The following is a 101403-nucleotide window of genomic DNA, read 5'->3' as shown; positions in this document are numbered from 1 at the left end:
ATGGCATAGCAAGCCCCTACAATCTGACCCAATTTTTTTAACATTATAAACATCTCTAAAAATATCCTACCAGATCCAAAAAGTAAGGCCTTGCACATCTCAGCTTTTCCTGACTCTATCGCTTACTTTTTATTACCAGGAAAACTTTTATTCTATCTGACTTTTATTCATAGACCCAAAACCAACATGTTGCAGAATAATTAGATTCCACATTAGTCCTGGAGGCTCTAAATCCAAATAGAAATTTATTTCTATCTGAAAGACTGAAAATGTTGTTTAAATCTTTTTTAAACAGGTCAGTTTTCAAATAAGGCAAAATTTTAAATAATTTAAAAAAAAAGAAAAAAAGAGAAAAATCTGCTGTTATTTATGTCAGCATAAGTTACAGTAAGGCTGAAGAGTTTTATGGGTATTCATAGTTAAAACTGAAAGCAAAATTTGGCCATCATGCTTGATATCATCATAATATCATCAAGCAGAGGAGTCCTGCTTAAGAACTGAAATGCCTAACAGTACCCTGTTCCCACAATGCTATTAGCTCTGAGTACAATGCTTTCTGTTACCTTTCCTATATTTAGGCTGTCGGTCTTTACAATTTTAGATTCTCCTCTTATGGTCACCATAAATCAGGAGTCTTTTTCAAGCGGCCTAAATAAGGTGAAGCGCTAATGCCAAATTACTTGCTGGCTAAAGACAAAAATACACTGATTACACCATCAGGATATAAAAAGGATGTTAAGAAGCTTGTGAGTTCAATTGTGGTATTTCCAGGAGGCTTAGTCCTCTATAAATGTGGCCTTTTTTTATTATTATTGAAATCTGCACTCTGAAAAGGCAGCTGGAAAAGCGCCGTTACTAAAATGAAGAATCAATTCAGAACCTAGTTGATCACATCAAGCGCAAAACCTAATCCCCTTCGCTCCTTTGAATATAATGTCAGTTTGCCAATATAACTTCCAGAGCTAGGATTATAGAACTTTTCTAAACTCTTCATCAAAGACCATTTTAATTGCATTTATTTTAAATTTTCTGTACTGATTTTCAGCAAATAAGCTTATTAATAACATCTCCATAAATGACTTCTATGACAAGTTAATTTACACTCCAAATATAAAAAAGAGAAGGTGTAGAAGCAAAAACCCAAACACTGATAGCAGCTGCATGTTGAAATCAGCAGGGGTATACCCTGGTATTTTCTCACTCTGCATATACTACTTCTGTATTAATCCTTTTTACCTGAATAGCATGAAGAGCACAATAGGTCAGGTTTTCTACCCTCCAGGTAAGTGATATAAGAAGCTTTTCCCATTTGGGTTAATCCAAAACCACACAACAAAAGCACCATATTGCCATATTTAGGAGGAGGCATGGTGTTGCATGTCAGCAGTAGGAAATCCTCTTTCCCAAACTGTAGGTTGAACCCGCCCCTGGGAGGGTGTATACCCTGTAACCAGAGTGTGTCTGCATGAATGCACAGGCAGCCTTGAACTAAATTTAAGGTACCTATAAGCTGCTCTGCCAAAGGAGATGACATGAACATCCCCAACCCTTGGCAGGGTGCTGCTAGCAGGGAGCTTGACAGGTCAAGTCCTTACTGTGCTTCTTAGCTGGTTCTGACAGCCTGCACTCAATTCTGCTGCAGGGACATTGTTCGCTTGATGGATGTTTACTCTGGTCAACTCTGACAGCAGCAGTGAGCAAGGTGAGATGACCAGGCTTTCAGTCTCGGCTCTGCGGGCCCACAGGGGACATACAGTGCTCACTTCAGCAGTGAGCCTGTGCAGAAACCACAGAAAAGGTTCTTCACTACTGCTTGTGTTCTGGCTCACCAGATTAAGTTTCAACAAAGTGCGTTTTCTTGTCCTGTCATCACACCTTCTCGTGGAAATAGATTTCCCACATTTCCTGATATGAGAAAAAAATGTCCAGTCGAACACCACAGGTCATGTCTTGCCTGTCAGTTTCTACTGTGGGAGAACAGCCGTGGTGCTTGACTGTGGCTGTGAACTATCTCTTCTCCCAGATCTCTCTTCTACCTCTCTTTTCCCTGATGACCTAGAATTACAGTGTTAAGAGGACAGTGAATGATCAATCCCTCCCTGTTCACCCTGTCCACCCATGCCACTTGTGATTCATAAATGAGCTCAAGGAGAGCAAAAGTAAGGGAGGTGAACATCCATGATTTAGTGAAAGGCTTATTTTATTCCATCCAGGAGCCTTACTTAAGCTATGGACATTGGTTCTTTGACCCTGAACAAGAAAGGGCAAAACTGGTTAGCAATGACCAAGAGGAGAACTAGAGAAGCACCGTGTTCTTCCTAAAGCACACATAATTCCTTGCAGTGACCATGTTACTGAGAGGCTGCCATGAAATAAAGACAACTGATGTTTGTCTAAGTGTGGAATAAAACTGGTGACATAAAAAGCGGCTTATCTGTTCCTTCCAAAATCGTAGTCCACAGTGGAGCACTGGAAGGGATCTGCTTCAGTTCCAGCTCCAGCCATCCCAAACATGAGTGCCCAAGCCAAGCAGGTGAGGTTTTTGCTGTCTCTCATACCTCTACACCAGTCTTTGCTGTCAGAAAGACTAGCAGGTTGCAGCCAGCTTCTCTATCTTTCTGCTATGTTCCTCCCACACCTGGGTAACATTTTGGCAAGCATGCAAAAAGCCCAGAAAAAGTACAGCCAACACATTTAGTGCTCTATCATGAATTGCTCCCTGCCTGACACCTGCTGCTCTCTCACAGGCAGAAGCTGAACTGCCCTGTTGTTCATGGGGATTGTGGGGGCTCTGAGTTTCATGGAGGAGAATGATTCCTTGTTTTCTGACCTCCCTTGGTGGAGACAAAGGAGGTCACACACAGGGTGATGTCCATGGAGGTATGAGGTTAGGAATGTGGGTAGACCCAAAAGTGGGCAAGAGAACAAGGAGATTACTGGGGTATGGCTTTGAAAAATGTTGGAGGCAGAACATAGATGGGAAGATTTCTGCAAAGGTACATACGAACTCATTAAATGGTTTATGTGTAAGCCATTGCCCATGGAGCTGCACAATGTTTGGCAGCTGTATTCGCGGTTGATATCTGTTGATTCATGAGCAAGGCACGACTTTCTGGGAAGAGACTTTCTGTTTCCCGTTGCTTGGCCCCTGACCTGGTCTGTCAGCAAAGGTGAAGTTCCTTTTGGTGTGCTATGGGCTGTGCACCATGAACTGGGCTATTGTGCACCCTTATCTCCTGGAGCAGCAGGATGTGTGATGGCCCTACTCCCCTTTGGAAAAGCACACTGAGGCCTGTGATTGCACTATCCATGGAAAAATACAACCTGGACCAATATAGATAGGTTGTGGCTCTGCTGTAGGACCTGATCCTTTTCAAAGGATGAGGTGTCAAGGCAAGGCCATGCTAAGGCCTTAGGATAACAGGTTAAGTGGGGCTTCAACTTGACACTGCTGCAATGACATGGAAAGAGAAAACTGCACAGTGCAGCTCAGGGGGAAGAAAAGTGGATGCAACATTTCTGCAGGGAAGTAAGAGAGGAGCTATGGGAAGCCTCAGATTGCTGCAGCTGAAGTTTTGGTGCTCCCTTTGATGCTCCTATTTTCAGATGTGTAAACGACAGAGAACCAATTGAATAACTGCCACCCTTGGCTCTGATGAGGGTGTTTTATAACTTATCACAACAAATTTGATATTAGCCAGCTGTGATTCCACTCACAATGGAGATGTGACAACCACTTGCTGAGCTCAGCTCCAAGCCCCCAGGAAGAGGCAAGGTAGCTGGGAGCACAGCAGTGCAGCAAAAGCAGTGCCTGACCTGAGTGTGTTCCTCATGAGGTAAATTGTTGCTGTGACCCCAGACCAGGTCCCCAAATGGCTGCAGTGAGGAGGCAGCAGAAGTGTCACAGGTAGGGGTATCAGCCAGCCTACTGCATAGTGTTACAGACTTTGGAGTAACCATACTACTAGTCTCAAGTCTGGGTTAATGTATCTTGACAGAAAACATCCTCTCTGGTCCTCATTTACTGAGCTGGCTACAGGAAAGGAGGAGCACAGAATCCTCATTTTAATTTACTCTGCTGTTAGTGAATATTCCTCTTTTGTTTGTGGCCTCAAGCACTTTAAAATAACTGCTCAGTATACTTATTTTGGCATGACCTAACTTTTCTAAGCTATCCTTTATGGTGTGAGCAAACTAGTACAAAATTAAAAAACTGGGGTTTTGTTGGCTGGTTGGGGAGTGGTGGGGGATTTTTTTGTGTTGAGGTTTGGTTTTTATTCCCAGAAAAATCATCAGCTATCAAAGCAGAAATCTGTGTGAGGTGGTGGTTCTCAAAAGTAGTTTGATACAGTTATTCTGGAATGATTAGCTGGTCAAATACATCACATTATTAAGTCCCAAATGAAGTTCTTGAAGTGAAATTAGCTTGTTCTTTTCTGTAGTATTCTTTGGAAAAATATAGTGCTGGTGACCTCTAGTGGAGTAAAAATAGACCTTTTTTTTTTTTTTTTCCCTTTAATAGTTAAAAAAATTCCCCATTAAAAGCAGCGTATTTTCTCCCCTCTGAACTGTATTAAACTGAAACACATAAAACAGAAGCTTATTTTGCTTGTCTGTGTTCAAGAAGCTGAAAGCAACCTTACAAAATCAGCTCCTGTGAGCTCACGGTTCTGATGGATTTATGCAATGCAAAGATTATGATATGATTCTGATAAAGAAGGCAGATTACCTTGGTTTAATGCATTTAGCTGTGGATTCTGAGAAAAGGCAAAGGAGCTGTAATGGATAATTCCCTCCAAAACTTTTATGAAATCTATGACAGCTCTCCTGTTGTTCTTCTTGTCACCAGAGGGTGAAGAATATAAAAGTCAATTGGTTTCTTAAAAGACCCTCAGTGACACTCAATGAGCTTGGCAGCTAGTGTTTGTGCCAAGAATGCTTTCCTCTCCTTGAAAAAAAAACAAAACCCTGATTTGGTTAAATCAGGAGTTAGGGAATGTACAGGCTTGCTAGAGCTTAAAAGCTGAAGTCTCTGAAGGTGCCATCTTCAGGGAGTGTGTCATGTCCTTGCTTCCCAGCTCCTGATGCCCAAGAAGCTGCACCTTGCCCTTCACTCTCCTCAGGAAGAGAGTTGTCCCCATCCAGCCACCCCAGGGAGTTTTGAACTGAACAAGGAAATTGCCCCATGGTGGAGGTAGATGAAAGTAGAGCTCCAGCCTCTGCCTGTTTGGTGCCTGATTCTAGAGAAGTCACTTACATCAGACTTTCCAAGTCAGTTTGTTCATTGGTACATGCCTTGTTTCTTAATTGTGTGGAAAATAGCTACAGTGGGTACACTGCAATTATTTGTAATTAATTCTTAATAAATATTAAGAATTATTAACAAATAACTGTCAAGGTGAGAAAAAATCTGTTGTCTCTTCCACAGTGGTCTCTCCTGGGTTTACTTCTTTTCTCTTGGTTCCTCTTCCACCACTCATGTCATTAGCAGATGTGTGCATTCATTTCATGTAGGAGACTACAAGCAACACCCTGCTGGGAGGGGAGCTGCAGGCACACAGGCGGGCAGAAGATTGACAAATTGGTATAGAGAGCTGAAAGACTGTGAGTAATAAGTCAGTTAGACCACAAAATAATACATTTAAGTAAGGGTAATTTACTACAGAATTATGAAATGGGATGTGGCAGGCTGGCTAATAGTTCTTCAGAAAGGGAATTGAGGTTGTAGTATACTCCATGTATATTATATATTAATGAGCAATAATGTTGACACTGTTGGGCAGAAATGTGAGGATCACATCTGTGATATATAAGCAGAAAAAGTAACACGTAAGAATCATGAAGAAATTTTTCTGTCTTACTCAGCAGCCCTGAGGCATCCACTGATTTTCATGTCCCATTCTGGGCAGCATTCCCCAAAGAGGGTGTGATTCATTGAAGAGTCGTGTCAGAGTCAGCAGCAGATGTCCAACATCTTCAAAGAGCAGAGAAACGTACTGTTCTTCATGTCCCCTGGGGACAAGGCAAGTAAAGATGGACTAGCACTTGTACAGAGTTTAAGATAAACATGAGTCTAACAATGAGCACTGGAAAAGACCTACCTCAGAAGCCAGTGAAATATGTGAGTTTAGGCATTTTTAAAGAACAGGTTAGACAGGAAAAAATTAGCAATAAAGGTAACCAGCAAAGACTGAGATAGCGGACCTTCTGTTAGAGCAGGAAGATGGACTACATGGCCTACAGGGGACGCTGTCAGACTTATTTTTCCCCTTGGCCGATCTGAAATGCTTAAGCTTTATTTTCATCTATATTCCAGACTCCCAAGAGTGAACAAAGTCAATGGTAGTTGCCTTTATATGTTTTAAGACTTGGTTAGTACTAAATCACAAGTACAGAGTGTAGGTTTCCCAAACTGGCTGTCCAAATATAAAGGATGTTTTGGGCTTTAAAATGATACATCTTTGTTCCTCCTCTCCAATGCAGAGTCAATGCTATCCATTCATCTTTTTGTCATGTCGTAAAGGTGGACTAATTCAGTCTTATTATTTTTTTATATATTACTGTAGCATATAGCATTTTGTGGGGAAACAGTTAACTATATTGCTATGACAGGTTATCTCCATTTCCAAGGTTAATACCACAGGCTGGAAAAAACAAACACTATAATGTTCACATTCACTGTAGGTCATAAAGGAAACAGCAATGTCTGTGGTTTTGAAGATTGAGTTCTGATGTACCACAGACCTCCACAATATTATTAGCTAATGATTATCTTCTTTGTGTACTCAACAAGGTGAGGGTGTGTGAAAAAAACTGTATGCAGTACAGATTTTAAACACTCTGTTGTGCATGTGCACAAAAGTGCAGAGTAACAGAGTCATGAATATCCTCTGCTTCTGAGATTTACCACCTTGCACATAGCTGCCTTTTGTAATAGCTTTTCCAGGTGCCCCTGTGCATGAAATCAACCTATGGAGTACTCAAACATGAAGAACAAATTTATAAGTTCCTGAGATTGGCTCAGTTGGTCAGAGTATGGTGTTAATAACACCAGAGTGGTGGTTTGATCCCCATACCAGCCATTTACTTTAGAGTTGGACGTGATGATCCTTGTGGGCTACTTTCAACTCAGAATATCTGTGATTTTCTGTGATATGACTTGTTCAGACAAACCTGTATTGTCTTCAAGAGGAAGCTGTTTGGTTCCTTTCCCTACTCAGTTAAGCAGGGAGGCATAACACAAGCTGTTGCTGAGACAGTTGTGAGTTTCTCCCTAGCTTCCTCTATCCCAGAGTGGCACAGTCCGAGCAGGAGCCCCATCTACAGGGAACCAAGTGGCCCCTGGCCTGTTGGGCTGCCTGGAAATCTCTCCTGTCTAAACTCACAGGAACCTACGGAGATCAAAACTCGATTTGATCTGGCAGTCACTTGGAAATGAAGCTGGAGGGATTGAATGATGTGGGAAGTCTCTGAAAGCTGTCTGAAAGCAGGTATGCCAAATCTGAGAGCAGCCCCAGCAGACTGCAGGGTCCATGCATTAGGTGCAAACCCATCTATTGGCTGTAAGCACCTGGCCAGCTGCAGTTACCATGCAGAGCAGTAGCACTTCTGCTTTTTTTCTCCAAAATGTTCCCTCCAAATCCCACTTGCTCCATAACTCATTATCTCTGAGGAACTAAGATCTAATAAAGAGGTGAAGACTTTGACAAGTTGCTCTGCTTCTGCTCCAAACTCCCAACACCTGCAAAAAGACATAGGCAAATAGTTAAGGGGAATTCCACTGCAGCTGTGTTGCCTAGCCCTCACTGCTCTAGCTTGCCACTGGCACAGGCGTTTCCCTTTGCAGGGAGGATTTAGGTGAAAGAGGCAGTTGTAGTCTCTGCTCAGGCCCTCCTTTTTAAGTGGCAAATTGAAAACCTGCCTTTTAGGGGTGTTGTGGTTTAACCTCAGACAGCAATTAAGTACCATGCAGCCTCCCATTCACTCCCCTAGCTTGTCCCAGTGTGATGAGGACAAGAATAAGGGAAAAGAAGTAAAATTGGTGGGTTGAGATATGAGCACTTTAATAACTGAAACAAAGTAAATCATCATCATCATCATCAAATGAGAGAGGAGCAGATAAAACCTAAAAAGCCCGAAATGATGCATAAAACCACTGCTTACCTCCCACTGACTGATGTCCAGCCCATTCCTGAGCAGTGATCACTGCCCCCCAGCCAACTCTATATCAGCCAAAACTGGGACCAGAGGTGTGCTGCTACACATCTGGGTATTGTCCCTAGGGTACCTGCCCATTACTACCCCATCCGTATCAATAGTACAAGAACTGAACTGTTCCAATCATCCACAGTCATAAGCCTGAAGGATTAAATGTTTTCTATCCATAAAACTGATTTTTCTCCTCAATTTTAATGTCATGTATGTTCAAGCTGAAGATAAAATGTTAAACACGTAAATGTTAAACGTTTCATAACATAATCAACATACTGGCCTAAAAAACATGGCTTTTAGAAATAAAAAAATGCTGAGTTATTTAATTCATGTTTTCACTCTTGAGTTTCTATGAATGAAGCTTAATTAACTCAGGCTTTTAAGGTTTTACAGCTAAGAGGGTGGTTTATGTAGATGTGATAATCAGAGGACTCCAGGAATTAGGCACTTTAATATGTTGTCTCTGATTTCCATGGCATGTGTCCAAGAGATTGAGAGCTGGCACAAATATATTAGGTTCTAGAATTGGCAAGGGGTCCAAACCCCACACTGGTAAACATGGATATATATGTCTAAACATGTTAGTCAGAAATAAATCTCTAAATCTCACAGAAAGGCATTTCAAAGTCAGATGTCTTGCAGTGAACTGGGACTTTTTTCAAAAGGGTACTGAAGGCCTGATTTTCTTTTCTCACTTCTGGAGCTGCTTTGCCGCTTTGGGTGGGCTCATGTAGAGGAGAGGACATGGTCAAAGAGCTTGGAGTAAGAAACAACGAGTATGTACGTGGTAGATAGCGTGAGGTCATATTCACTGAGTACAACTGAAATTGCAGAGCTGCTATCAGGCAGGAGCAGATACCCACTGCAAAAAGCCAAGGTGCATTTCAGTGGTGTGCATGTAACTACTTACGAAAGGGTAAGATTTGGAGAAGAAGTGAAGTGTGAGAGATATGTTCAAAGCTCACAGTCTGAAGGAGTAGAAGTTAAAGGCACTGCCAAAACTCATCACTGGCTTTCCCAAAAATCAGTAAGATGAGGTTGGAGAAGGAAAAAGGGTATTTTCACTTCCCCAGAGGAGCCAGGAAGAGACTTGCAAGTTTTCTTGCTTTCATAAGAGTAGCTGCAATTAACCAGCCACTCTAGTGCTACTCTGGATTTCTGGTTACTTTTTGTAGGGTGAAATTAACCTTCAGCCAAGTCACCAGCTTTCTGCCTATTGGATCCACGTACCCAAAAATCTTCCTTATGCACTATGTCCATGGTAGCAAAGTCCTTTCCAAGAGCTAAACTTTATCAGAGCTAACTACAAAACTATGCTTTGTTCTCTCTTGTTTGACAAGGCCTGCTGCTGAAGTCAGAAGCTGCAGTGGAAGGCCAAAGCAATGTGTGCACTCTGTTTGCTGTGAACCCAGTCTCAGACATTCTTTACTTGGGGCATTCCTGCTCAGAGGCAGTGCAGTGCTCTTCAGGACACTGAGTGCCCAGCACAGCACATGCTGTACCACTGTCAGTCTCTTGGGCTTTGCCAGCACCTATTTCATCAGTGTGAATTTAAACAACTAATGCTTCAGTGGTTAGTCTGCAACACAGAGGTTTAAGCCAAACTGAGCAGCACAGAGTCTGAATTTGAATGAGACGGGAGGAGGAGGGTGTCTGCTGAGTGGAGTCGCTCATAGGCTGGCAGCACCTGCCATGTGGGAGGCAAATGAGTGCACCAGGACTTCTGTAGCCTTCAGAAAGGCCCAAGTCCTTATGCTGAAGTCTCTTGCTGCACAGAAGTAAGTCAGCCAAGCAGCCGTGTTGGGGTGACAAGGACTTTGGTGACAGGTGGCAGCTGCCTTCTCGTGAGGCTGCCTTTACCAGGGGTGTGGAGGGAGGCAGCAGCAGGCTGCAGTTCTCAGCTGCTCAGGGAGCTCCTTCATACAAATCATGCTGGTAAACTAAACAGAAAATTACAAGAGAGCGTTTGCTTCACAAAATCAGCTTTGCCAGAAGTGAAATGTATCTTGGGCTTTAAAAAAAACCCAAAACAAATAAAAAACTCAAATGCCAGAAGAACAAATGCCAGCCCCTGAATTGCAGCAGGCTGCAATCCCCACCAAGTGGTTTTGGAGGATGTGTATCAAGGATTCTCTCTGAGGCCACTGCCCAACTGAAGGTTTCTTCCCTGATGAGGTTTCCCAGGGCTCCCGTGGGTGCCCACCCAACCGGTTTATGTTGGGTAACCAACAGGCACAGGCACAGGTGTGAGGGGCACAACCATACAGGCACAGCCTGCCTCCAGGAGCTACATCATGTGGTGTGAGGGGCCAGAGACCTGGTTCCTGAAGAGCATCCACTCCCTACTCATGGGAATCAGGAGAAAATGTCATTTAAGTGGGAGGAAAATAAGCTGTTTTTTCCCTGGCCTCTCTCTCTGCCAGCAAAGTGCCTACCTGTGCCTCCAGGACACAGAACAGAGAAAGGAAACTGTCCCCTCCCTGTCAAAGTGCTGCCAGCATAGCATTTCCCCTACCTGTATTTTAAAAGACAGTATTTTGGTGTGTGCAAAGGAAAGAATTCTGGGGCAGCAAACCTCCATTTTTTTCCATAGAGCTTCTCCTGTATTGTCCGGGGTTCTAATAGTTCTGTCACTCCACCTACTGAGCTTTCAGTATCTCCAGCTCTGAAGGGGAATGGTAGTCTCAAAATAAATTTGAGACACCTCCAGATGCAGAGTGTCCACTGAAGACTGCCTTTGCTACGTTTTCATGGACTCAGGTGACAGAGGTTCTGTCAGGGGAACAGGTGACCTGAAGCATTTTTTGCATTGTGGGAGTGCCCACTGCTCATTTCTTCAGGACTGCTGGGTGAACACAAATTGACCTGTGCTTTGGAGGCTGGTTTCTTTTCCTGCTTGCCTGCAATGACTTGAAAATTTTGATGGACTTTGGAAAGCTTTACCCAGACATTTGGTTTTAATGAATGCATGTAAAACTGCTTTCAGATTGCCAGCTGCGGTCAAAAACCAGCAAGAAGGCGAGGCACAGCATTAATGACATTTAGTTGTTTATTTTTGCAACAATGAGATTTTCAGGAGAAAACAAAACACTTTGTCAGTGGAAATAATTAAAACCATGAAAATGACTGCATTTCCTGTGTGACTGACATATTCCATGTGGGAGAAAATGTTTCCCAGCAACAAAAAATACATTTCAGCAACTCAAACTTTTCTTAGCAATGGACATCTCTTTCCTTAACTGGAACAGACAAAGGGAATTTCAGCTTACACATGTTTGACAATTCATCACAAGAGTAAAGAACAAACTCTCCTTTCCACCATACAATGATCTTAAAGGATTCAATTTTTGGCATCTTATTTGGAAATTCCTAGAAACCACCTGACTTCAAGCGGTGGGTGACATTACTAACTGGCTTCTCCAGGTTCAATTCTTGCTCTGGAAATGTGTACTGCCTCCCAATTTTATTTCAGATGGACAATTTTCTTTCAAATGTAAGGGCTGCTGTTTCTCTGATTTGTTAAACAAGAAAAGGTAAATATAAAATATTTGAAGCAAACAGGAAAGAACAGTGTGTGATGACAAACAACAGACATGTTATTCAGCAACAAAGTACAAGTGGCCCCTTCAGATTACCCAGAAGCTGAAAGACTTTTCTTTTTATTCATTAGAAAGGCTACACTGCCATAAAAGTGGAAACCTAAACTAAAATTTGTATTTTATTTTCTCATCTCAATTCTATTTGCATTGTATTTTCCAGTCTTCAGTTCTTACCTTCAGTTTGATTTCAAGTTTCTGCCAAAATATAACTCTTAGAATTGTTGACCAAGGCCACACTGTACTTCTAAAGAGTACTTTTAAAGAAGACACTAACAGAAGACCAAAAGATTAAATATTTGTGCTGTGAGTCAGCGGGACTCTGGAGGGAGTTGCGAAGCGTGATGAGCTCTGGACTATGTCTATGATTTGAGTTTTTTAAAGCCAGATAAAAATATATTGGTATAAATCATTGCCTCTCAATGAGTAAGAACATAACAGAAAAGTATGACTTAGTAAGAAACCACAGGATTAAAAATGAAAAAACTTGTGTTTTCAGTTGTCATGAATTTTCTATATGGCACCAGACTATATTATTTATTTACTTACTAAATATTATCTGTTTATTGATGTATCTGTAGTTTATTCAGTTGCAAAATGATACAAATGGCATAGACTAAACATTGTATTTATGAAATATAGCTTACATTTATTAAAAGCATCTTTGCAAAATTGACTGCTGAATTGTAATTCTTTTGCTGCACAACAGTAATAACAATTATCTTTATATTCAAAGTTCCTGAATGATGCATTATTTTACTTTCTTGAAGCAGCTCTTGGGCTTTTTCATCCAGCTCTCATTGCTCAGTAACTAGAATTTTGGCAAATTTTCCTCCTTGTGTATGGGTATCAATGTGTCAACACTAATGGTAAAACTTACTCCTGCTTTTCTAGATTGGTACCTTTTTTTTTTTTTTTAAATAAATAGTATGATTTTCTTTCAGGGTTTCTCCATTTCTTTCTTGTCTCTCCTCTCCATGTCACTTTCCTTCTTTTGTCCTCCTAGGTTTCCTCCTGTTGTTCCAAGCCAGCTATCTCACGAGCATGTTCTGCAAATGGCAAACTATTACTTCAGAGATGAAGGTAAAGTAGCTTAAGCTGACATGTCAAGAAAATGCTCTCCATACTTTGCTGAAAAGCTTTGTTTCTACATTTTAAAATAAATAAATTAACTGGGAGATTTCCACTATCTTCTTTTTAAGAATCATAAAATCTACAGAGAAATAAGATGACCTTCTTTACTCCAACTCTAATAAAAGTGGTCTATGAAAGAAAACTCTCCAACCCTTAATTAATTTCTACTGGCTTGCCACCAACTTCCCCATCTCTCCACAGTCCTAAATTTGAATTATTAGATCACCAGAAATACAAATCACAACCAGAGATTTTAGAAGAAATCCCCACATCAGCCTCACAGATTTTCCATACAGATTATTCAGCAATTTAATGTGACTATCTTATCTTCTTTTTCTGGCCTAATCACGTTTCCAGTACTAAAGTGTTTGCCTGCATTTGAAAGCAAGGAACTGAGAGGACAGCAGAAAAGGTGAATTTTTGCCAACTGCACGTGAATAAAACCAACAGGGGAATCTCATGAGAGTGTTGTGTTCATACCCCTTGCCTGTCTCTTGACCCTCTCCTGCTTAGGCCTTTTAAATCTTTCCCACTTTTGTTTCCCACTTCTGAAGGGTGTGACCTTCTGCCCAGCCTCCCACAGCACAGCTATGAAGCCAGGGCTCTTACTCTTCAGAGCATCATTAATCTGTTGCCCGTCGCAGCATTTTGGATTTGTTGCCTTCTGGCAACATTTCTCCCTGCTCCTTGGTTCCAGCAGGACTCCCTGCCTGGGTGGCCATGAGAGGGGCAGAGCAGGTGCAGTCCTGTCCTAGCCTGTCACCACCCTGGCAGGCTCCTGCTCCTGATCCAAGGAACACCTTGCTCCTGGCACAGAGCCCCAGCCAAGCGATTGTTTTGAGCATTGTGCACAGGCAAGGCAGTAACAGGAAAACAATGGAGAACTGAAAAGCATCAAAGCACACTTCTTTCTCTTTCTCCTTATCCCCAGTCATGTCTGTTGTACTGGAGCTTCTCTTGTTTGCTTGACTGTTTTTTTCTAGTGGGAAGCAGAAGGGGTTGTGGGACCAGGACCCTGTGGCCACCAGCAAGGGTTTCAGTCGCTGCATTTCACACTATCCCTCTGCAGCTGGGTTGACTGCAGAACCATCACGGGCTGTTTGTTTTCTCTCTCTGTTTGCTTTCATTGGCTACAATCAGCTTTCTTACAGTTCCTTCCTTTTCTGGGTTTCCAGTTAGCACCAGTAAACACCAATAACATCAATGCCTCAGATTTTTGCCACAGTTGTGATAAGACATTCTCACGCCGGATGAGCTGTGGCTTTTCACTATCAGCCAAAACTGATGACACTGCAGCCCATCCCTAATAACAATACCATCTCAGGCTAAAATATTTCACTTACTGGGAATGTTTCCACTTACTGGGAATGTTTTTCTCCAAAGACCATATTACAGGCCTTGAACCAACAGGGCTTACTCTATTAGCATCTCCCTAATGTCCTACCTCCCAAGGTCTCAGGTTTATTCCCTCTGTGTAGGGAACTTGGGCTAAGCTTTGATCTGCCCCAGGTAATTCCCAGGCTTCCACACAAGCATAAGGTATAACTGAGGGGGCATGGCTGAAGTCTGGGAACCTTCCTGGAACCTCAGCAGCACCCATAGCTCAGCATGGCAAGGTGCACTGCCCTTTGGGCAGCCCAAACACAAGAATAAGAATGTCTTCCTTCCATGTTTTCTCTGGCCATTATGGTTTGTACTGTGTCTTACTGGCTGCTTTACCCTCCATGCAAACTAGGTACATACCTTCTGAGATTACCCCAGGGGGTGAAGTCAAACAATTTCTGAGTTGGAGTTGGCATAGATACCATGAAATAAAGGCAGAATTAGAAAGGAAGAATGGATAATTTGACTGGATTTCTTAGTAAACATGAAGGTAAACATTTCAAATAATCCTAGGCTCTGGCCTTTGAAGGGATTGAACTCTAGGTGTAAACACAGTTAAAAGAAATCATACTGTTTGTCTAAAATACCTCTTTTTTCCTATTAAAAATATTAATTCACCAATTCACCATTGTATTCACTTAACATTCATTTCATAAAATCTGTTCATCCTAAGATTTGAGAACTCAGTATAATACTTACTCCTGGGGGTAGTATGCTTTTTGTTCAGGGTAAGGTGCAGTTCCTGCAGTTTCACAAATTTTTAAATCCTCCTAAAGTCTGTATGTGCCAGCAGCTGTGTATAATCAGCATATTTAGTTGGAGGATGGCATTTAGTTTAGGGGGGTTTTTGAGCAGTTGTATTACATCTCTTAACTCCCATCAAAATCAGTAACACACTGTGGCTGATGAGTGATTCAGCAGGAGGAGGGAACCCCAAAGCATCCTCTAGGGCCCCACATTTGGGAGCAAAACTTTCCTCCCTGTCAAGTTGCCACAGGCACCTCTGCAGTTCTCTGGCATTTCCAGGACCAGGGAACAGCTGTGTACCTATGGAGTCAGCTGAGTTTCCAGAGAGCTTGTACTGAGCCGAGCTGTGGGTTATATGAGGTGTGGGTTGTTAGAGGGGGTCGATTACACACCATATTATCACAGGGGGAATCTTATCACAGCTGAGTTTGATCGATGAAAACATTTCCTTTCCTTCCCCAGCCTAAACAGTATCTTTTTTTTTTTTTTTTTTTTTTTTTTTTAAACCTCAAAACATACAAATAATTTCTTTACAAGTCAACATTACTTTTTGTACGTATCCCATGAAGAAACAACACCTCTCTGGATGTGCCAAGAAATTGTTAATAGCACTGACAGGGTCCTGTACTGACTGGCAGGTGGACATGTTACAAGGAAAGTATGTAGCATGTGAGAGCAGAGTTCGGCTGGCTCGTTTAACTACATGTAAAAGGCTCTGCCAAAACCCAGACTCCCCAGTGGAAGCAATGCCCCGTGGCATCCCTGGCGGTTCAGTTTCTGAAGCTGGCAGTGAGGCAGCTGTCAGATGGAGCAGTTACAATGTCTTTCGTCACGTTTTTCTTGCTAAGCAAACATCGATAAAGGGCTCATTATGCTTGCTCTACACAAGGAAAAAATGTTTAGGAATTCTCCTGTCTGGAAATACTGCAAAAGCTACCAAGTTTCTATGTCTACCTTTCCCTCCCATGCTATCTGCAGGCACTAGTGTATTACAAGAAAAACAAATGAGCAAGCAAGCCGTCAGAGAGCACAAACAAGAAGCCTGTAGCACTGCCAGATTATACAACAGTGATTCCCACTGGGGGTAGCTTGGACCACTTGCCTGATGGAGGCAGTGGGTCTGCTGAGAGCGCTTGGAGGCTCTCCCACCAGGACTGGGACAGAGCAGGGCAGGCAGCCTCTATTGGCAGCTCACCTGCACCCTCTGCAAACTTCCCCTCCGGCTGCCATCCAGTCTCTGGCCACTGCTGCCACAAGAGCAAGTAAGGATGGAGTGACTCCCAGCAGTGATCAAAATCAAGTCTTTGACTCAATATAGCTGATACAGTCTCAGTTTTTTCTACAAAATAATTGTCATGGAAAAGAGGGTGGCTTGCCCTACATTTGCTTGTAAAATATCATGTGCATCTTTGCCATGTAAAGTCCTGGTTGCTGCTATCACAGGCTGCAAAGGGCGGCCATGGTTGTTTTCCTCTCCACTACTTCTCACCATAACTTGCTTATAAGTTACAAGAACGAAGTGATGCTGCGTGTGTGTTCTCAGTGCCCTAACTTGAGCTGACAGAGAAAACCCTCCCCTTCAGTGTGCCTTCTCTGCTAAAAACCTGTGTGTATGAACAACAGGGAGAGAAGGATAAGAGAGACCGGGAAAAAGAGAGAGAGAGAGAGAGAGAGAGAGAGAGACCCTGTAAGTGAATGGGTAAGGATTGTGCATGGAGCTGTGCATAGATGTCTGATGTCTCAACTATTTGTTAAAAGGCAAAAGCAATACTTCCGACAGACGGCCCTCCCCTCGCCTGCAATAGGCTCCCCAGAATAGCAACAGCCCGTGTCACAGCAAAGGGCAAAGCCTTCTGAAATAGCAACAAAGTTGTTCACAAACCACTTTGTGGTTTGCATTTGGTTTCAGCCAGCTTCAAGGACTTGTTGCCATGAGGAAAACAACCTGTCCTTTCCTGGCCGGCCGGGGAAGGAGCGCCGCCGTGTGAAGTGCTCCCGGCCAAGGTGCGAAGGGGGCAGTGATGGTACCTGGGCAGAGCACGGAGGAGCTCAGCCAGCGGAGCCCCGCGATGAGAGCAGGGGAGGCTGAGGAGCGCAGCCGGGGCAGCTCCCGGCTCCCGGCTGCCGCAGGTAAGGCGGCAGGAGCTGCTGCCAGCTGTTGGCCAGCGGCGGCTGCCCGCATGGCTCATGCTCGGGCTGGGGGAGAACAAAGCCAAGGCACTCTCGGGACATGCCTTCTCCATTTCGAAAACTGGAAGAGGGGAGCATATGAGTAAGGAAGGGAACTGCCAGCTTAAATTTTGAATGAAGGTTTGTGGGATACTTTCCCAAAAAGGCCTCTGTCCTTCTGCTCGTGTAGGTGCTGTCTGTTGTGTGAATCCTTTTCCTTTATGAAGATCAGCTGTCTGAAAGATAGGAGAACCTGCTGTACTCTAACAACAGTGGTCTGGACCTTGCACACTCGGGGGCAGTTCAGCCCTTTTCACCGGAGTGAGTGGAGGGAGTCCAGGCAAGCACTGCACCTGCCCATGCAGGGGAACAGTACAGGGGGAGGGGACAGGGTCTCCCTCCTGTTTTTACTTCCCCAGCATTTCAGGAAGAAACAGGGTTTCTGTGCTGACACCCTCAAAAATCAGCTGTAACATTTATTCTGCAGTAAGTCTTTAAGTGCAGAAACTGAATTTCATAGTTCTTCATCTTTGCTGTGCTACCCAGCCAGTTTTTCTCAGTTGCAGTGTGGTTTTGCCTTTTCCAACTCTTTCCCAGATGATAAGCTGAAGGGGATAATGCTCCACAATCATATTTCTCAGCCCTAGGCAGCTGTGCCCAAACAGGACATCATGGTCATAAGCCAGAAATGACAATGTCCCAAGCCGATTTTTTTCACTTGGAGCTGGATGAACTCATTAGCACAGGAACACTCAGAAACCACAGGCACAAATGCTTTGTTGGAGTGTAACAGTGATCTGTCAAGCAATGTCTCCTGATACTGGAATCAGAGGTTAGCCAAGAACAGAAAGTCAGTAGGTGTGCAGACCCATTTAGCATTGCCTTAGGGACTGAGGAGAGCAGTGCAGATGGTTATGGGAAAGCAACAGATAGCAAAGTTTCTGCAACACACGGATTAAGGTTAGAAGAGTATGTGCAAATTACACATCTGTCCCTACCTTCAAAAATTAAAGCAGTAACCGGAGGAATATGTAATTACATAGTTAGAAATTAAAATAACTTGTTGATTCTTACTAGAAACAAACAAAACAAAACCCAAATGCCATTTCATGTAATGAGGGGATAGACTGCCTGTTGACATGGTGAAATTACATAGCGGAGCAATTAGAGGTTACATGGCCAGGGTGGGCCTGTCCAGGATCTGCATTCCCTGTCTTTCCATTGTCAGGGAGCTTTTGTTCATGAAATTTGAATATTGTTTACAAAGTACATTGATTTGGCTTATGCTGTACAAAGTCTTCGGTGCTTCCCACCACTGGAGGAGTTTAGATGAGTGGTACATTAGTTTCCTTCCACCTTCTGTTTTTGTTCAATTTACAAAGTATTTGGTTTGGATTTACCTTTCACACTTGGGTGGGATGAGTCCCATTTGTCAAATGCTTGTGATCCCACATGGCCCTGACATTAATTTTGGCCAAGTCAGTGTTTCCTGAGATTTTCCAGCTCTGTTTCCAATATAGCTTTGTCCCAAAGCTGCCATTTTTTTCATCCAGTAGGATCTTGTTGGGTAGCTGTTTTAGAACCCATGCCAGACTCCTAGACGGACAGGTAGATCAGATGTATCATAGCTAGTAGGAGAAATGCACCTCCTGAACAGCTACTGGATCTAAAAAACCTCAGGTGTTGGAATAGAGAAACAGGGTAGCATATATCTCTTTATACCAGACAACTGGATGAGATAGAGAAAGTGACTGGGGCGGCACAGCAAAGATCACGGTAACATGAAAACAGGAGAATTACCTTTTATGAGAAGCAAACCCATGATTTAATTATACAGCAATTCCCAATACATGCCATCAATCATTTGTCCTAAAAAAAAAAGAAAAAAGTGATCTTCATGCTATACACTTCAGCAAAATCTTCTTTCATGACAATTTGGGAAATTTAAATACTATACCCCTTGAAAGACAAACTTTTGTATGTCAGCACTCAGATGGAGAAGAAATATGTTATTAGAGATAGCTTAAAATTTTTAAAAGCAATTGCTGTAATTTTAAAGTTTCTTGTAGGTATCTTATTCTACTGTAAAAAAAAAATATATTCCATGCTGTGGATTTATACCTAGGCAATGCATTCAACTCATTATGGTTTTCTAACCTGTGCCTATTAACCAATGGTTGACAGAATTTGAATTCCCTTTCCGAATGGCTAAATAAATCAAAGAAATTGCAAGGATTTAAAGAACTTTCCTGACAGGAAAATACTTTCCTTCCCTTCCAAGCTGAGACATTTCTCATGTCAGATTAAATCAAAGTAAACAGAAGAAAGTACCATGTTAGAAGAGATTGTTGAGTCACCTCCTATCAAAATAGATATATTTGCACAGGTTAGATAAAGTAATCTCCCTGCCCCCCCCTCTCCCCCTCCAGTAGTTTTCTGTATGCACACTAAATGATTTCTTGGGAGAAAGCAAAGAAACACTACATCACAGAAATCTCAGTGTCGGGACTAACATGGAGTGTGGTACTACCAAACTGAAATGGAAAGAGCTCCTTTCCCATATCTCTCCCTCTCATTAGGTGGGTGAAGAGTGGTGTTTCCCAGATCAGCCTCCTTGCAGATCTTCCCTGGCACTGATCATTTATCCATAAAATGCCCATAAAATACATGCACAGAACAAATACAGGCCTTTGGAAGGACTGTATTTTTCCCAAATATGTGCTAGAAAATAAGTAAAGGGGCACACCCTTAGTACTTGGCCCCATCCAGCCTCATCGTCAGTACACTGTGCTGCTGTACTACAACTGCAGTTGGTCTCCTTTTCAGGAACCAAGCATAAACACTTCCAACAAATGTTCTTAAAGATAGGTTTGTTTGCCAAGTAGGGCTGCTTTTGACTTGAACAACAGTTGTGAGAAACCACTTTGTTTACATCGGAAACTGGAGAATAGACTTTCCAATCGCTTGTCACATACCAGCCACACACTCATTAGCCATGGTGTTAGTGGCAGACAGAAGGAGAAAATTCTCTGGAAGCTATCATTAAAATATTTTATTCCCCTGGGGCTGTACACTGCCATATGTTTTGCTGGCATCTCATAAAAATAAAAGAAATATATATATATATAAATGTATATATAAAAGCTTTTTGTTAAAAAAAAGGAATGCCTAAGAACTGGCAGCAGCATCATTAAAAGTGACACTTAAAAGGATTGTGAGAGTAACTACTGTAACATTCTTTATCTGGAAATGTTAAAGCAAAACATATGCTGGAGTCAGAGGGAATTTTGCCTAGGGGAAGGCCATGAAGGGAAACTGAGCAGAGATTTCAAGGTTTAACTCAGCAGGCAGTTGTGAGCAGGCAAATTTTGAGTACACCAGTTCAAACAAAACCTCATGGTGATATAACAATGTTTTTCAGTGGAATAGTGCCTGTGAGGGACAAGAGACACCAAGTTAACTACTGACTTTGCTGCTGCTAATGCAGAAGGACAATGTGTCTCTCTCTGCATCACATCAGGATCTGGTTTTCGTTTTGGAGTGCTCTAGTTACAGTCCTCCATTATTTCTATACAACTGTGAGTATGTGTCACTGGACACATGAAGAAGGATACCAGCTGACCCAGCAAAACCAAACAAAATAAACATGAAGACATTGATCAAGTTGCTCTACTTGGAGAAACAAGAAATATATGGGCTTGAATGCTTCCCTATCAATTCCCAGGTGTCCAAGCTCTACATCCAGCTTATACAGACTCTCAGACTAAAAATAAATAACCATCTCAGTTTCTCTGATCTAAGGACCACAGGCTGATGTGAGCACAGTCTGGATTGTAAAGAACAGTGCTGGTGGTGGACTCTATCAAGATATTTGACTTGACACTCTCATTCAGAAACTGAAACCATACAAAAATAACACTCCAGCATTTTAAGAATTAAGAACTGGGCAGGACACAGACTTCAAAGTATCAGTAGGGTACACTCTCCATGCTGCTGTGTTTCTGCTGGAGAGACTTAAATTCAGTTTTTGCCCCTCTGTTACTTAATGTTTTTTCCCAGTTTCTTGGAAGAAAAATAATAAAGATTATTTAACAGAGTGATAAAGGTGATGGGTGATCAGTAAATGGGATATGTCACTGGCTGAAAGCAATTTGGATGCCTTGGCCTGCTGACTGCAAGTGAATGTGCTGTCTGGGGTTCCTCTCTGCTAACTTTAGATATCTGCATCTGAGCAAGCTGCACAGTTTCCTTTTATAGGCAGTAGAGGGAAGTAGGCATCTGACCTAGTTCAGATGTCTGGAAGTGCCTATTTTTCTCAAGTGGTTATGAGACAAATCTAGAGATGATGTTGATGTCTCACAGTTAGGTAAGTTGAACCTATCCTATGTATTTTAATGCAGACAAATGTAAAGTAATTTGCATTCCTCATTAGGATGCAATGAGGCAGGCCATATTTAAAGGCACAGCAGTGCCTTGGAAAGAATCTAGTCAGAAAATAAGTAGGTTTTCCTGAAGAATAACAAGAAGATAAGCTTCTGTATGTGTCACTGAGAATTCTTGAACAAGTAGAGAGGAAAATTTCCACCAGGACTGGAAAAATTATGTCAAGTTTCTATTTGGCACTGTGTAATCACTGCAGGAGCACTGGGTCCAGATCAATTTACTGAAGAAGCTGATGGTCTGGAAAATGTTCAGAGAACAGGGATTGGTAAACTTGTAAAGCCTCACAGGGTAAGTAGCTAAAAGAGAGATGTCTGTGAGATGACTTAATGACAGGCTGTAAGTTTGTACTTGGTGCAATTAAGTGTGGGGAAATGGAGAATGGGATCCAATGGCTGGAAGTTGAAGTTGCAGAAATTAAGTCTAGAAATAATTTACAGATAATTTACAGTGAAAGCAGTTAACCATTGGGATGACTTAATTCTTAAAGTCATTGGTTTTCAGTCACTAGCCATTTTAAAATCAAAGCTGAATGTTTTAAATCTCCTGGTTCAGATAAAACATAATTGAAGTGTATCTGGAGGATTATGTTGTGCTGTTTGTGAGTGTCAGACTGGATGAACACAATACTCTCTACTCCATAATATATAAATTGATGCAAAATCTTATGTTAAATATATGTGGCTAAGTGATATAAAATACAGAGATATTCAAGAAAGTACAAGCATCAGCACTGAACATTAGTTTGGGCAGAGCACTGCAATCAAATTAGCAGTTTAGTTTCTGATATGCTCATTCCTTCATCATAATGCTCTGTTGTTATCAACCCAGATTTCCAGCCAGGGTTCATTGAAAGGGAACAAATATTGCATGTATGCATTGCAGGATGCAGCACAAAGCTTAGCTGTAGTCAGCAGTACTTCCACTGAAGTACTGTTCAATGGGTGAGGGAAGTACAGCAGGATATAAACCATGCTTCTATCTAAAAAAGGTGAAATGGTCTCAGATACTGCAGATATAGGAAGAAAAAGCTTTAGAAATATTAACAGATATGGACAACAACAATATAAAAAAGATTGTTCTATCTCTGGAGCATTTTGAAAATTTGTTTCTGATATTTTCTTCAAGATGTCCCATCTCCATCCCAATAAATCTACCACCCAGCCCATCTTCTGAAAGACTTTTCACAATAATCCCATTCCCTTCCCCCTGTGTCCTAATGGTGCATCAAGACAAAACCATGTGCTTCTCCCCTATCTCTTACCTATCTCTGGTTTGCCAGCCACACCACCTGAGGTGGAATGCATTTGAGTTTGAGTTGAGGTACCCCAATATCTCAGGGCTGCTGCTGTTTGGCTTCTGCTGTTTGGTTCAAAGTTAGGAGAGCTAATTGGTGATATTTGTCTTAATAGACTTAATGGGCTTACACATCTCCCCTGACCCCGAGGCATTGCTTATATTCACAGTTACATTGTGCTACCCTCCCAAATAACCCATCTGCCTGTGGAGTGGCTGCAGGGTGACATGGTGGAATTGTTTGCTTCTAGGAGTTGTTAGGAGAGCATAAGGTGGCTTGGGGTGCAAATGTGCTAGGGATCCTGCCAGCCATTTAGTAGGGTATATGGCCACATGCCAGGGTCTGGGCCAGAGCTCTGGCACTGTTTACTTTAGCTGTGCAGATGTACTGCTAGGGCTGCTCTCCTTCTCTCTATTCAAGATTTGCTTTTGAAGCATAATAATAGCCTCTGTCAAATGGGAATGATCCTCACCAATGTGCTCAAAATTATTCGCAGGGAACCATGAGCAGTGAGTGTGATCAAAGAGCTTTAAAGCCTTAGAAAAATTAGCTAAAAATAAACAAGCTTTGTGTATCATTTCCAATTAGACCATATCATTCCAGGAGAATTAAATAAATCCAGACTCCATTATGCTGCAAAAGCCATCTCTCCTTGGACACTAACTGCAAAATCAAAATTTGATTTACTCTTTTCCCAGTTGTGTGGCAGCCAACATCATGATGCAAGGAAAATCATGCTGGGAGAAAGAATGAGACCAACAATAACAAACTGATATATTCTTCAAGCTTTAGGGTGCAAAAGGCTTCACAGTTAGTAGAATATGATCAGTCAAATCTATCTTGTAACAATAAACAATGAATCACAATTGTATAAAATCAGTTTGTTTTGAAGTGGACATTCAAAGGCATATAATCTGCATTGTTTTCATAATCTGTTTCTTATTCCTGACATTATGGCAGTCAAAAGCAATGCAAAATATTTGATCAAGATATTCAAAAGAATCTGAGTTTAGAAAGGCCAGAAAGTTCATGTTTGCCTCAAAGATCAGTTTCCCTAGAATATCCCAGATATCTGCATCAGCCTGGTGCTCACTGAATATATCCCCAATTTGGCAAAATAAAAACAATGGTACCAGCAGCCTTCATGTCATCCTCGGATGAAACAGGGGAAATAATAAATGGTGAGGGAAAACTTGTTACTTATTTGAGTCAAGGTTGAAGCAATTTGGCCAAAAAAATTATGCTTTCCTTGCTCATGGTACTCCAGTTGGGTGGATGAGACATCCTCAGTTTAGGAAAAACACTGAAAAATCTCAACACAAAAATTGCTTTCTCACCATTTCTTTTTGCAATAATATTCTGAGGCAGAAGGTTTAATTATTTAGAACCTGATCAAAACCTTACTGACTTCTGATCAGGAAGATAAGGGACACAAAAGCATTAAAGCTAAAGATCTTATATTTATTATTTTTTTCTTTTCAGAAATAGCTTTTTATGTAAATAGCTTTATGTCACCACTGCTGCTGGATGTGTATTGTACCTAACTGCTTTGCCTAGAAGTTACAGAGAGATTTTTTTTAAACTGGTATATAAAAAAAATAATTATTAATTGTCAGAATGTTGCAGAAATCGCTCTTTGAAGTTTTTTTGTTTTATCCTCTTATTTCAGGCTGTGGGACATTCACCTTTCTGTCTTCTGCCATTGCTGCCATAAGTGGACTTCTGATGGGCTATGAGTTGGGCCTTATCTCTGGAGCTCTTCTTCAGATGAGCAGCATTTTAACACTGTCTTGCAAAGAGCAGGAGGTCATTGTAAGTTCCCTGCTTTTTGGGGCCTTATTTGCATCCCTTACTGGTGGATTTCTTATAGACAGATTTGGAAGGAGACTTGCTATTATTATTGCGTCCTCTTTGCTCGTGGTGGGGAGTCTGATTTTGCTGCCCTATGAATCATACAAGGTACTCATTGTGGGCCGGATTGCCATAGGTATTTCCATATCATTGTCATCAATTGCAACGTGTGTGTATATCGCTGAGATCGCCCCGCAGCACAGAAGAGGCCTCCTCGTGTCATTAAATGAACTCATGATTGTGATAGGCATTCTCTGTGCCTACATTTCAAATTATGCATTTGCCAACATATCTCACGGCTGGAAGTACATGTTTGGCCTCGTGATTCCCTTAGGTGCTGTGCAAGCTATTGCCATGTATTTCCTTCCACCAAGCCCTCGGTTCCTTGTGATGAAAAACAATGATGAAGCAGCGAGAAAAGTACTGGAGAGGCTACGAGAAACATCAGATGCTACTAAAGAACTTACTGTGATTAAGTCTTCCCTGAAAGATGAACATCAGTATAGTTTCTTGGACCTGTTTCGTTCTAAAAACAACATGAGGGCCCGAATGCTGGTAGGACTCACTCTAGTGTTTTTTGTGCAAACAACTGGGCAACCCAACATTTTATTTTATGCATCGACTGTTCTGAAGTCCGTTGGGTTCCAGAGTAATGAAGCTGCCAGCTTGGCTTCTACTGGAGTTGGAGTGGTTAAAGTGGTCAGCACAGTCCCAGCCACGTTTTTTGTGGATCAAGTTGGAAGCAAAACTTTTCTGTGTATTGGCTCTTCTGTTATGGCAATATCCTTGATCACTATGGGCTTAGTGAACCATAACATACATGTGAATTTCACCAAGGTCTGTAGAAGCCAGTCTCCAGAGGATTTCTCTCTCCAGAGACCAGGAAACTTCACTGTCACTAATGGGAGTCTCAAGGACCTCTTTGCTAGCATGACTTCAACAGAAAGATTGTCATCTGATGTACAAAGCCCAGATGTTGCCAGGATAGGAGAACTGAACAGGACTGCCCTGCCAGGAGGCAAAAGCACAACAGGGTCTCACATGGAAAGTGAGGAGGTTCCTGTTGTCCTGAAATGGCTCTCACTGGCCAGCCTGCTTGTCTATGTTGCTGCATTTTCCGTAGGTCTTGGACCAAGTAAGTGTTTAATTCTTCTAACTGTTTGTAACTTACGTTATGAAGTGTTGGGATGGCATGCCCGGCTTGGCATTAGGCGGTTCCTAAGTTGGGCAAAGCAGTGTTGTCTGCCAGTATGCACTGGCATTGTCACAGACCATCCTGGTAGGCCTGTACTTTTTAGGAAGAGGTCTTGCCCCTTGAGGTCAATGACCTGATCTCTCTTCCATTCAGTGTAATTCATTGGTCCCTCTTGAGTCAAGAACTGCTGCTAGCTTTTTATAACAAAATTATGGAGCCCCTGGCTGTCTTTTCTCTTTCTTGTCTATTGTGTCCTTACACTGGGAAGGTGAAGGTTAAGGTTAAGATGTTGGCATTTGCTGCTGCTAGCTCCTAAACCCGAGATAATGATAAGCCCATGACCTCTGTAGGGTATGACATCATTAAATCCACAAAATACCAACCTGTCTGAGTCCTGCCAAGGATCTATCCCTCTGACTGTGTGATAGTCTTCAGATATAGAAAACACATTCCAGGTACTACAGAGCAAGCTGTAGTACCAGTGCCACTGCTTGGGCAGAGCAACACAAGAGAGAGGACACAGAGGCGTGTCACTGTACAGCTGACACTGTCCTGCTGCATCTGCCATCACACTTGCATGGATCCCACTCTCTTCTGAGGAGAGCATGTCTGTCATTCCAAGGGACTGGAAATTAAATCTTTCTGTTTTCTTTTGTTTCAATAGTACTTGCATGATGTTGTACTTTGATGGGCTTGACTTTTTAAGTCACTCTGCAAAACCCATATGCCCAGTCCATTATTTATTAACTGACTTTATGTGCTTTTGCACTTTGGCTCAAACTTGCCTTGCAAACAAACTGTACTCTCCTGTACTATTATGATAAAAAAGCTTGCCACAAGGATACAACCCAACAATTTCACTAACAACAACTCCCCTGCAGTATTTATTTATTTTAAACATTACTCACCAGGAGAGCAGTGTGAGATAAGCATTCATTGCCAGGGCTGCAAGCTTGACTGTGTTATTACAGCATTATTCTTCCCCTTGAAGATTGTCTTGGGGCTGGATTCTGCTTTCTATGACACAGGTTCAAAACAAGGGATGAAACCCTGAAAAGAAAATGTTACTTGAACTTTTATTTGGGCGTTTCATATATTCAATGACCCTTAGAGTGGGGTCACATGTTCAGTCTTGGCCTCCTGCTGAAATCTGCTTTCCTGATGACCTGGCTGTAAACGGGTTCTTAGTCATTTGAGTTGGCCTAATATACAGTTAATGAGAACAATGTCTATTTTCTTGAGGGCTACAAAAACTGACATGTTTTCCAGGTTGATCTGAGAAGTCTCTGAGGCCAGTGCTTGTTTTTTGACCTCTTTTCTGACTTGAGAGCTCAAATGCTTTCAAACAGAAAATGGGTTCTCAGCTCTATCATGGAGAAATCATGGATAAAGCCACTGTGAGGCAATTTATACTGACAGATGCATTTGCCTACCAAGTCAAGGCCAGGTCTAGCAGAGATATAGATACTTCAAATTGCAGATAAGCCCTTTCAAAGCATTTTCCTGCCTTTGAAAGTACACTGTTCAGTTAAAATTTACAGTGTATAGAAAATGCAAGGGTTGGAGAACCAAGAGATTTTTGGAATCGGCAAAGGATCTATTGTGTTTAAATAATCTGGATTGGGATGCAAGGTTATAATTTGTGTCTCATATACAGCCTACAACATTTCCTGTTTGGACCCCTAATCCCTGAACATATTTTCAAAGCCTAGCTTTCTTACCCTTGTGTAAAGAAAAAAAAAATGAGCCCCTCTGCTTATGTACAGTAGATAGTTTAAACATGTTTATGTTATTCATCCCTAAATCTGGTTTGTGGTCTGGACCAGACTATTCTCCTTTGTCTACTCATCAGTGGGAAGGAGGCATTGAGGCTGCACTTGCTGGCTGCTGGGTCCAGGCAATGGCTGGGGCACCTGGGAACAAAAACACTGTAATCACTGCGCCACTGTGTTTTCAGTGGGAAACTCTCATGCTCCGTGCAATGCCTGCCTCTATGCAATGGCTGGCTAAGGTGAATGTGGTGTTGAGGACACCTCTCTCTGTAGATCAAATCAACATCTTTTGGACAAAGAGCAGAGAAGATCTTGCTCTTTTCCTTCCACACCACAAGGCCATTTCTGGAATAAATTCACCCACTTTATTTTGAGTCCATGCTGCATTATGTTCTGTGGGGATAAAAGAGACTTTATGTAGGACCACTAGGAGATGATACTCCTCACAGGACAGATCATACAATCTGAGCTCTATCATCTTCTTTTTAACTACTTTGTACTTTTCTGTACCCTTTTTTTTTTTTTTTTTTTTTTTTAATTCTGGTCAAAGAGATAGTTACAATCCAAGTTAGTGTAGCAGACATTTATAAATGTATTTTCCATAATTTCTCTTTTGTTGCCAAATTACATAAAGGAGGTTGATTTTTTAAATTAATTAAGCATATGCTAAATATGTTTATTGCCTTTTATCAAAGCACCCAGGCATCACAGTGATGAGCACTCAAAAATAGGCAGTGAGAGATAAAAGTAATTTTTGCATTACAAAAGAATTCACAGACTAGTAAACATCTGCTTAGTTCAATTTTTTGATTCTGGGGTGCTCTGTATTTATATCATCAGCCCTTACACAAGATAAAAGGGATATTTCTGCTGCTGTGTTTCAGTTTAATTATGTTTGATGAACTGCAATCCAAGTGCTTGTTCACACTCAATTTCACACAATTATGAGGATGTTTTGTAGATGCAAAAAATCAGTGTTGCATCACACCACAGAACAGCACGTGCCATTTCTCTTGGGGCGTTTGCAGAGGCATTTCAAGGCGTTCAGTCACTAGCTAAGGGGGCATTGACATCCATGTTTGTCTTGGGTTACCCTTTGTGTGTCACAAAGGACAAACAAGGATCAGCCGTTCTCACGAGGGAATTATGCCTGCAGAGCCCTAAAGAAACCACTCCTGCCTGCCCTGTGAAGGGTGAGGAGAGAGGCTCCTTGTTGTTTGCAGCCCATGTTTGTGAAGAGAGGCATTGGAACCTGCTGTACATGGACAGGGGAGGGCCAGCAGAAGTCTCAGCCTGGCAGAAGCACTGATATGCCTTTCACAGGGATCAGCCAGTACAGGCTGATGAGGCGAGTGTGGTGTGGAGGTAGATCACCAATTCATCACCCAAACTAAAATGTGGTCACTCAGTGTGAGCCTGGAAATTGATTTGATACAAAGGAGACACAGAAATAATCTAGTCAGGTCTATGACTATGCATGACCACTTACTAAATGACTCAGAATTAACTGAAACAGTTTCAGACCATCTCATTTGCCAATTGCTCTGTTAAAACCACTTGAGGGGAAAAACCAGAGGTCCTTTCTCATAAAGGGGTGTCACTACCTTCACTTACCACTGTGTGTAATACAGTGTATTGGGATGCCAGAACAAGGAAAGCCATGCTCCTGGGATATCAGACTTATTTTCCAAAATAAGGCTGTAAGTATAGAATTCCTGTGTGTAAGAGAGTTCTCTTGGTTAGGAACTGTAGGGCAGCTATAGCCTCTCTGAAACAGAGTGGGTGCCCAGAGCACTGCTGGAAGACCTGATGAACAAAATTCAGGTGTCAGATTGCACCCATTACCAAAGATCTGCTTTTCTGCCTTGGCCATCTGCTTTTGCACCATTTATGATCAAATACTAAATAGGGACAACTTCCTCCCATATCTCCTGCATATCTTCTGAATGAGATGATCTCATCATCAGTAAGTAGCAGGAAGAAATACAGTAGCACCACACACAGGTATGCAGGGATGCAATGTGGTCTAGAGGCAATGCTCTTCATCAAAAAGAAATCAGAGTGGCTCCAACAAATCCTAGGCTGAGAAGCAGAGGATGGAGACTGAGTAATGCAGACTGAGCCTGGACCAAACAGAGTGGCTGTTTACCCAGTCTGATTTGTTCTTGCAAATTAAAGGCAAGTGAGCAAGACAGGACCTGAGCAGTACCTCTTTACACGTGTTGTGGGAGTGAAGTTCAAGGGAATCCATGAACATCTCAGCGATTTTTGGTGTTGAATGAGGAACATCTTTAATGAGAAATGGATGTCAAATGTATGCATTCGGACTGCATGCATGGCACTGGTGCCTTGCACAAGAGCTTTTCCTCTGCAAGTCTTTTAAACACCTTTCTGTGTAACCACAAAAGCGTTTAGGCAGTTGGCCAATGAACTTTGGGATAATCTGCTGGAGCAAATCCCATCAGTTCTGCTGGCTTCATGGCTTTTCATTCTGAGCATGCAGATGAAAATCCACAAAAACACCTGCAAGTGGGTCTGAGGGGCAATTTCATTACATGAATCATCCTCAAAACCTCAAAACTTAGCTGTATAGTGTCCAAAGGTACTTATGTCTCTGCCAACCTGCAACAAAGATGTTTTATTACTTCATGTCCTAGAACAGCTGCCAGCTTTGCATGGCTCTTCAAAGCCAAGGGATAAACTCTAGAGCTCGTTTCTTGGAGATAAACTCCTTTTTCAGGTGACACTCCAGAGCTTCAGGGATGCCCCAGACCCAAGCACTTAGAGCCTTCTGAACACACAGCTTGCTGTGGCCACGACACACCCAAGGAAAGTCAGTGTCTGCAGCTGGAGAAGTGTTTCCTGGGTTTCAGGTTTTGGGAAAAGGAAATACCACATTTGCCTATCCATGTAGATATAAACCTCAAAATGTATTTTTTTACATACTTATGGTCAACATATGAAGTGTGTAACCAGGTCTTGGAAGAGGGGTTTACAGCTTACTGCAGGCCCTGATTTTCCACATCACTGTTGCAGTCCCATTGAAGCATAGCTCCCATGAGTGGAGCTTGTAGGGTTGGCAATACTTTGGTATTGCTAAAAACCTGTTAAAGAGTGAAATTAAAAATCCACAGGAAGCCTTCTCTGAGTGGTATATAATGGCCTCTGCAGCCATCTGCTAGCCTCAGCCATCAGGTGAATATTTCTAAATTGGAAAACTGGAAAAAAGTTACGTGCTCATCACTCTTTCTTCTTAGCTCCCGAAGTGAGCACATTGCCTACAAAACAGGAGACCAGCTGACTGCTGGGAGCAGCACAGCAGTGTCCAGGGCTGTGAGGCCCAGCCCCTCAGTGGAGTCAAAGCATGTTTGCAGACCATGTACAAGGGGAGGGTGAGCACAAGACCACAAAATGAGGACAGTTGCAGTTTTGGGGACAGAGCTTCCCCCAGGATGAGTCTGTGATGGACTCTCAGCCACTCACTCACAGCCACCTCAGACTAAAGCTCCTCCTGCGTTTGCGGATCCCTGACATCTCCCTTCTCTCCTTGTGTGGATGCAGAGGCACTTACAGCAGGTAGATTCAAAGCTGTTGGAGCAGGCACAAGAGAGGATAAACACAGGTGAACAAACCAGGGGCTTGTGGTATCACTACAGTCACTTCCTTTATCTTTATCCTAGTGCAGGGAAGGGTGGCAGGCCACCAAGCCTGCCTTCATGTTTTACTAGTTTCACACTGGTTAAGTTCCTCCCACATGAAAGACCCAGGATTGTGGCTTTGTTGTTCTTTGTCAACCTTCTCCCCAGAAGGTGCAGGGACTGTGGTCTCCAGCAAGCCCTACTGTGATGCACCATCTTGTTGCTGTGGGAGCTCTCTCTGTGGACTATCAGCCCTGGGAGGAGCAAAACCAATGCAGAGAAGTTGATAAAGACAAGCCTCTAGTGAGGGCACACCTTAAGAGCAAATTTTTATTGATGAAAGCATAGTTTAGGATGATAGATGTCCATTTCTAGTTTAAACCCAGGCAGATTTGTCATATTGAGTATATCTGAGGTAAATTTGTATCAGCTTGAATGAATTCTTTAAAAGTGAGATAATTTGTACCTAAAATGGAACACATGTTTCAAAGTGTTTGGGAATCCAACTGATGCAGGAGCCAGATTCCTCAGATTATCAACAAAGGGTAAGATTGTCTCCACCAACGGGGGGCTTTCCGACCCCTGCTCTCTAACTCAGGGCATCGTGTGAATAAAACCAAGGTTGTGGGTTTGACCCCCGTACAAGCCACTCACTTAAAATTTGGACTTGATGATCCTTGTGGGTCCCTTCCAACTCAGAATATTCTGTGAAACCTGTGAAATCTGTGGCCTTTCCTTTGGCACAATGCTACCCTTCCTTACTGGCTGTTAAAGAAACTTTAGGATGACTGGGAAACTATTAGACAGCATTCCACACACAGTTTAACTTTTGGTGAGGCATGAAGTGGTCATGCAGTTGGACTAGATGGTCATTTTATGTCCCTTCATACTGAAGGATTCTATTCTATTCTATTCTATTCTATTCTATTCTATTCTATTCTATTCTATTCTATTCTATTCGATTCGATTCGATTCGATTCGATTCCCATGCAAAATTCCACTTGTTTTCTCTGCATCTTATTGTGAGCTTTTGGAGTCATTTAAACGCAGATTTAAACTCGTGGTGGGGAAAGTGGGGTAGAAGGAAGAAGGATTGGGCAACAAAGATCAAGGAGGTTGGAAGAAAGCTCAAGGGTTCACAAGAAAAGTGAGATCTGTTGAGGTGAAGAAGGAAGTATGTCTTTTTTTATACAAACTTGTGTGGTTTGTGGTCGTCTCTCTCTGTGTTTCACTGTATTAATCAAGGCAAGACCCAGAGCAGAACACTGCGCTAAAGCCTAGAGAACTATACTGGAGGCAAATTTAGTCCCTTTGGCTTTGGTCCTCTGATTGTTAGATTAATTGGCTAGAGTTAAAGCATGGTTCATTAGAACAGTTAAAGGCTGAACCTTTTACGTGTCTTTCACCTCAGTCACTAAAAGCATCTAGAACAAAACCCAGAACATCTGGCTTGACACATGACACTCTACAGCCCAGGAACTTGATCACAGAGGTCATATCTCTTGCCATCCTGACAATCCAGATTGCATAGGATGCTTTTTCTCTGCCTCTTAATGCTCTTGGGCTTAATCTTGGCTACCAAATGCTTGACCTGAAACTGGAAAATCTTGTGGGAATGAGATCTGTCAGTGTTGAAATTCTGAATCTTCCATGGATTTAGTTGGCTGTTCCTGTGTTCTGAAATATTGTAAGCGCAATGGTTTTGCACTGTCTTGGAAAATACTGGTAAAAAATCAGATACCTAGAATTCACCTCAGTATCTCCAACATTAAAGCAGTATTTCAGGCTTTTAAAAGCATGTGGTTGTCGTATTAATTTATATTTCACAGGAATCTGATGTTAACAGACATTCATGCTCAACATTGCCTTGCATGACATTTGTTTACAATGGTTTATTTTTGAGTTTCTACATTTTTCACAGCAGCTGTGGCCTGACCTTAAAATTCACAGAAATGAGAAGCATCAGTTTTATGTTTTTTTGTGGTTTACTCTGGAAAATGGGATAGTGGCAGCGACTAAATCAAGTGTTCAAAACCAATCAAGTGCTTAAATGCTATGTTGGAATTTAATCAAGATAATAAACCTTGGGAATATGCATGTTTTGCTGAGAAACAGTACAGAAAGTCCTATTTCAGATAATAAAAAAATTATCTTGGATTCTTTGTTTTATGACAAGATTCCTAGCACTGTTTATTTGTACTGAATCATCTTTTAATGCATGCATCCATGTGGTTTGAATATGACACTCCACGTGCTTATCTAGTTCATCATTCCTGTGCTATTCAAATGCTGCCTCAAATGGCCTTTATTTCACACTGTATCTGTACTACCAAGCTGCAGGAGAAAGACAAGGCATACCAAAATGAAAAAGTAAGGGTTGTAAATTGCCCACTTCTCTCTATTTCCTTGCCCCAAATAAAGTTTATCTGAAACCTCTTGTTAACACATCAGCTATCCTAGGAGCAGGTTTCCCTTTTCAAAGGTTGATTGGTAGTAGTGAAGTGCAAGCCAATTTCAGTTATTTTTGGATAGCTGGATGTTAATTATAGGATTTCAAATTGCAGAAAGTGTTTTCTAAAATATCAGATGAATAGTTTTGTCTTATTTCACTTGATATAACCTACAAATCTGGGGTAAGTGTCAAAAAGGTCATGAGAAGGAAAAGTTGCTATTTTTTATAATGAGACATGGGAATGTCAGTGGGAGCTTCTTAATTGTTTTGTTATGTTACTATATTTCAACCCCAAGGCTGAATTTAAGCTGTATATTGAAGGGCACCTGAAATCAGAGACATGATTTTCACTGACATTTGTATTTCTGTTTGTAACTCTAATATGTTGATGAGGGAAAGTCTTGGTGGATCAGGCCAAAGACTTTTCCTTCTGAGACAGAGCCCTAGCTACTGTGAAAAGAGGGAGAGACCACACCATGCCCCAGCCACTCTTCCTATGTCTCTGCAATGACAGTGGTTCAATCTGCTGTTGGAAAGGTAAGTGACTTCCTGTGATTTGGCACCTTATGACCGACTTGAAGAGGAATTTGAGTCAGTATCCTGAGCTTGGTGCTCTGTGTATTGTAAATATCTCTTTACTATAGTAAAGATATAGTAAAGAGAAAGAGATACTATAGTTACTATAGTTCTATGTTAGTTAACACATTGATACAAAGGTACTGCTTAAGAGAAGTGGAGCCTGTGCTTAAAATTATGCACAGTTTTAAAGTTTAGCTCAAATTAGTTTCCTTAAAACCATGTTCTAGGAGACAAGGCCATTGTGGTACTGAAATTTCTGAACAAGTTTGCAGGTCATCTGTCAAGCTTTATAAAGTCCAGTTTCCTTCAGGAAAGAGGGCTGGGGAAGAATTTTTTTATTAGCAAGCTGTTCTTGGGCAGAAACTAAAACTTGTCAGTAGGACTTTAAGTGCAAAGTCAGTATTTTATTTCACTTGCAAAGTTCATGAAACTAAAATATGTATTATAAAGTATGAGAAAATAGCCGAAAAGGTTAAAAAGTATAATCCATCACATAACTTACTGGCATTGCTGAGGAAGGTGAGACTGTCAGCAAAGCACAGGGAGCGCGGAAAGTCAGTGTACAAAGCCAGGAGACTGCTTCTCCCATGGCATCCCAGTTCCTGTGCCACACTGAGCTCTGGGAGGAAAGCCAGGAGGAATTTCTCAAAGGGAAAGGGCACACAGGAGGGCACCCAGCTTCTGCTGCCTTTGAAAATCAACCCTAAGTGCAGAAAACTCTTATGGAAGAAATAGAACTAAAAGACACTTTGTGATAGTTAAACCCTGAGCCTTCACACCTTTGTCCTCACTGCCTTCCTCCAGCAGCAACCAAAGCAAAGCATGGGCAGCAGTTTCCAGTGAGGAACTTAAAAAAAAACCTGGATCACCACAGGCCTCTCTAAATAAGTCACTGTTTTAAAACATTGCTTATCTTTTCTACTGGGAGTTCTGTGAGGCATGTGCACAAATAGATCTCTGTTCTTTAAGAGCAAAGGCCTAAATTGCCCCAATTGCTGTGTCGCAACAGGTTTTTTTCTGCTGTGCAACCCTCAAGGACCACCAGGAGCCCTTGGGTACTGGAAAAACAGGTTCACTTATCCCACCCAACTGGGTAATTTCTCCTCTGCATATTTTGTAGAAGTGAAATATGTGATAAGCCAAACTAATTCATGCAGAATTTCCTCATGCATTAGGGCTTCTGGCTTCTGCAGTCATTCCTCTGCAAATGCCTCAAAGGATTATCCCAGATTCAATATTCTGAACAAATAAACACCTACAAACAGGAATACATATTTCAGCTTTTAATTAAAAGGCCTTTTTTTGGATGGCAGTATGTGTTTTATTATAGTAAGCACATTCTCGCTCGAAAGCTTGTTTAATTTTTCCTTTTTCTCTCTCTCTTTTTTTATTTTTTCCTTTTTTTTTTTTTCTTTGTCCTTTCTGCTGCTCTGTATGTTGCTCTGTCTTGATGGGAGAATTTGAGTGTCTGCATAACAAAGGATGAGAGAAACAATGATGGTGATATCCAGTTACAAATGGAATTGTCATCTCACACATCAGTTCAAAGCAACTTTTCTTAGGTTACCTGAAAAAAGGTACAGACTATTACATATCTGCCAACAGTAAGGCTATGATGCATTCTTCTTTTTAATTCCAGCTGGCAACTAAGTACCTCACAGCTGCTTGCTCACTCTTTCCTCTGCCTCTTTCTCACTGGGGAAGAGAATAGGAAAAAAAAAAGTTAAACCTCATGGGCTAAGATAAGAGCAGTTTAATAATTGAAATAAACAAACAAAAAGAATAATTCTAATTCTAATAGTGATTATAACAATAATACCAATAATTGTGATGAAAAGGGAAGAGGCAGAGAGAGAGAGGAATAAAAACCAAGAGAAACAAGTGATGCACAACACAATTGCTCACCTCCCACTGACTGATGGCCAGACTTTTCCTGAGCAGTGATCCGTGGTTCCCAGTCTACTCTTCCCAGTTTATAATCTAGGCATGATGCTCTATAGTATAGAATATCTCTTTGACCAGTTACTTCCAACTATCCTGGCCACACTCCTTCCCACTTTCTTGTGCACCTGCTCACTGGGAATGAAAAACTGGGCATGGGAAACTGAAAAGTCTTTGATTTAGAGTAAGCACTACTTAGCAGCAACTAAAACATCAGTGTGTTATCAACATTGTTCTCATACTAAATCCAAAACACAGCACTGTAGCAGCTACTCAGAAGAAAATGGATTCTCTGCCATCTGAAACAGGACAATTCTACTGATAGATTTTCTGCTGAGCACTTTTATTGGGCAAGATGGTCTACAGATCCCATTAACTAAGAGAATTCTACCATTTCTAGGTCCTTATGCATCTATCATCACTTGCCCAGTAATTCTTCAGATGGGAATCACCTCCTCTAAGAAAGCTCATTTGTGACTATTCTTTCCAGATGAAAATGGGCAGTAATTTAGGACCACTGAAAACAGATTTAAGACTATATTGGATACCTTGCTTTTAAAAGGAAGGCCCATATGAGCCATGGCATTTCTTTCAAGTTCATGGAGATGAAAATTTGAATAGTAAGAAAAGTAAAGAAAAGACAAAATAAGGCATTAATATGCAGGCCTACAGTGGTGAGAAGGGTAAGGGAGGAAGGATTGCTATAAAAATCAGATGTGAATTGCATCTCACTGCTCTCCTCAAGTAGCCAGAGCACAAGTGATGAAGGTAATGCTTTGGAATCTGTATCTTCCCCTAAACCCGTCCTGCTGTTCTATCATAAAATATCATAGAGGAGGCATGAGTGATTTCAATGGTCCACTGCAAGTTTCCTTAAAAAACCGCATAGTAGTGCTCAGCCTGTCTATTAGATAGTGATGGAAATAGTACAAACAGTGGGCAACAATTTTTATGTACTCTGACACAGCCTCAGAGAAAAAAGGATTAAATTCCACTTGTCCTAATAATATTACTGTAAGGAGTCAGCCTAAAGGATTAGCCATTAGAAGCAGAATTGTGGTCTACCAGAAGAAAAAAAGAATTTAGATTTGCCACACCATGTCAGCTCCTTCTCGATCATCAGTGGCATCAGGCATCTTGCAACCAGTAGTCTGCTGCTTGGAGAGAAGCACCTTGGCAGCCATAGAATTAAAGTACATATTTATTGCCTTCATCTGCAGAGATCAGGATGCAGCCAGAGGCATGAGATTAGCTGAGGCTTCTCCTGACTCCCCCATCTCTCAGCAATAAAGCAATTCTTCCACTCCTTTCAACGTGCACACACAGGGTAGAACTTGTCCCTGTCAGGCTGGCTTTCTGCTGGCAGCTTACATGCTCTCCAAGGCAATGCAGCTGCTCATTTGCTCTGTATTTGCCAGTTATTAATTTTGAGCAGCCACTTCAGTTCCATATTACCGGGCAGAACCAGAGAGAAGGATGTCTCTCATTAGGCAAAGTCCTAGATTTTTAATGCCAGTCACAATCATCTACTTTGTCCTCTTGCACAAAACTGTGGGGAGAGTTAAGTCCACTTTCTGTGTGTCATATCTCCTTCATCTGCTTTGGAAAAGCACCAAGTCCCTCCCACCCTCTCCTTTTTGCAGTTTAAGCATCCCTCACTTTTGCCAGCCCCCCAGATGACTTTCATTGGATCTACTGTGAAAGCCTTTGCCAGAGTTGCATTATGTGGGTGCTGGGAGCCGTGCTGGGGCAGTGCTGGTGTGTGACAGCAGCACGTGTTCCCCAAGCCCAGCTCTGTCCCAGTTCTGCCCTCACAGGCACACACCTCACCACCAGGCACACTCTGAAGGCTTGTGTCATCCCCTTTGATGGCACAATGTGCCCTTTGAAATCAAAACCAGCTACTGCTGAAACTGCCCTTTAGTGGGAAGTGGTTGGCCACCTGGCTACTTCTGGTAATACCCAGGAAAGCCAGAAGCCAGGAAAATGAAAAACCTGTTGGTTTTCATAAGCCTGGAATAAGAATTTGGTCTTGGGAAAGCCAGTCATTAGCCAAATCCTGCTGTCTCATAGCTGCTTTGCAGTGATTTGTTTGCATACTTCCCCAGCACTCATCATTAGTTATACACTCTTAGATGGTCTGTCTGCGTTACTTCATGGGATAATCCCTTCCTTATCTTCCCTTGTTTTGTTAACAAGCCAGTCCTCCTTTTCAAAATATAAAATACTTCTGTCCACTTCCCTCCCAAGCTGTAAGTCCAATTAATTGCTTTCCAGAGTTTATACCTCAGAAACTTGAAAATGCTTTCAAGTATTGCAATGGCAGTTTTCTGAATCTCACCATAAAGAATTTGATCTCACACAATACAGGTACAGGAAAAAAATGCTAAGCAATAAATGAATTACCAAGGGAATCTAATATTTCATTAATAAGAGCTGCTGAGTAGTTTCCAATTTGCTTCTACCTCCAGGCAGGAAAAGGTCAAAACAAGGACTTTTTTCATTCATGTACCTCACTTGAATGTTGAGCACCCTCAAGCTCACAGTATTTCTCAGTTATTCTCAGATTTTTCTGTTTTTCTGATGTGAGTATGTTAACTGCTTTTTTTAAAATTTATTTACTGCATAGCAGTAAAGTAAGGAAGTAAGGAAGACATCACATGAACTTTGAGACATCTCTTTGCTTACTGCCCAGGTGTAAAGTTCATTAGTTTGGCCATGTTGGCTCCGACAAAAAGTCCACTTAATCAGTGTGTTACCCTGCCTCCAACCATATAACCTCTAGGCAACAACAAGTGCTGAGAGACAATGCAGAAGAAGAGGCCCATGCAGCATGCACAGTTGTCCTTCTGCCTATCTGTAGTTTAGAAAACTTCAAGAAAAATATTAAAAATATTGAGGAATTATTTTTACTATTGTGAACAATAGTTTTGGATGGATCTTTTTCCACACATATGGAGAAATAATGTTTTGACACCCAGCATTTAATGATTTAACTGGCCAATATTTTTCGTATTGGAAGTATCTTGTGAAAGTGAATTCCATGGCTGAAATACACACTGTGTGAAAAAGCAGATGTTTCTGCCTCACCTAACGGCTGTACCCGGTAATTTCACTTGGGTTCTCTTGGTTTGTATCTTTTTGAATGTGACTAAATCCACTGCTCTTCTATCCCACAACACTTGACCAAAGCTCTTTGAGACTGAAAAGTATAGTGGCACATTCATTTCTAACCCTGTGTTCCTTAACTCTTTCAAAATGACATGGTTTCCCTTCGGACTCTTCAAGACATTGTACACATGCCCCTTCCCAGCTGATATTAGTCAGCTTTATCCTGGCTCCAGTTAGGAGCTTGGTACAGTCTAGCAGATCCCTTCCTGAATCCCTGTGCAATGTTTTCTTTAATACTAGGGTGCCACTGCCTCCATCCCTGGCCTCTCATCCTCTCTGTCAACACACTCAAAACACTTGGCTGCCTGATGATGATATTGCAAGTAACATTTCAGCAGTCATACTGGTGTTCTTTGTCTGGGCAAAATGTACACATTTTCTGAAGCCACTTTTCTAATTTTTTTCTAACAGTTTTCTTCATTCAGTACTTTATCTGTGCTGAGCTATTTCTCATTTATTTGGTTGTATGTATATTTTAAGCCTTCAACATGTAGTTTAAACATTCTCCAGAACACTGCTGAAGCCCTTACCCTGATCATTACAGAAAGTAGGCTTATGTTAATATTGTCCTCCTTTCAAAACAAAATGTTGTAGGCTCTTGGCTTTTCCCTTTCTACAAGAATATTGAATTTTAAATGTTATAACCAGTGTAACAGAGCATCTTGGTTACAGTTGCAATCTTGAACTACTCAGGCTCAGCACTGAAGCATGATTTGCCTTTTTTTCTCTCATTAAATATCCAACAAAGTACTAAAAAGGACCTCATTTCTGGTATGCAAAATGTAGTCCCAGCACTGTGCTCAATTATGCAATTTATTCAGTCTTAATGGCACTACCTGAAATCTTCCATTACTGTTCTATTTCCAGCTTGTACAGCCCCTGTGGCTTTGTTTAGAGGTGGATGTCACCATCCTGGTCATGGGGCTGTTTATTATATCTGAATCCTCTGCTCTTTGCACTTGGGCAAGGAATAACAGGCCATCTAGTTTCTGTGATATTTAATGAAAGAGTTAAGCTTCTTGATCCAATGCAGTATTTCTGTCTGCATTTGCAGTGTGTGTTCTTTTCTCTGTATTGTACCATAATAAAGGACCATTAAACTGCACATTTTTTCTTAACTGCTGTCAACACACACCACACTGCGGGTCAGCAAAGGTGAGTTACTGCCTGCAGCAACAAATCCTGCCATTGTTGAATTGAGCCCAGAGAATCACGCTGTAGAGCCCTTAGCCTCATCCCTTGCCTACATCTGACCTGGGGATCACCAGCTCTTTTCCCACCCATTCCACTCACACCAGCCAGGGGTGGCCGGAGCAGGCACTGAAACCTACGGAGTGTGTGCAGTGTGGTTACTGGCGCAGCCGATGGAGGGGTGGAGGGTGGTGTTTGGATCCTCTTTGCAAGGACAGGCTGATTTCCCCTGCAGAATGCCACTGCTTAGGCTGGCGAAGGCAGAGCACATGGGTGGCTTGGCAGCGACTTTGGGAGTGTGAAGGTTAAATTTCTGCAGTGTTGTGTGCACAGCGCAGAAGGCAGCAGCAGTCATCGTGAATGGGAGCCCGAACCTAAGCTGCTGGCTTCCCCAGAGCAAGTCACATCCCTGCCATACCTACTGCAGCTGCTGCTTTTTGGCACGGGTACAAACAGTAAACACAATCCCAGAGAGGTGCTAAAAGCAAAGAATCGATGGTTATTGCTGCTTCAGCTTGGGAAAAGGAGTAAACAGACTGCAGTGTCAGATTTCTACAACTGCTCCTTCTCCCCGGGGGAATGAGCTTATCCACTGCTTGCCAGCTAAGCAGAGGTCAGGACCATGCCAGCGGGTGTAGCTACCATTAGCAGACACGAAGAACAGTCCTGGTGTTTTGGTGGCATCTGTCTAAACTAAATAAGTGGTTGCAATAAAAGTAGTTAACCACTATTCCAGCTGATGCAGATCCTCGAGTGCTTTGGTTTCTTAACAGGAAAACAACACAATTCAAGCCTCCAGACAAATTATCAGGCTGAAAGGGACAGTCTGTCATTGGAAAACCGCATGGTATTTGAGGTGCCACAGTGCCACACAATTCAGCTGCAGCGTGAGACATCCTCCAGTGCCCAGAACACTGCTTTGTTCCTGGAGGTTGGTTTATGCCCAGCAGAAAGTGGGTTTGGATTCTTTCAACCTTTAATTCTAATGTGACGATAAATATCCCTTTTGCCAATTTTTGATGTGTAACAATTTTTGCAGTCGATCTTGTGTGCTGGCTGGCAGGCCATCCTGTGGAGATGAACTGCAGGGGCTGTGAATGCCCACCTCAGAAGGGCTCCTTTGCCTCTTGCTTACTTGCTGCTTTGCTTTTCAGGTCCTGAAATGTTGTGACTAACAAAGCTATTTTCCATCGCCCTGGTGCTGAGGGAGTGCAAAATACAATCCTGACATCCCCATGAATTTGCTTAGGTGCAGGGCTAGCTGGTTTGGCAGGGAATAACACCTGCTTGGGAAGTCAGTTTACATCTTCTTAGCTCCTGCCTCATCTGTAGGCACACCACAGAATGTGCTGAGGGTGCTTCTTTACAGCAACGTTTGTCTTGTCAGCAGCAAGTGTGTTAAGGCTTGATGTGATTCAAGTAATTAAAAAAACCCCAAGAACAAAAGCCTCTCTATGGCTGCTGTTAGATGGGGTGGCTGTGTTATGGCCACTTGACTATGCCCAGCAGGGTTAGGCCATTATGAAGTGTGGTCTTGATTATCTGTAAAAATTATCACTCTTCTGGGTCACTCCTATGGTGGTAGTGAAGCGCCTTTTTTTTTTTTTTTTTTTTTTTTTCTCCCCAAGAAATATAAAAATCTGGGCCAGGTCCGCAAATTTTTTTAAATTCAAATCTGTGTTATAAAGAAATCTAGAATTTGCTCAAATCTGCTCTGCTGACACTAAATTCAGGGGATTTTTTTCCCATTTCAGCTAGTCATTTTTATTTTCCTCCTACAGCACCTTTTTTTCCCCTACCTTTACCAGTGCTGTCGCACAGGAATTCTACAAGGATCCGTAGGGTGAAACACAGTTGTGAAACACACTTGGATGTAGAGGAGCCTATTTTGAAATGCGTCTTTTAGACTGCCCAGTGCAAGTGTTCTTGGTAAAGTCCATCTGTCAATTTGCAGAAATAACAGCACAGATGAGCAATTTATAATGGCCATGCCAAAGGGTCTGAAGACATGGCTCATCCATGTGCACCTTGCTGCTCCTGTGGCACTCTGCTAACTCACAACCTCTCCACACAGCAACCTCTTGCTAATGCATCCTGCTTGGATGGAGGAGAGGGTGGAGCAGTTTTTGGCTGGGCTTTGGGTTTGCTTGTGTATGGGTTTTTGTTTGTTTGTTTTCTGGTAATCAGGAACTTTACAAAAATGTGCCTTTTTTTTTTTTTTTTTTCTCTTGCTATCAAAGTGATTACACAGCCAGCTCTTCATGTCTGAATTTGCTTTCGTGAGCTGGCAGCACCAGCATTTAGATCACCTGTGGTGTGGTGTGGAGTGATATGAAGGAGTCAAAAATCAGTCCCTCTCTCTTCATTTATACCTCAGCAATCTCATTTGTGTGGAGCAGAGAGCTGGAATAGCAAGCATGCTTCAGTGTGGCAGGTTGATTTATAAGGTGGCATAAACACACAGTGCCCCTCTGAGGCTGAAGATTGCTTTGGTTTGCTGCCCCACTTCCATTAGTGTTATGTCACTCGCGAGTTATTTAGTCAGAACTCGCTTTTGTACCCAGATGTGCAGTCAGAGCTCACCTCCCCAGTCCAGTGCCACCTGTCACTGGCTCAGGCACACACTGGGCAGGGATGAAGGGATGGTGACCTGAGGTGATGCTGATTCCTGCACATGTTGCCAGCAGAGCGTGGGCCCTCACAAACATAACCCCCTGAAAATCAACTTATTCTTTCAGGTGTCCTCACCTCAATCCATGGACTACCCAGATTTACAGCACAGAGAGCCATCCTTCCAAAGAAACTTTTTTTTTTTTTTTTCCCCAGTGTCCTGGTTGGTCCTGAGTGAAATTTTCCCCGGTGGGATCAGAGGACGGGCCATGGCTTTGACATCTAGCATGAACTGGGGTATAAATCTCCTCATCTCCTTGACGTTTTTGACTGTAACTGGTAAGATTTCTCCATGTTCTTCCAAGTTGATATTCTCCTAGTGGGCAAAATAAGTCTCCCTTATACAAAAGCATTGCTAAAATTGCAGCTGTGAAAGCCCGGGAGACAAGATCTCTGTTTAGGTGTTGGTGCAACTTTACCATCCTCACCACATCTTTGTTTGTGCCAGTAACTTCAGCCTCACAGTGCTGCTTGTCAGACTACCTTGCATGTCAACTCCACAGGCTGTGGAACTCAGGTCTTAAAAACACCATTGCCTTGGAAGGCTGAAAACACATAATGTTCAGGATTAAGTCCTGCATCTTCTGAAATCAATGCAAGTTCTATTCTAGATTGGACTACAGCTTTTCTGATGAGACATTTTTAAATGCAATCCCATTTAATTAATTCCTTTTCACAGGAATGTCTCAGCTTTCAGAAAGTTTTCTTTAGAAAAAAAGTCTTTGTGAGGTAAAAGTCTTTCATGTTTAAATGAGAAAGTAGACTACCATATATGACTTCTAATGTGATGAAAATCAAAGGAGAAGGTTAAATGCTGATGCTGACATTTATTGATTAGCAAATTCATTTTTTAAATTTTATATTATATGAGGCTTTGCAAATTTTAGTTTTCAGTCTTATTGTGAGGAAAATTTGTGCTAAAAATCAAAATATATGAGAAAGCAGAAATTGCAGGCTTCTCTTAGGTATACATTACTTTCCACCAGGGGCAGATAATCAACTCACAAAAAGTCAAGGTAGTTTTCACCCCATTAGATTTTTTTGAGACAAATTTGAAAATGAATGTGATCTTTTACTAAAATAGGTTTTACATTTGTGTTTAAAAAAAAAAAAAAAAGGGAGAGAGTGAGAGAAAAAGTGAAAAAAACACACCCTCCATGCTGAGTACTATCTTGATTAATACTAGGAAAAATATGACAGGTAAAGTTCACTGTCCTCATGCTCTTACTTCAATTGGATCAAGGGTCGTCTTCAACAGGAAACCATCCACTTACTCCCACTCACTGCCCATTAGTTTGCATCACAGAACTGCAGTCCTGAACAAGCTTTTGGACAAAACCAAACGAGAAAATGCATATTGTAGGCATTCCAGCTGCCAACACTTGCTCAGTCCTTGGACCAGACTTGATTAACTCCTAAGGAAATGTCCCCAAAACCACCCGGTGAAGACCTCAGGTGTTCAGTGTCAGCTGTTTCACTGGGAGGTCCCCTTTTGTCATGCAGTGTTACTTGTTAATGTACATCTCGCAGATATCCCGGTCTCAGTTCCAAAGGCTGTAAAGCCAGTGTAGATCCCTGGGTCTAATCTGGATTTATGGAAGTGTAAGTACAAAAAAATATGCATTCCTCATCTGTGGCAGAAAGGCAGGATTGGGGATTCTATTGTCAAATGAATACCCATGGAGGTCACGCTGGCCAGCAGCATCTGCACTTAGGTGCTGATGCAGAGGTACCAGCTGGATTACAAGCTTCAGCTGCAATTTTGAGCTCATGACACAGCTCATGTCTCAGCTATCCAGTTTATTGTAGCGGAGAAGAGAGCTAAGGGGGCTGCAGCAGACTGTTGTGTTTGTATACATTTTACTTTCCAGAGGCTGCAGAGTGCATCCCTTGGCTTGAGGATCTACCTGTCCCTGGAATGTAGGCTCAGAAAGCCACTAGTTCTTGGATGACCCCATTAGAAGTTCACCCTTGGATCACTTTCTGGCAGCACCCATGACTCAGTGGAAAGGCTGGGCACTGACAGGTGGGGAGGATTAGCTGGAGACAACTGTAATAGTGTGAAAAATGCTTGGATTTGCTCCAAGAAAGAATGTGCAACAAAATCAGACACAGGCAAAAATTCAAGGCACTCATGATCCCCACTGCCTTCTCACAAACCAGTAACAATGGCTATTCACTGTTTCTATCCAGAGTGATTGCAAATAAAATAAACCAATAGGTTCATGCTAAGTGGGCCAATATGAACTCATTCATTTTCTTTCATAAGGAGTATAGAAAAAACAAAGCCAGTCTTCTTTTTTTGATATATGTGAGCTAAGAATAGCAGCCTAGCTTCTTTCTAACGTCTCCTGTTCATTAGGGGCTGTATCCTATAAAATACAGCAACAGAAAGAAAAATTGCCGTATTTGAAAATTTAAAAAGATATGTTTTCTTCCTTTGTAGAGCTCATTGGCTTGTCCTGGGTGTGCTTCATTTACACAATAATGAGCCTAGCATCACTGGCTTTTGTTATCATGTTTATACCAGAGACAAAAGGATGCTCTTTGGAGCAAATATCCATGGAACTAGCTAAACCGTAAGTACCAAGCGTGTGACTGCATCCCCCAAGTGCCAGAGGGACAAAGCCTTTCAACACCACATATTGGGAAAAAAACCAAAACAAAACAACAAAACAATGTGGGAAAATTCCGATTCTTTCAAGGCTTGAGCTTGCACATGTTGATCTCAATAGCCAACCAAATATTTTGTTGGTGCTGAAGGACTGGCCCTAAAGGCGAGGTGATTTTTGAGCACCTCTTTGAAGAGCACCTGCAGCCGAGCCTGGCTCCCCAGCACTTTTGCTGTCTGGCATTCCTGGATGGGAGGGTGACTGATCTTGCATTTAGGATTGTCTGTTTTGGGTTGCATGCAGAAAATGGGAAGGAGAGATCCTGTATTTCAAATTGGCTTGTCCTGGGTGTCACTTCAAGGCTCCATGTGAACTTGGATAGCTGTTGTAGATGAGTTTTTCTTGTGTATTTACGGAGTGCTGTAGACAGGTGAGGGTCAGCCTCTTCTCCCAAGCAACAAGTGACAGGACAAGAAAAAATGGTCTCAAATTGCATCAGGGGAGGCTTAGATTGGATATTAGGAAAAATTTCTTTACTGGAAGGGTGGTAGGGTGTTGGAAGAGGCTTCCCTGGGAAGTGGTGGAATCACTACTCCTGGAGATGTTCAAAAATTATCTAGATCTGGTGCTTGGAGACATGATCTCATGGTGAAGTTAGCAGTGTTAGGGTAACAGCTGGACTTGGTGATTTTAGAGGCCCTTTTCAACCTAAACTAACTTACAAGTCTAAATCCTTTATTTTGGCAACAAAAGTAATTAATGTGTGAACATCTTAGTATCATCGTGTATTTGTATTTTTTAGATAACAGGAGAATATTTGCAACTCAGCCAGGCTTGAAGGAGCTGGTTTCTAGACTAATTAGTTTACGGACTGCCTCTGGCCCTTGGGCTGTCCCTTCCCCTCCTCTTAGAGAAAGGCATCCATCCCTGCCAGAGCCGGAGATGGAGCCGGAGCCTGCGGAGCGTGCGGCGGGGCCGCCCCCAGGCGGGCAGGCAGGGAAGCACCGGCAGCCGCCTGAGCATCCCGGGGCATCCCGGGGCATCCCAGGGCATCCCGGGGCGTCCCAGGGCATCCCGGAGCATCCCAGGGCATCCCGGAGCATCCCGGGGCATCCCGGGGCATCCCGGAGCACCCCGGGGCATCCCGGACCCCGGGCACTGGGGGGGCTCTCCGGGGTGCGCTCTGCCATCCTGCCGGGCTCCCAGCCCGCTCTCAGGGGCAGGTGTGTGCCACAGGAGAGTGGCCAACGTGTGCGGGGGTTTGTGCTTCTGCAGGAGATACGTGAGGATGTCCTTGTGCGGCGTGAGCCAGCGCAGAGAGAAACTGGTGCCGGTGGAACTTGCCAAGAGAGAGAATGAGCAGCTCTACTAGGCGCGGGCAAGCAAAGCTGCCTTCACCAAACGACTGAGTGAAAAAAAAGAGAAATGCTCTGTGATGCTCACACTCTTACTAGGCACGTGGTTTTGTTACTATACACAAGATATTCTCTCTTTTATTTCTTAGTAGAACTTTTTTCAGTGACAGTTTACAGACAACATTAAAGGTTATAGTTTATAACTAACCGGAAATCTAGGCTCTGTCTGTTTCAAGCCAGCATCTCTCAGATCCGTCTTTTTCAGCTCATGACACAACTGACAAATGTTTTAACTGTCCAAGTTTATCTTAGCAGGGAAAAGGGCTAAGGGGGCTGCAGCGGACTGTTGGGTTGAGGTGAGATCCCTCACCTCTTGCATACAGTGAATGGAAATTGGAATATTACACACAATTCTCCTATTCATAGTCAATGAGAGCTCAGTCTGGAAGAAGTGCAAAGAAGAATCAGGGTGCCTGGGAGAAGAAAGAGTCTCAAAGGAGGACCTTAGCCAAGACAGGTCTGTTTAGGCTAGCAAAAATGGGGCTGAAAAGGGTTAGCAAATCTGTTGGTAAGTTAAAGAAAACAATGCTATGGAACAAAAAACGGACAACTATGGAATGCAAAGGATGAGATTAGTGCTGAACTACTGGATATAAACTTTTCATAAATTAATTTATAATTCAGCTGAACAAGATTTGAAAAAGGATCTTGTTCAGTTAAACTTAATTATTTATAACACAGAGCTCAGCCAACTTGTAAGAGGAATTTTACATACATTTTCTCAGTAGGGTGAGGATTCAGTGACCTAGGAAATACTTCTCAGAAAAAAAACATTGTCAAATTGTTAAATGTGGGGCATTAAATGCATCACGCTCTGAAAAGACATTGTAGCCAGGTGGGGGTAGGCCTCTTCTCCCAGGCAATCAGTTACAAGGATGAGAGGAAATGGCCTCAAGTTGCACCAGGGCAGGTTCAGGCTGGGTATCTGGAAGAATTTTTTCCCCAAAAGAGCAGTTAAGCATTGGAATGGGCTGCCGAGGGAGGTGGTGGAGTCATCATCTCTGGAACTGTTCAAGAAATGACTGGATGTGGCACTTAGTGTTATGGTTTACTTGGCATGGTGGTGTTTAGTCAAAGACTGGACTCGATGATATGGGAGCTCATTTCCAACCTTACTGATTCTATGACTTGCATAATCAATTAATCTAAACTGACAATGGCCTTACAGAAGAGGAGAGAGGATTTCTTTGCCCTCTCATTTCCAGGAAAGTTGGAAGGTACCAGAGTTGATGCCAAAATAATTTTATTTCTCAACACAGGGCACTCTAGACTTTGACTTTTGGACTCAGAAAGTGAGAACTGTGTGGTACATGGCAGCACACAGCGTTCAGGAACCGTAATCACTGCAGATCATAAATTATGTCCAATTCTTGGCTATTGCTTAGCAAGTGTATCCTGAAGTACTCAACAAGCCTCTACAAAGGGTTATCCATATGGCTCCCATAAAAGAACATAGGTCTTTTTTTTCTTAGCAGGTTAAAAGACGTTGTTAGAGTGATCACTAGATAAGTATTTATTAGCAGATAAATAAATGGTTCTTTGTTTAAAGAAAAGCATGCTTTAAAAGCATGTTGACTGTCTCTGTAGCCACAAAGTAGCATTTCTTCCAGCATTTCATTGAGGCAGCAAGACTGACAGAGTCAGCTGGAGTGCAGATACCAGTTTGAACTAAGCACGTGATCCCACTTTATTTGCTGTCTCATAGCATTAAAATCACCTGTGTTCTGCACTGAAGGAAAAATGACTTACTGACACAGATAAAGTTTTACTTCTGAGCAAAGCAGATCAGTTCTGATCAGATTCTCACATGGTCACACTTCTAGATACTGACATCACAAATTTAGATGAGCAAGTCTAGTCAAGACAGTGAGTTCATGTTCAAAACCTGAAAACAAACTATTGAAGCCAAGGCCATTATTTGCCTAAAATCACCGAAAATTTAGCTATCTCAGGGTGAGAGCCTTAATTTTATAGCACTGATGTCTATGAAAAGCTCTTCACCTGCTTCATTTTTATGCCAGAGGATGGTTATCAGTATCATGCATTCTACTGAATCAGCTTCAGAATGAGAAATATTAAAGTGACTCTGGGTAGTCTTCCAAATATGCTGTCAACATCATTCTTATACTAACAAGTGCCTGGGATTAATTCCAGTAATATTTAGTGTTATTGTATTCTAAGACTATATTGCACAAAATTAGTCTATTTCCTGATCCTGGACTTTACCAGGTAGTGAATTATTTGCATTTCCTTTTGTGTCCTCATTTACTCTGGCTGGTACTGTTTTCTGATAGCTGTCTCTAGATAGCAGATGTTTGCACAAAAAATCCATGTCTGTTCTTGGATTTTTTAAAATTTCTATTACATTGTAGTTAGTGAAAGGGGCTTCTGCAAAGTCTTTCTCAGCATTGCAGCTTCCCAAACAAACCTCTACTGTAATAAATTTTCTGAATGTTTTTACAAAAATAAATTTAACTTAGAACATACCATAGAAATTGTCTCCCCAGTTTACAGGTTTTGGGATCACTGCAAACTCTTCTAAACTTTTCCTATGCACACCTATTTAGTGCAGAAACGAATAAATAAAAATGCCATATTCCTGAAGAAGGGATAGTTTCACTACTGGTTTTACTGACGAGACAGTGACAGATCTTCAGATAACTCCTAAAAGTGATGATGCCATAGTCAAAGATTTTTAAAATCATTATAGCTACGATCTCAATTGTAGTCCTACAGACTTAGCCTTATATAGCCTATAAATGTAGCCATAATTGTACAGTCTTTTATAATGAAGCCTGCACATCTGATGACACAAAGCTGGCACCCACCATCTCATCAATTATGAAAATACAAGGGAAAAAAGGGATACATCTTACAAATCACATCCCTGGATCTCTAAAGCACTCCACAAAGAAATCTGTACCAGATCTAAAATTATTCAGTATCTTCATCTATGGACTGAATTGCAGAACAGAATATGCTTCTTAAATATGCAGGCAACACTAAGCTGGGAAAGACTGGGTTGAATTCAGAACTTCACAAATCTGTGAAAAAAGCAGGATACAATTCTGAAAACGTAAGCACAAATTTCTCTGGTAACACTAAGTAAGTCAGAGAATGATAAAATAGTACTAGAAACTGCAGGAAAAGTTCAGAGGCTGTGACAGCCCACAAGCCAGCAATGAGTCAGTTATCAATCTACTGCCCTTAGCAGGGTGTATAAATAGAACCAACCTTCTCTCTAAAGAATGTGAAATGAACTTTTTATGGCACTGCCAGCGCTACAGCTGAGCACTGTGGGGAGTTTTGCATGGGATCCACACGGAGAAACCAGGGAGAGATGAACAGTGCTCTAGGAAACATGGTCACTGAAGAAGAGATGATTGATTGACAGGTAAGTTTATCCAAAGCACTGCTCCCCACACTGGAGGTGAGAGCCATCACGCAGGGACACACTGTCTGGCCTGGATCTCCTATTGGGGATGCAGGACTGGGTAGTGAGAGCTTGTGTGGAGGCAGCCCAACGAAGCAAAGGAACAAATGCTAACTGGTGATGATGGGAGAGGGGGGCTGTGTGTGCAGGCAGCACAAAGTATCAGCAGCAAGGCCTATTCCAAACTGAGATGGGGACCCACCTATTCAGAGGAGTAAGAAAAGGAGTGAAATCCCTGAGAGTAAGCATACACCATGAGATGCCCTTCATCATCAGAGGTTTTAAAATGTAGTTTTCGCAGTTTGAGGCTCCCTTAGAGCTAGAAGGAAAGATGGGCACACATCTCAAGGGATCTTTCATTTGCTATTATTCTCTTCAATACTACCCTGCAAGTTTTGTAGTGTGCTTTTTGGCTCTGTTATGGATTGTTACAAAGGCTTCAAACTGCTAGCATGGATCTAGGCAGCACTTCAAAAGAACCAGTGCTCATTTTAATACATTGCAGCTCATTATTAGCTTTCATTTTTGTTCTAAGAGACAGATTTCACACTACGTGACAGCGCTAACAAAGCAAAATGTTCCTCTTTCTCTACAGATAAATTTAGGAGACACATATGCTTCATAAAAGCTCCAGATATTCACTGGTTGCACTCAAGAGTTTTGTAATTTGATTCGAAGAGGCAAGCCTAATCTACAATAGCTATTGTAATTGTAATGGCCAAATCCTCACTCATCAGTTTGGGACTACACTTTGTCCCTCAAAACCCATTTCAATTTTGTACATTGCTCAAATACCTTCTGCTTTTTTTTCTAAATTGTAATAATAATAACTAGCGTTCCCTAATGGTGGTTTGTTCATTGCTCTTTGACTATGTACAAAATCCTTATTTATGTCAGGAGTGCCAAGGTCCACATTATTTGATACAAACTGGAAAACTTATGTATAGCAAGCTTTGCTATATATACCATGCAGTATTGAATTCCCTGTTGAACTCAGCTTCGTAATTTCATGGTTATAAACCCTGTTATAAGCTCAAGAAGTGGGCCCATGCAAATCTCATGTGGTTTAACAAGGCCAAGTGCAGTATGCTGCACCTGGGTCCAGGCAACCCCTGGTATCAACACAGGCTGGGAATGAACAGGCCGAGAGCAGCAGTACCCAGAAGGACTTGGGAGTTCTGGTGGATGAGAGACTGGACATGACCCAGCAATGTGCACTCACAACCCACACATCCAGTTCTATCCTGGGCTGCATCCAGAGCAGCGTGGCCCATTTTAGTTTTTATGCTGTTTTAGTTTAAAGCTGTTCCTCCTTGTCCTGTCACTACATGCCCTTGTATAAAGTCCCTCTCTATCTCTCTTATAAGTTATATTCAGGTATTGATTGGCAAGTCACAGTTAGTTCTTTTCTTTACCAGATGAACAATTCCAATGGGGGCAAGGGAGGGGATTCTGTCCCTCTGCTCTGGTGAGACCCCACCTGCAGTGCTGCATCCAGCTCTGGGGTCCCAGCACAGGAACCACATGCCGGAGTCCAGAGGAGGCCACAAGATGATTAGAGGGATGCAACACCTGTCCTCCGAGGAAAGGCTGAGACAATTCGAATTGTTCATCTGGAAAAGAAAAGAACTGTGACTTGCCAATACCTGAATGTAACTTATAAGAGAGATAGAGGGACTTTATACAAGGGCATGTAGTGACAGGACAAGGAGGAGCAGCTTTAAACTAAAACAGGGTAAGTTTAGATTAGGTATAAGGAAGAAATACTTTAATGTGGGGATGGTGAGGCACTAGAACAGGTTGCCCAGAGTTATGGATGCCTCATCCTTGGATGTGTTCAAGGCCACGCTGGATGGGGCTCTGAGCAACCTGGTCTAGTAGGTGTCCCTGCCCATGGCAGAGGGGTAGGAACTAGATGATCTTGAAGCTCCCTTCCAACCCAAACCATTCTCTGACACCCACACAGAGTTCCAAAAGGTGTTTATGAACATACCACTTACGACTTATGGCAGTTTTGCTTCTTTTTGTTCTGAGGGATTTGGTGAAACATTTCCCAATCTACTACTTCCTTTACATACTTTTTGCACAAAGTCACTACGAACAGCCCCAAGTTCTACACTACTCTCTCAGGCAGATGAAATCCGTCATGCCAGGCATTTGCTTCCTCCAGATGTTCTTCCACCTTTCTTTTGAAGCTGTGATTTCTGGTACAATAACAGCTCAGTTTACTATTTTTAGCACCCCCTAGGACTGAACATTACCTGCAGCATGCAAGAGCAGTGTTACATTTGTCTTCAGTGAGATAGGGAAAAAAGACATACATACATTTATACATATTTATTGTATCTTTTTAAAAGTAGCATTTGCAGTTACTTTTCAGCATTCACCTCTCTTCTGCTTCAACTGTGCACTTATTGAGAGAAACATCTACTGGCTTCCAAGTCCAAGATTAATACCAATAATAATACATGCCAGAATCAAGCTTCATTGCTTGTTGGCAGCTCCTGTCATCAAAACAGTATACAGTAAGAAGAGTGTAGAAAAAGTCTGTGTTAATCATTCAGCATAGGCTGAGGCTGGATTAGAGTGACCACAACATCTTGTCCAGTTGAAGCACAACCATTTTACTGAAGTTCACATTTTATTTTTTTTTCATTTTGCATTGAGTAGGTGGACAAGGCAGTTGTTTTTTCTACAGTAGCTTCATAAATTGATAATGTAATTGAGCTATCAGAAAGCGTCCAAGGGAGGGCCACAAGGATGATGAAGGGTCTGGAGGGGAAGCCTTATGAGGAGGGGCTGAGGTCACTTGTTTGTTCAGCTTGGAGAAGACTGAGGGGAGACCTCATTGTGGTCTTCCACATCCTCACGAGGGGAAGGGCTGGTACCGATCTCTTCACTCTCGTGACCAGTGAGAGGACTTGAGGAAACAGCGTGAAGCTGAGTCTGAGGAGGTTCAGTATAGGAATCAGGAAGAAGTTTTTCACTCAGAGGGTGGTGGGCACTGGAACAGGCTCCCCAGGGAAGTGGTGACAGCACAAAGCCTGACAGAGTTCAAGTAGCATTTGGACAATGCTCTCAGTCACAGGGTGTGATTCTTGGGGTGTCCTGTGCAGGGCCAGGAGTTGGACTTGGTGATCCTTCTGGGTCCCTTCCAACTCCGCATATTCTACGATTCATCTACAGGAAAACACTTACTGTAGACATTTATATTTAGAAATGTCTTCTCTTCATGTAACAACAAGAAAGTACTTGAAGTCTGGCATGTAGTTAAGAGAACTGGGAACAAACCAAATTTCAACCTCAGATAAACACACGTAACTACTATAGATTTCAATCTAACCCACGCACAAAGTTTTACACATACTACAAACAGAAACAGAAGGTATCAGGAAAAGACTATTCTTACATTGTTTCAAATTAATTTGCAACTATACAATTTAATTGTAATATAAAAAGGGAAGGAATATAACAGAACAGGTATGAAGAGAAATATTTTCCAAACTTTTATTTGTGCACATTCATCAGGTGAAAAAGATAACTTTTACAGCTTCTTTGGTGCCCAATATTCAGCATACAAAAATGTAAAAGACTATTCACAAATAAAACACAAGCTCAAGCTAAAAAAAAAAAAAGGTCTTAAAAGTAGTGCACATCGTGACAGCTTTGCTTATGAATACACAGAAATTACTGCAAAAATAAATAGAATGTCTTTTTAAAAGCAGCAATTTCATATCTTGTAAACTTCCGTTTTTACAATACAGCACTGTTAAGAGTAAAATCCAAAAGAACTGGAGTCTATACTGTGGCCATGAGCAAGTAAGAGTCTGTATTCCTCTGCTATGGTTGGTCCAGTTTTCCTTTTTGCTTTTAGTCCAATGTGCAGCAGTCTTTGAAGGTGCTCGGTTAGGGAACCTAACCATCAAGTGGTGAATTACAAAATTTATTTCCTGCTTTCAAACACGAATGGATAAATCTGTTCCACAGCACTGGCAACAGCCTTTACGTTTGGCCCTGAGACACAGTTAAAAAAAAAAAAAAAATAAAAAAGGCAGTAGGAAGAGAAAACTCAGGGAATCAGAAATTAAAACAACAGTACCTTTAAAAAAACCTTAATATTATTATCAGTCATAACGTCATACCACAGACAGTAAGTTCTCCCCCATTTCTCCTAACTTAACAAAGTTTTTCTCTGATCACTTTTCATGTGAAAGTCTTTTCTTGCGAGTAAATCTGCAAGATGTTCTATATTTGTCAATGGATAGATTACAATTAAACAGTACTGTCATTTAATTTCATAACAACTTGGCTGATTTTCGTTTTACTGGCTTAAACAACCCAGAGAAGAGGCAGAGTGGCAGAGGTAAAATAAGTTCTTTTACTTATATCAGTCTTCTAGGAATTTGTATTTCTTCAAGCCTAGCCACTTTCAGCTCTTGCTTTAAAAACCTACCAACAAAAGCTACTGTTAAATAATGCTGGGTTTAACTGAAGTACATTTCAAGCAAGGTTATTTTAGATTTGAAAATTATAGACTACTACTTTCTATCCCACGTTTTGAAAATAGCTTCATCATTGATTTCAGGACAAAACCAGGAAGTCAGGGAATGGTTTTATCATCTCAGGATGAAGCATATGAAGGTTATCTAATATGATCTATGAGTATCCAGGCAAAGAAAAGGAAAAGTCACCTAGCAATGCTTTCTGATGGTACTAGACCAATTCACTCAATGAAAAATTAAGATTGCAAATAAGTGAGTAGTAACATGCTGGAAGATATTAATTCTGGATAGAAGCTCAGTGATGCAGCTGAGGGAGAACAGCAGTTTCTCACATGCTTCGATAAGTACGAACTCAGGGTTTTTGTAACCCCACCTTACACTTCAAAAGTTTCTTCCAAGTATAGAGAATTGTTCAAAATGACTCCCCAAAATGATAAGTTACTTAAGTAACTATTGTTTTACATACTCAGTCAGAAAGCAAATGGACAACTCTTCCTATATTTTCAAACTGGTCGAGTGAAGCACTCAGCTAAAACAAGCCTGGTGAAAGATACCTGTCTTCTGGGTAGGTACTGCACCCCCCTTAAATTTGCCTGCTATTAGAAAAGAAAGTTCTCAGGGAAGGAGAAGCTTTCAAAAAGTGAGAGTATGAGTAGGCAAATAGTTCCAGAAAAAAAAAATGTTACTCTCTCTAAGACTGAAGAGATGTAAAAACTGCATCATCATTCTACAGCATATAAGAGAAAAAAAAAAAAAAAACAAACCAAACCAAAACAACACAAGCCCCCTAAACAACCCCATCATTTCTCAGTTTAGAGTCAAAGAAACATTACATTGCTATTACATGCTAGTGGTTTTTATCATCTTTTATGAAAGTAACAAAAACTTTTTATACTGGTCCCATAAAAAGAACCCACCTTCCTGGGTTTTTTGTAACATTTCTAATTATGTATCTCAAATAAAATTCTCCGAGTCAGAGGTATTACAAGTACTAGTACTACAGAAAAATAAATCTTCAAAAGAAACGTCATCTCAACGCACTTGAGAAGGAGTGCACTAAGGCTCTCAAAAGTAATTTAAAACATTTTTAGAATTAGAAGTGTAACACTAAGGACATTTTTTTCCTCTAGAAGAGAGGCAAAGCAGAAGCCTACAAAATCAACACAGGTGCAAGGTAATTTTTCAAACTCACTGCAACAACTAAACTAGAAGGATGCAGAACTTCTATGTTTATCATATTTATCTTCATATTTGAAAGGAAAATTCTGAAAATATGAAAGTGATTTTGTAAGCAATGAAGTAATTAGAATCTTACAGAGAAACTGAATCTCATTAGGAGGCTGACAAGGCATGCTGAGAGCTTTTTAATACTGCAGTTATACTAAGGCCTTTTATTTATTTTAAATTTAGTTTCTAGTTTTGGCTAGACCAGTTGCACTGTTCTGAACATATACTGCAATATTGAAATACTTTTTAGCCCTTCATTTTTAGATTACTGAATCTGACAGATGTGTGTCTTCTTTAGAAAACACTGCTTCCAGTATCTTGTGGGAAATGTTCTGCATAAACATAGACATTTATTAAGGAATTAAGACGTGAAAATGAAAAACTCCTTAGCCAGCTTCTGAACCAGTAGCTGAGCTCTAACAACTCCAAGACGTAATTCCTGCTGAAGTCATACACAATGACTTTTTTGGTTTTGTAGCATTTTAACATGTATTTTCTGAAAAACCTGATTTCTTGTACCTGGACACCAGTGGTGGACATCTCACAAGTAAACAGAACAGAGAATGAAAAATGAAAATGATGAAGAGAGAGGAAAAAAGTGGGATGGCCTCTCCAAGACCCAGGACAATCAAGTCTCTGATTACATGGGAAAAACCACTGAAGCCTGTGATTCAGTGATGGTTCTCTTAGCTGAGCTTTAACAGAAGAGAGCACAAGTCTGAAGAAATGTAAATATTAGTCAGCTTCATTTATGACAAAATGCTACACTATGCTATGAGTTTCCATAAATCTGCAGTTTGGAAACATGTATTTATGAAAAGGATGTTAATGCTAAATGTGTAGTTAACATCTCTATAAAAGGAAGAAAAAAGGAAGAAAATTCAAATATTTAAATAAACAGTAACTACCTGCATTCTTAAGTGCTAGCTTACTTTTGGTTTCATAAAAAACAGACTGTGTACATTCAGTGTAACTTATTTTTTGAACCTACCAATAGTAACACTTGCTCTACAACTTTTCTGGCACTTTCAGTCAAAAACAAGCTATGTGCTAGCATGGGGAAACTAAATCTTTCCAACATGATCTTTTGACTATTTTAAACATCTAGCTTTCCCAAACCTACTGGCTCTAAAGTTAAATATTCCCAACAAGTTAAATATTTATTTTTTGACATTAAAATACCTGTAACTGTGATACTGCCTGTGGAAAAAATCTGTAAGGTAGCTCTGAGAGATTTTATTCTGTAACACACGGCAGGATGAAGTTCTGGTTCATAACTAGAAAACAAAATGAAAAGTAAAAAAGAGAGATCTAGAACAGAAAAATAAAAGCTTAAGAAGTAGACCAGGACTAAAATTCTTTAAAATCCTACGTACCTCGCATGAGGTCTGTTATTCTTCGTAAATTCTGGCAATCTGATCTCAAAGGGCATGTTGCACACTGCTAAAACATTCACAACTTTAAAATCTGTGAAAATTACCTTTTCAAAAGAGAAGGAAAAAGAAGACATTAGAAATTTACAGCAAGTCAGATGCATGGGTTGCAAAAAAAAAAAAAAAAAGAAGGACAAGGATACTACTTAGAATATTTTAGTAAGTCAAAATTAGAACCTTGAGACTGATGCCTTTCTAACAGGCATCTAAAGAGTACTTAATGGACTCAGATAATTTACATTATCCTTTGTGGTGGAGTAACTGCTGAACTAGATACCTCACAATTCTATCATGGTCACTACAGCAGCATGGTTATAGTACAGTTTAAGGATGAGATATAGAAACAACTCAAACTGCTGTACTAAACACCTCCCCACTGAAAAGAAACTAAATCTAACAGCTCACAGACTATCCAAGTAAGCAGAGAAAAAGTTTAAATATTGTTGCAAACTTCTTTAATGCCTTGATGTCATACATCATTTGTATTAAAGCTATGAATAAGAAAAACGGACAAACTGTTTTGCTTTAAATGTCCAGTGGTCAGTAGAGCAAACTGGTTTTCTACCCTGTAACTTTCTGAAACTCAACTCAAACTATTTGAATAACTTTCAGTTATTCTTTACCACAGACACTTTAGATTACAACAAAATAGCCAAAAGACAACTGCTATACAAGGGAATCTCTGTGGAGAAGTCAGCATTGGCAGTGTCACTGGGGAAAACTTTTGCTCATTTTCTGAGATTGCCTAAATTTTAAATAGCAGTTCTTCAATCTATACTTTTTAGAAAGATAGATAGATGGATAGATACTCAGAAAAAAGCAACTCAATCTTCAAAATGTAACTTGCTTTATGACAAAACTTGGTGTGTCCACTCTGGAAGTACGGTACACCTCACTGACTTAACATTACATTCCAACTTCAAAGGGCTGGGTCCAAAGCATATATTTGTGACAGCAGGAGTGTCACACTTTTGCTGGGGTCTGATGCAGCATTACCAGCATAAGCTGCCACCACTGCATTTATATACTATAATCAAAAGTAGTCTCTCCCTGAAAATGACAGCTACTGTGTCTATTTAATCATCTGTCCCTAAACTGAATCTGTGTGTAAACAACAGATTATCAGGAAGTTTTAGAGCATGAAATTGTGTGATTTTAAGTGGTTTATGTTGCTGTTTTTCAACCCCCACTATGAAATGCAAGTGGTGTTCCTGACTGGTAATGTTAACCCAAACCCAGATAAAAGAGGGTGTTTCCTGTCCTAAGCATTTTATTTGGCTTATTTCCAGCTGTGCAACATGACAGTGCAGAAGCATTTTTTTCCTTCCTCTTTAATTTAAGAGGCTCAAATTTGCCCTTATTAAGATGGAAATGTATCTGCTATTCTATCAGAAATGAGGGAAAATTATGTTCGAATTACAGTAAAGTTTCAGGATTTTCCAAATAAATCTTTTGCGATATTGCAAATTTTATCCAAGACACATCTGTGGGTGGTTCATATATTAAACAAATTTTGTTGTTCATTATCCAGTGAAGAAGCACTGCTCTGAGCTGCCAAACAAAACACAAATCCACAAAACAAAACAGCTTCTCTAACCAGCATCTGGAAAATGTATTCCGAAACAAAAGAGCCATCTGAGTGAAAACACATTAACTGCTAAATCATTATGCTCCCTCTTCTTTGTTTCTTTCTAAAAAACGAACTACCAGCATTGCTCGAGTCATGCAAGTTCTTTTTCATTAGAATTACCTGAAAACCCAGTTTTTGTAGACTGCGAGCTAGTCGTCTGGCACCAAATTTAGCTTCTTCTTCACTACAAAGGAGAAAGAAAAGGGTCTAGCATTAACAGAGTATATAGTTGTGCACATACACACCACAATAGCTACTCAGACTACCAAATGAACCATTACATAATGTAGCACATCAAACCATGATCTCATGGACAGCCTTCATCCTACTGTAAGTATTACATTTTAACTAGATAGATATTCCAATGGAGTCCCTCATGCCCTGTTTGAAGGGTGTCTTGGCACTTGGCTCCAGCTGAAGCGAGAGACATGTTTTAATCATACATGATTTTAAGTACCCTTAAAAGATAAGTAAGATCACAGGTATTCTGGAGTCAACATCTTGAACAATCCTCTTTAATTTTGGAACAGAGATTATAGACAGAAAGTATGCAATTTTACTATTTTACCTTACCTTATCCTTACTTTGAAATGCAGACATATCTTAAAGGAATTCAGCTCTTAAGAATTTAGTGACTGTCAGATGTATCTGAAATGAGAGTCTGCTTTTGCTTCTTTCCAGTCCCTCAAGACCGTAAAACTTGATTAAATTCAGGTTGGGTTTTGTGGAAAAATAAGATATATCCTCAGGAAAGGTCATCCCTTCCCAAGTCTCAACTTCTAGCTAAACACACAGAATGCTTAAAGGCTTCTCAAATCTCTTTAGGATTTTCTTAATAAGGTGGTTTTCCCTGCAGCTCTCCCAAGAAGGCTAAACTGATGTTGTTTAAGATTTCAACACTGTCTGAGCCAAACACTTCACACAGAAAACTTCCTCCCAAATACACAGCTTGCTTGACAAGGATCTACATGTGATCCAGTGTCAACCAAGCAGCAAGTACCACCTCTTCTTTATTTACAGTGTTGTATTTTAAAATACACAAGGATTTAGAGCTAGAGAAAGAATCTTCACGAACTCACCTTGTGGCTCCTGTGCAAATAACTTTTCCTGAGGACCAAATTGTGGCCGTAATCCTAGGTTTCCTAAGCTTCATTAAAACCTTCTAAAACAGAAAAGTAGAAAAATTGGAAATTAGCAATAATTCAATTTCACACTGGAAAAAAATATTACCTGTTTCCCAAATCAACTGAAGTTACACTAAAATTCCCTTTAGTTTTGACAGGCTTGAACTGCTCCTTCATCTCTTTCAGTAATTAAAACACTCTAGCTTCTGAGAAGAGCAAAATAAGCATGAAATAGCCAATGATTCAGTGTACACAAAAAAGATTAAATGAAGGTATTTTTCACTGAATAAAAAGCTGAAAACAACAAGCACCATGCTGACTTTTTTCTTATTACAGTAATTTGACATTGCTGACTCCTTGTCAAGATATATTTTCTTGACGCAGCCATCAAATTTTGGGAGGCAAAATAGACCCTGAGGTGTAAGAGGCCTCATCACATTGTACGCAATATTCACCTCACCAAGTGCTGTCTCCTGAGACAGCATTTCTTCACTCCCATTACCATACAAGTAGCGTATTAGTGACTAAATACCAACAGCAAGAGAAATAAAGAAAATTCTGATTTTCTCCATCCACCACACACAGGTATTAGGCAGAAGAATGTTTAGCTTAAGGAACATTTCTAAAACCAGATAGTTGAGATATGCTGAATCTCTTACCCCAACATCACGCTTGTATATCACATTTGCTCCCTCTAATGCAATCTTCCTCAAGTTTAAATGGCATCTTGTTCTAAAAACACACACTACATTTGTGATTAAAATGTCCAGTGCAACATCACTGTCCGCATCCATTGGGGTGATCTACAACTCAATTCTCCCACCAGCTCACCACGAAGATCACATCCTGAGAAGCAAAAATGATAAAATCAAACATACAAAAAAAAAATTGCTTATTAATGCCATTGTATACATTCCCCCTTAAAAGAGACAAGAAGTCACTGCACTCTGACTCATTTAACAGTGTGAGGGGAGGGGAAGGTCTGCATCCTTTGCGGTAGAAAATAGGAGTTAACTTGTCCAAAGCCATGTTGCCAGACTTAACAGAAATGAAGTGCATATACACATATATATACATAAGAGTATTTTAAATGGCACGTTAAACATGTTACAATTCTTACTAAGTATGTTAAGACACTGTAAAGATTACTGAAACTTCTTCCATAGCTCCAGTAGATAATCTTTCCTCAGCTCATTTGAGGATGTCATTAGACACCTCAGGAAAATACACTTCTCTGACTGCTGAAGTTGATAATTCTGAATAGTTTGACATTTGTGTTGGAATGGATGAGCCTATGAATAACTTTGAACTAACACTAGCTACACAAACAGCCTGCTACCACAGTTTTCCCATCTTCATCCAGCACTCTTGGTCCATCTCTCCCAGTATACAGCTTAAAGCAGACTATACCAAGTGTCCTGGTGGCAGCAGCAGCCTGGGCTGACCCTCTGCACTGCCCACAGGAAGGCATTGCATGGGCAGGGTGAGATGGAATGTTTCTGAGGAAAAGCACGAGTAATTGTGGAGGCACAGGATGGCTGCCCAGCACACGCACTGCAAACCTAAGGCAGCCAGGAAGCATCCAGGCTGCCCATGCACATCAAAGGTGACCCTGCTCACGCACACCTCAGCTGGGAAAGACAATCCGAACACCAGCAGCTGGGCTACCACTCATCCCAGCCCAAGAATACCACAAATCTCTTCTGTAACCATACAAAACCAAGACAGCAGGTATGTCAAACAGATCTCAGGTGAAGAAATGAGAGGGGACAAGAGCAAGATCATTGGTATACAGTGAAAAGGACTTATATAAACATTTTAGCAGTATTTCATCTGAAATAAACAAAAAGGAAAGCAAAGAACAAAATCAAATAAAAACTGTCACATATGTGAAATGCTCCACATGGTCACTGCCATGGAAGAAACAGGACACTGCATCAAGAACAGTAACTTACCTAACACTCTGCGGTGTATTTATATAACTTTAAATGTTTTTGCCTTATGTTCTATATTGGAAATCTTCAAGATACAGCATTCTTATTATCAGTATTTTCATCTGACTATGCCTTCCTAAACACCATGCCACAGTCTGTACTCGAGAACTCAAGGTGCATCTTTGACTAGCACTCACTGACAACACAGAAGTAACAAATGACACAGCAGATGTGCACAACATACTGGGACGGCTGCTGTGGTGGTTACTGCTTACACTCTGCAGCTTGTTCCCGGCTGAAAGAATTATTCTGTAATTGTTGGCTTGTCCAGTATAACAAAAAGCAAGATGGATGATAATACAGAAAAGAGATGAAGAAACAGCAAGAGGAAAACAGAAAAACCAAAGGTTACATGTGGGGGTGGAGGGAATGCAGGCAAAGAAGAGAACAAACAGTAACTAATTAGTACTCCCAGATCCCTTTTTTAATCTTTTTTATTGAACCAAAAATTACATGAATTCTCAAAGTTAGAAATTACTTATCCCATCTGGTTTTGATGGACTACTACAGATTGGGCAAGTAATTTATGGCACCAGATCCAAAGATAGCACATGTGCAGATTCTGAATGCCATGCAGGCAGGGCCAGCACAGAGCTGGAACCCATGGCATCTTCAGAGAGGCATTTGTTTTCCACCCTGGCCCAGACTCCTGGCTCTTGCTGAGTTCATTTAATGGAGCCCAAGAAAAATTGTCAACAAGATACCTCCAATCAGCAGCATCTCCCAATTCTGAGCGAGCACCTGCTGGCACACTGAGCCTCTACATTCTGAAAGAACATCAGCATCGTGCATAACACCACTGAGAGGTTGCTAACATCTTGGCAAACCATAGGATTGTATGATGATGTTCCCATAATATGTGGCTTATCTTAAAAAGATACAGGGAGAAAAGTCATGTGCTCATCCAGAACAAAGGAAAAAGTGGTTGAAAAGAAAGGAAAATTACAATTTAAAAGGAAAGGATCTATTATTAAGGCAAAAAAGGCTGGTGTGGAACTGTCAGTAAGGATGTTTTCAGCAATTACAATGTATCTTGGTTAGAAGTATAATCTACTTGCATAGATATTAAGAGAAGAAAAATTACACAGGTTACAGTGGTGTGCCCCCATTTTAATTAGCCATGTTCTGAAAGCTCATGACAACAGACACTAAGGGAGGGGCTTTTTAATTTGAAATTGTATATATTATGTCAATGATTTTGAACACACCCATTCCTATCAAGCATACAAATACAATGTTAAAACTCTTTCAAGGCATGGTTTGTAAAGATTGGGTAAACCAAAACGCTTCTAGGCTTGGACACTTGTGATCAAGCAGTAAGAAAGCCTTAACATATCACAATCTTTGATTTAAGCATTCATTTTAGTGCCTCACACCTTACTTACAACAAAGGAAAAATAATCTACAGAGAGGATGTCCTGTTACCTTTCTTTCGGAAGCCTCAGATAACTTCAAATTCAGAGGAACCATAAGAACAAAAGCAACTACAACTCCCTTAAAAAATAAAAATACATGGACTACATAAAAAAAATAAATCTGAAGAACATGTTTACAAAAAAGGTCTAGCAATGTCCAAGAATGAAAGATGTTGCTCTTATTTACACATATCTCCAGCAAGCATGACCAGCTGGAACATTCTGATCCTCCTCTTTCCCAGCTGTCTCTTGTATTCTCTGTTATTCACACACAGTACCATAGCACTGACTGGTATTTCCCAAAACCTGAATTTTTGCATTTCCATATCTTTTCTGCAAAATGGTGCTCCTTGCATATAAGCCTATTTATATTCCATACTTATGGAGTTACACTTGCAGAACAGAGAGGCTGAGTAGAAACCAAACATCTGGTTCTTTCCAGTTCTGGATTTGCAAATGCTTTAGTTGATTTTATTGAGCTCAGCTAAAGTTTTGTTGATTAATTTTGCCCTTTAAAGGCTTTCTGATCTGAACTGTAAAATTTCGGCAATCTAAATCTCATTTCTAAAATTATGTTTTGCCAGCTAATGCTAATTTAATAATAGGTTAAATTTGAAAATAATTTGTCCACATGTTCAGCGTTTCTTTTAAATGATGCACTTCATTTGACTTTCTCCAACACAAAAAACTAGCTAACTTTGATTTCAAGTTGTTTTGCACCAGCATAACACAATCTATCCTGACAGAAGAAACAAGTTTAAATACATCTCTGCAGAAGTTTGCATTATTTTGTTTTATCAGGGAAATTTTAGAAGACTGTTCTTTCTTTTCAATATAGACTTCAGGGATACATCTGGCATATAACCCTAAGAGAAAAGAAAAATATATCAAAAAAAAAGGGAAGGAAAAAAACCAAGTAGATAGGTTAAGCATGATAACTAACACAAAAATAAAAACAACAACAAAAGCTAATGCAAGGATATTTGACACTAATGTATCCTGCACTGAAACTAGAGAAACTCCACAGAATAAGAAATACTTTGGAGGGAGGAGTGAATACTCGCGTTCTTAAAGCATTACCTCTACATCCACTGTTAGAATCATAGACATACTATTTTAGATACACTATAAACACACGTGAAGACAAAACACCCTGCACGGAAATCTTACAATCTTAAAAAAGCCAGCAGTCTATCTTCAGAAAGTTCCAAACCAACCACAGCACCATCATCAAAGAAAAAGGAAAGGCACTTGGGATGTGGTATATAAACAAAGTATTATTTTAAGCTCTTGACTACCTTTGATCCAATAAACTCGGAGCTATGAAGGTAGATGGGGGATATCTAACAATGGTTACGTTAATGTCAGGACAGTTTAATAAACACCTTTTTCACCAGCAGTCTAAGTATAAGCAACTTTTACTGGTTATTTTTAACTTTCTCCAAAGCAGTTCACAAATTGACCAACTCCACAAACAATTCCAACAGGCCAGCTGAAGGGATATTGGTCACTACTGTGTCAGCAGACATTTGTCAAACTAATGCCTGAAAGGCATCTTTGAAGAAGTTAACATAAACCTCTACAGGATGCTTCCATATGAGAATGGAGAATAAATAAAGTCTGTCAGGAATGGGGAGAGATGATTACATCCTTCCACTGAAGATGTAGTTTTAAAGATTTGTGTTCAGCCCCTCAGGAAGCAGGTCCATATGAAACCCTGGAGGTGACAGATCTCTGAAATTTGCTTGAATCCTTAAACACGGTATGGTCACAGTGGCTGGTGGATGACTGCCTGAAACCAAGAGCAACATAGCTACTACTGTCTGTGAAGAACATCCCCTGCTCCAAACAACCTTCTTAGTTCCAGCCACTGAGCTAGTGGGGCACGCATTGAAAGTTTCTGTTGCAATGGCAAGTTAAACTGTGTCTAAAGCTAAAGGCCACCTCGAAGCTACTATTCTCACCTTTCAGGATTTGCAGAGTCATGACTACTTCTATTTCGGGGGAGAAGATTTTCAAATATGTGCAACACCAGTATCAAAGCAGGGATTTGTTCAGTAAGAAGATCCATGCACAGAGTGATAATATCAGCTATATCATAAACAAGCAGGCCTTCAATCCTGCTCTTGGATAAGTCTACTGCGTCTCCACGGGGTCATGCAGCACAAATCCATTTGCAAGAATAAAACCAAACAGTGTATAGGGCAAGACAAGAAAGCATACTTTAAATAATTCATAACACGCCATTTTCCTCAAATCCTTCTCTCATCAAAACGTGCATTCACATTCAAAGCAAGATACACTTGTGCCATCTTTCCCTCAGACCATGCAGGAATACTATTTGAATGCCAAGCATTAAGAGAAATCCTTTTGGTCTTTTTAATACAGGGAAAATAATCGTAAGCATGACAAAAGTATGAACCAACAAGTTTGGTGGCCATTCCAAAATGATGGAACGTCGTAAGAAAAGTAAAAGTGTTTAGCTGTAACAAAATATTTTAAGGCAACGGGTAAGCCTTTCACCCCGCCTCAGTGAAACATTTTTTACCATTTCCACGTCCTAGCTGAGGAAGTGCGAGTACCCCTCCTATTCCCGCTGCTGGGAATCTCACTCAAAGCTCTAACTATATGCACCAGCGTCACAACGCTCTGGTCAACAACTACTTCTTCTCCCCCCTCAAGCCCAGCCCGAAACTTCTGCGGCCAGCACGGCACGAACAAAGCGCAGGCAGCAAGGCGGCCTGGCCACGCCGAGCTCCGCCGCTCGGCAGCGCCGGCTTGTGCGGGCACGGGCCGCCGCAGGGCACGGCGCCGCCACAAAGCCCTCGGGGCCGGGCGCGGAACGGGCCGTTCCCCCGCAGGACGCCCTGCCCCTTCCTCCCCCTCCCTGCCCCGGCCACGCACAGCCTCTCGCCCCGGGCGCGATCGGCACCGCGGCGGGAGGCGCCGGCCGGGCCGCGGCGAGGCGGGGGAGGCCCCTGCGGCCCCTCTCTCACCTCGGCCGGGCAGGCGGAGAGGGGCGGGACGCGGGGGCTCAACGGCGCGGCTCCTGCGGGGCCGGGCCCGCGGACCCGAGACGGCGGCGAGGGGGAGGAGGAGGAGCGCGGCCCGTCGGCGGGCGGCGGCCGTTACCGTGCGGGCGGGCGGCGGTCGGGGCAGGGCAGGGCGCAGCGCGGTGCCGGTCGGTGGGTGCCGGTCGCCCGGCGGCGTTCCGGGTGCTGGGCCGACTCCCCGCGACAATAAACATCCCCCAGCGCCGCGGGCATAGACGCGGCGCGGCTAGAGCGGCCGCCGGAAGTCACGGCGGCGGGAGGGAGGAGGGGAGGGAGGGGGCCGCGCTTCCGCTGTCGTCCGCCGCCCCCGAGCCGCGGTGCGCCCCGGGACGAGCCCGCCGTGCGCCCGTCCGCACGGAGTCACGGAGACGGGCGCTTCCGAAGGGAGCGCAGTGGGGCATCTGGGCCGACCTCCCTGCTCAAGTAGGGTCGTCCCAGAGCACAGGGCACAGGATTGTGTCCAGACGGTTCTTGAGTATCTCCAGCGAGGGAGACTCCACAACCTCTCTGGACAATCTGTTCCAGTGCGTGGTCACCCTCACAGTACAGAAATTCTTCCTCATGTTCAGCAGGAATTTCCTGTGCATCAGTTTCTGCCATTGTATCGTGTCCTAAAGCTTGTAAAGCTGCTAACAGGCTTCGGCTGGACCACGTCCGCCGGAGAGCTGTGTTTCAGCTCAGGCGCTGTGAGCGCCCGCGGCGTGCCCCCGGCTTGTCTGTGGGGCGCTGCCCGGGAACACCTTTGGCTTTGCTGCAGGCATTAGTGCGCGCCGCTACAGCACGCTGCCCGCATTCTGCTCCGTACGTGCGTGTTGCACTGCGGCAGGACTCTGGTCAGCACCTCTTGTATTTAAAATTCTTTTAATTTTAAGGGCTTTTTGTTTTGTTTTTGTTTAATTTGAAGTGGCTTCATTTGGTGTTGAAGGGATCGTCCAGCAGTAACCTGTGTGAGCTTGGTGTATGAGCAGACTGCTGCTCACCCCAAGTGAAAAAAAGATATGAACAGGTGACTGGGAAGTCTTAAATATGCCCAAGTCCCTTGAGTTCTGCAAGGCTCTCAGGTTTTTGTGGTTTTTTTGTTGTTGGTTTTTTTGTTGTTGTTGTTGTTGTTTTTTGTTTGTTGTTTGTTGGTTTTTTGGTTTTTTGGTTTTTTGTTTTTGTTTTGGTTTTTTTGGTGGTTGATTTTTTGTTTGGTTTTTTGGTGTGAGGTTTTTGATTTTGGGTTTTTTTGTGTGTGTGTGATTCTAATGTTAAAACGATTAAAATAAGACTGCTGCTTTGGACTCTTTCAATGCGCAGATTGCTTCATCCTCGCAAAGTGAGCACATGATGCACTCTTAGAGGGCAGACAGAGTGGAACGTGTGGACACTGTGCCTGGATGGCACTGGTTCTCTCTGTCCTGGACGTTCCTCTAAATCTGGCACTGTCCCACCTGTGCTGTGTGTAGGGAGTAGAGCATGTGGTGAGCTACCTTTCGGCTACACTTACACTTTCTCTTGGAAAAGCTCTTGTGCTTCGCATGGGAGCCCAGGAATGTGCCTGCAATTTGACCCATTGAGGACTCACCACCCAGACTGACAAACAGATGTCAAGTTGACTTCAGATTTATAAAGAATATTTGTCTTTGTATAAAAAATATAAATGTATATTTATATGGGTGTACTGCAGAGTATTCACTGAATTGACAATTTTCTGAAACTGAGGTTCTGTAATTATGTACTTTGCTAATGTGACGTGGTAGCAAAATAGCTTTAATTAGGATAGAAGGAGCAGTATCAAATTTAAATTTTGAATTCTTCCGAGTTGGCGTATTTTCTTCTGCTAGATTCAGTTTAATCCTTGAAATGCATGACTAGGTTCGCTTGTCAAAAATAAGCATTCCAAGTTCTCACTTCAAATCAGCTGGGACTAAGTCCATGGTTTCGCTCTCCTGTTCGCAGGCTGGCTGCACACCGGCGTGGGGCAGCGCTGCCACCCTGTGGCTTCCTACAGGCACGGATCCACGCCGATCCACCACCGCCTTCGGGTGTACACAGGCAAGCCAGACAAGGTTTTGATACCAGGATTCTGAATTTACCATAGTTCGGTAACTCTGCACGGTGTCTCCAGCATTTTTACAGACTTCCTTAAGGTTGGTTTTGTTCTTTATGGGCTTCGGGCTCTGAGTCATTACAATTACACAGCTAAAGGGGGGTAGAGTGCTGTGATGTCTTCACTCTGACAGTTCTTTCAGGTTCTGGATAGCTGTATCACAACAGATGCTGATTTATTCTTTCCTGAATAGCTCATCACATCGGCAAGTTATGAAGAAAATCTTTATAAATCCTGATTTTGCTTGAATTTTGACTAAGCTTTTTTTTTTTTTTTTTTTTTTTTTTTCAGCATAACCTTGAAGGTCTACAGAAATTCAAAACAAAATGTCTGCAAGCACACACTACCACTGTCTCCACATGCTTCCTCTTTTCAGGGTATAACCTTTTCTAGCACATACTCCTCAGAATAGTGCAGTCATTCCTGGATGTTAAGAAAATTATTTTTGCTGATGAAGAGATGAACCCTTAGCGTTTCAAAGTTTTGACTGCTTTGTCAGCCTGAGCTTTTCCTGTTTAGACTAAGACATGTTCTGAAGATTGCATCTTTAGGTATATATTTGGAAAAATGTGCAAATGTAAGCAAGTAGCTATGATCACATTAACATGGAATGCAAATAAGGTGATTTGGCACCTACCTAATTTGACTTGTAAGTTTATCAGTTGTACTGCAATTTTATTCTATACCTATATAGTTTACAAAACTGGTTGTCCTCTCCCTGCCTTCTGCTCTTCCTGGTCTCCATTCCTCCATGCAACTATAACTTGGCTCCATGGCTTCCTCCACTAGTATGACTGAGATGCCAGAGATCTGGATCTCCCTGAGGTTCTAACTTACCAGATGCTGTATGACATCAGACAGAGAAGGCCCAGAGGGCATATCTGACACTCTCATTTTCTTACTACGTGATTTGATTCACCTATGCCTTTATTTTGCAGTCGCTTGTTTGGGAAGTAAAGAGGAGATGGAGATGAGGAGAGAGTGTTTCCTGTGCTTCGACATCCTGCAGCATGGAATCGTGGCCTGCTTGGGACTATCAGTAAGAGTGCAGTAAAAACAAGGTAGCTGAACTTTAGGACACTGCACATGGTTTTTGTTCAGTAATTACAGCAGTGAGACTGAATGAAGATGCAATTTCGTTATGTTGTTATTGAGATGTAGCTGCAGGTTTCTGTAAAAGGAAATCACTCATTAGACTAAAGCAAATGCTTGGTTGTCTGGATTTTTCTATTTTTACAGGATTAACTTTCAGTCAGATAAGATCCTGGGCAAGGTAGAGTATGGGAAAGTGTAGGGGGGAGAGAAGAAAGCTGGATGGCCCCCTGAGGCAGCCCACAGTGAATGCTGGCTGGAGAGTTTTATGCAGCTGTGCTGTTAATACTGTGGTGTCTGAGTGGAAGACTGCATTAAAGTATTTGCGTTTGAAGAGGAAGTACCCAGGAGTAACCAGTGTTGTGGATGTTCCATGGAAAAGCGTGAAATGGTTATCAGCTGCAAACATGATACTGCAGGTTAATTATGAGACATCTCCCAGGCTGGCAGCCATCACAGAATGAGCAAGAAGTCAGTCAGGGAGGGAATCCTTTGCTCCAGGGCTTAGTTTATCAGGTGAAACAGTAAACTCAGCTGTGCCTTCTCACACCTCTCTGATGATGTACAGTATGATAACTCATGCCACTGCTGCTGAACAGTTACCTCCCTGCTGTAAGTGGCACTTACATTAGCTCCACAATATTCAAACATTGTTTAATTTTATAAAATGTATTATTTTATATGCTTTTCATAGAAAAGATAAATATAGTTACTATATAGTATGTAAATATTTATGTCACATTTTTATATGATGTATATATTACATAGTGTGTATATCTGTACATTACATAATATATATTTCTAGGTATACTATTTAATATAAAATAAATTAAGCATATTAAGAAAATGGCAGTGAAGTACCTCAACATAAAAGTCAAACTATCAGAATGAGACTTCTCTTTAGTAAACTTTACAATAATTTAATATATATATGTAGTTTCAGCCTCTATGACTGAATGGTATTTACGGATTATGCATGCAGACTTCTGTTGGCAGTAAGAGAGAAGCATGGTGAAAGTAGAATCAGAAGACTGAGTGTGAGGGAAAGGAGGAAGAAAAATATGTGGGAAGATTGTAACATTGGTTCCTCAGCAGCTCCCCTGCAGTGCTGTGTTTATCTGTTGCCAAACTGGGGATGCTGGCCTCGGATCCCCCATCCAGTTTGCGTCCTACCCCAGCAGAACGATGTTAAGCATGCACAGACAGCATCTACTGGCTGTCTGAATTCTTCCCATGGATTTAAGTAGAGGAATAATCTCAATTCCAGATTTTGGGATAAGGTTAACTTGATGCTAATTGGCAATGATGAGAAAGAGATACTATGAGGGAATATGTCAAATACTGGTGCCAGGCAACTCGCAACTTAGGTAGAAAAGGGGCTGCAGAGTTAGGTAACAAATGAACAGAAGTTTTCATTGTCATAATTCAGGGTATAATATTGTTTAAACTCATGTTAAGTTTGTTCTTGAATTTGGCCTCTTGCTCCTAGTGACCTTTAGTCTTCATATATGTTAGTAATGAGATACAAATAGGAAAGAGAGTCCCCACTAAGAATTTTTGGCCCATAAAAGGAGAAAGCAGTTTGATGTAGAAAACAAGTGAGAAGAGCATAAGACTGAGGTGAGGCAAAAGCATCAAGTATCTCAGTTGCTGTAGCTTCTGAGGCTGCAGTGACACTGATAAATAAAACAAGGCTAAGGCTTATCTTTCTTTGCACTTGGGTTTTAGCAGGATCCTTGCTATGCCTTTGGCCTGTTTGACTTTTTCCCAGAAAGTACCCAAGCATGATTTTGGAGCAGCATATGCCAGGGACTGTTCTCAACCTTGGGTGAGTAGAATAAAACTCAGGTCTGTGTGGATGTGTCCCCAGCAACAGCACTGACTGTTGGAGGCAGAGCATGATCCATAGCCTGGTTTATCTATTCTAGTAAGCGTAGATGTAGATATCCAGCCTGAGACGATCACACCCCACACCTATCTTTGTACTGAGTTCAAAGAGCAAACATCCTTGGTGGTTTCAGTGTGCCTAGGAGAACAGCCCACGGGTTTGTGCACCAGAAAAGCTGGTGCCCTAAACCTGTTCCGAACTTATGTGTGAACCTTCAGCCAGTCATTTGTCATCTCTTTTTCTTGCCATCTGTATAAGGATAGTGGCCTCCTGTAGAAAAACATTTGGTCATGAGGGGACAGCCAAATGCTGCAAGATGACTCCTGTCTTCTGTGTACTTTTTGTATTTACTCTGAAATGCCAAGAGTCTAAAAAGCCCCATGTAAGAAAGAAACGTTATCAGCATGGAAGAACTGTTCCCATTCTCACCACGTCGGCCATCAAAAAGCATCACAGGAAACAGGATGCTGCAGCGAGAGGCTGTGCTGACACTTCAACTGCTTGTCCCACATGATGGTCTTTGCCTCCTCCCTGACAGTGGGGGAAGTGCTGCTGTAGCAGCCTGGGAAACCATCCAGGGACAGTTATCTGTGTGAGCACATCCCTGGGAACGCTCTTTGCCTGTGCCCACTCCTCCTCCCCTGCTGCTGCCGTGCAGGCTTTCACAGATGTTCCTCCCAGGAAAAGGCAGCTGCAGCTCTCAACCTCCTGGTTTCCATCTCCCCGGTGGTCTGGCTCCACCCATCTGTGATGGAGCTGCTGATAGTTCCTCCCTTCCTGAACCCATCGTGCCGCAAGGACTGAGCTGTAGTAATGAGAGGAAGAGGAATTTTTCTATGCCTTTTTCTCCCTTTCTTCATGTTTCCTGGCTGTGTAGCTATACCCTTGCTTTCTTTCCCTAGTGTTTCTGAGCCCTGTTTTTTAAACTTGTAAACAACCAAGAGAAAACTCAAGACTGTAGATAATCCATATTTACAGTTGGATGTGGTCTAATAGTTTACACAACAGCCTGAGGTCTAAATAAGGATTGGGGTTTTTTCTTTGCTCAAGGAGAAGGACCTCCTAAAATTTAAAGTGAAGGAAGGATTTGCACTGGTTTTAATTTTCTTGCTTTTGTTATGGTCTTTTTTTTTCCTTGCAAGGAGGTTTTGAGGATGGTGTAACTGAGTGCACGCATGCGCACTGGCTTGAAAACGAGTTTCATCTGTTTACAAGTTTCAGTTTAAGGGCAAAACCCTAAGGCAAGAAAATGCGTCATCCCTGGACTGTTGTGACCCTAGTGTATGTCCGTGCTGCATTTGGGAAATGGGATGACTTGCATGCCTGGGCCTACTCAAAGTCAGTTTTATACTTAGAGGCACCAGTGTCTGAAGATAAACCAATTACTTGTAGAACTTTGTTGGTTTTGCAGTCTGCTGGCAACACTCCTCTCAAAGGTGGCATGGCTTTTCCCCATCCTTCCTGGAGCATAACTTTTAGGTCAGACCTATAGCATCTCAGAATTGCAGAAATTTCCCAAGCCGTAACACATCAGTAGCTTTGCAGCACCAGTGACAAAAAAGTGCCATCATTACATGGTTGTGCCACTTCCCATCCATGAACTATGCTGAGCTGAAAAGCATGAAACAATCTGTGGCTGAATAGTGAGCACAAGATGGTATTTACCCTCTGGGCCTGCATTTGATAGCACAGCCTTAATACAGGAACAATCAGCCCTACATGGGCCTGAACAATGAACACAAATAATTTGAATCTGACTGTTGAAAGAAATTCTGTATGGAGGATTTTCCAGGTGTATATATACATGGTAATTACAGATGCTTGGTTTGCTGCTACAAATTTCAATTTCATTCAGATTTATATCAGTGTAATTAAAATTTCTTCTGTAATCCTATCCCTTTTGGGAGACTGTGAGTGCTAATCTGCCTTCAGATATCCAGACAAAAATTAAAATACCCAGCAATTTTATCAGATTATACTCTCCACTTGTACACCAGATATGTGTAAGTTTTTTTTTTCTTTTAGAAAGTTTATTACCTGCAATTAGCTAATTTTTTAAATATAAATTATAATGAGAGCAAATGACAACAGGGTTTTAGCAAAAATTGCCTTTTGAAAAATATATGTGGTTTGTTAAAAGGAAGCAAGTTTTTTCCAGGCAGACACAACTGAGGGGTTACAAATATAAATATGTCAAGCAAATATATGTGCTTGTGATCTTATCATTATGTCCAGGATTCAAACCAGCTTCCCTACAGAAGAAACCACACAGATTTTCTATGTCTTTTATTTTCTGAGGTGAGCTGGGAATTTTTACCTCGGAGGCACTTAAAGAATAAGCTGTCTTGTACATGTTCTCTTATGCACCTTGAAGTTTGAGGGCACGACCAGCACTGTGGCCTTGCTGCCCCGGTCAGTGCCCAGAGCAGCACAGCACTTTACAGGTGTCTGCAAAGTGGGTTTCTTGCTATGCCGATGCTTCAGGCTGGCTGATTTCCATCCCAGTGAGAGGATAAGATAAGCCTAAAAGGTATTTTCTGTAAGATCATAGAGACTGTGAAAGCTTCTTCGAAGGAGGACAATGTCAGCACCAAACCTGGGAGCTTGAGCACTGAGTCAGTGCTGCAAATAAAAGATTTACTAGTCTCTAGCTGAATTGCAAAATGGTCATGAAGTAGCTGGGTTGAAACTGATTCCTCTACAAAGAAACAAACAAAAATACAGGTATTAAAATAAAATGGAACCAAACTACTCTATAAGAGTTCTTATCTTAAAACATGTAGGTCCATAAGCAAGTTTTCTATGAACTTGTATCCTGTGAGTGAAGCAGCTTTTAGAGCTTCTTCTACAGCTGACACTGCTCTATATGCTCTCGAATCCAATAAAGGCTGAAGGAGTTCATGTTGAAACCCCTTTCAATTGCAAAATTTATAGACTTTTACTTTACTCAGCTGTCTGTTTTCACACACGCACACACAAATATTAAAAATTATAGTGATTTAGTTATCTTTGAGACCTCTGTCAAATCTAGCTGAAATCAGGCAATGAGTTCAAACATTACTAGGAGGGAATGTATACAGACACTCACACAGCTGCATCTACATCCATGTAGATACAGAAAGATAAACCAAGTCAACTTTTTTTCCACATGAAAAAGGGGTATATTTTGGTAGATATTAAAACACATCACTTGGTACAGAAAAGCAAGAAAGCAAACAAAATATTTTCTTTAAAGTCATTGACATCAATATTTAAACCTGTTCCCTCTTTTCCTTAGCACATTTGCGAGTTCCTTTAAAAAGTATAAATTGCTTCAGTCAGACTAAACATACATTTTCTGTTTGCAAATATTTTGCTGTAAAATTGCACTCAGCAGCAGGGTAGAATAATTTCATTCATTGTTCTCCTGAAGTGCATACTAGAACTCTTAATTATTCTAAGAAACGTGGGCTGTTGAAGCCAGCTGCCAGCACGGTGCCATTACTGTCAGGTCTATGCCCTTAACACAAGAGGTCACCGGACCAGGAGTTCCCAGCCACATAAATGCGTCTGGAAAATACGTTCATTGTCTTCAAAATTGAGATAAAACCACTAATTGTTTTACAGTCAGAGTAAAGTCATTATTTACCTTTCTTTGTACTGCTGGTTGCTTTTGTTTATTTCTTGTTGCTTTTTGTTTCTTTGTTGCTGAAGGTGCGGGATGCTTGAGGAATAATTTAGTCCCCAAGAGAATTGCAATGTAGACTGCTATAAAGTGAACAGCAGTACGAGAAGCAACGGTGTCTATTGCCGGTGTTCACACAAGTAAGCATCTTCCACACTTACTGTTCCTGCAGCTTTTGGCACATGGTTATAGCTGCGTTCCTCACATTTCACGGGGTACCACTGTATTGCTCCCTTCCCTTTCTTGAATGTTGTATTTCAGGTGGCGAATGAATGCTGCATATGGTTAATTAGGTGGGGAGATGCTGAGTGCAGTTAGCATGCATTGCAAGACAGAGTGGCAAAGAAGTGTGTGTTAGAATATTCAGAATTTAACTCAATTTTATGCATATCTCAGATGCTATCAATTTCTGCTTTCTAGAAGGAAATCAGCACCTTGCTGTGAGTCTTCACCGGGCATTAGTTAGTATGGATTTAAGTTAAGATTTTGAGTGGTTATTTCCAATGGTTAGTTTTAATTCGCTGAGTAAATTTAGAGGTTAAAATGTGTGTTTGCTGTATCAGTCACCTGCGCTCAGCTTAAGGCCTATTCTGTCTCCCTTTAACAGAGCAGCAATTCCCACTGAATTTCCCAGTGCCTAGGGCAAAGAAATCAGCAAATCCGCCTGTCCAGCTGTGTTTACCAGAGCCGCTCGTCGCTCGTCTCTTCAGCGGCTGTCCTGGGTCTGTGGCCGCAAAGTCAGTCGAGCTCCTGTGTATAAGGGCGCATCTCACCTGGCGCAGTCCCGTCCACAACAGTGAAGTTGCACGTGGTTAGGCCAGGCACAGAGGTCTGCTCTTAATTGTGCAGCATGGAGATAAAGCTGCGCAAAAGTGAAATTAAACAGCTCTCCCCTTCACAGCCATTAGGATGATACAGCAGGTCCTGGCCCTTTTCATAATGAGGGCTGAGATGTTTGCACAGTCCTCTGTTCACAGCGAGCTGCTTTAATTAAACCTAACCTAGCCCACGCATGAACCCGACTGGTGAATTTGGGTCGCCTGGAGGACGCGCCACCTCGTCCAGTTATCTCGGGGGAAAGTGGGGGATGAGAATTAACAATCCAGGCTGCACGGATGCCCGGGACAGCTCAATACCGGCCTGCGAGGGATACCCGGGGGAGGGAGCTCCCGGGAGGGTCTGTGGCCCCCGCGCTGCTTGTGGCTGCGCCCCGGGCCCTGCCGCCGGCCCCCGCAACTAGCGGGGACGGAGGGCTAGGTCCGGGGGACGGCCCTGCAGCCCCTGCTGCCCCTCTCCTGCTTTCGGCAAGAAAGTACCCAGGTATCAAACGGAACCGAGGGATGGTATTGAAAGAGCAAGTGAGGCGGAAATTTAAAGCCCCTCTGCTAATAATAACAGTATAAATAACCGAAGACATCTTGTAAACAGTGCGGTCATAACCCTGAAACATTAAACAGCGCGGTGGGATCTGGCGCATCAGCTGCCGGCGGCCGCTGCCGGTGCAGGGGGAGCGCCCCGCACTCCTGTTTATCTCAGCCTCATCTCCCACGGGCGCGCTGATCGATAGAGAGGAGATGTTTAAGTTAAAAATTCCCGGCGCTGAGGACCGACTGTATTTCATCAATAGATCACACTGCTCCCGTTCCCGCGGAGCGGAGCGGCCGGAGCGGCGGGGGCGGCTCCCGCAGCGCCCGGGCGCCGGGCTGCGGAGCCGGGCCGGGCTCCCGCGGCGAGCTGCGGACCCAGTCTCCCCCTGCCCCAGGGGTTTGCTCCAGGTCTTTAGCTCCGGAGAAGCAGACCTCCTGTGTCCCGGGGCGGAGAGGCGGGATACCCACAGCGGGATCCCGGCCGCTTCGTGGAGCGGCGGAGCCGGCGGAGGCTCAGTCCTTCCCCCGCCGAGCCCGAGAGTCTCAAAACGAACACTTAACACCGCTCCGTGTTCAGTAGAAATGAAGGTTTATTCACAGAAATAGAGCAGAATCTGCTTGAAGAAAATATATCTATATATCTTTAGGGTGAATTACTTCATAGAGATGACTGTCAAAGTCAGTTTTTCTAGGCATCTACATATTTCACAGGTCTCAGACAAAAGATACACGCGGGGTAGGTTTTGTTTGATCTCTGTCTTTTCTCTAGTAGCTCTTGAACCAGCAAGGCTGTGGTTGCAGGACACTCGACTGTACACGCATTTAATAAAGTTAAATAGAGTCAGGATCTCTCGGGGTGGATGGAGTCTTTGCTAGGGCACATTTGTTCTCCTCTGCGCCGGGAGAGCGGCTCTCCCCGTGGCTCTGGCCGGGGCCTGGGGCAGCGGCGGGGCCGCGGCGGGTCCCTGCCCGCCCCGCCGCCCGCTCCACGGCCGCGCCGGGATGGACGCTGCTGGCCCGGCCGCGGGGCTCAGGATGCCGTCGGGCCGCACAAGCGGTTTGTGTTCACCACTTCTTTCAGGTCACTCTCGGGTTTGCCGGCTACCATAAAAGGCCAAGTCTGTAGCCAGGAAAAGACACGAGTGGGAAGGGGGTTACATATGGAGAAATGCACATTGCAACGCTCATATCGCCAGCGGGTACGGCTCGGGAGCGTCCGGGGGGACCGAGCTCGGCATTCTCCACCTGACTCCACTTAGGGCAGCGCTCAGCGGGGCTTAGGCCGGAGCAATTGCCGCTGGCTTCGGCAAGGACCCTTTTGCCTTTGGCCGGCGGCTGATGCCGTTTCGCCTCTCAGCCCGTCCCCACCGGGCGTCCTCGGGGGGGAGAAGCCCGTCTGATACGCGGCAGAAGGGAGGGAGAAAGGAGCCGCCCGGCTCCGGAACATTCGCATACCCCCGGCACAATCGCCGCGGGCCGTCGCCGCGCCTCCCCCCGCGTTGGGTCGTGACCGGCGTGGGGACTCCGACCCGCGGGAGCCGCCTCACGCCGCGCTACCCCGGGCGCAGGAGCTGCTCGGAGCCCCGGCAGCCCCCGGCCGCTCTCCCTGGCCTCCCGCGGCTCGGGGAGAATGTTTTGGTGTGCCTCTGTGCGGAAGAGGAGGGAGGTTATAGCTATATTAGGTGCTGGTTTTGTTTTACTTTTTTTTTTTTTCCCTATGTTGTTGCGCTGAGGGTTTTGTTTTTAATCAAAAATTATCTCTCAGGCCCTTAGCAGCTGACACAGCGGGTAACGTACTTCCCCCCCAGAGTCCAGAGCTCAAAAGGCAGAGCCTGACCTCAGTGAAACGTCCCCAGCTCCCTTCTGTGATCCATTTATGAGTCAGGGTCTGCACGTGTGGGCAGTGTAAAGGCTGCACGTCTAAAAAGAGCCCAGGCAGATCTTGCTTACCCCAAGTTTACATCATTTGTACATATTTTTAGAGCTGGAAACTGGATATTTCTGGCGGCCGGGTATGGTCAGGAGATCCAGGGCTGCTCAGGAAAATGTAGTGGGAGCAGCAGAAGAGACATCACACAGCCCAGGGAGAGGCATTGTGGAGACACCTCCTCTGGGGAGTCTGCACTGGTATTTATTTCTCCTGTGCCAGTTTACAGGGATAGGAGAAATGTCCTGGACACAGCAAACCTGAGAGGTTGAGCACAGAACCCAAAGAGTCCTGTCTTTAAAAAGCTCGGGCTTGGGAACAGTTTTGTGTCAAGAAACATTAGGGTAGAGACACAGGATAAGAATAAATCCTGGGTCCTTTCTCAAACACACCCTTTTCTACCCGAATTCCTATACCTGCCCACTTGCAGGTAGAAAGCTGCCAACAACCCTCTGTGTGGTTTCTCAGTCATTTCTGGGGCAGTACAGCGTAAAGCCTGCGCCTGCTTATTTGTGGCCAGTGAGGCTGCCTGTCTCCTGGAAGGAGCAGCAGAAGGGGCCTAGGAGGCTTGGCACTCAGGGCACAGGGCAGCAGGGTAGCTGGGAGCCTGTCCCTTGTACAGTACTGCTTTGCACCCCACTGGCCCCAGGCTGTCTGTGAGAAGCACAGGAAAGTTTTGTCCCCGCACATGCCCCGTGCCAGCTCCTCGCCCGCCTCTCCCCATGCACCCGCACGGAGCGCCTGTCCCCGGCGGACTCTGACTTACCAAGTTGACTGGGTGGATGTAGCCGTTCTCGTACTTGTCATTGGCCAGGATCTGCCTCAGGTGAGCAATGTAGCTGGAGGCCAATCTCAAGGTGTCCAGTTTGGAAAGTTTGGTGTCTGGGGGCACCCAGGGTAGGGTGGTCTTAAGCCTGGAGAAAGCTTTGCTAAGGACCCTCATCCTCGCCCTTTCCCTGGCGTTGGCAGCATTTCTCTGTACCTGCTTTCCCTCCTGGCTCACTCCATTTAAAGGGCTCTTCTTGGGGGGAGCTTTTTTCCTCTTGCCCGAGGCCCCTCTCCCCTTCTGAGGGGAGCCATTCTCGCCATTGGATCCCTCCTCGTTGCTCTCGGTGGACGCCCCAAACTCTTTGTTAGTATCCATTTTCAGGCCATCGCACTCCAGCATCTCCACCTCCTGCAGATCTTCCACATCACTGAGGGACCCAGTGGACATGGTCTGGAAGATGCCAAACGACCAGCAGGAAAGGGGGGAGGGGGGAAGAGGGGTAGCTCCTCAAATCTATTTCAAGGCGGCGCAGGAGAGAAGGGGCGCCAGGATTTTCCTCCCCTTTCCTCCCCGCCCAGGACTAAGGCACAATACCAGTCCAGAGAGGATCCCCGCCCTCCCGCCCCCCAACCCCGCTTTGCCTGTGTTTGAGGGAGGGAGTGAGATTGTGTGAGAGAGGGAGAGAGAGAGGGAGAGAGAAAGCCGAGGAATTTAGTGAGGACACTAGTAATTTATCTGGGGGATAAGAGAGGCGGATCCAGCCCAGGGGAGGGGCCCTGCCCACTGAGCACACCACATCCCCAATCACAGACCTTTGCACAAGACAGGGAATGAGGTATCCCAGCAAGCCTTTGCTGAGAGCTCGGAACTGGGATTCAAATCTTCAACTGGACTAAAACAACTCACTTACTCTCTCTCCCCCTGCTCCTTCTATCCTCCCCATTCCTCCTCCTCCTTCTCCTCCTTCTCCTTCCCCACTTCCCTTTACAGCCCAGGGTTGCTCTCCCCCTCTCTGCCTCCTAGATGACCCAGGCAGCTAGTGTCATGATTCTTGATGAAAGCCAAAATGGGTCATGAGCAGAGAGAGCAGCAGATCCACCAGCCAAGCCTTCCAGGGAGCTTTGTAATGCGTGCCGTCGAAATGCTGTCCTGTAACCTAATCTGGGGGAGATTTGTGGATGATTATATTTGCGAACGCATCCTGTCCAGCTAATAGCATATTCCAGGAAGGGAGTGCTCCGCTGCCTGGCCAGCAGCGTGGACCTTGCCGTCACAGCCCAGGGGCTGGAGGCAGGAGGATCTGGCTTCTTCCAGCCTTCCGGGGTGACGTCCGACAAGTCCCGGTCCCTCTCGGTCTTTGAGTCCTCCCAGCTGTGAACGCCGCGGAGGCTTCCTGGTCCACAGGTGTGCCAAGTGGCCAAGATCCCAGCGGTCTGTGAGCCCCACTGAGCCCAGGGAGAGTGCTGTTCTGCTGGGGAGGGTCTGTGGATAGGGCGGCAAGGGTGGTGTGCATGAAATGAAGAAAATTAGGGGGGGGGGCGCTTTTTGGGTGGTAGAATTCCCACAGAAAAGAAACTTTTACTTGGCGTACAGAGCAGATGTCAGCGGTTCATTCCGCTGTACCCATGGACTGTTTTGTCTGCTGATTCGTGCATGCTCAAAAGTTGGGGGGTTTGCCTGAATAAAGGAGCCAGATAAGGGATAAGGCCCCTCCTGTGGGGTGTGGTGGCATTAGGCCGGGCTCTGCAACCCCTGGAGCCAAACATTCCCTGTTATTTTACCACAAGTGCGAGCGAGCGGGTTGCTGTGTCGTTTGAATGAACAGACTTAATCTGCCATTACAAACTTAGGCACGTATGTATTCAGTCTCAGCAGAGCAGGCTTTTGAAAGCAGGAGCCCGAAGAGCCCAGTGGAACTTGCTCCCATAGCTCCTTCCCTACTCACACTCTTCCTGAAACCTCACAAGTTGTCCCGCAGTCTGGGTTTTGAACATAAGGGACTAAAGGACTGCACACAGGGACTGCTCTTATTGCAGGAGCAATTCCACTTATTCAGCTGCTTATCTGAGGATTCACGTAGCTCCAGAAAAAAATGTGCAGCCTCGGATGTCACCAGTGGCTTCATAGTTAATCCAAAGTCACTGGAGCCACAGGAAAAGTCTCTTGCTGATCTGTGTAAGCATCACATAGGGTTTTTTGAATACACTAAAAAAAACGAGCAAGAACTGTGGAGGGCCAAGCTGGTGTGTCTGCCGAGGGCTATGTATTGTCTGCAGATTAAATTTTCAGTAGGAGGCAGAGTGTCATTTTTGATAGCCAGCAAAGAAGTCTTGCCTATCTCTTGATCCATCTTTCTTCCTTGACTCATCTAAGCCAGAGGAAAAAAACAGTAGATCTAAACTTTAAACCACCTCTTTATCATTTGTCTGGAAGATAACACCTTCCCACTCACAATGGGATAAGTACATTAAGATATCGTATCTCCAAGGCCTGGGCTCTTGGGAATTCACTAACTTCTAAATTCAAGTTGTGTTAACTGTGCCCTGTTTGTATTTTCTCTGTATATAACCTAAACTAAACATATTATCAGCATATCAGTCCTAATTAATGAGTTACTTTTTTTTTTAAAAAAAATAACATTGCTATTGCAAATCCAAAATATTCATAATCACTAGTGTGGAGATTTATGAGTCTCCTTATTTTCGAGGCCTGATTGTTGTTTGTGCAGGTGGAGATTTAAATGGCCATATCCATTGCAGAGATTTATAGTCCAAGTGATTGATGTCACAATTGAGCTAAAAGACTCTTACTGGAGCAAGGATGACAGAAAACCAAGTTGAAGTTGCTTGTGTCTCTAAGCGTGAGTGACCAGAGAGTACAAAATTCCATCAAAATTTCAGCATCAGAAATTCCCAGAAAACAAAACAGCTAAAACAATATATACTCATAGCCTTGCCATCACTTACGTTTAACTTTATATTAGTACTTTCTAAAGTTTTTTTGTAAAATGCAGAAGGAGCAATCTGGCTTTTTAAAAATGCCTTTAGTATATGCTGCTACATATGCAATCTGAATATCAAGATATGCATACATTTGTGCTATGTGCCTTTAGAATTTCCACACATTTATAGTTTTTACTTCTTTATATTTTTAAATACTCAGGGTCATTAAAATTGACTTAATAAAGGGCACAGACATTTGAAGAGACACAGGGCACATTTCTGTATTCACTTTGCAGAGATTACTGCATGTATGTGATGTATACTCACATATTATATATATATGTGTATATTATACATCGAGTATAATATACTTAGAGTTCTCTATGCATACAAACTATTATACACTCTTAACACATTTATCCATTATTCTCTCTCCAAGGGGGGCAGCATGGGCAGACTTAAAAAATAACTTAGCTTCTAATCTACTTCCTTATTTGTTTGTTACATGATTTGAACCTCTGCTTTTTCAACCTTCCTGGTCCTCATGTCTCACTTGGTAAGCCCAGGGCTTGTACCCCTAATCTGACTCCAAGTTGCAATCCTTTTTCCCTCACCTTTTGCCCAGTCCTCCTGACTTTCTGAACAGCACTTGATTTGGAGTAGAGACTGACAGGGTGGAAATCAACCCAGTCATGTGGAAAGGGTAAAACTGGGGTTCCAGATAATGGTGGAACTACTTGCTGCTCCAGTTAGATGACTGGTACTACAGACTGGCCACTGGGTTAATAACTGGCTGGGAAAGACAGATGGAGCTAAAGTCCTTTTGGCCTTTCCAGTGCATTTGCATCTTCATTCATGTTTTAAAAAGGAATTTGAAGTGCTGGCATGAGGAACATCAGTGCAAATCTGTGGGTTTACCCTGTAATGCAGGACCATGCATCTCTCACTTACTCCTAAGTAATAGACCCACTAAGGCCATTTAGGACATGCTGGGGGTGCTGGGGATGGAGATTTGGGACGCCTGGTCTGAAGGGTGTCAGATGAGGGACACATCTCACACAGGCTTATACTGGTCTATGACAGGTTACGAATTTCCCTCTGGAAAAGAAGTCCCATTTTTTACACCTCCAATCTTGCTTTTCTTGTGCAGGAGTAACATGGTAATTTAAGAACAGCTTTGGGACTTGAGGCCAAGCTTTCTGCAAGTATTTTGTGGTTTTGCATGACACAGCTTGGTTTATTTTCTGATTTTGTGTGTCATTTATCAAGGCACCGTATTTTCACTATGTATTAAACAGTCACCCAAGAAGAAACTCAGATCACCCAGAGCTGAGGAGAACATAATCAGTTGCTGGTTTTAAAATTATTTGCCCAAGAATAATACAGGTGTATTCTTTGGAGAATAACAGAGGAAGTTACCCACAGGCAGCCAGCTGATCATGAATCCTGTTCAGTCAGGTTTGCAAATAATCAGTAAGAAAAGGGCAAGTACATTAGTGTTTTCAAGTTGCCACTTCAAAAAAAAAAAAAAAAATCCTTGCACTCATATTTCTCCTGGTTACTCTTGGTCTCACCCAGAAATCAAGTGAAATGGTAGAAGGACTTTGGACATACCTTACTTTAGCATACCTTAAATAAAATAATGCTATAATATAGTATATACAAATAACTAACAGTAATAGTATTAATAGCATAAGATATTGCAGAGTATGGGCTGTGCTGGGGAAATTGATCAAAATTGTTTATAATAGTGGAGTAGCTTGTGGGAAGGGTCTGAATCCCTTTCACATCTCATTTCCAGTGCTGTGTGTGTGTTTCTGGTCACAGTTTTAGTTTGAATAGTAAGAGACATTGTGAAGAATAACATAAAACAATACACAAGGTAAAAAAATAATGTTGTTGCCAAAAGAGTAAAAAGGCTGTCCAGGAGAACTGGTTCAAGGGCCACATATATATATGTGACATCAGCATCACTATCCCTCCCCAAGAAATCTCAGTCTCTTCCTTCAGAGCCCTGAAAATTCAGACCTTCTTGAGAAACTCCTTTCTGGAATAGTTTATTGTAAGGAAAAAAAACTCAACCCAACAATATTTTTTTCTATGTTCATTTTAAACTGAAGGTTTTGTGGATGCCTAGAATAGAAAAATTTCAGTCTTATTGATCAGAAAATTTAAAATGGAACAAGCTGTAGTTCGAAGAAAATGTATGTAGAAAATTATGCAGGAACCATAATTCCATTTCATGATATTTTTAAACCTTGAAATATCAAAAACCTGTTGAAACTCTGGGAAGTGGAGTTCAAAAAAAATTTCTTCAGTGGATATTGAAAAAACACTTTGCAAAACCCAAAATACCTAATTCCAGATTTAGTATTTTAATATTTTTTGTCAAATTGATGACAAAATCTGTGACAAACATAAGTAGTGCTTTTGTTTAGCACAAGGAGCACCTGTACATGTAATAACTGGATGACTTTTTCCTCCCAGACTTCTGCCACCTGGTACCTTTTCCTTGAGTGGCTCCACAAAAGTCAGCAGGACTGCTCCCAGGGTAAACCAGCCTGTACAAACAAGAATAGCAGGAACTGGCTCGACAGAAGCAAAGCCATGATTAAATATCCTAATGCCTAAGAGAGATACCTACAACAAGGTCAGTATCTTAATCAGGAGTTAAGACAAGTCTTAATCATTAATTCATCAAATCCTGATGTGACTCACATCCCCCTCCCATTCCAGATCTATGGTGAGGGTTTTGGGTTTACTGCTGTGTTATGCAATGCCTTGCTGTGATTTAGAACCTGTGTACACCAGACACAAGAAGAACGTAAGATATAGAAGTTATTGAAACAGAAACAAGATAGCGAATCCTGGACATGAGTGCTCAGCTCAAGCTTTCAGTGAACTATTCACAGATGTGCTAGTGAATCTCCTTTGGCGGGATGTTTGCATGAAAACAAACCTAAACAAACTGAGAAATTATCTCAGTTGGTGAGAGGACGGGACTAATAATGCCAAGGTCATGGGTTTGATCTCTACATGGGCCATTCACTGAAGAGCTGGACTTGATGATCCTTTGGGAACCTTTGTGTGTTCTGTGAATATTCTGTGAAACTTAAGTGGCTGTGTCATGTTTGTTTTATTATATATTCCTATACAAATTTATTCCTGTATTACTTATTCCTCACAGACAGTGAGGAAAGGTATCCTCTTCCATCTCCACTGCAGAGACCATTACTAGGTATTGCTTCCAGAATGCATCTCTGAAATATTTTTACATTGTAAGCTGCAGACTCTTTTATGAAGGGGTCAAAAGAGAAATATGCAGAAAAGCCAATATATCTTGTGTAAAATAGTCATTGAAGGATTAAAATGCAGGCATAACTGCTTTGTTTTGAATATCTCTTTTTGGGATGTTTCTTTATTGGCTAATCTTTTGCATTTTTGGGACTTTTGGACATGAAATCTGTCGATAAGAAATAAGTTTTCTTTGCCTTCCAGTGTTTAGCACATTGGATCAAGTTTTGGAAAATAAAAGATTTTTTTTCAGAGGGAAGTTTGGGAAAGAACACTTTGTAGGGGAGTGGCAGGAAGAATGTCAGCTATTCTGGTGAGATTTTATTACTCTCATGGTTTATGGCATGATGTGTGCATGCGTAGACACAGATTTTCTGAAAGTCTTATTCACTTAAAGTGCTCCCAGTTTCTGAAAATCAGATTCCCACAGTACCCATCATTAAACACAGTAGGTTGGGCTATGTTCTCTGTCCCCATCCAAGTGAAACATCACATTCTGGAACCCCCTGTTTGTGGGCTGCTTTACTCTATTAGAGATTGAGTTGGCTACAATTTGTACTGCTGGACTCCCTTGAGCTCCATTTGTCACAGGAGTTTTGCATTTTATCATAGGTGGCCACATTAAGCCTTTAAAAACACAGGCTGAACTGCAGTGACATAGCTGCAAAAATATTTTGGCTAAAAATACTGGTATAATAAACCAGCAAACTGGCAATACTCAGCTATCCACGTGTGTGATCATACATAGGGGTTCAACCAACTCAGTAGTCAGCTGGAGAGTGTATGCATTGTGGGTGAGTCTGAAATGGGCCTCCTAGCTGGCAAGACAAAGGAGAAAGCAGATTACACATCCTACTCAAGTGACATAGAAAGACAACAGTCACTGTGCATTTCTTTTGACTCTGACAGGCCTTATACATGCCTCACAAACTGTGACTCTTGGAGCTCCTGGAACATCCCCAAAGTGGGGTCATGGCACTTTGCCACAGTGCAGTCCTCTGATTTTATGGTGCATATCGTAGTTCATAATACATATAGAAAATGGTGTTGTTTTAGAAAGTGGTATTGCAAAAGCACATAATAAAAGTCTATTTAAGTAATTTGGAGGGAAAAAATGGTTTTGACAATGAACCAGGGATAGCATACAAAGAAGACCATAAACATGTGTTGCAGTGGAGTCCCACAAGGCTGAGAAAGGACCAAAGAACCGAAAGTACAGAAGTGAGAGAAGAAAAACCCTCAAGTACAGACTGTGAAGGTAGGTTTGCTCTTTTTCTCCTCCCTGCTTTTCTTTTTTTCTGTTGTGTGTGCAGCTCTGGGGTGATGCTCAGACTCCCTAGTATGCAGTTCTTAACTGGGGGTGTGAGTAACCCAGAAGGAAAGCTGGTTAAAGGAGAAAACAGAAAGATGAGTCATCAGACCTTCTGTTAGCCAGGTCCAGCACACTTGTGCAGTTCAGTAAGGGGAAGTACAAAACAATGCCTGAGAGCTTCTCTGAGTCTATCCAAAACAGAAAAGGCAAGTTTTTTAAAACTGCCAGGAAGTTAAGGCATCTGTTCCAAGGGATTAAAGCAGCCCTGTTTTTTTCAGAAAGAAAAAATGGGACAGAATTCAGTCACAGAATGGGACTGAAATATATATTTGCTAATGTTTTAAAATCAGATGGGATAATGGTTGAGGCGAGTGTGGAGAGGTATATTAGCCAGAACCTCCTGATTTTAAACAGTAAGGAAGGATTTTGATGCCTTATTTCAATCTCCGTATCATTTCAGCTTGTTCCACCCTGAACAATAGACCTCTGTTTGCCAGATTTTGCACCAAAATAAGACAGGTCTCTCTTTCTCATACAGGCTTTTTGGATTACATAGCAAATTTAGCAGATATCACATACAATTCCATTTAACACATACCAAAATATGTTGGCAGAAGTATCTTGATGTGCATTCTGTAAGGGCTGAGCAATGATGTACTTGTGATCACTAGGAGCTGGATTCACTGAAATTTCCATGGAGTGGAGATGTGTAACATTGCACCCACAAGTTTTCTCTTAACACTGTGAATGAATTCCTCAAAAATGTTTTCCATGTATGCAAAATCCTCACTGTGGAGCTGCTCAGCCAGTCTGAGCACAGGACCTTTAAGGGGAGTCGGTGCAAACTTCCATAGGGTGCCTATGCACACTGAGTGTCTGGGGCCAGCTTGGGCTCTCTAGGGGAGAGCTGTGTTTTGTCCTGTAGAACTGGCAGTTCCAGGAAAAGCCTCTGTGCCAACTGCCTGGTGCAGCACCCATAGCAATACATGTCATATTTCTATTTCTCTTCCTCCCATGCCCTGGCTCATGTAGTCTTTCATCTCTAGTTGGCAGTATGTAGCCAGAGCCCTTTTTGAGGTGCAAGCCCTGGGTTGTTCCTGCATTTCTGAGTGTTAGTGGACTAGGTCTTACAGCTAATAGCTCTGTGACATGTCTAACACAACCTTGCTTCTACAATTTATGGTGCAAATTAACCATGTGCAAACTCAGGCTAATTTAAAAGAGACAAACTCTTCTTTAAGACTCTAGCCAGAGACCTGGCATATGTGCATTGATTTTCTCCTATGTTACAGGCTTTCTAAGTGTCAACGAAAGTGAGATCCTTTCTGGTCCAATCTCCCAGTGGTAAAACAGGGATGAGAACACTTCCCTGCCCTACAGAAACATTACGAGGGGCTTAGGCACTATGGTAATGGATACAGAGGGTAGCTAAGATAAATAACCTGATAGATGCAAGAAAATGATTGATGTTAGAATACTACAAATATGTTGAAAGCCTAAAATATCTTTGTGATGTCTCCTCATTTCTTGAAATGCCAATTAACATTTTTCACTCAGATACCTGATGTTTACATTGGCACATTTTTATGCTCACATGTCTTACAAAATGGATACTTGCCTGACTTTGATTTTAGATGAAAGCACTCATCTCTCAACCTCATAGCAATTCTGAAAGATAGAAAAGTTGCTTTCATAGGAAGAAAAACAATGAGTTTTGATCCTACTGGTGATAAGTGACAAGCCAGGAGTTTAATAAACAGACCAGGAGTACTATCATTGGTAACACTATAGCACAAGTAGCAAATCACCATTGACTAAATTACTCCAAAGTCCCCAAGCTCTCTGTGAAGAAAAATAAAGTGTTACTTTGGTTTCCTGTAATCCTTCCCCAGTAAAAACACAGGATTCCCTTAGGAGAGTTAAAATCCATTACTAGGCTTCTTTATTCCTTTTTGTAACTAATTGTCTCTTCCATGAAGGGTCTTACTTCCTTGAACCATGAGCTAATGCAGACTCTCAGGGTGCAGAGAGGCTTCAGAGAACTCAGCTTTTATGCCCATCTTCTTCCTGAGTGATTTTTTTTTAGTTTCCCCACTCCACCTCATAGCTTTCTAAGACTTTCGTGGTACTTAGCTGTGCAGTGGCCATGTCACGTGCAGGATAACGTGCTCTGAAGCGTCTCTTTGCAGGGCTGTGGGAAGCAGTCAGGCAGTCATGGCACCTGAAGCAGAGCACTTTGTACTACGAGCAGAATGATGCTGGCTTTGTTAGAAGGAAGAGTAGAGCTTCCTTTTCTTCCCTGATAGCTGACCATAAATTCAGCTCAGCATAGCAAGTCTGGATGTTTTCTTCTCACCCAAGGTATTGCATTTTCAGTAATATATCATGACTACTTTTGTTTCCCATCACTGTATGTCACCCTTCCCCTTTTCAGACTGCTTGTGTCACAGCAAATTTATAAATTTTGCAGCTTGTTCTGTCCAGGTTTGTTTCTCAGCAACTTAAATAACTCATCTAACTAAAGCTGCTAAAGAAACTTCTCAAATTATATTCTCTAATTTCTGCATTTGGATAGTGAAAGCACACATTTGTAACTCCATAAGCTCCATCCGAGCTGAGGTTGAGTTCCCCAGTACACAAAAATGAATGCAAATTTTAATGAATAGATAAATGTAATTATGAGCACAATTGTAGAGGCTAGGCTCTGTAATGTATCAGGAGGCCCTTTGATACTAAACTCCCTTGAACATGTGGCATGTAATGATACAAGTGACATGATGTGCAAGCAATTATAATAGTAAAGTAATTTCTTTATTGATCTGTCTCATTCAATTCTGAACTGTTGTTATTACAGGAAAGTTGTAAAATACATATCTCACTACTTGAATTCTTTTCTTTTGAAGAAATGGATGAGGAAAGCTAAACAGCTCCAGAATATACAATCCTATACAAGGTGTCAGAGAGGGGGGAGGGTGGCTCAGTGATAAATGACCAGTCGTTCAATTGTTTTCTTTCTTGCAGAAATCAGAGACAGAGTACAGTTTATCTTACCCTGACTTTTAGCAAGACAGATTGCCAGGCAAAACCTCTGGGTTGAAGTCATCCAACCACCAAGTAGAGTAAAAAGACCATTGCTGTTACCTTTACAAGACTGACCCCCACCCTCAGTGCCTTTTAAAAGTCTATGGTGTTTCTTTCTGAGGTTCTAATGTGAACTTCAGTTACTTTCACACCATTTTTTATGCTGAACACAATATGGAATGGTTTATTTGGGGCCCAAATACTCCACTGTTATACAGGCTGAGACTAACTCATCTGTGTGCATCCCTTGCAAATGACAGTCCCTGGTGTGGAATTCCCCATCACACTGTGCTTAATTCCCCCCTATACTTTATTTCAGCTGCCACTGAACTTGTTTAGCTCTAGTTTGAATGTTTCAGGCCTGTGCTACTACACTGATATCAGTCAAACCTCTCTTTCACCTCATGGGTGAGGAGAGCTGTTTGCTGAGAGGTGAAAATCCCTAAGTAATGGCAAGCTAACTCCAAGAGAGGCTTTTATTGTCCTAGATTTTTTCCTGCACTTCCCTTTATTTATGTTTTTCTTATCAACTCTAGTCTAATAATTCGGAACAATAATTGTAGATATGGCATCTTGAATTTATTTTACCCACATCTGAGAGACAACAGAGATCTTAGGTGCCCTTAATCATGTTCTAAAGGTGCGTATTTCCATATGACAACTATGAATGAATCAGTAGCTTAAGTCAGACAAAAAGAAACTGTGCCGATGTGCACTTTTTCGAACAGTTTCATGGAATTCAGAGAAGCACAAAAGGCAGGACAGACAGAAAGAGTTAAAAGGGAAAGATGGTTGCACTTGCAGTATCTGTTTCTTGCAAGAGACCATAATGTGTTTATACAGCTCTCAGCCAGGCTAGTGGATAATTAAAGGAAAGGACTGACACTAGACACTACTCCACCTTATACACTATGATGTGGGGAAAGTCACACAAGTGATATCGTAAAAAAACAGCAGCAAATTCCCTTCTTTTTGACAAGCTCAATTTCTTCTATCTTGCAGTTAGAAGGATGCCCAATTTAGCCCTGGTGGGAGGGTGTTAAAATATACTGACAAAGTTAGGGTCCATGTTGATTCTTCAGCATTACAATCATGTATTTTATAAATTCTGACCCCAGCAGGACAAACATCCTTCCTATGGTCCAGTTCAGCAGGATGTACCCTCATCAGCATAAACCCATCCCATTATCTGCCTATTCCTACAGCTATAGACTCTACTTTCATCTCAGATGTGTCTTTCAGTGAGATCAAGTATAGAGCTGAGTCCTTGTCTCAGCTCAGATAGCCAGATTCTGGGTGGGGAAAGGATTCTTGGCAACGACATGATTTCAGTGCGTGTTTGTGATCGGGGCAGTAATTACCTGTCCTCTGGCCATGTGAGGGGTCAAAGAAGACCATTCTCCTTCTGGACTGCCCAGACCACTTCGCCAATTTGTCAAGAATCCCACAGGATAAATATCTGTCTCTAGAGACCTTTATAGTGACAAATCCAAATAAATCAGAGTCACTTTTACTGAGCACTTCAGCAGACAGCTCAGATTTAATGAATCAGCCTTCAGACCCCCAAGGAAGATTTTCTTTCCCAAGCTGAAGGGAACAAATATTTGACAAAATTTGCCTGCAGGAGAAAATTCTATCAATCAATTTAGAAATATTTTGTGATTGCAGTTAACAATACCACTAACATTGTTTAGAAAAGCAGCAAAAAGCTCTTAGGATCAGCTGTATGATCAGTGTGTCCTGTGCAGAGAAAAGGAGGCTGCTGTAACACCCCCCCCATACCACCAAAACTCATCATGCAGATAGAACCTTGCGGGTTAGTTGTTGTGGGTCATTCAAACAGTTTTAAGGCTTAACATCTTGATCCCCTCTAAAAACTTCCATCTCCATTTCCTTTCCCCCTTTGGGATCCATCCAGATGCCTGCTCAAATACCTGCTGGCGCCAGAGGAAATTCTCCTGTAACAGATACCCTGCGATGTAAAACCAATATTTTTTTTCCAGGGTCATCTCTTTCACACTCTCACAGATCCTCTTGCTTCACCAACCTGCCTCTTGGTCAAGCCAAAACATGAGAAATTGTGAATCCAAAGGGTGGGATTTCGAAGCGGTTTAATAGGCTTGGTGATTGCTAACCCACACATTTCCTCAGCTTCCTCCTCCTGTTGTGGTAGCCTTGCCTGATAATTTATGTCAGGTTAACAGTCTGCTGGGCAGACACCTCTGCTCACAGCTCAGCAAAGAGAGACAAAGAGCAATTTAACCTGACCCAAAGTGCTCACGATGACCAGAATGGCAACACCTATTCAGACAGGCTTGTACCTAATATAAAGGCCTAATAAGAAGCATCCTTCGGTGTTAGGATGTAAGTGCATCAGGATCCAGTGCCAGGTAAAACAGGTAAACATTTTTCAGTGTCATTCATATGCAAACAAAAAAGCAGAAACCTTTCATTTGTAATGGTTCCCCATCTCCTGTTAGGGAATCAGGCTGGCCATAAGAAGTGGATCAGTGTTTGGAATTTGGTCAGGAACTTCTTGGTTTGACGCTACTATGCCATTCTAATTGTGTTTTTTTATTTGTGCTCTCTGGATTTTTGCTTAACATGATAATCAGCAAATTGCTTTATATTAATGTGTTTCAATATAATAAGCTTTGTTAATATTTGTAGGGGGTATGTGAGAAGGAGTTCTTCAGAAGGGAACAGAAATAAGCACTTTAAAAGTGACATTTCAGGTTCTCATTTCCTCATTTTTTTCTTGCAGTAAATAATAGGGATTTATTATCTCCAGGATGATAATGAAGAAAACATTGAAAGTTATTTAGTTATAATAGATAATCCTACTTTTTATGGAGCTTTAATGAAGTACAAGGACACAAAAACAAGGATCCATTTCAGGTCCTCTAATTGGATTGCAAATGATTTTTAAAAAAAAAACTTTGTCTTTTTGATTTTTTCTCATGAAGGAAACAAGCAGAATAGATGACTTTTTACTAATTTCTGGCATTTTTTCTAATTTCCCACTTTTAAATGAAAAATAATGTAGAGAGAATGTCGGGAAACAAATATTCTTTTGCTCATGACTGAAAAAAAAAGAACCCAAAAAATAAATTTTTGCAAAATGGCTGCATGTAAGAATTTGCTGTAGAATGAGCAATTTATTACACTAGAAATTTGTCATCCAGAATCCCGTGGAATATACCAGAATGCTTGCTCATTCCTTAAAAGAAGTCTCTTCAATTCTGATATAATATATTGCATCAAGAGCAGAAGAACAAGAGTAAAAGCATGTTTTTTTAATGATTAAGGACTGATCTTGTTCCAATTTGAGTCAATGGCAAAACTCCGTGGAACTGAGCTGAATATATGGGTGTAGATAAGATGTTGTTTACTGTGCTTTTGCTTTTTCTGAAAGCAAAATGTAAATGAAATATATTCCTTGCACAAATTAGATTATCCCAAGTCATCTGCTGACTCCCACTTAAAACAGAGTACAGGGATCTCTCCACGTTCTCCAGAAGCTGCAGACCCGAGTATCTATGCAGCCCTAAAGACACTCTTGCCACTGTGTGAATTGGCTGCTGTATCAAAAACAGAATGAGCACAGTCATGGAACAAGAGTTCATGAGATTTTGCTCGTATATGTAAAAGAATGTAACATTAATAAATTCTCCCAGCCCTCTTTCGGCTGCAGTTACAACTTTTTTTTAAAGCATAACATATCTTTGTGCAGAGTCTTGCCTGTTTTTTGTACAGCCATGGACAGGGAGAGAGTAAGTTGTTCCTCCATGTGCCACGTTTGAACAGAACAGAAGGAGAACAAACTGCATCACTGCATGGGCAGTGGCCAAATAACAAGAGAAGGGAGGAGTAAAAACAAGCTTTAGTTGTATTCTGCCAACATCAGCCAGGTAACACATGTGGTAAAAATGGACAGAGATTATGTCAGTGGTGGAACCTCTTCCTCATAAGAAAGGAAACAGGAACAGAGAACACACTCTGCTAAGACTTGATCTTCCTGAAACAGTTACTTGGGATGTAAAATTGCCAGCTTGCACATCTTCAAGTTGACACTCAACCAGTCCCTTGTAAGATGAAAAAGACCTATTTGCCAAGAGTGCTCTCATTTTTGTTAACAAAATCTTTGGAAGACAAACAGTCTGACAAACTCTACATAATTTCTGCAGGGGCACAAATCACTGGTCAGCTTGTGTAACGCCTTATCAGCAGAGATGGAGCTGCATGAAAGAAACAATTAAAAGGAGGTAGGGAATAGTGCTGGAAATGCTACAGAGTAATGTTATTAGGAAGTGTGAAGGAGGAATAGGGAGTTGTTTACAATAAACTGACCTAATGATTCCTAAGTCATTGGCTGTAAAATTCATCTGCCCTCAGGTAAAAGCTACAAGGCAAAATGGATCAATATTGTTACCCCCTTCCTTCTCTGGCCCATCCTGGTGGGTGATAGAGCATAAAAGTGTTGGTTTTGACATTATTAGGTTATCCTGAAAATAAATCACTTTTGAAAAGGTGAATAATTGGACAGAGCTTAGTGCTGACAAGCTGAAGGTTGGAGGCTGGGAGGAACACAGTGGTGAGGGGGAGAGGGAAAAGGGGTTATGGTGTCGCAAATGCAAACTCATTATAGGAGACCACCAGCAGGTGAGGAGCTGTAAGTCTCATTCCAGTTTGCACTTTGGCAAATGAGTGCAGTTTTTCATCTGATAAATATCATATTGTATTTACAATTTCTGAAACTATTTTTGATTCACCAGAGGAATGAGACATACCTTTTCATCTAATAGAAATTCCAAGAGCTATGCCCCTGCCAAGTAAAATTAAAAAGTAGGAAATTCTGTCCCTATAAAAAGAAATTCCCACCCTTTCTAACATTTAGCTAATCTGTGGAGTTCCCACTACCACAAATGGTCATCAAGGTAATATATTATGGCTGGACTCTAAAAGAGTTAGGTAAGTTTATCACCATCACAGCATCTGTAACTATGCAAGTGAAGATCATGCAAATGGCAGTCCAACCTCATATTTTACAGCATAAAATAAATCCCCTTGGGGACACAGGAAAGACTGGATAATTGACTGTTTATATAATAGGTTGATTTAGACCTTATTCTGACACCTAAGAGACAGAGCACCACTAGGTACAGGGTAGCAGATTATTTGCTTGCATCTACTCCCACCAGAGACTGTGGCAATATTTCAAGTGTTTGCTGTGAACTTGAACTTCATGTAGAGGTGTCTGAAAGTTTGGGGCCAATGGTGGGCTGTAATTCTTCACTGAGTTGAAAATATAATGTGGTCAATCTACCATTCCCGGAAAGTTTTCTGAATGTGAGCACTGTGGTTCTGGAGCAGTGTTGGCATTCAAGGAATATAGGTTCACATCCTAATGCCCAAACATTTGCAATATGATCACGAGTATATCGTGCATAGCTGCATTACACATTACCTTATCCACTCCATATGAGTGATTTTCTTTCATTCAGTGTCTTTCTGTCTCATCTGTTGTATCTTAGGTTGTTTAGATGAGGACTCTTACAACAATTTTATACAGCATCTGACACAAAGACACAGTTTCCATCCTGAATGGGGTTTACTGAGGCACAACCATCTGTTGCAAACGTGGATTTAATTTTGATCTTTACAAAACTTTCAGAGGTACACCCAGCCTGTTTGTGGCACCAATCTATTAAAGGTCACCATTGCTTGAGGAATAGACTCTCTTTTGGGATTGAAATAATGAAAAGGATCCTGAAAATGCAGTTCCAAGTAGCATAAAATTCCATCTCTTTATTCCTTCTTCTTACCTCCTAGCAGGTACTTAAGGACTTTCAGAAATCAGACTTTCAAGAACTTCCCTTCCCAAACATCCCTGTAAATGTCACAGTTCCTTGAAGTGCATGCTGATGGTGTGGAGATAGGAACATAGGGAGCAGAATAACAGTTGTCAGGGAGCTGGGTGAAATTTTGCATATCTTCCCCAGACTTTTCAATATTTTTGAGAAACTATTTATTATTCAGAAATTTGTGATAGGAAAACACCAACACATGAAATGGGCACCAAGTTATCAGCTTTCAGGGCTCCACAAAAGTTCAAAATGAGCCCTACTCTGAGGGAACCCTTACAAAGCAGTGCATTTTGCAGTCCTGGACATGGTTTTTCTACAGGCCAAACCCTGCAATCGTGGACCCACTTGAAGAGATTCTCACCACCCTTTGCCTTTGCTGCATCTTCCTGTCTTCTTCCCCCTGGTGCTGGAGTTCACGATCTGGTCTGCTGTGATGAGTCAACTATTTGGCTGGATATGCTCCCAAGCGGATTTGTCATAGTGCCTGCTTTCAAAACAGGTATCTATTGTCTTCCTTTTTCTTTTAACCATTTCCCAGGTCTGGTTTGGAGTTCAGCCATCAAATTGTCACATCCAAGAGGAGGTAACTCCTATCAAGCAAGGAAGGAATCTCTTAACACTTCTCTGCTTTTAAAGAATTTGTGCCCTGGAAAAACACCCTGTTGTTAGATAAGAGGCAACCCAGAAAAGTCACCATCCATGAAAAGGGGAGGGATATTTCAGGCCACACTGCTCTTCTAATAGAGCTATTCAAATTCATTATCACTACATGATACAATCAGTCCTATATAGTTATCAGGTTCTGGGGCTGTTTTCTTTTTCTGCCACTGACAAATAGGCCAAAGTAAACCAGGTCACTGATAAGACAGACCCCTGGGAAGATGCTCTGCCACGCTTGATGCATGGATAGGGCTTTTTGTTCATCACTCACATGACTTTGTCTTGCAGCATCTGTTTATTTTCCTTCTCCTTTCATTGCCTAAGTTTGAAAGCGCCTGAAATAGAATAGGATTTATGCTACAATCTGCAAACCCTGAACTTTTTATTTAGGAGATCCAAAGACTATAAGGCCGAGAGAGGCCTTTGGTATCCTCTTGTCTGACCTCTGCTACAACTAAGGCCATTAGCTTTCTCTGACTTAATTCTTGTTTGGTCTATCTACTGGAAAAACATCCAGTCCTGATTTAGGAATTGCAAGTGGTGGAGAGAATTCATCACAACTCTCCATGAACTGTTCTTATGGTCAGTTACCCCATCTGTTAAAAAATTTCCATTGTACTTCGGTTTAGGTTTGCTGAGCTTCAATTCCCGGATGCTGGTTCTTGTCCTTGCTGTGTCTCTGTAACCCTAGATTTCCATCCAGAGTCATCTCAAAGAATGGAATGGTAATTAGGGACATATATATATATCACTTAGAGATATTTTCAGTCATTATTGCCTCCTGAGCAGAAATGGAGTCTGAACAGAGTCAGGAAGTTTTATGAGAAACAGATTAAAATTTGTTATCCTTCTAAATATTTACATTTGTGGCATTTGAGTTTTTGAGTACCTGTGGAAATGTAACTCCCACTGGATACTTTTAAGGATGACCGGGTACATTTTCAAAAGAGAAATGGCCTCTTTCCCAGAAATGCAGGGAATCCACTTTTGCCATTGTTGTCAGCTGAATTAAATCAATACATTTTATTGGCAAAGCAAATTCAGCACATATAAGAGGCCAGAGTGAATTCAGATATCATAGTTTTGATGCTACACTCTTATGAATTAGAGCTGATAAATGGGACTTGAGGTCTGTTTCTGTGCTGTCATGTCACTACAAGATATTTCTATTATGTGATGACCCCTTCCCTTCCCTGAGGATGCTCTGACAAATGCTGTCCAGACCGAGGTGGCAGAGTTATTGGAATCATTGGAATGGTAAGGCACAGCCAAGGCCCTACAATTTGCCTTTTTAATTGTTTTTTCGGACAGTATTATGTAGCTTCACCCTTTCTAGGGGAACATCCACTGAACCACATCTCCTTCAGATGATGCCTCCTGATCCGGTTACATGTAGCATTTCCATGAGAGCTGTCAGGGATCAGTTGCTTGGTCTGGGTCTGGGGGGTCCTGGGATGCAGGGTGGAGTGGATGTTCCCTAACAAATGCAGAAATAGGCATTTGAACCTCTTTAATTCTGTGCATAATTGTCCCCAGGCAGGAGCAGCTGCTTTCCGCTTTGCTCTCTTGTGTTGCTTAGTTCTGCAAGCTCATAAGGCCAGGACAGATTGCAATTTGGATCAGGGACATTTTCCCCAGTGAATTATGCCATCAGCCAGTGGACAACTGGCTAAGGCCTGAGAAAATGCCCTGTGCCATGTGTCCACACCCACACAGAGGAAGGAGAGTAGCTGGTATAGGAGGAAGCTGTGGTGGGTTGTTGCCAGCTGGGAGTTTTCCTTTCTCGGATGATGACTCTCAGTAGCTGTTTAAGATTAGCCCACACAAGAGGCAGTAACAGGGAAACCTGGCCCACAGGTAGATCATGCTGACACTTCGATGAAGCTGAACTGGCTGCACCAGTTCACCAGCACAGATGAGCAGACAGGCTGGTGAAAAGAACTAAATCCACATTTAGTGAGGACAGCAGTAAAAGTCTGTTGTCACTTCTGCTACTCAGGTATGGTCCCCCCACTGTCACTCCTATCACAGTTTTTTTCTTTCAATACCATTTGACAACAGTTTGATATTGGGAAGGAGAACATTTTAATAACAAGTAAATTGAAATTCAGTTAATTTGCAGTGAAACCCTCTAGTTCCAAAAAATGATGCTGGATTGTTCATTAAGAGAAGATCTCAATGATCTCAAGATCTCATGCCATACATGTAATGAAGTATGCAGGGACAGCTTACCTTTTGAAGCAGCAGTTGGTTCATTTGTGTTTTTTTTTTTTTCAGTAGTAGGAATTAATACAACATGTGAATGAACAAGAATAATAATTATGCTCTGCAGTTAGAAGCTCCAGTGTGTTTTGTTTATTTAATAATTTTCTGGAATAGCTCACAGACATTGGCACCCATTGTCAAATACTTCATTTAGATTCCACTTTATGGCTGTCCTGAAATGAAACTGGTCATCTGGCCGAAACCAGAAGGCAGCCAATTAAATTCACAGGAAAACATTAATCTGAGCTGAAGAATTCATAGCACACGTGTGCAATCATTCCTCCTTTTACGTACGCTTTCTGTTCTTCCTCTGCTCCTGCTCCCCCAGCTGCCACCCCCCCCGCTTCTTATTTCACCGGTCCAAGGAGAACGTGCCAACTCTAACAGCACTGTCCGAGGGAAAGGAAAATTAACACCAGTTTTGCTTTTATGTGTTCAGGACTCAATCCAAGAAGGCCACTAGAGTGAATGTTGGGTTTTTCCCCTGCTTTTACCAGGCCTGAGATCTGGCCCAAGCGTTGTGCTGCCAGCATGTATCAGCACACGGGGTGTGAGGACAGAGGAGGCAGGGGCCAGGGCGTGGGTGGCAATGAATGTGTCGAGGGCTGGGAGGGAAGAATGAGATGGAGAGGGAGGGCTTGCAGGAGCAGAGGAGGAGGAAGGGAGAATTTGGGCATGCTGGGAGCAGGAGCAGAGGTCTGGGATCATGAGGACATGCTCTCCCTGGGCCTGGAAGCTGAGCCTGGTCTCCTTACTTCTCTCTTGTCAGTGAACATCTGTGAACAACTGCTGGACTTGTGTGTTTATTGTCTCCTTCTCCCTTCTGTGTCATTTTGCAGGAAGTGACCCAGCTCTGCTGTGAACTTTAGCAGGGCAGAGGTGTGCTGTGGCTGCAGGAAGGTCATGCTCTTTCAGCCGGCCAGGCTGGAGTCACCTTGATTCCACCTCCATCTCAGGATAAAAAGGAAGGCAGTGTTTTTCCAAGGAAAGGATTGCATCACACAACAAACAGTTAAGCATTCACTGGTTTGGAAATAAGGGCAAGGATGGTATTTGTACTCTCTCACTGAATGGTAGTTTTATAGCACAAGAAGGAGATAATCTCCAGAACTACTTCCTTCCTAATCTCCACCTACTTCCACCTTACTTAGGTGCAGTGGAAGGTGGTGAATGGATGGTAAATAAAGTGGAAGACGATTTGGGTTAAGGTGCCTAGCTAATATTCATGGCTAAAATTATTCTACCCCTTGTCTATGCCACAGTGCTCCTAAACAATGCTGAGTCCTGGGTTTCCAAAATCGAGAATATTGCAGTTAAATGGATAATTATGTGTTCCCCCATTAGCTAGGGTGCCTCACGTGGTTCCTGAGCTGGACTTTCACAAGTGCACAGGTGTTATCATCAGATGTGATTGGAGCTTAAGAGACATTGTAAAAATGCTCCACACACTGGAGAATCAGATCCTGGCTGTTGTGGGGCCTGCTGTTCCCTGGACATTCAGATCCTCCTGTTTAACTGTGAAGAGCTACACTGCTTACAGGTAAGGAGTTTCACAGTGTGGCACTGCAGTGTCTCGCAGGTGAGAAGTGATCTGTACATGCAAGGAAAGCTGTTTGAGTGTAGTAAAGTGCACAGATATCTAGATACGTATCTCATATATTTACAATGAACACTGGATGAGAGATAGTAGGAAAGCTATATTAATCTATGCCATCCATAAGGGTCTGTGTGAATAAGGAACTCTGCCATAATAAAGCCATGACAACATTTAGCTCTTTTTAACACCCTCATTGATGGACATTAGGAAATAAAGTTATAAGGGGAAATACATTATTTTCTCAACGCCAGAGGGAGCCCACCTGGGATAAAATCCACTTATTGGCATAGGGAGTGTATTCTTTTCTGAAT

General features: G+C 42.2%; 3 protein-coding genes and 2 long non-coding RNA genes across 8 annotated transcripts; 3 read left to right on the top strand and 2 right to left on the bottom strand.

Moving 5' to 3' along the window:
* Positions 1-16920: 16920 nt before the first annotated feature.
* SLC2A12 (solute carrier family 2 member 12) lies at positions 16921-47611 on the top strand. Its single transcript, XM_066315428.1, has 5 exons — positions 16921-17201; positions 24647-25963; positions 43594-43716; positions 45884-46016; positions 47325-47611. The coding sequence occupies exons 1-5, from the start codon at positions 17093-17095 to the stop codon at positions 47419-47421; spliced, it is 1779 nt and encodes a 592-aa protein (XP_066171525.1). The 5' UTR covers positions 16921-17092; the 3' UTR covers positions 47422-47611.
* A 6779-nt stretch (positions 47612-54390) lies between these two features.
* Positions 54391-67526, bottom strand: TBPL1 (TATA-box binding protein like 1). 4 transcript variants are annotated; one of them, XM_066315426.1, is made up of 7 exons: positions 67355-67526; positions 61473-61659; positions 60769-60851; positions 59810-59873; positions 58003-58106; positions 57809-57903; positions 54391-55995 (listed from the first exon to the last, which is right to left on the bottom strand). In XM_066315426.1, exons 2-7 carry the CDS (start codon positions 61605-61607, stop codon positions 55925-55927), a joined length of 552 nt encoding a protein of 183 aa, XP_066171523.1. In that variant the 5' UTR covers positions 61608-61659; positions 67355-67526; the 3' UTR covers positions 54391-55924. The 4 variants fall into 4 exon arrangements, with proteins under 4 accessions (XP_066171523.1, XP_066171520.1, XP_066171521.1 ...); XM_066315423.1 differs by having other exon boundaries at positions 54391-54911; XM_066315424.1 differs by lacking the exon at positions 67355-67526 and adding an exon at positions 67219-67344 and having other exon boundaries at positions 54391-54911.
* A 46-nt stretch (positions 67527-67572) lies between these two features.
* Positions 67573-76684, top strand: LOC136359101 (uncharacterized). Its single transcript, XR_010743223.1, has 4 exons — positions 67573-68108; positions 69217-69326; positions 72188-72287; positions 76619-76684. It is a non-coding gene; the product is annotated as an uncharacterized lncRNA (long non-coding RNA).
* On the top strand, positions 70676-71772 carry LOC136359102 (uncharacterized). The gene is made up of 2 exons (XR_010743224.1): positions 70676-71071; positions 71397-71772. It is a non-coding gene; the product is annotated as an uncharacterized lncRNA (long non-coding RNA).
* Positions 76685-77950: 1266 nt separating the features above from the next.
* TCF21 (transcription factor 21) lies at positions 77951-80808 on the bottom strand. The gene is made up of 2 exons (XM_066315422.1): positions 80072-80808; positions 77951-78498 (listed from the first exon to the last, which is right to left on the bottom strand). Exons 1-2 carry the CDS (start codon positions 80519-80521, stop codon positions 78409-78411), a joined length of 540 nt encoding a protein of 179 aa, XP_066171519.1. The 5' UTR covers positions 80522-80808; the 3' UTR covers positions 77951-78408.
* Between the last annotated feature and the right edge of the window lie 20595 nt (positions 80809-101403).

This window comes from Sylvia atricapilla, chromosome 3, assembly GCF_009819655.1.
Source record: "Sylvia atricapilla isolate bSylAtr1 chromosome 3, bSylAtr1.pri, whole genome shotgun sequence".
Classification (NCBI taxonomy): Eukaryota; Metazoa; Chordata; class Aves; order Passeriformes; family Sylviidae; genus Sylvia; species Sylvia atricapilla.
The sequence above is the reverse complement of the archived record's forward strand: the minus strand, read 5'-3'. Positions and strand labels throughout refer to the sequence as shown.

Bases quoted from the DNA above. Each gene is read 5' to 3' on its own strand.
- SLC2A12 (XM_066315428.1), top strand. From the start codon at position 17,093: ATGGTACCTGGGCAGAGCACGGAGGAGCTCAGCCAGCGGAGCCCCGCG. The intron at 25,964-43,593 runs GTAAGTGTTTAA...TTTTTTCCCCAG, and splicing joins TTCCGTAGGTCTTGGACCAA to TGTCCTGGTTGGTCCTGAGT. The intron at 46,017-47,324 runs GTAAGTACCAAG...GTGCTTCTGCAG, and splicing joins TCCATGGAACTAGCTAAACC to GAGATACGTGAGGATGTCCT.
- TBPL1 (XM_066315426.1), bottom strand. From the start codon at position 61,607: ATGGATGCGGACAGTGATGTTGCACTGGACATTTTAATCACAAATGTA. The intron at 58,107-59,809 runs GTAATTCTAATG...TCTTTTGAAAAG, and splicing joins TACAAAAACTGGGTTTTCAG to GTAATTTTCACAGATTTTAA. The intron at 55,996-57,808 runs GTATTTTAATGT...CTTTTCTAATAG, and splicing joins AGGCAGTATCACAGTTACAG to CAGGCAAATTTAAGGGGGGT.
- TCF21 (XM_066315422.1), bottom strand. From the start codon at position 80,521: ATGTCCACTGGGTCCCTCAGTGATGTGGAAGATCTGCAGGAGGTGGAG. The intron at 78,499-80,071 runs GTAAGTCAGAGT...TCCTGGCTACAG, and splicing joins ACATCCACCCAGTCAACTTG to ACTTGGCCTTTTATGGTAGC.